Source organism: Echeneis naucrates, chromosome 7, assembly GCF_900963305.1.
Source record: "Echeneis naucrates chromosome 7, fEcheNa1.1, whole genome shotgun sequence".
NCBI lineage: Eukaryota > Metazoa > Chordata > Actinopteri > Carangiformes > Echeneidae > Echeneis > Echeneis naucrates.
Genome location: NC_042517.1, coordinates 4,141,515 through 4,255,944, shown reverse-complemented (window position 1 = coordinate 4,255,944; position 114,430 = coordinate 4,141,515). Strand labels below are relative to the sequence as shown.

Genomic DNA, 114,430 nt, shown 5'->3' with positions numbered 1-114,430 from the left:
TAAATCTGTCTTCAGTCTATCGACAACTTGTGGATTTCTGTGAAGCACTGTAGAGACAGTTTCTGTCTTCTGACACTGTCTACCAATGATGATCCTGAATTTTAACCTATAGCACTTTTATAAAGTTGATAATTAATAAAGTTTGATCATTTGAGGGAAATATCTCACAAACTATTGCATGAATTGTCATTATATGGAAATGAATTGCAGTTGCTTCAGTGATTTCTTATTTCCATCCACTTGTTCTATCATCACATCAGAAGCTGCTTTGTCACTGTGAGCACGTTAGCATGTCAAATTTAGCATTTAGCTCAAATGAAGGGCTCTTTGCATAACTTCAGATTTTTTGTTTTTTTTTTATATTTCACATTTCTGTTGTCCATTAAAAGAGATTTGTGGGTAAATTAAATTGAATCAAAATCAAACTTCATTGGATAAAAGTGCTCAACTCATCTGTAAAAGGAAATCACTCCTGTTTCATTCTCATGATGTGAATGATCTTTTATTTTTAGTAAAAAAAAAAAAAAAAGAAGAATCAAAATTAACCCATTTGAAGGTTAAGTTTTATAGATGTTGTAGCTGCACTGAGATACAAAATGCGTAAAAAAGGTTGATGAACTGGGTTGAGCAGCAGCAGCACACTGTCTGCGTCCTTTCAAATAAAAATGTTTCACTCCTGTCAAAGAAGGATTGCACTGCCAGTGGGAAACCTGTCAGAAAGCTTAACTATTTGACACTATCATACGAGGAGTTAACGTGTCACAAAGCAAAGTTAATCTTCTCTACGCTGAGCCAGAGGCTTCAAAGTGCTGCCCAACAGGCTCCCCTCAGTCAGTCCGGTCTGCAGCGCCTTCCTAAGCTTCCCTCTGGAAATGAAAATATCAGTTGTGTCCAAGAAGCTGTGGAGCGTCCACAAACAGCTGGTCCTCCTGCTCACACCGCTGCTCTTCCTGCCTTTACTTTTCACTCTGCCAGAAAAGGTGAGTTCTTTCCAGCTTCCACAAGTTTGTCTGAGTGTTTCTAGTATTTTCCATGAATGATTAATGAATGAGTCACGTTAATTCACACAGGCCCTCATACACTTCTGTCCTGTGTCATGTGTCAACACGAAAAAGCTGAAACTCAAGTGTCTAAAATCAATTTGGGATACTAGTTTTCATTTAACATCACATATCTACTAAAAACAAAATGTTCAGTGCTGGATTATATGAGAAATTCCACAATCACAGCTGATTTTGATTTGTTAATCAATAGATTAAATTTTATCAGCCAAACACTGAACAACGGAGTAAATAAATAACTGGTAATGTAAATAAACTCAAACAACATACATTTGAAACATTTCTGTTTGCATCAGGTTGGGCAGTAATGTTAGTTATTATTTAATTTCACCTGTTTTCTATAAAGAAAAATGCCACCGATCTGAACATGTGAGTTTATTTTCTCCGACCTGCTGGTCACAGAAAATAATAATGCGGTGCATCATCTGTGAAACACGGCCCTGGAGCTCATTTGATTGCTTCTTCTCTTGTTTTTTTGTTTTTTTTTAAATGTGAATCTCTGCTGTTTTTGGAAATTGGCTCAACATTAAGGACCACATGTTGCTTGTCTTTTAGGAAGGAAAATGTCTTTATGTGGTGGTGCTGATGGCTATGTTTTGGTGCACAGAGGCCCTTCCTCTGGCTGTCACGGCAATGCTTCCAGTCTGCCTCTTCCCAACACTGGGAGTTCTCCCATCCAAAAAAGTCTGCCCTCAGTACTTCCTCGAAACTAATTTCCTCTTCCTCAGCGGCCTCGTGATGGCATCGTCAATCGAGCAGTGGGGCCTGCATCGCAGAATAGCCCTGAAGGTCCTAAGCATTGTTGGAGTAAAACCAGCCTGGTGAGAAAACTTTGCTGCAAAGATGCTCAAATGATAAATTTGGTTTGATTTGATTCTGTAATTATCTTATCAGGATAAAAACAATCCCAACAACACCTTTAATCTATTCGTTGTAGTTGTGTCTTATTTTGTTCAAAAATGAATAAAGGCACACTCTGGACGACACAAACCGTGTATTCATCCACCACACAATAACACCTACATAGTCATGGCTCCTGTAGAAATTAGTGCGAGCTTTTTCAGAGGAAGTGTTTGAATTTTCAAAGAATTATGTTGGTTGTTGGGGATTGGAGCTGACGGCCATGAGTGCAGGTTAGGGAAGTCAGAATGCCTCGAAAAATAGACTAATAGATTGTTTGTTTGGTCTTTTGATGTATTTTCTGAACGGAAAATATCGTCAATTTCATCCTTTTTGGGATTGTTCCATGATGGCGTTGTAAGGGTCGAATGTCATCTTATTTTTTCTAGGCTCATCCTGGGAATGATGCTCACGTCGTCCTTCCTGTCCATGTGGCTCAGCAACACCGCCACAACGGCCATGATGCTGCCTATTGCTAACGCCATCCTGGAGAGCCTGTTTGGAGATCTGGAAACCCTAAAACAAAAGTGCAAGTCTACAGAGGCTCCAGAAAGCGATATAAATGGTACATGTTTTACATAGCAGTCACTAATTATTACTTAAAGCTGCTTTAAATTAATATATTTATGCTAATAAATATATTGGTGTCTTTCAACTCATTATTTTGGTTTTTTAGCCCAAATCCTTAAACTCTGAGCTTCACTCTCAGACGGAGACGAGACGCGAGTGAATATTTGATTTTTATGAATGACTAGAAACATGGCTCAAAATGAATGACGATGCTACTGCATGTAAATTAGCAACTAGCTTGTCTTGTCAGCTTTGTTTGGTGATAATGTCCAAATATTGAGCTTAAAGCTTCTACCGCTGCCTCACGTCACCAAAAAGAACAATGTTGCTTAATGTGTCCACACATGTACACAGATGGTAAATATGATCTTTGCATTGCGGTAACGTCATATAAAGGAGCCTTTAATATGTAATCTCACATGTGAACTTTGCGCACTTTTTCTTGGATGCAAAGTTAGTCAGTACAAGTGGTAGTTGATTGATGGTGTCGTATTGACTTGGTCATATATTAAATATACCAAAACAATGGTCAACTGGAAAAGATCAAACTCGTGATTTTACTCATGTCTGTATTACTTCACTATTAGAAAGTCAAACTACACATGAACCTGAAACAAAGTCTTTGCTTCACTTCCATTCAGGTCAGTCAACTTTAAAGCTGCACTCACTTCCCTCTGTGCCCTCAGAGAAACAAATACTGTCAACAGATGGGTAAGAAGATGCAGTACTGTCCTGTAACACGGTTCCGCCTGAACTTAATGAAAGTAAGACGCTTATTAAATGTAATTATCTTATCCGCTAACCTGAAAAGGTCAGATGGGACGGAGCAGACAGACCCGAGGACAGCTGAGGAGATCCAATTAGAGTCGGAGTATCAGCTAAAGGTGTGGAAAGGATTCCTCATCTGTATTCCCTACGCAGCCAGCATCGGAGGGACCGCCACGCTCACCGGCACCGCGCCCAACCTCATCATGATTGGACAGCTGAAGAGGTTTAAAAAAAAAAAAAAAAAAAACACTGTGCACCATTCAGACAGAGAAGTGGTCAATTTCCAGATCTGTTTGAGAACAAAACCTTTTGCTTTTCAGTTACTTCCCAGACTGCGACCTCATCAACTTTGGCTCTTGGTTTGCATTTGCTTTCCCGCTCATGCTTCTCTTCCTGTTTTTGGGATGGATATGGATTGCGTTTCTCTATGGTGGACTGAACACACGGTAATATGGAGTAATGTATTGCAGATTTAGACACTTTATACACCTTTGTTCAACAACTGATACTTTCACCGATATCATTATAATGTCTAGCTGCACTCTGAACTTCAGACTCTGTCAGTAAAGGTCAAAGGTCACAAATATTTTTTGGATTCCATATTAAGGAAAACACTTTTATTATTATTATTATTATAAATATGCAGAGCTGTTCTTTTCATGTTTGGATTTTATACAGATTGTGTTTCAACAAACATGACCGAAGAAGCCAGGCAGAGGCCAAAGCCAAGGCTCTAATCGAAGAGGATTACAGGAAGCTAGGGCCCATAAAGTGAGGACTCGTGTATGTCTTCAAATCTCATGCAATAGACGATGAATGAGCATGTTTTTTATAATAGAGCTTTTCATTAATAATTTTACTCTTGAACCCAATTTCAGTTTTGCAGAGGGATCCATCTCTTTCTTTTTCATATTGTTTGCGGTTCTCCTGTTTACACGAGATCCCAAATTTGTCACTGGCTGGTCTGTGCTTTTTAAACCAGGGTAAGTCACAGATACAGTTAATGAACCGATAGAGCAACGTGCTTGTTATTCAGTACAATAGATTTGTCCATGAAGGAATTATCACAATATGCTAAAATTATCCCTCCTTGTTGTCCTGCAGGTACGTCTCAGACGCCGTCACTGGTGTGATCATTGTGTCCATATTGTTCTTTTTCCCCTCAGAGAAACCTTCTCTAAGCTGGTGGTTCGACCCCCAAGGTCAGTGACTTAAAAACACTACTACGACAGGATACTCAGAACGTACAAGGAAAAAAAATATATAAAATATTATTATAAAATATTATTTTAAATATAGACAGTCTAAAATATTGTATACTATAAGGGATCAAGAATGATCCAACAAAGAGCTGCATCCAGACAAGTCAGAAATTAATATTGATGACCTGATATTTGTGAAAGATTCAAAGACTGTGACTCTGCTGCAGAAAGTGAAAAGCAGCTGAGGAATGTTAATAATGTAGATTAGAGAGTCTGAGTAAATGTCCCGTCTGGAAGCGAGACTGTAGTTTCTCTGTTTCTGATTAGAATAAGCCCTCGAAGTTATGTTGTCACACTTTGGGGGTTTTGTTTTTGTGTGTGTGTGTGTGTGTGCAAAAACTATATGCACGTGCCTTGCGTGTGTTGAAGACACGTGTGCTTGCAATTGTGTATATTATGTTCAGCTGGTCAAATAAACCACTGGATGCAAGCAACAAAAGAAGAAGACGAAGAAAAAAAAAAAAAACAAACAATGGGGCTCGTTTGTCCCTTTCAACGGAGGTTCAGATTTAGAACAGAACAAAAGAAAATTCAACGTAAACAGCTACAGTGGTCTTAAAATATAAAAGTTGAACAGGATTCATGTGTTAAAGACAGAGTACTAAAGTTTTTTACTTTTATCTCTCCAAAGCAAGATTTTTGGCTCTTTTCTCTTTAAATAACTAATTTCAAGACATTTTTGGTTGCCAAATACAGAATTAGTGAGGTGTAAAAATCCATCCACTCTATTTATGTACATGTCACTTTTAGACTGATGTGGTTTTGAAAGACAGTGAATTCAGAAATTCACTTGAACTGTGTTAAACCCAGCCTGCATTGGTAAACACCAGTAATCCTGCAGAAAATTTCTGAAATATTTTAATGTCTACAAATGCTGAAACACCAAAGCTTCTTGTTGAATTATATTTCACAATATATATAAAAGCCTTTTTCTTAAAACTGTGGTTCTTTTGTGTTTGTTTATCCTCAGCTTCAAACACTCCTTATGTTCCTCTCCTGTCATGGAAGAAAGCCCAGGACTCTGTTCCCTGGAATATCATTCTGCTGCTCGGAGGCGGCTTTGCGATGGCCAAAGGTTGTGAGGTAAAGATGTGAAAACAAGTCATAAATGTGGATGAGTCTTCAGATTTCCGTATGCTTTGTTAAAGCAGTAGGTTGAGCTTTCGTTCACAATCACTCTTAGAACCAGCAGCTGGTTAGCTTAGTTTCGCGTTAAGAAATTGGAGGAATGGCCGTCCTAATTTTGTTATGCAATAATACAACAAACCACCTACATGCCTTGTCGTGTAAAATCAACAAAATGTGGTTTGGGGTGTTCCTCTGCAGTGACTTCCTGTAACCAACTCAAGAGACCATAATGTCTTACTCTTAATCCTTTTTCAAAGCCTTGCTGGCTCTTTCCCCTTCTCCAGTGTTTATGCCGAGACAAGATAACTAGAAACGTATCCCAAAGTGTAAAGCAGTTCCTTTAAGATTTAGTTTGTTTGCTAAAAATATCTTCCAGCTTCAACCCAGATCAGTGACACTAAAGCAGAATTTAAAATGTATTTCTCCTCTTTCTGATTGTCTCTGTTCTGCTTTGCTCTGTTTTGGTCTGTACTCCACTTTGCTTTTTTATGTTGTGATTTGAAGTTTGACCCTTAACCCCAATCTTGTGGGGTTTGGCAGGAGTCTGGGCTCGCCTCCTGGATCGGAGGCTACCTCCAACCTTTGGCTGAGGTCCCCCCTGCTGCTGCTGTGATGTTGATCACAGCTTTCCTGGCCTGTTTCACCGAGTTTGCCAGTAACACAGCCACTATCATCATATTTCTGCCCGTCATTGCTGAACTGGTGAGACTGCTCTTCGGTTATGTGGAAAGTTAGACTGAATGGTCAGTCACAGACCTGAGAAGATGACTTTTGTTCAAAGATGGAGTGGAAAGTCACGAAGGGGAACAAGGTTTCCCTTCTGTTAACCAACAGTTTAGTAGGCTTGTTAAACTCTTGCAATGGATGTTCTGATGTTTGTAGCCTGTTGGAGATTAACTGCTCTTGTTGGAAATTATTAACTGGAGCTCTGTCTGTCTTGACTGACTTGTGAGTAAGTGTTTTGTTTAGTTTTTTTGTTTTTTTTTGTTGTTTGTTTTTTACCATTGAAGGAAATTACAGTTTCCTGGACACCACTGTCATTTTCTCTTCCATGAATTTTAATAACTTTGGACAGTTTAAGCTCTTGGCCACAATATAAAACTAACTTCTGTGCGTTTATAATAAAAGTATGAAAGGTACCACCGAAAGGTCTTAGGCTGCAACAAGTGCACCAACGGACAAACTTCTCCATTACTTCTTATGAAGTAATCTATATCCCTTTCTAATTAAGGTCTGGTCTTTGTGTTTGTCTCTGCAGGCGATCCATATCTCAGTGAACCCTCTTTACTTCATGATTCCTGCCACAGTTGGATGTTCGTATGCCTTCATGCTGCCGGTCTCAACGCCCCCAAACTCCATTGCCTTTGCGTCAGGACATCTCATGGTCAAAGACATGGTAAGATGAACACAGCAGCACTCAACAATAAGAGGCCAAATGAAAATCGAATGCACTTCCTCTTGTCCTCTCAGGTGAAGACTGGCTTTGTCATGAACATCCTGGGTGTCCTCTCGGTCGCTCTGGCCATGAACACATGGGGCATCGCAATGTTCGACTTGAGCACGTACCCAGAATGGGCTCAGGCCATCAACAAGTCTGCTGTTGTTCCTGATGTACATCTCCCATCTGTCCAGCCGCTCAACACTACCATCTGATCACTCACCCAGTCTCAGCGTGAGCCCAGGAGAAGTATCAGAGGATTTTATATACGATTCAACACTGAACAGGGACTAAAGTCTGTCTGTTGACCTCTCCACTGTGTCACTGAAATGTCAAAGCGCTCTGGGAGCTTCAGCTGCTTCCTGTTATGATATTTGTAATAAGTCTGTTATATTGAAGCGTCGCGATTCCATGCTGAGAAGATGTTGTTTTTGCAAGTTAAAGTGATAGTTGAGGTTATTTTGACGTGTGAGGTATTTATTTATCGTCAGTGTGTTCCCTGCAGTAAATTCAGATCAATATGACGCCAGTTGAGAGAAGCAGGTGGGAGCAATGAGCTGCTTTTGACAGAAACAGCTAAATAAACGCATATTATTCTCTAAACTCCCAAAGTCCATAATTAAAAACCGGTGTTGCTACACTTGAGCTCTCCCTGACTCAAACAGCTGATCTACGGAGTAACACGCGGACTGAGGCCAGTGCAGGATACACCCAAGTGTCATCAATGCAAACGCAGCAGAACTGTGTTACAGCAGATTTACATAATTGCATCTGGAGAATTTAAACACTTGTGTTTCATCCAATATTCTGTTGGCATTTTTTTTTTTTTTGCAGTGATATGATAGTTCAACTGTATACCCAAAGGAAAGGGATGGAATATTTTTCTGTACTGTGCTGCTGTCCACAGTAGCTCATCTCTCAGGGTCTGTCCTGATGCTTCTGTCTGCTTCTACCACCTACTCTGCTGGAGATAACATACAGACTGTAATGTCTCACACAAGTCCACGTCAAATGACCCCGACTTTCACTTCTGAATTATTTTACTTTTCATTCTTCACTCTTAAAATTGAACCGAAAAAAAAAAAAAAAAAAAAACTTGTACCCTCAACTACATCAAGTCGAGCTGTGAAGTTTATATATATATGTATATATATATGCAGAGCGTACTGTTTGTATTGATGCTGTGTGCTGACCTCTGTGAATAACTCCTTTAAAATGATCAACTGTTGTTAGTTAAAATCACTATAAGATCATGTTCATGTGTTGTGTGGCATTAAATGGATGATGTAATACGTCCAAAAAATGCGTCCATTTGACGTGGCGTCGCCTGCTCTTCCTTCATCTGCATTTAGCTGCTAGTGAAATTTGGAGTTCAGATGTTTGTTGCTGAAATGCCCCTTGGATTGTTGTCAGCCAACTTCAATCTGTGTTTTTATTTTAACATAAAGCAACTACCTTATTAAGATTCAGACTGATTACTTAACACTGAACATCAGTCATAACCAAGGAACAAAACAACTGTAGGTGGCAGAACCTCCCAATAAAGTAAATCTATCTCTTCCTTAGTTTTTCACTCTGGTTTTTCAGCCCTGTGTTGACTGAATTAATTTGGCAGACGAAGTTGAGAAATGGTTCAGTAATGTGTCCCATTGCAGCCAAACTTTCCCTTCTTTCACAGATGAGTGTAAAAAAGCCTTCTGGTGTCACACTTGGCACTTGATTTAGCGGAGGGGGCCGAAGATAAACTGTGTGATCGCACTGGTCTCAACTTCACACAACATGTGTGAGCTGACTCAAACAAGTACAACAATCTCAGTCAATCCTGATGTCACTCGGCGACTGCACTCCAGCCAGGATGGCATGTGTTGTTGACCGTGTGCGTGTGAATGTGTCATGCCTTCATATGATTCTTTCTCATGTGTGGTTTACATGGAGAAGAGTCGCCTTCCACTCACAAACAACAACATGACTGTGAGTGTTCAAAGAAGTTCCCCTTTTTAACTTCACAGTCCTCAAACACTTCCCAGTGCTGCTTATCTTCAATCTCATTATGTCAGAATGAAGGTTGTCACAGGCACATTTATTACTCCTCTCAGGTAAGATTATCTATCTTTTTATATGTGTGTGTGTGTGTGTGTGTGTATCTAACTAACTTTAACATATTACTGTCGGTAAATAATTTGTGCAAATAATTCCCTGAGGCTAAAAATGATATATTTTCTCTTCTTGTTTCTGCGCCGATTAAAAAAAAGTGTGTGTGAGTTTGTACTTTCATTATTGAGCTTTACAGAAATGCTTAGCTCAGAAGTCTGTTTTGATTCACTCTCACATGTAAAGCCTCATTTTCAGCAACTGTGCAGAGCAACTTACAGTCACCTGGAGGCCTGAAACCTTCACATCAATTCAACATATTTACATACCAGATGTCAGTTTAGCTTGGCGAAAAGACCTTTAAAGTTCAGTAATTAACATGTTATCTCTGATTGTTGTTTAATCAACACAGAAAGGTTGTATAATTTATCAGCCAGCCTCAGCAGCTCTCTGGAGTCATGCTGAGCCTGTAACGTTGCTGGTGAACCAGTAGAGAATTTAAAGGTGCCAGTGGGTACATTTTACCTTTTGACAGAGCCAGGCTAGCTGTTATTTAGCTTCTGCTAAATTAAACTAACCAGCTGCCGGTGGTTATTTAGTTAGTTAGTCATTTATTATGTGATGGTGGGAGGACTATCAATCTTCTCTGGCTCTCAGCATCAAAAGGAAAACTATCAGCAATTGTATTCCGAAATATTGTTAAAGTTGTATTTTATTGTATTTTATTTTATTTTATTTTATCTTATCCTCAGGAGCAGAGTCGGCTCTTCCAGACAAGCTTTAAAATCTTTCCTAGTTTATCTGTGGGATGTTTACTCTCTGCCCTCCCCTGTGGGACGAGACATCCTGACTCTGCTGTCTCTCTGTTTCACACTCGCCATCATCACCGGCGGCCTGCTTTATAACTGGGTGTCCAAGACGCTGAGATACGACCACGAGGCGTCTGTTCAGACCACCTGCATCTACACGGTGTCGATGTTTCTACTCTCTTTCCTGTCTCACCCTCTGCGCTGCGTGCTTACCATGATCCTGCCCACCGTCTGCACCACACAGGGACGCAAACTCCTCATCTCGGCCTCCGTCATGATTTTAGTGGTGAACGTGATCCCTAATATCTCTGTGAATGTGGGGGCTATAGCGCGCATCCTGAAGTGCACTGCTGAGGGTTTTACAAAGACTTTATTGAACTCATCTGAACCACTGAACAAGGTGAAGAAAGACCTTGTTGAGGAAACCATCAAAGTGAAGAGAGAGGATTTGGCCTTTGTCACTAATTTAAGAAACTTAGATCATTTCACACATGTGGATGTGTCAGCTGTCAAGCGCCGGTTTCATGAAATGATTGGGCAGATAGAGGTACACTTCTCATATGCCAGGATCCTGCTAAAAGACTGCAAACTGCTGGCAAACCGCATCCTTGCTGCTGTTTTTGTGGCGTTACTAATCTTTGAGTCTGCACGCTACTTGAAGTCTTATCTGACATCAATTCAGTTTGATATCAGCTCCACCTTTAGAGAAGTCCGGGAAAAAGCTACACCTGCCGTTAATATGAGACCAGCTAAAAGCAAATTCAAGCCCACAAGCTGTAAAGTCACAACTCAGGAATGTACGTCTTGCTTCCTGTCCCTGGTTGTGGTGACGTTATATTTCCTTGCAATAACAGCAATAGTAGCTTTGGATTATGTTGTGTATCATATAGTTGAGGTAATTGTGCCCTGGTTACTGGATTTTCCCCCGACGTCTGCTGGGATAAGTGTTAGTTACAAGGTACAACAGCACACAGATTTTTCATCACAGCTTCCGCACCCCTTTTAGGTTTTTACACATTTGCTCTTGTTTTGTTTTGTTTTTTTTTAGGTTAAATTCTTCTCCCCTGCATCCTGTATTATCCCACAATTCTGCGTCACACACGAGCTGACGAACTTCCAAAGGGATTACAAGTGGACCTTCATCCCTGAGCCATCGCTCTGCGATGTAGCAACCTCAGCTCCCGACCTGAGAGTCACACTCCTGCTGGGATGTCTCTGGCTGGTGAGCTACTCCCTGGTCTTCCTCGAGGTTTGCGCCAGGCGGCTGCGCAGAAAAATCTCTGCCTCCTTTTTCAGAGAGCAGGAGCAGAGAAGGGTGGCTTACACCATGAAGAAAATAAAAGAGGAACAAATTAAAAGGAAGACTATTTCTTTTGAGGTCGCCTGCGGGTGAAGCGGTCACTGTAATGCAATGCTTTTCTCATATCTCTGGACTTACTACACGGATGACATCAGTCACTGTGCCACTCTCTATTCGCATATTTTGGTCCCCAGGGGACAAAGACTAAATCCGCTGACTTTTTCTCAGGCGCCACCATGAGGTTAACCATTTGGATTTTTAGTGAATAGCCTCCACAGCTATTGAACAGATCACCATAAAATTTGGTTCAGATATTCAAGGCGCCGACACAATGAATCCTTGTGGCCTTCAAAGTCTTGTGGCTTGTCACGTAGCACCACCAGCAGGGAAAAGTTGTTACTTCTCAAAAGCTTCTTGGTAAATTGGCACAAAATGAGGACCAAATTTTCCTTTTGAGATAAAATTTCTCTCAACAAACATTAGATTGATTATTATTAAATTTGGTAGAAACATTAATTTGCACCAAAGGATGTAATAACTGTCATTGCTTGAATTTTATTTCAAATCATTCGGCCAAAATTTAAATATTCAGTTCGACATAACTTTGCAACTTATGACTTATGTGTTTAGTGCTAAGTAGAAAAGGTAAGAATGCAAATACGCCAAGCTAAGATTATGTAAGCATGCTAGGAATAGGATTTAGCTGAAAGCCTGCACCTGAACTCAGCCTCCTCAGAGCTGCTGGAATAGCTGTTGACTCACAGCTTTCTTGTGGTTTACTTCTCCATTCGTCATCTTTATTTTTTTTTTTCATCATCACATCATTTCTGTTTGAGCAAAACAAGAACTGATGAAAGAACTTCCTGTGTGACTATGTGAGGTGTCAACACCATCTGTGTGAGCCCCTCACACATGGACCTGATGCGGTTTTTATAGATGTAGCTGCACATCTGCATATACATTCATGTTGTTGTTTTGGGGGCTTTTTGCTTTTTTTTTTTTCTTTTTTTTTTTAAACACAGGAAATCAAACACAATTCTGTGTTTCTGTGTGTGCAGTAATCTCCTGGGTGATACTTTTTTTATTTCTTGAGTTTTCTTGTTACCCAACAGTCCCACTAGATGCCACTATGGTGCTTTGGACAAACAATGAATAAAAATAATGCAATAACTCCAGCCTGGAAATGTGCAGCAAATGATTTTGATATTGTATTAGCCTACAACTAAAACTTTAATAAATTAATCAAATCCATTTCATGCTCACACACCCAAAAAAACAAAACTATTCACTGGCCTATTTTATTACGGTTTTATAAAAAAAGAATCACTTCCTCCCTCTGAAAAACTCCTTTGCATATCAGCTTTCTGCTGATATTTCTGCTTAAAATTCCCATGAGGCTTCCAGAGTTTATTTTCAGACCTAACCCCAGAATAATAATAGAATACTGCTTTATCATCTATTTTTACTTTTGACTTCTTAGCCACTTCATGATTGTCTCAAAATTCAGCAGCAGCCTGTTTTAAGATGATGGTCCAGAACTTATGAATAATTCATATATTTTTTGTTATTATGAGTCCTCACATGAGGGTTGCTCACTGTCAGTGTGAGGCAGCAGCCAGCGGAAAGGAACCAAAAGATGGATTACTGCTGAAATGTAAACAAAAGTTAACCCCTAACACCCCAGATTTCTCCTTTAATCTTATTTTACATGTAATTACTTAAATTATGGATTTGAACATATTTTTGATGCACAGCATGAGCTTCTATTAATCAGAAAATTAGTTGGCTGTTTGATACAATATAGACAACATTTCTCAGCATGCAGCAATTTAGCCAGTAATTACCTGGACGGTTCTGCAGCTTTTTTTTCTTTCAGTGAAGCTGTTATCTGTTCATTAGTGACAGACTGCCTGACCGACTTCTATTCACTTATTAGCATTCATGCCGACAGCCTTGTCCACAGATGAAGGGTCAAAGAGAGATCCTAGCTTTGAATGGTTTGTTCACTCTTCTCAGGTTTGAAAAACAGAATATGATTTTTTCAGAAAAATGGGTTTTAAACTTCCCTGATGGCTGCAGCTCTGGAGAGCGCTGGGCTATAAGAGAGAAAGCATCTAGCACACAAACAGCTGGGAGCTCTGAAAGCTTCTCTAAATGTCACAGGAATAGGAATAATCTTGGTTTTCAGATGGTATGTTCCCTCATATGCTTGCCCCTAAGAAAATTAATTCTGATGATTTTTCTCTACTGAATAAGCATCAGCCCAGAGAATCCAAAGTTGTCAATTAGTCCTTTCACACACGATATGAAACCAAAGTGTTAAAAAAAAACCAACAACAAATAAACTAACAAGTGTGGACTAAATTATGTCTGCTAGTGGAGAAAAACAACAACTTATAATTAGGACCATTTCAGTTCAGCAGTCAGTCACATCAGTGGATGATGTGTTGAATTGCAGGCTACCTCCTCCATTCTTTTCAATAATTACAGGGTTTATGGTCACATCCATGGACACAGCAGCTGACATGACATCCTGAGCATGGATGGGGAGGTGGAATTGATTTTCAAGTTGGTGGCTGAACAAAGCAGTGTGTTGCAGTGTGGATGAAATGGTCTATGTGATGTGGGAGGGAGGGATGCAGTGGGAAAATAAAGAGGCAGAGAGAGGGAGAGAGGGGGGGGGGACATATGTGGACAACGAGAGCGGCTCCAGAGGAGGACTAAGCAGTCATCTGTGTTTCTTGGTTGATTGCACCTGAGTGCTGCGACCATGTCAGAGTGAGCTCTGCCTCTTTGCCTCTTGCAAAAGGATGGTAAGCTGTCTATTTTTCTCTCAAAAAAAATTCTTTGTTGGCCCAGGATTTTATTTTTCTGTCAAATCAATTCAATTGTGAATATATCTGCTTTATTTCAGAAAAGGGGAAGAAAGTAGTTTTTGCTTTCAGGAGGATAATCTGATCTGATTGGGAGAGCAGGTGAGGATCTTCGTTATTTTATTTCTATTGCAAAAAGCTGATATTTAAAATTGATTGCTCCAATGTGTTTATTAAGGTGTTCTCAAATATATGCTGAGGGCAATATCTCTATTCCTATCAAATTCCACTATAAGGAAGTATATTTAAATGTAATCTCTATTACCACTTTTATTTGCTTCACAACAAAAATACTCATAAAAACAGTTGAATGTTTCTATAACAGAGGTTTCTGCTTCAAATATAATAAAAACCTTTTATGGCCACATGGGGACAGTATAAACATGAAGTTAGCAAACTAATTTAAAGATTCGGCAACTAAAGAAAAAGGTTATCACCAATCTTAAGTAATGTTTATAGACAAATGATTAATAAAAGTTCAGTATTTACTCTATTTGTGTTCTTGTTTTTGATTCTACTGGCTCCAGGGAGAAATTAATATGTAGTTCTTTTGCATTTAATTACTCAATTTTGACCACCTGATGCTTTCACTGTTTGGTGCAACATTAGGCTATTAGCACTATTTGCTGATAACTGCTGCTTGTTATGGCCAAAAATTACACAGCAGCTAAAATGCACAGTCAGGTGATTTTTTTTTCTTTTAAAATTGTAATTTGATTGGTTCTTCTACATTTACATTACTTGCTTTAAAGGTTACATAGGTAACACCATGTCCAATATTTATGCTTTGCCTTTACAATAACTCAGCACTGATATGGGATGTCCAAAGAAAGTATTAATGTGGCTGGGTTACATTTTTGATTTTCAGCCACACCCTAGTCATTTTCACATCATCAATAACTCTTCTGTCTTTGTTTGTCTGACTTCAGGATCTTGAAGATCAACAGAATTTTGGCGGCAGGAAAAGATCACAATGGAAAACAACACGACCATCTTCCAAGATGTCACCCAGGTTTTAAATCTGACTGGGATGCCTCTGAAGCCTCTCGAAGAGCAGGTCATAACGATATTTTTGACAATGCTCATCTGTGGAGTTGGGATTGCTGGGAATGTTATGGTGGTGCTGGTCGTACTGCGCACTAAACATATGGTGACCCCTACCAACTGTTACCTTGTGAGTCTGGCTGTCGCAGACCTCATCGTGCTCTTAGCTGCAGGGCTGCCTAATATCTCCGATGTTGTGGCTTTCTGGATATATGGCTACACGGGATGCTTGTGTATTACTTACCTTCAGTACTTGGGCATCAACGTGTCGTCCTGCTCCATCACGGCGTTCACCATTGAGAGATACATCGCCATTTGTCACTCCATAAAGGCGCAGTTCATATGTACTGTTTCCCGGGCAAAGAGGATCATAGCAGGAGTCTGGGTCTTCACCTCACTCTACTGCATTATGTGGTTCTTCCTGGTGGATATACATGAAACCGCCTACGCCAACGGAGTGGTGGTCACTTGCGGCTACCGTGTCTCCAGGAGCCTCTACATGCCGATATATTTTCTGGACTTCACTCTCTTTTATGTGATCCCCCTCATCGTGGCCACTGTGCTTTATGGACTCATTGCGAAGATTTTGTTCATGAGCCCCCTGCCGACGGATCTCAGTGACAGAGCTGGAGGAGGGTCAGTTCACCAGGGTCACTCCAACAGTACCAAGGCCAACAAGGGTGCAGTCTCTGCAAGGAAACAGGTGAGCATCTGAGGATGTTTGACTGACACACAGTTCAGAGCAATAAGTATAAACATTGCGTGAGTATTGAGAAATCATGAATAATATCTATCTTCTTCTGAGCTCAGGTAAAGGTGCACCATATCCTGATCATTTTATCAGATTCAGGATTTTTGAAATGCTAACAGAACAATAGCAGCAATAGCAGCCAGCTGGTTCAAACAGAAATATCTTGGCAATTAGTAGGTTCATCATTCAACATCTGGGGACAGTCGTAGTCGCCAGATAATTTATCTTAGTGGCATTAACTCTACAGGTTGAAATTTGTGGGTTTAAGTTCATCTAACACGATCAGATCAAAAGATTAATTTGACCAAAACAGTCAGCTGTACTTTGTGTTGATTAGCAAATGTCAGTACGTCAAAATGCTAAACTGAGATGACAAAAACACAGTAAAACTGCACTAAAACTAAAAACCAGCATATTAAACTGTCTGACACAAGTGTTTGTCGAACAGTCAAATAAGTGTTGGAATCACCAAGTATGAGTCCATTTTCTATCATTTTCTATGGACCAATTAAATTACCACTTGTGGTTGACTCTAAAAACGAGTTAATCCTTAATGACTCCCAAATTTACAGCAGAAATAAATATGCCTAGGACAGTTTTACACCGAATAATCAATATCTCCTTTCAGGACAACTGTGCGGGTGATCACTTTTTTTAATAAAATTTAGAAGTTTAAATTTCATTAAAGTTAGACATAATTGAGTTGCAACACCAGCCCTGAAAGACTTCAAGGGGGACTTCACAGGGACTATGTCAAGTCTTCAGTAAACCTCGGATTTCCAAAGTGGTCAGACAACCTGTTGAAAGTCATGCAATTCAGTCTCTCAACCTCTGTTCCTGTGCTCCGCAGATCACGAAGATGCTGGCTGTGGTGGTCGTCCTCTTTGCCTTGCTCTGGATGCCCTACCGAACGCTGGTGGTGGTCAACTCCCTGGTCAACCCACCTTACCACAACACCTGGTTCCTGCTCTTCTGTCGGATGTGCATCTACACAAACAGCGCCATCAACCCGATCATTTACAATCTCATGTCTCAGAAGTTTCGCGTCGCGTTCAAAAAGCTCTGCAAGTGCAAGCGGAGAGACAAGGAGAAGACGGCCGAATACAACATGCCCATGTATTACGGCATGATCAAGGATTTATCCCATGAGAGCAACGAGCTGGTTACAGAGCAGGAGGAGGTGAAGAGGTGCAACGTAACAGACGATGAAACGAGCACTTTCAGCATCTCCTAATAAAGGCTTTGATGATTGAGTTGGGTTCATTAAGACAAACGTTGTATGTGATACACTATTTGTGAATATCTTTCTATTTTGATGTTGAAATTATTATTGTATTATTATAGTTATTTCCCCTTGTTACACGAAGTTTGTGGGTAATCTCTGTGTTTCCTGTGACACAGGTTTCTGTTGTTGTAGTTGTGGTACTTTTACATCAGTATTGTAATTCTGAAATATGCTGCTCCCTGTTTTAAGGAAAATATGGACATTTAATAAGCGTCTTATTAATGTAGTGGGTGTATAGTTGATATTTTCCTTTGAAACAACAGTCAGACTCAATCTTAACTAGTTTTGTCAAGAGCAAATATGAAGTCTGTGCAACAAGGATGGAAGGAGGAGGTGTCTTACTTCTGTTACTATTTACACCATTATTATTGTTATATATTATGAAATTCGTGACATTATACATTTTTGAGAATAATTCAGCTTGTTTATTGTTGTGATCAGCTTGCTATGCTTGAAAATACAGGCCTTCAATAGCTAGTCATTTCAGATGTACACCATATACCAGCTACTTCATTGGATTTACTTTTAAATTAGAAAAAAAAACCTAAAGTAACATAACAACCTGTTCACTGAAATAACTCCATAGTTTTTGCAATTTGTGGAGAAGAGTTTTTATATTTGGGTTGTATATATCAAACTGTTAGATGGGAATTAATGACCAGGAAGTTCTGATAGGAAACAAATCAATTCCAATTCATAAAATTAACTGAGAAATTGAAGAAACGTAACGTTGTCATTTTAGCCTGCTTGCATATGCAAAAAATCTGACAGCAAGTACATAAATCAAAAAAAGAATGTATTGAGACGCTAAATGTTGTCACCAGGTTTGACGTCTTTCTTATCTTAGTGCTTTTGTCTTGTGGTGGCCGTGCAGTGACTCTACGTCGCTCAATACATTCTGCTCTCTTTTTGTCATAGAGTGACTTGGCATTGAGTATCTACAGCACCAGTGTAAGAAACGAGTGTAAATCCTATAAATCCATTTCATGTTTGTGCCAGAAGTGGATCCTAGGTCAATATATTTTGTAGCCAGGCTATAAGATTTCTGTGGACTGTAGGGTTAACAAACCTCTTTACAGCCATAAACATGTACAGATTCTCTTTATTTATGAGTATTGTGTGTCAAATTAAAGTAAATCTTCATCCCGTATTTCTTATTGAACAGTGACTTTTGGCATGCATAATTCCGGGGAGTAAGGAAAGGAAAATGATATCCCTTTTGTTTTTCAGTCATCAATTCATTTATTTTCAACCGCTTATCTGTTTCCAGGTCACGGGCCAATCCCAGCTCGTGACCTGGGCGAAGGCGGGGTCACCCTGGACCCTTTCATGGTGCCCTTTTATTTTGATTTGCATTAATTAGTGTGCATTGCTTTGGATTGAACAAATCAGACCAAACCTGGTTTTGCTTTTTACAGTTCCCTGGTGGTCTGTACTATTTCAGAAATTTCTTTTTGAAAAATTTACAAAGAACATTTAGTCAAAAAGCTTTCAATCATCATGTTAACGGCTGCAGAGTGAAGGTAATGTCAACAATCAACTCTGACAGTGTTTTATAATGTACGGCCCATATTCTCAGTCAAACTGAAGGCAGAATTGAAGCAGAACTGAAAACTTACAAAGCAGTGAAGTCCCTTTGCACATATTTGCACATCAGGCTGTATAGTGCTGATAATTTCCATATGAGTGGTTTTCATTATGAAAGACATGTCACATGAGTCTGATGGCAAGAAACAATGAAAAATACAAACTCAAAGCTAAACCTGCAGTTAAAATGCTTCTAATGGCTGTCTTGCACCCACAATCTAATTTTAATCTGTAATAAGTAACGGAATAATGAGACATCATTTTTGTTTACAGTCCATTATCAATATTGGAGATTTAAGGCTTAGGGACTTTGGCTTGGAGTTCATTCAGACAAACACAAAAGGTCCTTTTATACAGAACAACTTTTACAAATATTGGTCAGTTTGGCCATTTGTTGTTGTTTTTTTTTTTTGTTACCTAATAGTATTTTCAGCTCAATGATGGCAGGTGTAAATTGGAGTTTACAGACATTGAGCAGAACACTGATGTCTGAAAGAAAATGTACTTTTTATCAAGTTTTTTTTTTGTGTGTGTGCATGTTATATAACAAGTGATAGTCAGTAATTGTTCTTCATTTGTTCATCCCCAGCAACTGCACTGAAAAGCTTTGTCAATCGATACAGTTGAAGCAGTCTGTGGTTTAATAGCTGGTGAAATCTGTGTTTCTCAGTATTCTCAAATTCTGTCCATTCACTTCCAATAGTTAGGCATTTTGGAAAATTCTTTACTTTTTTGATGAGAATTTGATGAGCCCTACATTGATCAAATTACATCCATCCATCCATCCATCTTCTGCTGGAGCAAATCCCAGCCAACGTTCCGGGCAAGAGGCGGGGTACACCCTGGACAGGTCGCCGGTCCATCACAGGGCCAACACACAAAGACAAACAGAGACGAACAACCTCTTGCTTCAGACCGACAGACAAATTAGAGTCACCAGTTAACCTAGACATGCATGTCTTTGGACGGTGGGAGGAAACCCAAGCAGACACAGGGAGAAGGTGCAAACTCTGCACAGAAAGGACCCAGCAACCTTCTTGTTGTGGGGCGACAGTGCTAACCACTGTGCTGCCATGCTGCCCCTGATCAAATTGAACTGTAAAAAAATGTATAAATAAATAATTGTAGTGAATGTAGCTAAGTACATTTGATCAAGTAATGTACAAGTCAACTTCTGCAGTACTTATTTTGCTACATCTTAAAAGAAATACAGAAACGGTACATTTTATTATACTGCCTATAAGGATGCACAGTTAAAACACTCTTCCACAGATTACTAATAATCCAATCATAAAAAACAATACACCATTTAAATACTCTTAATATTTTAGGTATATACTGCTGAAAATAAATTTGTACTTGTATTAAAATAATTCCCCCACTTAAAAACTGATCAACTAGAGAAGCAAGGTGTGTGCCAAAAAAATCAATTCATCAAGAATCGCGATTCTCATTTACTACAATTCAGAATCGATTTAAAGAGTCCCAAAATTTATTTTAAAAAATACAACAAATCCGCAGGCTGTCTACCTCTATTTTGTACGCGGGACGTCCGGAGGTTACCATGCAGCCGGCTCTGCCAAAACAAGGAGGAAACTACAACGAAAAAGGAGATTCAACCGGCCCCGTCCTCATTGACGGCAAAGATTTGTACACATTTTGGTTTTTAATGTCTGAGAAGACAGAGCTTGACACTTATTTTATAGCTAGCAACTTAGAATAGCAGTTGTGGTCCACACACACTGGAAAATGCACTTTCCTTGGAATTTAAAAGGCAGCATGTTTAACTGCACTATTTTTATACTTTTATTTTTGTTACTTTAGCAATATGTTATATTGCTTTTATGCAACATTTGCTACAATTCCATGTAAGCATGGATAAATGTTTCAAACTTAATAAATGTGAAAAAGACATTTTAATTTCTCCATTTGTCATTCTGTCTTGCAAAACAGACTGGAGTAGATCATGAGGATCCTTTGGATCCTTTGAAGTAGAAAGCTTTATGAATCGATTTTGAATCCAATCTCAGCCCCAAAAATCAGAATCCATTCAAATTGTGAGATAGTCAACAATTCCCACCCCCAAGAGAAACAATGCAGCAGCTTTTTGTATGTGGTATTACTGTTAGATGTTTTCTTTGGCTCTAATGTGGCATAATCAAACGAAAAATAACCAATAAAAAGATTTGAGACATCTGGATATCTGGGAAATTAATTTGATGCTGTTCAATGTGTACCACATCTCAAAAGCCCTTATGCCAAACAGAGCTTTGTTTAAAGATCATGAATAAACCATAGGATGAGTAATAGTTAGAGATTTCTGGCAGCTAGTGCAACATATTTTAGTGCCTTTTGATGACAGACAAAATGAAGAGCTGTTGGTCTGTGAGAATGAATAATTTATCCATCTGTCAAGAGTTCTTGTCTCTTCAGTATCAAATATAAATGTATAATCAAAGGGTGCTTTGTTCCGTTTAGAAAAGCCTGTAATACTCCACTGAAGAGAAAATTAATTATTTCTTGCCCATTAAGCCTCCTGTGTTTGAACAGTTTGAACATTTTGAACTTCTCTGACACCAAATAATGCAGAGAGGAAAATTCACGAAGCCACAGAAGAAAGGTTTCATAACATGTGGCCAGTTTAATTTTTTATTCCAGTATTCACAAAGCAAAGGCGCTAATCTGCTGAATTTGCCTTACAGTGTAAGGTATACAGTATTATATAATATTATATTAATTAATCTGGAGTGAGTTTGATTTCGGAACAATTGGAAGATTTTAATCAGTGAACAAAACCATAGTTGACTAAAATTGTGAAAATGAAAAAGGAAAGATTTTGGTTCAGGTTAAAATTAGAGCATTGTTGAGGTTAGACTGTACGTGTTACCAAGTCTTACAATGATTCTTACAAATAAATATGGTTCATTAGATTGGTTTGGAGGAGAAACTATAGCTCTAAGGATGATAATGTTGTTATGTCAGGTTAGAGTTTTATTTGTTCAATATTTTAGTTTATAACAAAATACCTACAAATTGTATAGCACTGCTGTATTTTCTTTTAGCAGGTTAATTTCTGGTCAGATGCAAAACCCAAACAAAGGGTTATAATACTGAAAGACAATGTGATGGCTCTGCAGAGGTTTCATGTTCGCAATCATATTGTCTTTAGTTGTGGCCATCACAAGGTGTGTTAAGATTTTCAGCCCTCGCTGAAGTGGCTTCTTCAGTTTGATTAGAGTGCAGCCATAACAACATAAATATGAGAAGACTCATTGTGTGTAATTTGGCAGCAATGTATACATTCATGAATTTTAGTTGCCACTGTGGAATCTCAACTGATGGCATATTTCATTGCAGCACAAGTCTACTAGGTTCAACATTTCTCATGGAGGACGCTGCGGACTATTAGGTTCTTCATTAATCCAGTGCAACTGTAACACTGAAGGAACTGTGTTGGACTCATACAACCAGGACTGAATTGAAAAAACCTGTACATGCATATGTTGCAGAAAAAGCCAAGCAGGATATTTGGATCTTCATGGTGAATAAAGCCAAGTTTGGCAGGTGCTGCATGTTTGAACTCCTCTCAAACCAACACCTGAGCCATCTGCACAGTGCAAATGTATGTCAGTTCCCAATTTTATGTGAATATATCAGCAAAGCAGCTTCTGTAAAATTGGAATTATGTAAACATTACTGTGGATCATGGCAGAAATATGAGACCTGTATGACTTGATTGTTAGATTTAATTAGAGACTGAGAAAATTTGTAAATATTTTGCTCATGTAAAAACAAATTTAGACAAAAAAAACAATGATGAGACAAATACTTTTGAATAAGATTCATTATTGCATTGATTGCAACTACAGATTTTGAACTTTGAAGTGGAATTTCTGAGAATGATGTTTAATATTATTGTAACCAAAACTTCACAGACTAACAGTAATAAATGCACTGCATCAATTCCTACAGGAGTAAGAACAGTTCTTACAGGTCCAGCTCCCACATGTGATTTCTCTTATCTTCCTCGAAAACACCACCTTTCTGTACCGTGCCGGCGAGCTGAAGCTCCAGCTCTGCTTGGCTGGAACATCCCTTACTTTTCTCATTTTTCTTAGACCTGTTAGATCAGAGGTTGAATCAGTCAGAATAATTGATAAACAGTTGGCCTGGGTGTGATTTAGATTGGGAACATGACATGTATGCCAAACATCCACTCTGCTTTTCGTGATAATGTGAAATACAAAAAGACCACCAAGACAGTTGGAGATAGGACCAAATCCCTGAAGTGCAGCGGTGGCAGCATATACATGTGGCGTGGCACATTCAGTAGCAGCAGAATGAGTCACGATTCTACCTGACTGAATGTGTCACATGTTGCCTCTGTGACTCTCATTCGCACACTGAATGCTCTTCATTGACTGACTCTGAGGCAGGCAGGCGTTCATTTCTGTATTTACACTCTTCTTTAAACGATCCACAGAATGAACTGACATTCAGACAGTTGGTGCATTATTGTAACAGCAGACTGTTTACTTGTGAAGAGACTAATTAATCACCATAGCAACACCACAGAAATTGCCTTTGCCACATAGCAGACTCTCTTCCCAATCACCTTGAAAGAACTGACTCCAAACCTTTGCATACATTATAGAAAGCAAGGGAATATGTGATGTGAGAGCTGCTGTGCTGTTTCGCTGATATTAGGCAGATAGTTTGTCAGTTAGTCTGTTATCAGTTAGCAGGACATCAGCCATGTAGCCACCAGAGACTTTCACGAAAGCACTCATCGGCATAGTGTGATGACAAATCACAAATTATATATATATATATATATATATATATATATATATATATACATAAACAAAAGGGCTTTTATCACCACAGTTGAAATAAGTGTGTCATTGTTCACTTGGGCCTGAAATATTTCCTCTCAGCTGTTTTAGTCAAGTTTCAAAATTGGACGCGTGTACAGTTATCTGTTACAGTGACCTAAAACATTTCCGCAGCAGAATGGGGACGAACATGGAGGTAGAAGGACAGCTTCTTGTTTATACATGGAGTGACAGAACTTTGAAAAATTAATCTGGCTAACTGATGAACACAGACAAAACTTAAACACTGTGAAACACAACTAACCAGCGCATTTAAGGTACAATTATTTCCTACCAAAAGTACAAATGGACTTGTGGTCTAGCGCAAATTGATCTCCTTAAAAGCGATTTTATTGAGACTGTAGTCAACTTGCTATGAAGTTCCTGAGACAGCAGTGAATGGCTGACTATTGGACGATGTAAGAGCCATATAATTCATACACTTTAATATTTTGTGTAACTTCTTTCCTTTCTCTAATGTTCACTGCATTTATGGTTGATTCATAAACCACCTTATCTATTATTTTATTAAAAACAGAAAAGGATGTTGCACTGTCAGTACTTTTGACAATGTGCCTCATACTGTGAGTTTATTCCATTTATTGTAATAGAAAATCCCTCATTTATTACGCTGTATTTATTGATGGGAAGCATCATAAAACCCTCCCCCACTCCTCAATCCTGAAAGGAGTCTCGACATCTCAGCACCCCCAATTCACAGCCATGCTATAAAATGCGGCAAAACAATATATCACATGTATTTTTTGATTTACTGTGCTGGCCCTTTCATATACAGTCATTCAGAATAAGGAGGTTATTAGCATCAGAGGCCTCATTGATTGTGGCAGTCAAGAGATGTTGCCATGAGACGGCTCAAGCTTTTATCCTTTCTTCTAGATTAAATAGATAAGATATATGGAGCAGCATACGTACATGCAGGGGTTCACTGAGTTCACTTATTGTGTAGCCCTGTGTATATACATATATAAGGGCTTAGCAGAGAGCTACTCTGTAAAAAATGGAAAAAATAAATAAATAAAAATAAATAAAATATTTTTTAAATCTGTACAAAAACAAAGTGCATGTAGTTGTTTTGTGGTTTGTAAATTCTGAAGCAAACTGTCCGAAACCAAGACATAATTCACCATATAAATCCTATTAACAAATTAGCCAATTAACATATAAACAATATAGTTGTGACCACTGAATAGAGCCAGGCCGTTGCACAGTGTTTATGCTGAGCTAAAATTAATCAGACTGAATATTGTACTTCCACAACATCAACTGTTCATGAAGACAGATTTGTTTTCATTTGAATTCCTCATCTATATCATGATTTTAGGTAGTTAAATGAACGGTTACAAAGGAAAAACACATCTGAACAAATTACCAGTGAAAGTGATGAGGTAATAATACAGAGCCCTGATGCTAAGGATTATGTATTATGTATTTGCGCTACCACCTGCTCTGTTTGGAAGCAAACATAAACAACAATCTAAACTGAGCTCAGTAGCTAATCATGTCAGGACATCTGTATTCATGTGGCATTAAAACATATGTCGCATTAAAGCCCATGTTAATCAATGCATCGGTGAACAAGCAAACTCTACTTTTTACAACGACAGCAAACATTTTGACATTGATCTGTGGGTATCACAGCATACTTTGAACTTCTCTGAGGCCTTTCTGCATGTTTACTTTGAGGTCAATAATATTGTCTCAGATTTTACATTCACAACCATTTAAAATAAAGAGCCTGTAGAAAAAAACTGAGATATAAATGAACCTTTCTGAAAAGCTATAAATTAAATTCAATCACTTATGGAGACGGTCGGGAAAATTGACTGTATGTTCTTTATGTGTTATATCTCTATATAACATACAGAACAGACAGAACGCAGAACATATAACACGTCATAGCTCTAACTATTCGTGGGTTTCCTCCGGGTACTCCAGTTTCTCCCACCGTGCAAAATCATCATGTTTGGGTTAACTGCTGACTCAAAATTGTCTGTCCAGGGTGACCCCTGCCCTCGCCCAGTGTAAGCTGGGATTGGCTCCAGCACCCTGTGACCCCAAAAAAGATAAGCGGTTCAAGATGTATGAATGAATGAATGAAAGATGTGTTCCTACAGGGTTAATTTAATGATCATCTCTGGTGAATACTGCATTCAGAGTAAACACAAGAAACATGTGCTACAAAAAAAAAAAGGACCAGACTCAGTGACTAACTCCCAAACAACAAACTTCCCCATGCCCTATGTGCCCTAAAGATAATATCTGAATAACTGGCCCAGTGAGCAGTGATAGCTAACATGTCTTTGGGGTCATCAGGTGGGAACCTCCTTTCACCGGTGTTTCGTCTACTTCGTCCCACTCCCCTCCTGTATTAGAAGTATGAACCATATACTTTGTGAATACTGATTTCCATGACATTTGGATTTCTTTCTTTTTCCAGGAACCTCTGGGGGAAAAATAAAAACATGTATATAGAGGTCATGTGCCAAATAGGAAGTGTTGCTTCTGGCCAGGACCCTGCCCTGTTGCTGATTAATCCAAAACCTTATTTAGCATTTGTAACAGGAAAATATTCACATTAAAATGGCACTGTTGTCGCTAAGTACTCCAAGGTAAAAGCCAGAGATTTCTGGCGAGCCATCCAAATCATCATAAAATTCATTTGGTCAAGCTAACCTCCATTTAATGGGTCTTCAAACCATTCAGGGGGAAAACACATTTCACGTACTGACATTAAATGGTCAATCCTGATCAATACTCTCTGCTCTGCAATCAAAACTGCCATAAAGAGTCACACACAGAGAGGCCTCGTGGATCTATTACTCTGATCTTTGATATTTCTGAGAGTGTTTTATATTCATGTCTAATATATCTGTGAGGGGAGGATTTTCCTCCATCACACTGATGAATACTCATTATTTTGTGTATTTCGGGAATTGAGCGGGAACAAAATCAATAACCTTTATCACCGTATTGGAGATGTTTATGTCAGAGAGCTTGTTGGTGAATAATTCAGTTAAACTGAATATCTTTACCTCCTTCTTCGCTGACTGTTGCAGATTAGGATTGATAATCCACCTCTTCTCCAGCCATGGCAGGTGATCCACCCGTAATAATCCACCTGGTTTTATTTATTCCACCATAGTCTCCTGTCATCCGCGGTGGAGCAAAATTAAATGAATAAATAAATAAAAATAAATACAATTTTCTTGCTTGGTTCTTTTGGGCTCCTTCGTTCCTTCTTCCACTCTCATTCTTAGCTCCGCAGTGTTAGCCAGGCTAACTCCCGTTTCTTCACGACCATCACCTTGAACACAGTCTTTGATAAATTCACCCTCGGTAAAAAAAAAAAAATGGATTGCAGTATTTATCAGCTAGTGTCGCCACCTCGTAGTTTGCCTTTGAGGTAATTTTAATCGCGAAAAGAAAGCCGATGAGACTTTGAAACAGCTTCCGGTTTTTCGCTCCCGGTTAGCTGTTAGCTTGTGGTATCCGTTAGCATGTTTCCTTCAGGTGGTCCTCTCGACATTGAACTCCTCACAAACAGCCACGGTCTCTTCGTAAATCAGGCAAAGACAGTTGTTTCGTATTTCTTTTAAAAAACACTTTCCATCGGTCCTACCCCGGAAGTGGCAGTCCTCTGTCGACTTTTTTTTTTTTTTAAGTCGCCATTTTGGAAATCGGCAGGTAAGGGTCACGGTGAGGGTCAAACATCCAGACGGCAGCCTTGTCGCCATTTTTTTTCTGCTGGTGGGAAAAAATGTCAATATTTTATGACAGATGAAAAGTTAAGGAGTCACTCAATACATGGTAGTTCAGATAACATGAAAATGCATCATCAGTCTCAAACATCACCCTCACGGCAATAGAAGAAAAGTTAGAGGGTCACCAAAGTTTAAGATTTGTCGTCTGCACGGCTTTAATATCATGGAAAATTTGTGAAAGCAGTTGAAATGTCTCACTATGAAACATTTTGGTCAATCTAACTGACCAAATTGCACCCATACACACAAGTAAGCCAGAATTTCTCACAAAGCGCTTATGTTGGTTTTCCCGTGGGATCTTGGCTTTTTTAAAAAGTCTGTCCTCCTTTGATGTGTTGCAACATACAGTAGAAAGACTGATGAGAGGACTAGAGCCTGCTGATGTCTTTATATCACTTCTCACAAGAAGAACTTAATTCTTCCAGACAGATCCATCTCACTGTCTATCTCAACCTTATTCCACCTCAGTGTCCCTGAAGTTATATGAAGATATTGTCTGTCAATTCTAATCTGCTCTTCGACCCCCTCGAAATTTACTGTTGTGTTCATACCATAATTCAGCCCTTCTCTGTATCTGAGGTCTTGTTTGTGTGCTGTTGAACTTCAGACTGTGTCAGGGGACCAAGACTTATTTCAGTCCTGTGGCTGAGACCCTTCAACTTAATTTTCTGAAATGTTATTACAGACTAATCCAAACATGCCTCCAAGCATGGCAATCCCTTAAGTGTTTAAGTTAGGTTAATTATATTTTGAAGGAAAACAAACTTTCTCTAATAAATGAAAAGAGTGTTCATGAGCATCAAAGCTTTGTTGAGTTAGTAAATGCTTTGTGCATGGTGCTTTTAAAGCTGCTGACTTTGAGGAAATGAAGGAAAATTCAACTATCACCCCATAAAAATTCAGGCCACATTGGCTGCTTTAAGATACATACTTTGGTTCACAGCTCCCATCCACATCTTACTGCAGTGTTGAAGTCTGTGGAGAATGAAAACACAACAGCTTAGAGGTGACTCTCCTTATCTGAACTTAAACTTACATTAACCAAGAAAGAATTATCCATCTAAATTGAAAAGTGTGTATGTATCACATATCGGACTGAACTGAAACTAAACTAAAATCCAATTTGAAATTTACATTCACAATGATGTTTGCCTGAGTTAATTTAATGTTACACTTCTCCCGCAGGAAATTACTGAAATTCAAGTCTATCCTTGCAAAACAGAAATGATTTAAATGCAAAACATCACTGGTCTCTCTTCTCCCTTGGGTGCAGATATATAAAACCGGCCAGACTGATAAGCATATCTCTGTGTTATTAGTGCTAGTGTTGTTTACTTGGGAAAACCTAGTGAAGTTTTTGCACTTGGAAATTGTAAGTAAATTCTACAAAGGCGATCATCAAGTACACTTTACTTGCGGGTATAAGTTTCTTTGCTGGCAAACCTCAGATAATCTACTGGTGATTATTAATATGGGCATTGAATTTTACTGTAGTTTTACTTAGACTCTGACTGCATCAAACTGAAAAATCTCAGCTAAGACCAATGGCTTTTCAAGGCAAGAATGCTTGTATTTATGTTCTATATTCAACTAACATTTATATAACATTTTCCATAATTTTTTCTGTAGTTTAAATTTCCTAAATGAGGCAACTGTTTAATAACACCTTTATTTTTCTTAAGTGACAAAACGTCTGTTCACAGCTATATTCATATCACAAGAATAGATATAACATCAGATTGTCCTTTCAACTTTTCTATACATTTCATTTTATGCGGCACAACATGTTGTGATGAATACCTGAATAGCCTTTGGTTATTATTAGTTATTTGCTTATTTGAACTGTAGAAAGTTCATTGGCTTAAGGACAAAAACACCAGCACAAAATAATACACACAAAACTAGATAATAATAACAAACGCAAACTAGAATAGAACAGATTAGAATCCTTTATTTTGAGTCAGCATTGTCACCATCATTCACTGTGAAAATCAGTTTTTAGCAGCTCCACGTGATAGCAAGAGGCTACAGAGTCATGTAACCAAAATAAACTGTACCACTTTCAAACCAATATATATGTGTATGTATGACAGTTAACCTAATAACTATTACTACACCACAAAATCTTTTGTTTTTCAGTGTATCTGTTACAGTTTCAGCAAAGTTATTTTAGAGTTGTTGTTTTTGTGTTTTTATTTTGCTGATTATTTGATTGATTAGATTATCAAGAAACTAGAAAACTGAAAAGCTGCTCTTCAACACAACTTTGGACTAATGGTAAAATTTAGCAAAGTTAACTTTCTCATATCAACGATGCTAAGCTACTGAATAATGTTTTACATGTTTACCTTCTTAATTTAGTCTATTTACATGCTAAAATGTGCTAATTAGCACTAAACACATTATTTAGTGCTATTTGTATTTTATCACCAAATGGATTTAACTTTTTCCAAAGTTTGTACAATTTAAAATGTCACAGTGACCAATAATTTTTTTGCTGTTTTGTGTTCATAATCAGAAAAGCAACTCTCATGGTGATGCTGGAGGGTTAATCAGACAAGTTTGTGTCAAAAAAAAAAAAAAAAACTGTAGTAAGGCTGCCAAAAAATAAGTTACAGACCACGAGCATAAAGAAGAAATCCAATAACAAAAAGGCCAAATGAGATGAATTAGGAAAGTCTCTGAACTGACATTTTAGGGGTCAAATCAGGATCCGCAGCTATAACCCATTTAAAGTTGAGGCTCCAGTGGGATGATGGGTAGAGAGAGCTGAACTCTCTGCTGGCTCGGCCTTGGACTTGGCAGCAGCCTCCTGCTGTCGCTGGGGGCAGATGGTCTCTCTCTCAGTGTCGGGCGTCAGCTGCTCACATGAGCACAGATGAGTGCGTCGTACTCTGAATCTCACCCGCAGCTTGCAGACTCCTGACAAAGTCCTGACAGCTCGCTCCCTGTTGGGCTCACTGGAAACTATCAGAGAAAACACTTCTCTTCCTCTGATAAAGCTCCCATATGCTCTGTGGAGATATGACTCACTCCAGGTAGGTCATATAAATATTATTCCTCATTTCATGTTTTTCTTTGTCAAAGATTATGTGTTATGTTTTTATCTCTCTTGATAAGAAGTTCTTGGATTCTTGTAGATTATAATGCAAGAGATTTATTGTATAAAAAAGTAAGATAAATAAAATTTTTCTTCACAGAATTTCACAATATATCAAACCAATATAAAGAGGATTATCTCAGTAGCTTTTCAACCTCTGCAGGGCGTTCATTCTTATTTTGAAAGTTTAGAAAGTGCAACTAATTTTGTGTTTTGCGCTCACCTTTAAAAAAGGACACACACGCAGACAGGAGGATCACTCACCTTATAAAGCTCCTCTAATTCCATTTGCTGACTGTGGTATCTGCCTGAACGGCTTAAAAGGTCCTTACAGTAATACGCACGAGCTGAAGGTAGACAGTCATAGTATGAACTTGGATAAGGGGGGCTTGCAAACATGACGCAGGCCTTTGCAAAGTTAAAGATGTTTTGGTCTATTTGAGGTAAGAAAATATAGTTCATAGTGATTCATTTTAATTTATGAATGTATCAGTGCCAGAAACTACACCCATTCACTTGTTCTTAAAAGTATTATATATATATATTATTGCAGTTTAAAGTAAGATTTGTAAATCAGAAATTCAAAAGCAAACCAAAGGTTACTGAAGTGACATTGTTACTTAAAGAATATTTTTGTACTATCATAGCATGAATTTTTTAATGTATGACTGATATTGTTAGATGTACATTTATAGCAGTAAAAGATTAATATTTTCTCAATCGCTGGTTGTTAATGTTTTGAAGAAGCTTTAGTATATGTTGTAATACTTTTGTGCTGTTTGCTTTTGTTGTATTGTTCACTAAGCAGATTGCTTAACAACAGCCCCAGAACAAAAAGTCTCTATGACGGTGGAACTACTAATCAGGTCATTTCCTCATCTGCATCCTGCTCTTGAACAAAAGAAGCAGGAAATAGAAACTTGGAGGAGATCCCCAGTTTCCATCACTGCTTCCTGAACAGATGTTTACACGTGTGGGAAAGAGCTGTAACCTCTCATACACTCACATAAATAAAGCTTTATTTGGAAGCATAATGAAATGTCACATTAATTCTTAGGAATATTTTGACAGAGTTTGCTCCCTGGACAAAAAATGTCTGACTTGGAACAGCCAGAGTTGAATTCATGTTTGTTGTTGCCATGGAGCTGAAAACACTCTCTTCTTTTTGCAGGTGCACAGCAGGAAGGTATTTTGTCCAGATTCTTCATTCAGGAGTTTCCTCTTTCCCTGGATGCCACATGCAGGACGCTGCAGTTTCCCTCTTTCAATGAACAAAGCGGATTCTCGTCCAGACCAGCCACACAGCAACAGGAGAAATAATCCTCCAAGATGGCAGTACCTTCAGTCTACATTACCGAGGAGCCCGGAGCCAACTTAGCTGAAGTGGACATGTGCACGCTAGAGATTAATATGAAGTATGAGGTCATCCCATCCGTCGTCTGCTCTGTTTGCCTTTCCTTTGGTCTCATCTACTGCTTTTTCGGTACGTATTCGTGAGACTGGAGCCAAAGCTTGTTATATCAAAGTGGAGAGGAGAGTTTTTAAAGCTGTTGGCCTTTCTTTTAACGTCACGTTTCAAACATCTCTCTGGTCCCGTTTTTATACTCAGCGTGTTTGGTCTGGTCACCTGACAACTTAAACCCTCTGTAGCAGGTGTCTGCAGGCTGCAGGGGGTTTAGGATGGATGAGCCCAAAGCTGGACCAAACAGATGGGTAGTTGTGTGTCTTAGTGTGACAGAGGCAGCGTGGGAGAAGTTCCACCTGTTGCACATGTTCGTGTTTGGTCTTTGTCCTGGTAACTTCAGTTTACAGAGCTGTATGAGGACGAAACATTCCTTCTGCCTTTATTTCGATTGGCACAAACACAATAAACAAGCAGTGAGGTGGAGCTGCATGTTTTGTGGACTTGCTCCCTAAAACGTGACATTATGCAAACACACACTCAATTTTTTTGTGCTTCCAGTAAGTCCTTCAGGGTTGGGGTCGACTGTGGGGAGGTTTATACAAGTAAATAACATAATTTGAAGGAAAATAGCAGTGCCAGCTGTGCAGGTGAAAACAGTTTTCTTTATGTAATTTGTGAAGAAAAGGAGAGAGAAATACTTCCATTTTTATTTATTATTACACAGCTGTGAGAAATGGCAGATGCTGGAGCTGGACATAGACAATGGGACCAATTTTTCAGCAATGTGTTGCAACAAGCAGCGTTCTGTAAGCAGCTCTCATCGTTGTAGCTCAAAAATATCCAAATGAGGTTTCTGTTAAATGCTCAGGAACCGGTTTGAGCGCCGAAGTAGTAGTCTGCAAAGTTACCTCTGTGTTTGGCTTCGGCCAATGCGTTATGCAAACAAAGCCAGTCGGACTTCTGCCCTCTAGCTTCTGATTAACAAACAAATGCCACAATGAACTTGTTTATTTTCAGTACACTTCCTCTCTTGAATGTATCGTACAGTACGCAGTGTGCTATATGCTACGTTGCGTTTATGGTATTTTGAAATTGATTTGGCCAAACAAAACTGTTACATAAATAACCGCAGAGGAAAAGCCAGTAATGATTCAGAGAAGGCACAAAACATGATTTAACTCACTGAATCTGCTATGTTACTGTAAACGCAGATGATGTAGTCTACGGTCTGACTGCCATCCATGCATGTTAGTTCTTATTGTGGACACCAAACCTTAGATATTTTATTCAATTTGCAATTACTGTAAAATACAACACGCCTAATGTAAATCATTATTAGTCATACCTAATTAACACGATTAAAAGCAAAGAAGCTCCATTTTTATTTCTTTTTCCTTTATTGGTAGTTGCGTGGCAGTTGTATTGTGTTCTCACTGGGTGAGAAATGTTTTTCAAACACATGTTGCAGTGATTCAGAGGATTCACTGTAGATTTAGTATTAATGACTAAAATCGGTGCTAACATGAAGTAACCTGATTTTCACTGTGTGACTGTGCTTTGCATCGTGCACATGCAAAAGCAGCACCAAAATGCTGAAGTTCATTGTGTGTTTAGCTGAGCAGCTGACCTTTCCTCTAATCTTCTCTGCAGGATACCGCTGCTTCAGGATGGTCATGTTCTTCTCTGGCTTCATCTCTGGCACGGCAGCCATGCTCCTGTTGTACCACAACGAGCCCGTGTTGGACGTCCAGCTGGGGCCAGGGACCCAGGCGGGGATCGGCCTGGGGCTGGGCGTGCTGTGCGGGCTGATGACAATGCTCGTGCCGACTATGGGACTCGTCCTCGGCGGCCTCCAGCTGGGGAGCCTGCTCTCTCTCGCTGTCCTGGTGGTTATCGGTCAGTTTCACAGCCTCACTCCCATCTGGGTGCCTCTCAGTGCCGTGTTGGCCGCAGGCATCACAACTGCTGTCGTCACACTTCACTGGCAGAAACTGTTCAGCGTCCTCTACACGTCAGTGTTTGGAGCGACCACTGTGATGTTGTGCGTGGATTATGTGGTGGGGACATTTGTGCTGCCAGATCAGGTGTACGACATGTTTTGTCAAGTTGCCCCACGTCCACTGTGCTGGTTTAACTGGACAATCACTGGAATTTGTCCCGTTATGAGTCTTATAGGTGTGTTAGTGCAGTGGAGGTTTACTGCCAAAGGAATATCACACACAGAAGGTGAGTTTATTTCCACCTCAAAGCTCAGGCTGTCATTTTAAACAACCAAAGTTAAATGCCTCCATCTGTGATGCTACACGCTCACCATTACTTTCTTTTCTCCTCCCAGCTGCAAACAAAAGACAGAAGAAACATGGTACAAAGCACGGATACAGAGAGTGCAAGAGAAGACCTCAAACGCATCGTCGGCGCAGACCTGCGCCCCTGAAACGTTACGCTGGAGACGTGCTGGCACCGGTCAGTGGCTGAGTCATCCAGCCCCAGATTATCCTTCCAACCAATTTAGAGAGAAACTCTAAACTGGGAATAAAATGTGTAAATATTATGAGCAAATAGTAATTTGAGTATAAAGTAAATATATATATATATAAAATTTCTATTATATTTCTGCATTTTTATTTCTGGTGCACTAAGCTCTATTTTAAGCTCTATAAGAAGGAATCATTGTTCCTAAACCTGCCAAGTTTGCAAATCTTGTTTTATAAAATGCATTTTATTTGTTAAGTAGTATTTGACTCAAGCTGTCAAATAACTATAGTACTCTGAAAAGTAAAGTATTTTGCTCCTAAATGTCACGTGGTAGAAATGCAGAGTAGCATAAAGTGAAAAGAGTATCTCAAAATGAGTAATGTTCTTAATGAAATGATGTAAATGTTGATTATATCAATTCACAGTGGGCGGTCAGTGCTGTAACAATGTGTCTTGCTTGTTTGGTCTTTCAGAGTTACCTCCAGAGCCTTCAGGAGCGTCAGATGGGAACGGGCTCCTCCACCAGCAGCGTCAGCACTGTCACACATGCGTTAATTGACTTTGACTTTGAGACGGGCTCCATGGTGCCTCTGACTGCCGCCTCCCCTGTTTTCACAGTCTGAATTATGTTTGAGCCGTGAACATTTAAAAGAACGTGGGACATCTGTGAATCACTGCGCCTGCTGCCGTGGATCCACCTCAGCTTCGTCAGACGATAATCAACGTGTAACTCCAGATGTGTGGAGATCATCCTCTGACTGATGACAGCGAGAAATAATGAGACACCCACATGATCAAATGGTTTATCTCACAGACACGTCTGTTTTCCAAAACACAACTGTGAAATTACTTTATATTCTCTTGTGGAAGTTCTTCATTCTTTTGGATGCAAACATAGATTTTCAGCGTGCGTGTAGATTAGTCAGGGTTTGAAGTTTATGGTTACAAGCAATGAATTCATAACAGCACATGCAATAAAATGAAGACTATGAATGAGACAAATGGAGAATAAACCAATAAATCTCTGACCTGACAGCATCACAGATTAATGTTGTTAAATGTTTGCTCTAATTTCTGTGAAAGCTAAAACAGCGTGTGAGTAAAACAGCCAATGTTGGCAAAATGTTACAATAATGAGATAAAGAATGTATTATTTCATCTTTCAAAATGTATAAAAGTCTTTTTCTAATACCGCCTGAAGGAAAATATTTACATTAACAGTGGAGTTTTAAGGTAGAATCATAGATATAAAAGGTGTTATACCCACATTTTACACAATTTACAGCTTGATTTTTCATCATTATTACCAGCCTGATGCAAAGATACGAAAATTACACAGTTTGGACAATTGACAGGGAAAACAAACAAAAAAAATCTTTGTCTTTTGGCATTCCTTGTATTATAATTAAGTTTGCAGTAATTTAATCCAAAGTTGAATGTGTGATTTAAACACCAAATGTAATATGAATAATACCAGTCACATACTACAAAGTCTGCAGTTACAATTGCAATTCCACGAAATTTCACAAAAATTGGAAATGAACTTCAGCTGAGGCATTAGACAGACTGCAGTTTGCCCTTTACTGCTGTTTCCCCGTCAGCTTGGTTGTTTTTCATTTTAAATCACGCAGCCATCTTTTGTTAAAAGATTCTTGAACTGACTGAAACTTAGCAAATCGAAAAACCGATAATCAAACTAGAGTTAATTGCAGTTTATGTGAGCAGTCTGTCAAGACAGAGTATCTTTTTGTTCTGTGATTTTTCTTGGAGAAAATAATCTGTGTATTCATTTATCGTTTTACATTTTGCCAAACCTTTTTCTCCACTTTACTGATCCGTTGGTTTTTGCTTTATGTCCACAGTGAATGGCAACATCCAGCCTTTTCATATCTGTTCTGAGTCACCTTTTAGATAATAATACTATTTTATCGCCACAAACAAAGGCCACATAATATTATGCAATTTTTTAATTATTTTTTTTAATTCATGCTCATTTTTACCCAAAAGCCCTAATTGTGCTCTGATCCTTGCAGCATGCTGAACGCTGTCCGGCTCCGTGTAAAGGAGCGTCCTGCTCTCTCTGTGCAGGATCAGGTTTGTGTCGGATTCCTGCTGGCCCCTCGTGGCTCAGTCGTCACACTGCATCCAGTGTGAGGCGATGCTCAGAGGATAGGCCTTCTGCACTGCTTGGTTGTTCTGATTTAAACGCCAGAACTTTGTGCCTTTGAACACGTAAATGTGATCGTTGTTCCACGTTAAAGCAGCATCGATGTTGCTGGGTGCGCCGTAGAAGAGCTGTCCGATGGGTTTGGGATATGAACTGAAGTCTGTCGGCCCCACCTCATCCCACTGCCAGTATCCAGATCCCTAACACAAGAAGTCCACCCGTTATTTTGGATAGTCGATGGAAAGATGTCTGAAATCAAACTGGGGCAGATGTAATCTTTAGCACCTACTTTAAAGAACAGCAGCTTTTTGTTCTTCTTGAAGTACAAGGCTGAGTCAACCTTTGCAGGAATATTGACCAGGCGTTTGGGGAAGCCGTGGTCCAGTTTGAAGGCCGTGTATCTCCAGACTTTGTCGTCTGTGACAGGACATTCGGAAAGAAGGGGAGCATTCTGTGAAAACTGCGATAACACTGACTATAACTGATCCTGTTAGAATTGTGTACCATTCTCCTGTTAGAAATCTTGAAAGTATGAAATTGAATCCACCTTTCAGAAAATAGGACTTTCCAGTCCGCTGAGAGTGAACAGCTGCATCGAGCTTCCCTGGCAGCTCTTTCCAAAGTGTTGAGATCTGAATGGGAGAGTTGTAGCCAGAGCTGGACACTGTCCACACATACTGACCGCTGAAAACATATGTGTTACGCAACGGGCCTATGGGAACACCAAGCAGGAGAGAGATTATCCGTAGATCCATTTCCCTCTCAGGGGAAATTACCGAGCTGATATTTTGTCTTAAGCCAAAAGCAGAGACATACATACCCATCATAACTGCATCTAGTGTGTCCTTGCAGGGATCCACGATAGCTCTTCCCGGCACTGGCTGACCTGGATTTCTGGACGGAAGACTAGCCTCTGGCTTCCCTGAAAGGAGACGATGCTGCTCATTGCATTAAGTATACTTCAAAAAACATGCGCTAGCAGCGTAATGCTGTAATGGCATCACCATATAAAGCCTGGATCCCTCGTATGTCATCTGGATGCAACTTGAAGTCTGCGCGGTATCCGTTGTATATAGGTCCCATGAGCGCGCTGTCATACTGCGAGTGGCCCAGGCCGAGAGCATGGCCAATCTCATGAGCTGCAACGATCCTCAGGTTGGAGCCGTGGTTCCTCCCTTCCGTCCACAGCTCGTCCTCGTCAAAGTGCACAATGCCCGATTCGGGGGCATCAGCGTGGGCTAAAACGTGGCCTGTAGACGAGCCGAAACCTCAGGTTTGATTTCATGCGTCACGAAAATCACAACACTCTCATAAGTTCCGTTGCATATTTATTTTGTTCCATTTTAAAATCAGTTTTTCAACAAAGGCAGCTGCTCCTACCTCGCCCATCAAAGGGAACTGGACAGGTCTTATCTTTTCTGTGAAAGGAGATCTTGATGTCTGCTCTTCCATGTTGCAACTGCGTGAACTTTAAAGGTGACACAGCACTCCAGTATTTAAATGCGTTCTGGATGGCCACACTGGTTTTTCTCTGGCCCAGGTCCGGGGTGTAGTTGTAGATGCGATATGTCAGAATCTTCTTACGCCAGTAACCTGATCAATTAGGAAACACTGGAGTGACTTTTCATCGATATCATATATCTACATGCTATAAACACAAAATATGCACTTTGTTAATATATCAAAGATGTAGCATTAAGGCAGCTCCTCACTCATGACTCGATATTTGAGAGACTTGGTATTGAAGGTGTCCTGTAGGCCGCATCGAGGTTTCTTCATCGCTGCCAGTGTGGCTGAATCGAATTTCCCTGAAATCTGCAGATTTGCTGCTTTCTGAAAGATTCTGACGTACAAAAAAATGTTATGACATCTGAATCGATTTAAACACACAACCAAACCCTGGATAAAGGTCAGAACAGACAAAAAAGTATTCATCTGCTTTTAAAAGGCGGGAATGGATGAAGCACAGTCACCTCGTGGCTTCAGCTATTTCCTCAGGTGAATGGTTTTGGCCTTTGCTGTGAAATGGGATGTGTAGGTAGCCATACGTCCTCAAATACGCCTGAAGAGACAGAAATCATTGTAACTGTGTTCGGAGACAAATTTAGATCATTTAATGCGCAGTATTAGCAACAACATATACTTAAGTGAGGCAGTCATTATGCACAGTGGGCCCTGTGGGTGTAATGTGAGTACACTGCTGGATCATTACAATCAATGCATAACCAGCATTTTCACAACGGGAATTAGTTATGGAGCTAATTTTATCAACTTCACTTCCATGCTTCGATGAGTGTGGACAGCCTTTTTATTGATTTTCCACAGGCTGTCAAGGCTTAAACAAAGTTCTTGCACTTGTTTTTCAAAGTGCTGACCTCTTCTGAGAAGCGAGATTGCAGGAGGCATTGACATTACCAGAGGGACAACTGGTGTTAATGGAAGCACAGAAACTATTGCTTTTCACAACAACAGCTTCCCCAGTGAAGCCCAAGAGGTGACTCTCGCCAATATCACCCAAAAGATATTTTTGGTCCAGTTGATAGAACCCAACAAAACAAACAAGGTCTCAATAACTTTGTTAACAATGGTAATAGTTAGCACTTGAAAAACATTTATCTTTTTTATGGCCGCAATTACTGAGTAGCCATAAGACTGCAGCAGCTTGTTGGAGTTGCCATTGAAGCAAGTCCGATAATGTGTGAATGATAAACATCTTTCTTTTCCAATAATATTTAAAGTTTTGCGTCATTTTCATATTTCTGAATTTTCTTACCAATGCTTCTGTTTGTTCTTCTCTGCTCAGGGCAGCAGATGAAGCAGCTGTCATCACAACAAGAAGCACCATTAACTCCAGTCTATTTCCCATTTTCCAGTCGCTGAGAATTACAAACTATTCCGAATCAGATCCGACACAGAAAGTTTTTCAATGAATAAATAAGATTTGATCCTTTCTAAGTATCACTGAAGACTGAAGCTCCTCCATGTATGTCGGACTGGATATTAGTCCTTCACGGGTTCCTGTATCAGAGCGAGACACAGTGTCCAAGTTTAGGGAATCAGTTTTTATACCATCAAGTGTCTGTTTAGTGTCTGCCTCAAAACCACATCATAAACCTTTACAAGGAATGTGTGGACAACAGAAACACATATTTCCAGCTCTAACATCACCATCACGCCTTCATACACCATCGTTTAGAGCCATTTGTCTCCAAGCGTGCAAGAATAACTTTTGAGTAATGTTGTTTACGTCAAAGGAAGCAAATAAATGAAGGATTAGTTCTGTTATCTGCCCACCATCTGCTAAAGGCGATGACTTACGTCTTTGTGGTGGGGATGGAGAAAATAAACTTTTTTATTATTAAATTAAACTGCAATACTTTGCAAGCAAATTATTTCTCTAGACTGTTCAATTATGATTTTTGTGAAACTTGATCCAAATAAATCTGAACATTCTCGACTTCATGGTTGCAACCCTGTAAAGAAAACAAGTGACCGCACTTCCTCTATGAGACAACAGTTAATTATAATGTTCTTAATGCAGGAGCCCATTCAAGGAGAAACAATAACGCCCCCGTGTAACCATTGCTTCGAATCATCCTCTGAATGGAGACAGAGGGCGCCTCCTTTTCTGCTTCAACATTGTGGAGCACAGCTCATAAAAAGTGAGATGGGTGATGGAAACACAGTTAACTCACGTTAGCTGTTGCGATTATTACATTTCCTGGACGGGCTGCGATTTCTCACCAGTGGAGGGCACCTTTGATACATTATCTCTTATTTAATCTAATAACTTTGTCTGCTGAGGTGTTTCCTGTCTTGGGCTCTGCCTCTAAGATGTTACTCAAAACTTCCTCCCACAAACTTAAGCTGGACTGATCAGATAGCTGGAGCTGTGTGCCACTTCAAACTAAAATTGGCAAAAAGATATATACACAATTCACACTAAAAAAACACAACTAGCGTGCAGATTTTAAGTGATTGACATTGAAATGGTTGCTCTAGAAAGAAGAAGGAAACAAGATATATTTTTGCATTTAAGTTTCATTGGCAGTTTGGTTTCTAATGCATTCATGTCTCATTACATTTCCTCTTGTTTGTAACGGCAAAGGAAGATGTACAGGAGTTTCAATGTTCTCCCTGCGTGGGTTCCCTCGGGTGCTCTGGCTTCCTCCCACAGTCCAAAGACCAAAGATATGCACATTTGGTTCATATTTGGTTTGTGACTGAATTTCCTGCAGCCGTAAATTTCGAGTGTCTGGTTGTTGACCTGACGGTGTGACGGGCCGGGATGACGATGTCCTCCTGCATGGACCAAAACAGCATACTGTAATGATTTAGAAAGATTACATTTGAAGGGACATTCAAATTTAATCCACAGCTTTCATTCCAACTGTTCTAAGTTCCCAGACATTACGAAGATACAAGACTAACATGGACTAACAGGCTCAACTCAGAGCAATACATTTTTTTTTTACTGTCAAAGCTGGCCATTGTTTTTATTGTTTTGTTTCTTCTGAGGACAAAAGAAATGGCCATAAGTGTATAGATTCATTTGACTTCCTAAAACAGCTGCTCACTACACTGTGGTGTATTCACAGATGTAACATGGTGTATGAACAAATAGTCTGTGATTATCATGATGAATGTCATTCGGTGCAACAGCGTGGGTCATTGTGTTGTCTTTAATCATTTTGCACAGTATAGCTCTACGGCACAAAGGAACAAGCTATATCAGGCTCTGGCTGCACACACAATACTTGTCACTTCAATGCTGGTTGTGGTATTTTCATACTGGATTTGTTGACAACTAGCAAAATATACATCACCAGCCTTAACCTTAAATGTAAAGTTGTTTCCAAAATACCCAATGAGGCCAAAATACTGCAGTTTTTCTACAAATGTAACTTTTAACTTCCAAAATAAATCCTGCTATTTATGTAACTACTAATAAACCATGTGAAATAAACATTTTACACAGCATATAGGTTTAATTCATGTCATGACTGTATAGACTCAACATTAATGTGACAAGAGGCCATCCAATCGATAACCCAAACAATAAAGTAGATAGCTCCACAAATTATATTCTCTTCCAGCATAAAATGTTTTTACCCATTTTATGTACAAGTGATACGTGATGCTATGAAAAGTACAAAATGGAAAACACAGACATGCACAAAACAATTCACAATGAGGTCTTTAAAAGGTATTTATAAATGAATGGCTGAGCTGATACAAGTATATGAGCGGGAGCCATGATGCAGAAATCTGAATCTAAAAAACCGGCTGGTCAGGTCTGAAGATGTGCTGCCTGCTAGAGACGTCCTGACAGTCTGCTCTAAAGGAGCTGGGACTGTCTTCATGTTATAATGAATATCAAACAGGTAGAATATGTTGAATGGAAGCTATGACCACACAGCTGCAGAGGCTCCTTCCCAGTTTCAGTATGTAGTTTGTGTGTTAAGTCTGTCTGACTCTTCTGTCTTTTTATTGCTTCAAGAATCACGCTCAAGTTGCTGTAACTCTTCTTCGAGGGCCTTTGCCCGACCGAGCTTTTCCAACTGATCCTTTGTTGGCTGTTTTATTTCCCCCGAGTCCACTTTCTGCTGCAGTTCTTCAACTTGTCGCAGCTTCTTTTTCAGGTTTTTAATCTTCTTGGCTTTTTCGGCTGCTGCTGTTGCTGCTGAGGAATCGTCAGGAGGTGAGGCGGAGGCCAGCGCCGCCGCCTTGCTCGCAGACTCGCTGCTCTCTGAAATGGACACATTCTCGATGGCGTCGCCAACTGCATCTACATCCACATCTCCGTCCTGGCCCTGCTGCTGCTGCTGTTTCCGTTTTTCTTTACGCTTCATGTTACGCTTGGCCGACTTTGAGAGCGCGACGCCATCGCTGTCTGCACAGCCGGGGATCATCTTCTGCTGCTGCTGCTGCTGCTGCTGCTTTGGTGGAGCGGCCTCAGACGGGCTCAGGCCAGGTGGCAGGTCTGGTTTGCTCTTGAAAAACTTCACATACTTATTTTCATAACTGAAACGGCAAGAAACGGAAGCAGAAAGTGAGGACAAACATGAAAAATATGACACATTACTGATATTTGTTAGTCATCAATCTGCCAAATGTGTCGTCCAATGAATCAATTTTTGTTTTCGGCTATAAAATCAAATAAGATAGTGTTTGTTAGTGCTTCAGTCAGAGGAGACACCTTTAAATGTCACTTTTGTTCAACCTTTAGTCCAAACCCCAAAATATTTTGTTGACTATTATATAATACAAGGAGAAGAGGTGTGCTGTTTACTACTGTCAAGAAAAGAGAGGTGCATTTACACTGGGACTTCCTCCTGGGGGACATAACCGTCCTTCACCCTCCTCGGTTTCCTCCAAGTTCCATCAGGTCGCTGAGTGGCAGCAATATATTTACCTTATGAAAAACATTTTAGAGAGCACTGATAAGTTTGCATGAATAAAAACTTAAAAGTATTATGTCATCTGATGTAGTCCTCCTCCTTAGTCCAGTCTCTGCATCGTTTTACAATGTTTATTTTGAAATGTAAATAGAATTCTAATCATCTATATTTAGATAATTTTGATTATTGCTATTAATTATAATAATAAACAATATTTTAGATGAGAGGTTAAAAAAAGATAAGACAAAACAAATACCTGAAAATTAACACAAAACACATAAAAAAATAAAATACACAAGTAGGAAAGTAAGAAAGGAGTGATGACCATAAATAAGGGAACATTTCCACGTAGTTAAGTAGGCTTCAATGAATAAAAGTCAAATTTTAATGCTCATCATCCAGTCCAGTCACTTATAGGATATTTGGCAATTTCTTAGCATTTGTTATTGATTTTCTTGCAGCACAGCACACAATAGTTTGTGTATTTACTGCTGCACCTAAGAACACTTTTTTTATATAACACATTTAACACAGATGAGACTAAAAGAGCTGAACAGTCAAAAAGGTGTTGTTGTGCAGTTGCTGCAGGTTTTATGAACCAGCAGATGTCACTCTATGCAGAGCTGAAAGCTTCAACCTGCAAGGCTTCACCTCAAAATTTGACAAACTGTGTGGATGTGTCTGTAAACACACACATTCAATGTCACCTCAAATAAATATCAATATATATGATTATGTATAATATTTAAAGCCCAAAATCTCAAGAGTATCTTTAGGCAGAAGTATTGTGTGAAGGAGCTCCTCACCAGCTGTATTATAAAAGAGGCATTGGAATGTATTTTCATTGTGGCAACTAACTACTGGCAGGAACACTCATGCTTTAATAATGTTCTGTTTGTTTCATTAAGTATCCATTGTACTATTAAACAAACAAAGAGGAGATACTCACTCTTAAGTGGAGCTGTGCCTCTCGCCTGGATTTGGAACTACATTTTGCTGTATTTTAAGGGGTCTTATGCCACAAAGGTTGGAAAAACCTTGTGAATTAATTCAGAAGAATGCTTTAGATCACTTTCCTGAACTATTTTATTTCAATTCTCAATCTGTTAAGGTGTTCCACAGGACATTTTTATATAGTTACCCATCGCTCTATATAATCTAGGAGGCATTTGACCTCACAAATAACTTCAACAGGGCCGTGAAGAACCATCTCCACAGACAGGAAGAACAAGGAGTCCTACAGCCCTGACCTCTGCATCATGGACTCAGTCTGAGGTTGGATGGAGACACAGACGGCACTCAGATTCTAAGATAACTTCTCACAACAACTTACACGCCAAGTATCTTGGAAAAACAAACAAAAAACAAAAAACAAAAAGTGAGACCTAGCTCTATTTCCAAAGGCAGTCACACCAAAGTTTTTATGTATGTTAGCATTATTTATGCTAAAACATCAGCAGAGAAGTGTACCATGCACTCAGTGCACTTCATCAGCTGTGGCAGACATCCCTGCCTGCTTAGCTATACACATTTATGAACTTTTTTTTTTATTATTGTATTATGATGTTAAAATGTGTTAAAGGATTTCATCAACACTGCTCACTCCTACTTTCCCAGGTCTTCTTTCCTCATGTGTAGCTTTCCTTAAAGCATCCTTGTGTAGTAGTTTGCCTGGTAATAACCTCTTTCTTCACATATTATAATAATCCACGTGGCCAGTGAGTGATTTTTGGCTCATAAACACCAAAGTTACACATAGTGACAGCAGAAGACGCTAATTAGCGTTAGCTTAAGGGTAATGGGCAGATATTCGGAAAGTAAAACACAAAGTGTGTATTATTAACTGTATGATATTCATAAAACTGCCCGAGTGATGAGGTGAGTGTGTCCGTGGCAGCGATACGAGTACACATTTCAATATTTTAACAGTTTTAAGTCCGGACGGGTGCTAGCTACCAGCTAAGCTAAGGAGCATTTACTGTTAGCCATTTTTAGCTAGGATTAGCATCGGCTAGCTGCAAAACAACGTTGTTTAACGGGTTGTTGTCGCTGTTATCACATGGAAAAGAGAGAGTCGGCCTCCGTTTTATTTTCCATGCGTGGGGATGGAGGTTTTTGTCGCAGTTAGACAATAGTCCAGCACATGCAGTTAGCCTTACCGGATTCATCTGTCACATACGGAGTTGCCATTTTGGAGTAACGCGCCGCCCCGCTCAGGATTCAAACGTCCCCTCCGCTCGCTTAGAGCCGACACGGATAAAACTGCAGCCTTTTAAACATTTCAGACGTCTTTCTGCTCACCAGGTGAGAGCTGTCATTACATGTATTTAAATGTAGCTAAAAGAGGGAAAGTCGTGGCCCGGCATGTCACACAACAAAAAACAAAAAACAAAACAAACAAAAAAACCGGCAGCTAATCGTGAGTGGAATCGGGCGGTGCCGGTCGCCAAACCGAGCGAACCCTATTCTTCGATCCCGGCATGACGTCGTGGGCGGTGGGTTGCCAGGTGCGGATTGCTAGCTGCTTTTTTTTTTTTTTTTTAAACACCATTCAGTTGTGAAACTTAACTCAAGTTGACGTCCTGATACCACACAAGGAAATTATTGTGTTTCACTGTGAAAGATGTTCAAGAAGTACCAAGGAAAAATGTATCAAACAAATATATATATATATATATATATATATATATATATATATATATATAAAGAAGTACTCTAAATACTTGTGTGAATATCCTGCAGGTAAAAGCACCAGTAAAATGTACTTAAAGTATCAAAAGGAAAATAAATGAATGCAGATTTTAATGTATTGCAATATTACATTATTGTTGGTGTATTAATGTCAGTTGCATTTTATAGGTTTCATTTAAGCAAATATGCTTTATAGGCTGGACATTGGACGCTGTAATCTGCATAGACAAACCTGAGGAAAGACAGAGAGACATATAATCTGTGAACCTCGACTCTGTCTCACTGTCCCACACAGCTGAGCTGAGCTGATGAAAAAAGCTGCATTACTGTATGTAAAATCACAAAACTAAAGTACATAATCCAAAAAAAAAAACAAAAAAAAAAAAACTGAACGTTTCTTAGGCAGTAATACTCAGTGAAAACACACAGAGCTTTGGGGTGGTTAAGTTAGACATAACTTAAAGGCACAAGAGGTGACGTGCCAGATAAACACATCAGAGTACACACAGAAACCGTGGAAGTGGCTGAAGGAACCAAATGTTTCTTCAGCAGGCACCAATCTTTCATAAAAACTCATGAATGAAAGGAAAGGACTAAAGGAAATCAGACTTTTACACTAAACTGCAGTAAGGAGACACAAACAGGATAAAACAAATCAACACTACAAGCTCACATTGATTAAAAGTAATTCAACTGTGATGATTCAGCAACTACTAGACGCACTTCTACTTACACACACACACACACACACACACACACACACACACACACACACACACACACACACACACACACACACACACACACACACACACAAACCCTGCACAGCAGCTCAGGCCACACAGACGGCCCCTCTGCTGACGTGAAGGCATTCATGAACTCCTCCGGCGTATTTAAAAGGGCAGTCGCTCGAGAGGAATCTGGCAACCCGGCGTGAGTGTGGTGGGAGAAAGTATCGCCCACAGCGGACTTCTCGGCTCTGAGGACGGCCGGCGGCTGCGACAACACATCTCCAGGAGCTACCGTTCGCTCTTCTGGGCAGCACCAGGTCTGTATTTAAAACCGGTTTGGTCCGTATCAGGGTGAACGAACCCCCCGGCACCGACGCTGCCGCTTTAGCGGCGTTTGGTTTGTTTAATTGAGGAGCTAAGTGGATGGTTAGCATTAAAACCAAGGCAGTCTAGCTAGCTGCGGGCTAGCTGAGGCTGCAATCCAAACACCCGTCTGTGTTTAAAAAAAAAAAGAAAAAGAAAAATCCTTTCTGCTTTGTGTTACACAAAGTGTGTGTCTGTGTGTCGTCGTGGTTGTGGTGTTGTAAATTGAACACGCAAATTGATGCGGTGAGCAGCTGCGGAGCCGTGCAGAGCTAATCCTGTAACGTTAGGTAATGCTAGCAAGCTAACACAAACCCCTCAGTCCGGACTTGAAACCCCCCCACCTCCTTTAAAAAAAATAATAATAAATAAAAGAAAAGGTGTCAGACTTTATTGTGAAAGTGAGATTGAGTTGTTAGGTTTTGGAAAAAGATCGAAAAAAATTTTATTTTTTTAAACATTGTCGTGTGTCAGGAGACCAAAGTCCCAGAGCTCAGCAGACTGGGTTCATTAGCTGAAGACGAAGTTGCAAATTTTTTTTTATGGACGAAAAGGGAAAGCTAAGAAACTGCGGGCAGATATCTCCATTTCATCTATTCACACTTGTCTTGCAGTACAATCTAAATGCAGGTCTCACGTCTGCACCAAAGCCAAGTTACACCAGCGGTGAATAAATACATTATCTAAGCTGCCAGCTATGCTGCAGCAAGTGATGACACAGACCTCCATCTGCTTATCTTTCCTCAACTTCACATCCCCTGAATTTTATATTAACACACTGTTTAAATGCCTGCACACACATCCACATCTGGTCTCTCTGTCCTGTATGATTTGAACTACTTGGCAAAATATTTTCGGTTGACTTGGATGTAAATCATGTTTGACTCTGCTTGTGTCCAGTCAGTTGGACAAGAAGCTCCCCTGGATGTCCACTCATGTCCTCCACGTTTGACCTGCTCAGCCACTTAGCTCCGATCGAGTTGTCACTCATGGGAGTGCTGAGTTAGCACATCACCGGCTACCCGGCTCTCTTGAAGAGCCAAGTACCTTCCCTCTTGATAAACAATGCATCCAAGTATTTGCGTGACTGGCTGTAACAGTGCCACTTGTTGATTCTTCAAATGCCGGTTTGACGCACGTGAAGGTGCGGTGAAACCAGCTGTGCCAAGTCCTAATCAGTGGGGTGTGAGCTTATATAGCTCTTAGGTTTCTCTTTCTAGAGAACCAGAAACTTTCAAGAGAGACACAGCTGACCAGTGAAAATGAGTCCAGACCATTGAAGTATTTTGAATGGTAGAAGGGACACTAAGACTCAGAAATGGCAGTAGTCAGCCAGTTTGAAGTAGCAGTACAGTATTGATCATCCAGCTTGGTGGAGGCATCATTTCCAGTACAACCCACCCACTTTGAGACTTGCAGATGTGACAGTCCCCACTGCAAAGCGCACAAATGGCAAAATACATAAATAAATGTATTGTGTTCTGAAAAATTAGAAATAATTAACATCTATCTGTCTAGCCATCTCATTGGCAGCTTAATATAGAGCAGATACTGTAAAAGGATTATAAGTACACTTGTAGTAAATTCTTTATTGTGTTTTGGGGTGTAACATTTGGTGAAACAAAACCACTTAACTGTAAATAATTAGGGACTCCATCAGCTTCCTCAGCAGCCATTTTAATGTGGCATTTACAGGAACAAAAGGGAAATAATTAAAACAAACTACACTATAAGATAAAACGGTTTCCAATTGCTCATTGTCAGTAACTTTAATTTCACATAATGTTGATAGTTATAAGCATCTGCTATCAGATTGGCTACAGGAAAAGTTTTTCATGTGTAATCCATATATATATATATATATATATATATATATGCAAAGCATTCAACACTCATCTCAAACGGCAGAGGCTTTGAATCGTTGTTCGTTGTTCCCCTCATAACATCATCACCGACCACTCCTGCAAAGAGCTGAGAAAAAGGAAATACCCTTCGCAGACGTGTTTCACTGCAGGCCTGCTAACTTTTTCCCTTAAACTAAATTCAATGCTTGTGCCAAGGACAATATTAACTGCAGATTTTTTTTATTATTTTTTTTTTTCCAGGAACACTCAGACAGGCAGACAGTATTGAAATCTGTTTTTCATTCATATTTTATAGCCAGGGGAAATTGATTTCATTTGACTTGCATCCACATTCTCATATTTTCTAAAAGTAGCAGTTCAGATTCTGCTCATTTTAGCTTCATACAACATACCTACTGTTACTGTCAATCAAAGGCAAGTCATAGTCCTACTTTTAATCAGAAGTTCTTAGAGCACAGCTGAGTTGTTTCTTTCCATTTTTCTGCCCACAGAATTGGATCATCTAGGTGAACAAACAAGGGGAAAAATCAGAGCCTTTGGCTGACGGGTGGACAACTGATCTGGGCCTCACTCTTCCGATCCTCCTGACAGAACTAAGCCTTGTTGGCTTCTCCAAGAAGGGGAAAAAAGTCAAAGTGAAAGTTTGCACACTTTGAGTCATTATTTGAATACCAGCTGAACACATCTGAGGGCTGATTTTACTGCCTTCAGGGAATATAAATCAAAGCTTTTCCTGGATACATCAGTGAGACAGCATGGCGAAAAAAAACAGCCAAAAGGGTATGTACTTTTTCTTTTTTTTTTCTATAAAATAGCTTTAAAAGACCAATTGTGCTAAATAGTCTTTGTTTATTAGGTTATATATACTAATTGCCAAAGGCACACTGAATTTTCTTTTTTTTGGTAACTATAGTACAGTGTGTCATAATCTCTCTCTCATGTAAAGTAAAGTGGTATTTCCCAGAAAGATCATTGTGTTTATTAAAACAAAAGAGCTGATATGTTTTACAAAGATTTGGACGTTTACAGTGACATTAACCTACTTTCATGCACTGGGAAAAAAAAAACACTTCCATAAATGGCCTGAGATTAACTTCAGACTTTAGCCTGACTCTTCATACTCAGCTGTTTCTTGAATAGCCTGGTTTTTTTTTTTTTTTTTTTTTTTTTTATATAAATCCCCCCTCTGTCTCTCTTCTTCCGACACAATCCATTTGCAGAGTCTGTCTTTTGGAAGCCTTTGTTGGTTATTAGTCATTTAAATCAGCTGCAGATTCCTCACTGTAGAGGCCCAGATGTGATGAGATTTCTTTGGGTTTATAAGACTGCAAACTGCTTGTGCTTGTAAATGAAGTTGCTGTAATTAAATGCCTAAATAACAACACCCTTCAGCTCCACCCTCCAGTGTGCACAGTGATGGCATCTTCCCTTTCTTGTTGTGTGTTGTTCTTGATAAATTATCACCCATGGAAACAAATGAAATTGTTTTACAGCCAAGGGTTAATCATTTTCTTTGATTCGTTAAAATGGACATGGCCGTGCAAGTGTCTTTGTACCTGAAATGAAGATAAAGGTTTAAACAGATGGCTTTGAAAGAGCATACCTGCCAGTTTAGCATGACTGGGAGTCACATATCTAGCTGCCATCTGTTTCATGGAAATCTCAGAAGACATTTGGGCCTTTTTTTTTTTTTTTTTTTTTTTTTTGTTTTGTTTTGTTTTGCAAATGATTTTCTACATTGGTTTGCAAATGCATGTGAAGCCCTGAGGTTAGTGTGTGTGTGTGTGTGTGTGTTTGTTTATATTGTTCCAGATACATCCGGGGTGGTGTTTGACACTCGCCTGAAAATGGTCATGTCCCAAGGAGGAACAGCTGAGAGGATGAAGGAGAAGGTAAGAAGTATCCACACACAAAGAGCCTGCAGGGTGTTTCAGCAAAGGGGTAAATTTGAAGCAAAAACCACTTCATTTGAGAAATGTTATGGGCTTCTTCCAAAGTTAGACATTTCCTCTTTGTGTTGGTGGAAGCTCTGACATTCGGTAACATCAGCTGTGGGCTCTGTTCAGCAGTTTCCCAGTGAGCTGGTCTTTGGCAACAGTAAACACGGGAGGGCAAGTCGTCAGAGTATGACTAACAGTTAAGAGTAATACTGAGGGAAGAATGCAAGGTTTAGATTCACTGTTGGTTGTGGATTATACCAGCTAATTTGTCAGTGTTTTTTTTTAAATGTTACTGCCATGTTCAATAGTTAAGATATCTCAAAGTTTCTTGCCATATAACTTTGTGTGGTCACATAAGGAACCTCATTCTCTGAAAAGCTGTTAATCTAGAATGGTGCAGTTTAAAGAAAATGGGGCACAGCAGAGTTTTACTGTGGTGTCATAATATTTTCATGGCAGCTTGTTTCTTGTGTTTCTTGAAAGTACGTGGCAAAGCTGTCAACACTTTTTTTTTTTTTTTTTTTAAATTTATAATCATGTGATAGATGTTCAAGATATGCTCACACGATATCTGTGCCTTTGAGCTGCCTGTATGTGGTTTCACTTGTTGGCATTCTCTCAAACATTTCTATCTTCACATTTCTAGTATATGAACAAGATCAAATGTCCAGTGCAGCATCTTTGAGCTAAATATGGTTTGTTTTATTATTTTTTTTCTTCTTGAACAGACAGATCTCTCCGGCTGTTTTTTATATGACACTTGTCTGATTGAGAACATGTTTGGACTACATGTTATTAAAATGTCAACACCTGCGCTGTAAATTAACAGGAAATGTTGAATCATATTGAAAGCTATTTCTGATGTGGAGAATGGGGAAAACATGTAAAAACCTCTAACACTTTGTTTTTTTTGGTCCATACAGATCAGTGCAGTCAGAGCAGTTGTCCCCAACAAAAGCAACAATGAGATTGTATTGGTGCTGCAGCATTTTGAGAACTGCGTTGACAAGGCAGTTCAAGCTTTCTTGGAAGGTATGATGGCCAAATGTTTCATTTCAATAACATCAAAAACAACTGGTCCACCACAGCTTTCTTTTAAATGGTTCATTGACTTCCCATTAATTGTGTAGTATTGAATATTTTTAGAGCAGTTGCATTCTGAAGATAACACCAAATAAACAAAAGGATTTACAACAACCAACTGTGCATTACTTATACAAATATTATATAATACCCCTTTCCGCAAATAGTCTGAGTGAACAGGTTTCCAATGTCATTTGTTAGTTTAGTCAGCCCCGTTGTCATTGCACACAGCCTGCAATGATTGTGTTTCACCTTGGAAACAAATGCTTTGTCATTCATGCACGCTTTGCATTCAGAAGTGTCACACACATTCCATAAAATTTTTTACAGGTTCAATTATAGAACAAGAAAGCCGTCTAAGTACGTCAGGATGCTTTGTTCCACATTTAGTGGCCTAAACTGCGCCTTAGGGCATTCTTATGTTCATATAAGTATGAGGTGTTGAGCCTGTCAGGTGTGCGTGTTCACCTTTAGTACTCTTTTTCTTTTCACCACAGGTAGTGCAGTTGAGATCCTAAAGGAGTGGAACGTCACAGGCAAAAAGAAGGTGTGGACCACAAAGCCCGGAACTTGTTTTTTGTTTACGTTGCAGCTTAAACGTTGCCCAAAGATGTAAAATATGCAACAGCTGTTGTTGTTGTCAATTGTAGCTGCTTATTTATGGCAGTTCTGAATAATGAACATAGTTTCATCCGAATGCCAGCAGCCTAAGTCACTGCACTGAGTACGGATGGGGTACTAAACGACGACTCTGATATTTCCATATTCCAGCCCAAGAAGAAAAAGAAGCCCAAGCCTCAGCCAGAGGCCTCAGCAGAGCTGGTGCAACCTGAGGCCATTTCGCCCGAGGAAGGCAAGGATGAGATGAACGGCTTTCACGCCAACGGATCTGTAATGGATGGAGAGTCACTAGATTCTCTGAGCGAACAGTTGGACTCTGCCTCCCTGGATGCAGCTGAGCTGGACTCTGAACCCGCCACATCCGAGACCACCGGTAATATCAGCTCTTAAGCCAAAATGTGATGACAGATTAATCAAGAGGTCAGGGCTAATCGTTAACAAAGAACAATTTTGTTAATTTATGCTAACATACTTCAAAATAGATACTAATGATTTGTACTCAAGTTTGTTGTGATCTGTTTAAAAAAAAAAAAAAAAAAACTTGGATATTGGGCTGTGGAAAAGCTTACACAACATGCTGCTGACCACTGTAAGATGTCCTTATGTCACTGATCACTACTCTTTCAAGATTTTGTGAATTTCAGTTTCAGTTCCGTAAAGCCAACCATCACAGCTTGCAATTAGCCGTACTTTCAGTTTTCACTTCGGAAGCTGCATTCTTCAAGTATCTGACACCTTCTGTACTCATTCTTTCTACCTCCTTTCTTTAACCTGTCTGCCATCAGGGACCACTTTCTTTTTGATAACAGCTTTATCTTAAGGTTTAGACCCGCAATAATTAGAGCTAATAAATAAACTTCTATTTTGATAATATCATTTTAGACATTAACAGTTTTTGTTCGGATAAAAATCAACATTTGCTGAATTAGTGCTTCTTGAAAGTGACTTTTTTTTTTTTTACATTAGTTGTAGCCCCAGTTCGTGCCATTAGAAGAGTTCAGTAAAAATCTTCCAACACCAAATGAAAATAATCCTGACTTCCACCAGGTGCTGAAGCAGAAAGTCAGGGCAGCGCTCCAAGCCCCTCCTCTCAGCAGGGAGGGAGGACTGACCGGGGTCCCAAAGGAAACAAGACTCGACGCAGGCCAGGCTCAAATTCACAAGCCCCCACTTTCTCACTAGCACCTACCACTGATGAGCAAGGATCACCTGCAGTCAAGAAGATGGGTTAGAAACGCTTATCTCCAAAGTTGCCATTTCTTGAATTTAGCTTGTTGCAAAATGTGAGAGATTACCAAGGAAGAGGAAAGAGAACGTCTAACGTTGTTGTTTTTTTTTTTTTTTTTGTCTTGAACTTATTCTGTCCCCACGCAGCTTCAAACATTGAACGCTCTGTGAAGGACCTGCAGCGATGCACTGCTTCGCTCACTCGCTACAGGATGGTGGTGAAAGACGAGATGGATTCCTCCATCAAGAGGATGAAGCAGACATTTGCCGAGCTTCAGAGCTGGTTCGTAAATTTCTTTTCAGATCAGCCTCTAGTTGTGGTTACAGACTAATCTTGAGGCAAGTTGGAAGCCAAAGAAACTGTCAAAATCCTGAGTACCATGTGAACTAAACTTCCCTCTCATTTGGAAGAACCATGCAAAAGTTTCAGATGTAGATAAAATCCCCGTTTTGTCATATTTCGGATTTCTTTGATCTTTGTGGTTCTTGAGTTGCAGTGGAAAATGGATTTTTAGTTTATAGCAGTTATTGGAACTGTTTGTTTTGTGTTTTTGTTTTTCTTGAACTGATGATGCTTTTTGCTTCTTATAAGTCAAAGGGATATTTTTTTTATTTTTTTAAGCCTTAGTCCTTGTCGATGACACCACATTGGACTTTGGGTGGATATCTGTTCTCACCCTTCAGGCTTCCTCTTTTGAACAAGTTTCAGTTTGCTTCTGTGACTAGCTGCACTCTACGTCAGTGCAACAACGGTCTGATAAAACACGGCCGGGTCGCATGATGTTGGCAGACCCAAAGCAGCCGATGACCCCAGAAGTATCACTGCCACCACGTCCGGGGATGCTTCTTTGGCTCAGAAACTAAACGCAGGGTCTACAGTGGGAGCCAGATAGAAAAGTTAAAAACAATAGTGCAAAAATTAAGAAACGAGTCTTAGAAAAAGTCAGTCATAGAAGTTGCTACAACAATGTGCTGGTTGTACACGTTACCACTGCATAGCCTGTCTTTTACCTTCTCCTTCTGTTATCCTCTAAACTTTATTGAAACTTAAACCAGAATAATAGAACACGTCCTGATTCAGCATCATTGTGGTGAAACGCTTTATTAATTGATTGTTACAGAGGCCGGTGACTGCTGAGTGCTGATAGTAGACAAGAAGCTGGTGGTCGTATGTTGAAGATTAACTGGGGCTAATCCTTATTCAAAAAGGAGTACCAGGTTATTAGATTTATTAAACTCCTAAGATAAACCTGTTGGGTTTGGCTCATAAACTTGAAACATGTGGCGTCTCATATCTGTTCTTTGACCATATGGTCAATCAACTGCAAAAGTTGAGCGTTAAGTGTGTGCTGTATATCTCACAGAGAGCTTCGTTGTTCTGTTGGAATAGCTGAAACATGATGCTGTGGCTTCCTGTCAATATTCAAAGCTGAATGGCGTATCCATTTAGCTCCCCTCAGCTCTCCGTCACAGCTGCACTTGTAAAAGCCGAGCACTTTGGCAGTTTAAGAACTGTAAAACAGGTTTTTCTGTCAGGGATCAACACATCCAGACCTCACCGGGCTTCTACAGCACTTCTCAGGCAAAGACCTGTTGGCATGAATATAATCACAGTTCCTAGAGAGGCAGATGTAAAAATAACAGAACATGCCTGTAACCTGCTGTTTTAAAACAAAAACAGCAGGTTACAGGTATGTTCTGTTGGGAGAAAAATCTGATGTTCTTGGTGTCTTGTGAATAATTACTTAAATTCACTGTGTGTGTGTGAGTGAGAGAAACATGTTCTTCATTAAAGAAATCCTGTTTGAGTTTACATAATTTACCAGCAAACAACTTTTTATTTTTTTTTCCCCAACTGCCGTCTGTGTAAAGTATCACCTGTGACTCTAGATGAGTCCAGGGTTTGTGTGTACACAACTCGAACCAACACCCTCTACACGCCACAGTTCACCTTTAAGTGGACTAGAAACTACCAAAGTAATGGAACTGTTTTTTTTTTTTTTCCCATTTTAATCTTTTTTTTTTTTTTAAGTTAATTTTTATTTATTACATTTTTCTGAGTCGTCAGAAGCTCCTCATGGACACCAGCATTTAAGCTGTGGAAGAACAGTTCAATAATGCAGCTGTATGAGGGGGACAGCTTCACACCTACCGTGCTTTCTTATGTGTCACTGTTTATTGCACTTGGTTTTCTTCATCATCAATCAGACACTGCGGCATCTCTGATCCTGAAGTGATGATGCAGCCTCCTCTTTGTTTAATGTTATTGGAAATGTTCTGCACTCTCAATGCAAAGTCGGCACGCACAATATTTCTAATCTTGGAGTGGATAAAGAAGTGACTTTTTTTTTTTTTTTTTTTTTTTTCCTCTCTCTCTTCTCCACCCCCCCACCCCCCTCTAGTTTAATGGACAGAGAAGTGACTCTTCTGGCAGAAATGGATAAAGTGAAAGCAGAGTCCAGTAAGTACTGAATCATCCTGTTTTGTTTGCTGAGCCAAACTCCTGCCTGTCATATACAACATGATCACCTGATTCCTGGAGAATCTGACCTAAATCGCTTCTAGAGACACAGAAAAAAAGAGATTGTTGTGGGACAGCCAGTCCCAGTTTTCCTCAAACCAGCAGTGATGCCTTGAGGGTCCTGAATTACCTCAGGCATACTGCTGAGAGTGTGTATGCAACGTGACAGAGCAAGACTGCATATTTGTACAAGTAGGCCATTCTCTGTTCTGCTGTCCTCTCAGCGCAGTGTTGTGTGTTCCAGGTCTGGAAAAAGTGAATAGTGTTAGGTGTCAAGGGAGACTCAATGTTGTCTTTGTGCAAGGTGTGTGGGGAATAGAGAGGGAGGTGAAGAAACTCAAGCTTTTGTCTAGAACTATATAAGATAGGTTTCCTTGAAATGAACCCTGTTGCACTAATCTCTTTCCTTTTGTTACATTTATACTGACAGGTTTCCTTCAGTCCTCTCACTTTCCTGCAGGAATAGATGTTACTGACTATATATGAATTAAAAAAAAAAAAAAAAGGGAGGGCGAGAGAGACTCAAATCCATCTGCTTTTAGTTTCTGTCCTTTTCTACAACTAAACCAAAAAAATATGTTTTGGCTGAATGATCCCTGTTCATCCCAACTCTGCTACTCTAGGTAGCAAACAGTATAGTTGTACCGGGTACTGATTAGGGCTGCAGCTATTGATTCATTACTGATTAATCTGCCAACCATTTTCTCAGTTAATCCTAATCAGCACAAATTCCTGAAGTTAGTGGTGTACGGTGACTTTTCCACAAACTTTTCTGCACGGCAGAAATATCAGGAGTATTCCTTCAACAGTGAACATAAGAAATGTGCTGCAGAGAAGAAAATGATTTCATAATCACTTCTATGGCAATCATCAGAAATATTTTCTGCGAACTGATGGGGACACAGGGACAAAGTCCAATCCTTTTATTCTTTTTTTTTTTTTTTTTTTTTTCCTGGCTCGATAGCTGACACGTACCACAGTCCCTGCGCAGAGCCTTGGATTCTCTGTAAATTGGCAAATTACAGTTACAGAGCAGATATTTACATAGCAGAGAAAATCACATTACATGGATTCCTAAAAATGTTGTGTAATTTGCTTGCATTTATTCAACAGCTGCTTTTAACAGCAAGGAATGAAACGCTGAAGTAATTTTTCTAATGTGCTAATACAATGGCAAGAATACACGCTCTTCTGTGCTGACGTGTGCAGACCGACAAGAACATGTTTGTAGCTAATATGAAGCGAGGCATCAGTCAAAGATCCCACAAATATTTTAAATGCAACTGCGCGAAGTTTCAGAGAAAATCCTTCTCCTCTGCTCAACTCGTCCCAGGAGGACAGAACTCAGCCATGCCTTTGAAAATGGCAGCAGAGATAGATGCATCAGCTGGTAGTCAAACTAGAAGAGGGAAGTAAATTACATGATTAATGCAAGCAGGCCCGAGATGACTTTATAAGACAGTGTATATGTGATGAGAGACATCACTTCCACTTTTCTATGGTTCTAATCTATTTTTAGCGTTAACAGGGGAACCACTGCCCTGATTGCCCCAGTGACAAACAAGGCCACTGCCTAATGTCTCCTTGCTGGTTTTATTCAACTTAACAAGACACGGCTGCTCAATTCACTAATGTGTAACAGCCACGAAGCAGCTAATCCTCACTAATGCGAAGCTTGAACTAGAGATTATTCTGCCTTTCTTTTTTGTTGTCACAACAAAAGCAAATTACTTATAATTTTTAACATGTAGTAAAAACAGCCAAACACAATCTTTTTAAATATAAAATGCATAAAAAAAACACTTCATGATGTAGCTATTGATGCTATTTATTATATTTGCAGCTCAGCCACAAGATGAGGGTTTAAAAAAAAAAAAAAAAACAGCATGAAAGATGTTTATTTATGTCCATCTGGATCAGAAGGCACAAGCTTCTGTGTAGATTCGCTGTTTCACACAGTTTCTCAGCGTCATGCAGGGAGACGTCCTTTGTAGATGATGCCACCATTCTCTAGCTCTTTTTCCCCCCTGGCTGATCAGAAGACAGCTAAAGACATGCTGAGCAAAATTCACATTTGCAAAGAGATTTGAGTGTGTTTTGAATCTTGCATCAGTGGCCTCCCATCAGCACTTACTTTTTTATCTTGATTTGAAAATGGGTTTTATCACTCACTGTTGTTCAGCTACTGAACAGCTGCATTTTGTACTTCGTCACAACTGAATTGTCAGGAAAAGAAACTTAGCAGGACAAGAAGAAATATCAGTAAAAAGGAAATTGAATTAAATTTTTATTAATAAATATAAATTAACAACCAAATATTTATAGTTGCATCCTCTCAGGTGTTTATTATCAGTAGTAGTACTTCAGCCTGAGGCCATTTTATTTGTAGCAGACATGTAGATATGAGAGAGATTAAATGTATTCTGCTCCATTTTTAAACCAGCTCTCATGATCTTCATTCTGGTCACACAGTGAAATGAGGACATTGTTCACTAGACTGTTGATAATCTGACAAAGATGCATTTTGTCTCTTCAGTGGTGATCTTGGATGCCAGACAGAAGAAAGCAGAGGAGCTCAGACGGCTGACAGACCAGTCGGCGTCCATGTCTGAGGAGCAGTTGACGGAGCTGCGTGCAGACATTAAGGTACTTTGAACACACAGCTGCAAACTGATTTGCAGTAAGTTGTTTGGTCAATGTTGAACCACAAGCTGAAATTATAACTGGAGGAAAATCGTAGATGGTCATAGATTGTAGAAAGATTGTGATGATTTCTTTTTTTCTTGTTTTTTTTTTTTTTTTTTTTTTTTTTTTCCCCCAGCACTTTGTGAGTGAACGTAAATACGATGAAGACCTTGGGAAGGCAGTAAGATTTACATTCGATCTTGAACCGCTGAAGACGAGCATCTCAACATTTGGATCAGGTGCAGAATCAGTTTTATTGTATTATGAGTGCTGTGTGTAATGTGCAATCCCTCCTCACCTCCTCCACCAACACCATCACAAAGTACAAGCTCGAGCAGACAAGTTTTAGCAGTTCATACATTTACTCCAGTATAGAGTAATTTTCTTGACTGCACTAGCTGCAGTCAAGAAAATTATTCTAATGTCAGGAAAAGATTAGAATCAGTGTTGCATCTTTGCAACTGAGAGCAAAAAGATGAAAGTAACTTTCAGTAAGCCTGATTTTTCTTGTAAAATCACAAAAAGTCACAGCCTGACTTGATAACATCGACCATCCCAAAAACAAAGCCGTCAAAATGGGAAAAGTGTTTGAACTCCACCCGTCGTCCTCAGGCTGCGTGTGGGATTAAAAACGATCTGATATTTACTGATGGTCACAGGCACATTATGACCTGCACGGCACTCTGAACTGTTGGAAAGGAAAGATAATATCATTCAGCTTATCTGTGAGAGCTCATGGTTTGGTTTGTGTGTTTAACTGTCATTATGGGGGTTCAAAGAAATCCAGGTGTCAGTATCACTCCTGATTCGTACAAACATTCAGGATTCAAATAGATTTGTTGGCATAAAGCTAAAAACTGACTAGTATAAACTGCTCCACGACCCAGCTGTGTTCAAACCACGACTCCAAACGTATCTTTTCAGCGCTGCCTCCAATAGGTGACTAATATTTACAGTTTTATTTGTCTTCGCTCATTCAAGCTTGTGTGAGCATCTTTAAATACAACAAACTTGTAACTTATAAATATAATGCAAACTTAGAACCCCTTCTACCTCCAATCTGGATGAGTTTCCCACTTGCACTCACTGACTAGTGGCATTAAAATATTCCTCCTCAGATTTCCGAAGCCGCTGTAACATTGGCACTGCCAGCCATTCTGGTTTGTTTTCTCTTTGCACAGTAACATCACACTGAAGCACAGATGAACTCTGTTTCAGAGCTGATGTGATTCAGAGTCCGGCTGTATAATCGGTGCTTTACCTTTTATTTTGTCTTCCAGTTTACCATCCACGTACAGGCTACTCAAATCGGTCCCGCTGTAGCTCCACATCCTCTTCTGTCGCCAGCCCGAGCCTGCAGGAAATTCCTCCTCCTCCCACCCAGACCCAAAGCATCCCCAGTGAAAACCGCCCCCCTCCAACCAAACAGGTCAGCTGGAGTGGCTGTTTCAGATCACACATCACAAGTCTGAATCGCTTTCAGCCGCTGACTGGCTTTTAATTCGCTCCCTCAGATTTTTCAAGGCAACAGGCGCACGTTCCAGGGTCAAGGTTTTCACCCGGGCGGTCAGCGGTATAACGGCGGCTCCTACCATGACAGGAGCGCCGGCCGAGCTAACCAGCGCTACCAGGGTGCTGATGGTGGCCACACTTCACAGCACCTCAACAACTCCAGAGGTCCCTTTCACTCCTCCTCATCCTCTCACAACGGGCTGCCCCAGAGGCCTCCGCGGACGCACTGCCCTTGACGGTGGAAACCCCTGCATAAATCAAACCCACCTACTTAACCCCTCGCACTCTCCTCTTTGTACCTGTCCCATCTCCCCCACACTACCCCCCCCCCCCCCCCCCCCCCACCACCACCACCCCTGAAGAATAGAATACAAGTTTACATATTTCCATGAATTAAGCTGTAGTGCCACCTCTCTACAATATACATCCTTTCATCCTTCAAACTTGAAAAGCTCTCACTGTTTCTGTAGAAAAAAAAAATCTCTTCCTTTTCAAATTTCCCATCCTGTTTTAAAGTAATAGCTTCTATCCTTAGCCCGCCTTTGAAAGATCTCATTGCTCTGCTGTTGTCAGTCTCTTGTTAACTTTGCAGTTGAGCAATCTGCCAGAGGCTGACAGCACTATCTGCAACGATTTGTGCACTATTGAAGTTGAACTCTTACTACTTTCTATTTTTGCTGTGGCTTATGGCAACTCTCTGATTTGCACCTCAATATTTTTTTTTATTTTTTTTTTTTTCCTCTTTCTCTTGTCTCCCAAAACCATTTCAATGCCTTCACCATGGAAAGTGTAGTGAAAGCGCAAAATCAGTTCTTGCATGAACAGGGATTTTTGTCATCAGGAAAGTAGACATGCAATCAACACTACAGACTATCGCTAATCTTTGCAAGGTAAAAAAGTGAAACATATCAAATTGTAATCCGGAGCTTTTCAAATGGCTGCTACAAACAATAGGAAACTTGTTAACACTAGGAGTTGGATGTGTCTGAGAGGAACGCTTTCAAGTTGCTCTCAAAAGGAATAGTCCTCCACATTAGGGAATCGTGCTCATTTTGCTGTCTAGGCGAGAGTTAGAGAAGTTAAAAGTATGAAGCTGCAGTCATAAACGCCAGAAACAGGAAGTTGGGTGCCGGAGAGAGCGAGGCTACCTGTTTCCCTTGGTCTCTCTCTCTCTCTCTCTCTCTTAATCCCTCGCAGTGCCGCCTTTCTTCCTCCTCTGACTCACGGCGAGAAAGCGAAAATGGCATTTTCCCTAAAATTGTGAATCTACTCCTTTAGATGTTGCCTAAGGCGGTGACGGGCTGCCCTCCCGCCGGCCGACGTGGTCGTCACGTGTGCTGTTCTCGGCTCGCTGTCTGTTAATTTATAACAGAGAGGGCTCATTACCTTTTGTAGAAAAATATGAAATGACATGTTGAAACTCACAGCGAAGGAAAATGTCCACATGGATTTTTGTAGGTAACATTTATTGAGGTGGAATTTCTTCCACACGTGCTGTTTTTGTTGTCGTTGTCGTCGTTATATGCACATGAAAGGCATATTAATGACGTGCTTGCCTTTAGTCACAGAGACTTCACATTTGCCTTTCTAGAAATCAGGATGTCTGCATCGTGACAGCTTTCTAAACGAACGGTACTTGCAGAGCAGACGTGAATTATAAATGAGAAAATAAGGTGCAAGATGTACTCCCCCTTTTTTAACGTGCTCACTTTATGATGAATTTGCTCGATGGAAGGTTGGTTGACTTCACTGATCTGACAAGGAGATGTTGTTTTGGGGTTAAGTCTCTTCATAGTTGCCACAGTCTGAACAAAAAGCTGTGGAATCCCTCGTCGCTGATCTTTTCACTTGGACCTGTTGTCAAGCCCCGTTCCTCACAGCAAGCACTGCAGAGTAAAATCGGCTGTTACTTATTGGTGCGTCGTCTTCCCTCAAAAAAAAAAAAGAAATTTGGCAAAGAAATGACAAACAATTTTTAGTTTATTTGTTTTTGTTTTTTGTCTCAGATTTTAGTTTTAAATCATGGAGGAAAAAAAAATCCACTTCCATAGTTGGTGAATATTGTGTCTGCAGTCTTGTACTGTTATGAGCCAAATATGTGGCAGTTTGATTAAAATAGTCCCTTCCTACATTCTTGAAGATTGATACCACGGCTATAAGATTGATAAATATGAACAGCTTAGCTTCGCCTAATAGCTGGAAGCAGTAAGAACTCATCCCTGAACTCTTTCCTCCTGCAAAACTTAAGATTTAACTTTTTTTTTTTCTTTGGTTCAGAGTGTGAATGAGCTCTTGTGGTCGTTTCCAGTCCAGTTGTGATGATGCTGTTGTGTGATGTAAATAAGGCACCACTCAAAACTGATGTTCGGTACAGAAACGCAGGAGAAGAGTCTTCATAGATGAGGTTTTACAGGCGGTTGTTAATATTGACCTTTTTATAAGATGAAACTGCTTTAATTTTTCTGTCATGTAGTTAACAGAGAACCTCAGGTAAGCCCGTGTTATTCCACAACTGTGAGGGCGCAACTAACAAATATATTATCCAAATGTCACTTTTCTTTGACTGTTGAATTTGTGAAATGGTGAATATTGAGATTTTTTTTTTTTTTCTCTACAGCAGGTAAAACCCCCAAAGACTTTCATATCACAGTAAAAAGGGAACTAAATCAAACGAACATTTCACCGTATCTTTTGCTCCAAAAACGTGGAATCCAGAATCAGAGTTTTTGCTTATCACAGGATCTCACTCAGTCAGGCCGTGGTGTCAGTCTTCTCATCTAACTCTCGGTAAGACAGGAAAGTGGTCAGAGGCAGTGACGTGGTTCTAATGTCCTCAAACATCGTTTATTTACTGAGGTTGTTGGGGCAGAAAAAAAATAAATAAATAAAAATTCCCAGCTAATCAGCCGATGGTGAGCTGCAGTTTGAGGCGGTTAACGATGAACAAATCGGCTTTTATTCCAGCATCTTCACTCTTCCAGAGGCTGGACGCGTTCAGTCAGACAGTGGTTGCTTTTCTCAGTGAGGATTTTGTCCGTGTCAGTTTTACCACTTTTTGTTTTTACATTCCAAACTGTAGAAATATTTAGGTTATCGCCAAAGAAATAATTATTCCTGTTTTGAAAAGAAGGAAAAACAAGAAAAAGCTCTGCCTTTTTTCTTTTTCTGTCCTCAGCCTGGACAAAAATCAAAAGGGGATCAGTCCAACACTTCACCATTCGTTTTCTCCGCCTTTATTTTCTGATTCTTACTGTATATACATATATGTAGCTGTATCATTTCGTATGTGATATTCATACCAGGCATAACGGAGGTCAAACGTTCAGTTCACACATTCTCCCAGTAGACTCTGTCCTTCTGTTGAGACAACTGTAAACTCAAGTGCCTTTTCTTGTCTCCCACCGGTTCATTAACAGCCCCTCCATCGGAGTATGGACCAAAGACATCAACGCCCCGCCCCCCCCACCCCACCCACAGTCCCTCCCCTTCTTTCTCCCATCACTGAATGGCACACTCTTCATTTCCTACAAATAAACCGTTTGCAATACTGAATATGTATTTATTTTTTCCTAAATGTGGTTAAATTATCATGTAATGTAGGAAAATCAGACAGTATGTAAATAGAAAAAGGAAAAAAAAAAGGGGAGGGGGGGGTGTTATGTTTCCATATTTACTGTAACAAATGACCTGAACCTGGGCGGTCAAATTCAGACACGTATGGGTGTCGGAAACGTCCTCACCACCACAAATTACATGAAATAATGAAATCCAAACATCTTTGGGAGAAATCAGTATCACTAGCAGAACAGCAGTTTTGTCAGGAGGGGGCGGCATCACACTTTAAAAACTAATGAAGGTTTGCTCCGACAATCAGCAGCCGTTACAGATCAGACTTTGTTTTTCTTTTTTCTTTTTTTTTTGACTTTGTCACAAGTAAAAAGTTCTAATTGGGCATTCAAAGTTTGATCAAAGTGCCAAACTATAAAGTCTGAAATGTAAAAGTTTTGCTGATTGTGCGATGTGACTGTCCTGCATCATCACTGTTGTGGTTGTTTGAGGAAGATCTGATTTATTTATGCAGTTTAGTGGCTTCCTACGTCCTGAAGCTCACAAGACAAATATGAGGGAGCAAATGTATCTAATTAGGTTTAAAAAAAATAAGTAAATAAAAAAAATTGTGAATTTTTGGCTATAAAATAATGTAGAAAAAGTTAACTCGGTCAGAGTCAGGGGCCATAACTATGAATCTAAATTAGAATGAAAGTTTTAAGCAATGCTTTGTAAAGTGCCTTGTGATCATTTTTGTGGTGTATAAAAGTAAATCGACTTTGTACAAACAAAGCGAACAAAAAACCAACGCGTTCAAGTGTTCTTTTGAAAAGTCAGAAACTGCTAAATGTGACGGAATAAAACATTTTCTTCTGATGTTTAAAGGAGCAGAACACGGAAATGTTCCAAGTAAATTAGACAGCAAGTGAAAAATAGTTCCACCAAAGAAAACCAGCAGCCCGATCTTTGTTAACGAAAAGATTATATATATTTTTCTTTAATCTATTATGTTATATTTGTTCCACCTCAGATTCAGCTACACAATCTGCTGCAGCTCAACACAATATTAAATTGTAAATGTTATGTTATCGTCAGAAATGTTCTTATTTCCTCCAACATACAAGCCTGCAGCTGTCAGACTGGAAAACACATTTTAATATAATATAATATAATGTAGCTCAGCAGTAACTATGGCCACGTTGCTTAAACGTGCTGGTGATTTAATGCTTCAGCGACTGAAAATCTGAACAGGAAGCATAAACTTTATGGCTGGACAGTTGCCGGACATTACACTGTGTACACAATAACCCGGCCAGTGACTGTAAACGGGTCGTTATTGTGTTGAGAAATTCACTGACCTCATGCTGATTCACTTCCTGCAGAGCGTCCGATGCGTGTGGGTCCGTCACCCCTTCTCAGGAGTTCACATGACACATCTCCATCATCAGGTCCAGCGTGGAGTCCTGCTGTGGGGCAGCAAAGAGAAAACTGAAAAAAAGGCCTTACTGCATGTTAGTGTTTCCCCAATGTCTATTTCTTAGAGATTAGATAATAAAAAGCCTGGTGGGCGTGAATAGTTATATCTCAGGCTGTTCTTAGAGGATGTGTCAACTGTGCTTCAGCAGCAGTGAAGCGGCAGTCGACTACACGTGGGTTCTGGGATTTTGAAAGAATGATTCAAATCGTTTCTATGTAAAGATAATTATGAAATTCCAATCTGATCTGTTTGGAAGACATACTGTCACACACTAGTTTGGTAAAATATGACGAGCTGGAGCGAACCCAGGATTCATGTTAAATGATGATGAGCGGTCACAAGGCTGTGCAGTCAGATCTGCTGAGGCCCTTCAAATCCTCAAACCTAACCAAAGAACAGATAATCTTCACATCTTGACCTGATGTCTTCGCTGTCTGCTTTTAGTTCAGGAGCACCGTGATGCGAACAAACTGGCCCCCCATCCGCGTCCGTCTGGCTCCCTTTCCTTAAAAGAGAAACCAAAAGGAAAAAAAGTGATGAGTTAATCTCTGTGACATTTCTGATGCAAAAAGCTCATCAAAGATGCAAAAGTGCTGAAGAGGAAGTTTCTTCGTGAACAACAAACACAAAGCACAGCAGGTCAGACTGAATTACGAGGGGAATTCGAGGCCCTGCGATCTTTATCCTTTTTATACACAATGAACATCGGTGGCCTAAGATTAACACGCTGCGAAGCAGTTCCTTGAATTCAAATGAAAGCTGAACATTACTATTAACAAACAGAACTTTATAAATACAACCATCCACTTCCTCGCCTTCTCACTTATTCCATTTTTAATACCTTTTAGGTGAAACAAAAAACATTTGCAGAATTATAAAACTGCCTGGCCCATTTTTCAGAAATGTAAAAATAAAAAAAAGTGTTTGCTGCTAGATGTGTTTTACCAGATGTTGGGAATGACCCAATTTCTTCCAGCAGGCGTTATCAGACAAACAGGTCAACCTGAAACAGAACAGAACTCCCGAGCGTGTGGGCTGCTTTGATAGTTTCTATTGTATTCACGTAAAACTGACTGATTCAACGACTCCTGAAAAGAACCTGAAGTTCTCACAGTGCTCACAACACATTCATTTATTTACATGCACCAAAAACAAGCTGCTGTTTTTTTTTTTATATATTTATAAAAAAAAGCACAGAAATACAAAATAATTTCTTTTTTTTTTCTGAAAAAGGGAAAAGTACAAACTGTGACATGATTAAAAGTGTGAAGTCTCTGAGCTGCAGTGGACTGTGCAGACAACAAGGGCCTCCATTAACACTGCACACAATGCAAAAATAAATGCAAATAAGTACAAAATATCACAGTCTGGACCCGTAAAGATCAGTTGAAAGCTTTCCAGGCGGAGCGTGTCACGGTGCAGTTCACAGCCCCATCACAGAGGGAAACACAGCAGCACCTGTTGAAGGAAGGACAGTGTTCAGCACACTGAGGCGACTCCCATGATGCCCCCCACCTAAACTCGTGCTCACTTCGTTAACGCCAACCTACGTCTACGTCAACGTTAGGTCGTACTTTTTGGGCTACCTTGACCATCTCCTGTGTCCGCATCTGGGACTTTCCAGTCCAGCTGGCGACCTTTTTCATAGAGTCCCTTCAGGATCTTCCTCACTTCTTCGTTCCCGCCTCCACGGTTCAGCTCCAGGTACTTCCTGTACAGCTGCAGAGCGGTGCGTGCATCCTCGATGCTGTCGTGGGTTTCCCCCTGGATGTTGAGGTCTGAACGGGAAGACAGTTGGGAATTTATCAGTCATGGGGATTACTATAGCAACATTTCCAAAATCCAGCAGCATCACTTCACTGTCAGGAAACATTTTATAGACAGGAGCAGAAATTAAGGCCTTAATGTCGCCATGCAAAATTACATGCACTTAAATTAATAAGAGAAATATGAGGATTTAAACAGAAGCAAACAAATGTGACGCTAAAGGGACTAGCTGTGCTCACAGCAATGACATGAGAATATCAGATGACCAATGAACGAGTAGGTCAGGAGAGACTGACTGGAAACAACTACATTTAGAGACCGCCAGGCTTTTGTTTCATGTTCAGGAAATAAAAGTGACGTACATGTTTAGCTGCAGTTGAATTTATGTTTTTTCACTGACCTAAAAAGTACCAGGCCAGAAACCTCAGAGAAATCATCCTCTTGCGGGGCAAATGGAACAGGTAGACTGTGTCGATCACTTGGTCTTTGAGAACCTGAAAAACAGAAAACAGAAAAAGTGAAGTCAGGTGTGAAACAGAAAATCTGACAGTCGAACCAGGAAACAGAACAAATCTGACCTCCAGAGGGTTCAACATACCAACAGATTAATAACACGAAAGTCCTTCTGCAAACCGTGACCCACAAAGCGAACTCCGGTGTCGATGAGGAAGCGCAGCTTTAGGTACGTGGACTTCAGGGTGGTCAGATGCTTTGAAGAAATCTTTGCATCCAAGTCTCCGGGTTTGATGCCAGAATATTGTGTCAGATAGTCGACCACCTGGAAGAAGACAAATGAAGACTGTGGTGAGACTCCATCTTTGTGAGTCTGTCATAAGCTCCCGTTTCTGTAAGAATGGCATTTCTGTAAACGGCACACAGATGTTTTCAACCTGCTCCTGCGTGGAGATGTAGTCATCGATGAAGGGCACCCCCTCGTTAGGCCCCTGCCCCCTCACACAGGTGATCCTGGCCACAGACATCTGACTAGGCTTGATGGTCGACTTGGTGCCGTCGCTGCGCAGCTCTGCCTCTTCCTGCAGGCAAAGAATCGGTTAAACGTCATTTACAATCAGAAACAATCTCATTCATGCTTAGTGTTGAAATGCTGTTCATCAGTAGACGGATGTCTTTTCCATCCTGAGTAAGAAACTATTTCTAATCCTGGTTTGTCAGATGTTTGATCTGACGCTTGTTTTGGTTATGTTATTGTATAATCAGTATTTTGGGGGTTTTGGACAGTTAAAACAAAAGCTGACAATGTTTCCTTTGGCTCTGTGAAGCTGTGAGGGACTTTCTTTTTAATCTTCTGCATCAGCAGATTCATCAATCATGTCAAGTTCTTCTGATATCGCTCTGTTTCACCTCCTAGCTTGACCTTCAGTGTGTCATACTAAGTGACTCATCTGATCCAAGGGGGAGCCCACATCGCTCAGGAGGTCATGGACTGAAGGTCCCAGTTTCAAAGCTTGAATTTATATGATGGTCAACAAGATTGTGTGTTACTCATCATCCCTGCATCTCCCTCTATGAATAACTTTTAAAAGGTGACCAGTGAAATACTATAAATACTTGAGTAGGATGACATGTCCGGCTAACTTTGGTCGATTGTTTCAGATTTTCCCTGACTTTCCCACATCATTGACACTGTAACCAGATTTCAAATAATCTTTTTATAAACGCACACAACAAAGATTTCAAAGAGTCCTCTGCTGACTCAGCATTAAGCTGATTATGCAGGTACAGTGGACAGAAGATGTAATATGCTAATGGCCTGAGTCCGCATAATAATTTCATTCTGTTTTCTTCTGTGACACCAGCACAGGAAAAGTCTCCATGGATGAAAGGAGAGATCGGTACTTGAAGGGATGAGTCCTTGTGTGTAAAACAATTTTATACAAAGTCTAATTTAGATGAACTCTAGATTCTATCAGGAAAGATCTTCTCCTAATACAGTTAAAGAAGCAAACCATGAATCTAAAGTCTAGTTATGATTGTGTAGTTATCCGATTGCCGATGACGCAGTAGAAATGTGTATTTATCACTGCGGTGTGTAGAAACAGCATTGCCTGATTTCTGGGTTGTTTTCACACTCACCTGATTTAGTGTGACAAACTCAGCATCCAGTCCGACCAGGTCACCGGCCTGCGGCATCTCGCTGACCATGAGGGGGATGAAAGTCGCATGACTCTTCCTCTGTTTCCGAGCCAATGACGCCTCCGTCAGAAGCACGCTAGCATCTATGGGATTTTTAACTGCGATGAGCAGGAAAGAAAGAGCAGCTGAATAAATAAGCCCATTGCAAGCCTGCAAGAGAACAAAAAACAAAAACAAAAACAAAACAAAACTGCAGCTCTAACGTGCTAAAACTTACTGCGCAGGTCGTATTTATTGTGGTAGTTCCTCTTGGCATAATATAGGATGGCTGGAACTTTCCAACTCACATCAAACTGTGCAGCTTCAGTCTAACAAAAGAAAAATAACAAATAATGAAATATCCTCTCATGGCTGCAAACATCACGCGTCATTTCCATCATTTCAGTGGCACAATAATTACCTTATCAATTGGCTCAATTAAGAAATCGTTGAAAAGGTACCACTGCTGGTGCGTGACTCCCTGAAACAAACACAAGTTTTACTTCAAAGGTCAGTTTGCAGACACAGAACTGATGTGGCCCAGTAGCAGGTCTCTGTCAGACTGGATTTTACAATCTTAGGCTGACTCACCTCTTTCCTTTGGTGGTAGGTCTCTCCCACTTTGATGTGTGCAACCAGATTTCCACCCGTGCGAGCGTCCAGGATGTGCGGCACCGTGACCACCAAGTCGTAGAGAGAAGCGCCCTCTGCTTCTTCAGCAGCACTTAACTGGTGTGGAGACAACAGGATGAGTCTCACCAACACAACAAAATGATAATGAAACGGTCAGGAGGCCAATACGACGTCACCTCCTCTCCTTCAGACCAGCTGCTGATCTCCAGCCCCTGGCTTTTACTGATGGACATCTTGAGAGAAAGAGGGATCCAGACGTGACGCAGATCTTCTGCCTGGGTGTCGAAGGTGAAGCCATCCACATTGCACAACTCCTCCCCACTGCAGGAGGGTGCAGGGCAAGTGTTGTTGAGACACATTCAAGAGATGCAGATGACGATATTTTTAGAGCTGACGCTATCAGTTGATGAATTGCTAAGTGTTTAAATGCTAAAAGGCTCTTACTCCAGGCACCACTCAGAGGGCATCGGTGGAGGTTCCTTCCTTTTTGTGGGCTCCGTTGCCTCTTTTTGCATTGCTTTATTGAAAGCGTACTGCAAAAAACAACAACAAAGCATATTTATCTGTTTCACGTGACTGGAAATACGTTTTTTTCAAACTGTTTTTGAAAGTAAAATCCAAATGAGCGTCATTTACCTCGGCCTGAACCCTCCAGAATTCAGCCTCTTTAGCGCTGTTCACCTCACAGTTTATGACCAGAACGTCAGGTAGACAGCGAATGTTGCGCGTTTGCACCTACAGATGTACAAAAAAAGGGAATTTAGATCTGATTGTGAATGCATCATCTGTAAATACGAACTGCTGACATGTAACTCACTGTGGGCTGATACTTCTCACAGTTTTCACACCACGCCTGAGTGCTCTGCTCCAGACAGATGCTCTTCTTCAGGATCTCAGCAAAGTCAAACTCCTTTATTGTCTTCTCTGACCAGTGAAAATGAAACAATTGTTGTTCAGTGTCAGCCAACTTTTTGCACATCTCAGCCTGCAGCAGACCGTCCACGCACAGCTGATGCTCACCTTGAGAGTTCTGTTCGGGGTAATGCATCGTGAAGAGCAACGTGAGGGAGGAGCGGACTGTCTCCTTTCCACAGCGACACAAGCTGCTGTTCTCAACTTCACATCCAAACAATTTTCCAATGACAGACTCACCAGAGGAGCCCAGAGAGCTGTAAGAAACACAAGGTGAACAAACAGCTACTCATATATAATTCTTTTATTGTTTCTGAAAAAGCTCCAGGGAACGATTAGTTCCTGCTCTAACATCTGTTTCTGTTTGTTGCTCCAACCTGCTACTGGCTCCCCTGTAGGCCTGCGGTCCCTCCTGCTCCTGCGTCTCCTGGTGGAGCTGGGTGAGGATGAAACGGTTCCAGCTTTGGATTAAACGTCCAAGTCTGGCCTTCCCCGTTTGCTCATCTGAGTCTGCGAGGATCAGGCCCAGAGCTGACGCTTCGGGGATGGTGCGAAAAGCTCGGAGGAAGTTGCTGGCCTAGAGAGGAAGAAACAACAGAGGTGGTGTTGGGAAATCTGGGAAATTGACAAAATGCAGCTACAAAGAACAAATGGATAAAAACTTCCATTTACTCATTTGGCAGACGAATTTAACACCCCTGCTTTTCCACAGAGATGTACCTGCTGATACGTAAATAAACAATGTCAAAAGCTACCTGACATGGATCTCCCCGTGACAAGTCCAACATGTGGAAGAGGAAGCCGAGTTCACAGGCCAAACAAAACTCCTTCTGGCACAAGTGATTCTGCACTAGACAGCGGATGGGCTCCAGAAAATATAGCACCTGACATCACAACACAAAAACAGCAGACCAACAATTTTCTCTTAGTAGGTGAAAACAAAACAACATTTAAAAGATGAATTTCACTCAACAGAAAATGAATAAAATACATTAAAATGTCCTAGTCATTCACCTGGATCATGCAGTTACAGTAAGCGTTGGGGATGTGAGGCTCCAGGCCGGCGAACAAGGTTCTGTTATAATGTTTGAAGTCAAAGTCCTCGAGTCCAAGTTTAGAGTATTTAATTGTGACCTGATAAAACACAAAGCAGTTCAAAACATTTTTCTTTTTACACAGCAACATCAAATGAATTATTATATAACAAAAATATAGTCATACCTTCCTGAACTTTTTGGGCACCATGTAGAGGTGCGGCTCTTCGTCACGTCCGATTGGGGATTCAGGAACTTGGTTGTAATTATCATAATCCAGCTCCACATCTTTAATCTTATAAGGAACCTGAAAAAAACAAAACAAAACAGACGAGTGTATCAGAGAATCTATCACAAAAATACTCTTTAAATGTCTACCCATGCATTTATGGATTTACTTAAGTGTTTGATACACGTCCCAAATGTTGAATAATGTGAAAAGCTGAATATGTAGCATGGACAACCTTATGAACAGTACTGTACACTGGATGTTTTCACATGCCTGGTTGCGAGGGCGGGTTCGAGGATTGGCAGCGTAACCTATGAAGCCCACAGTTTTCATTGTGCGCAGGATCTCTGGGTCCACAGGAGGAGCTCGTCTGTGGGAATGAAGCAAGTTTTGACATGAAAGCCGTTACTTAGTGGTCACAGTTAAAAACAGATGGGGAAATGTTACATACTGAAATATCAAGGTGTTTTTGGGCACATCCATCCCCAACTACTGTCTAATAACAGAAGAATTGTATATAACGCTCTAAAGTCTTTAAAGAATAACTGAAATATCAAGTTTGATTTTATAATCATTTATAATTATTACTTATTGATGGCAATGTTGCTCAGTCTGATTAAATTGGTTCATAAATTAGCCCGAATGTGACACACAGTAATTACTAACATCACTTCAAAAGAATGAGTGACCGTGTCTGAGCAGTGACATCATACATCCCCATTTTCATCTGACCGCAGTTTGATATTTTGGTTCCACATTGTCAACCTCCGCAACCAGTTCTATATTTCTGCTGCTCCTGACTAATCTGACTACAGGACCTAAAACCCACAACATGTTTGTCTCCTTTTCAATACTTTCCAACTTCCTTATCATGATGGTCGCACTCTGCCCCAAGATCTGTGGTTCCCACTGATGACATAAATCTCAGGGCACAAATGCATAGTTTCATTTTTTTAACAAAGGCTAAATTATTGACTAAAGCCGCTTAGAATGTAATTTTTAGTATTTCAACATTACTCAAGCAGAAGTAAACAGGACATGGTGGGAAATGTGCAGGTGCATGTTAAGTAACTGAGTAATGAAAAGGAACATGTGAGCCAGTAACCTCTTGTAGAACTTAGGTTAACTAACATCAGTGACACATTTAAGAAAAACAAAGAGAATCAATGTACCTTTTATGTGGTTAATGTGCCAACAGAATCTGTTTGAAAATGTAAATGTAACCGTACTCTACAGATGTGGCACGTAGTACTCACATTAGTTCTGCTCCTGCACTGAAGCTTCAGTTTGTCTCTAAACTAATTCTTGAAGAAAGCCGTAGTGAGGTTGCATTTGAGCACTATCATGGTTGGAGGTCCCTGCTCTGCTTGTTAATGGAATACTTTCTGTTATTGTGTGTAACACATGGTTCATTTGTAAATCAGTGTTTTAATTTTCATTTACTGTCTTAATGAACAGTTCTAAGGGAACCAGGACTGTGTTACCTGGGGCTGGGCGTAGCCAGGCCTGTGGGCCAGTCTGACAGCAGGGGTTCAGTGCTGGTTAGCGGCATCGGGATGAGCGAGATGGGCAGCAGGTCGTGGTTCCAGTCCAGCTGAGGGAGTGTGTCCACAAGGCAGGGGAGGGCAAAGTCTGTCTCCCGAGAGTAGTCATTAAATGAAACCTCTGGTGCATCGGACCACAGGTGCACACACCCTCCGGAGTCCCCGAAAGCCAAGGCTTGTTTGCTGGCAGAGACGTCAAAACTCATGAGCAACTGGCCCACTGTGTTGACATGGAAAATGTCCGCCATATTGGCGAGACCAGTGGGTTCACAGAACTGGCATTGTCCTGAAGAGAGAAACAGGAGGTGAACAAAGAAAACAAAACCCTCCATTGTAAATCACAGAAATTAGCGCATGATGTTAAAATATATATTTTATTGTTCAACACCAACACACAGGTTATGATGACATAAGAATGAGACCACACGTTCCCTGACTGATACCTGTCTGTGAGATGATTGCCAGGCGGGATGTGTAAGTAGGAATGAAGCGCAGGAAGAGAGGATCTACATGCACTTGAAGTGGAGTTACGGCTCGCATCATACGGAGGTCATACACCATGAGAAAGCGGTCGCAGGCCATCCCGTTCAGCCCGCGGCTGGAAAACCCGCAGGCAGCCAGAAGATTTCCATGAACGTCAAAGTCTGAGAGGCTGCCAGAGAATGCATCAAACTCCTGCTCCGTCTTGAATGTACGCAAGTCCCGAAGGGTTACCTGGTTTTAAAGGAGAGAGGTGGTGAAACTTGTGTCAACCCCCCCCCCCAAAAAAAACATCTTTCACAACCAGGGTATCAGGTTATTCCTACTTTCCCAGAGGTGTGCCCACAGAAGAAGAAACGACTGGTTTGACGCATTATTGCCACTCCTGGGACTTCAACAGTGAACTGTCAAATGCACAACAAATCAATCAGTCATTCAGTTGCATAGAATTAAGTTACTCTTATAAAGCCACATGAGCAAGTAGCTGTGCATGTTTATAAATTTAATCCAACTGTCTCACCTTCTTAGTTTCTTGAACAGCATTCAAGTCAACTTCCACCACATAGTTTTGTAATCCTCCCAGAAGTAGCATATTGTTGTCAGTCATGAGGAGACTGTGCATATCAGCTCCTTCTTCCATCCTGCACACAGACATCACAAATAATCAGCAGTTTCAATCAACAACATGCAACAATGTCTTTTGTTCCAGTTAATGTCTGGCAATTCTTACGGATAATCAAACATGACAAGGCCCCCACGGGTGTAACACTTGAGGTTGCTCTTCGAGAGGAAGAGGACTCCTGTTTCCAAGCTCTGAATGTGTCGGATGTCATCGGTCGCATGCACTTGGAAAGATGAGTATCGGCCCATTGTTGGCCCAAAGAACGAGGTGACATGACCCTGAGGAGAAAGAAATAACGCACAATGATGCAAATGGAAGACACAACCTGAACATTTGTGCTCCCTGATTATTAAAGCCCTCTCACTCTGTGGTTTCCCATCCAGAGCATTTCCTCCTGGAGATCAAAATGCGTTGCAGTGACTGGGATGCCAACTTCTGACACCACACTGTGGAGCTCAGAAAACATGCCCTCCATGAGGTGCACCGGCTCCGGGACAGTCACGGCCAAAGCCTCCGGATCCAGCTCCACTCCCTGCAGCAGGTTGGGGTTCAGGTGCGGGTCCATGGAGGGCTCGATGCCCGCCTCCAGAGTACCGTGGAGGCTGGTGGAGTATTCACCCATGCCGGCGTCGAGCCCGTCAAAGTTCATCATTAGAAACAGCTAAATCAACCTGCAAACGGCAACCTCTGCAAATATTAAAACCTTCAACGGATCATAAACACATTTCATTTTCCGGTCTGCAGGTCCGCTTCGATGCTAGCTGTGTTTTTGGCTAGCAGCAGCTAGCGCCGGAAGCTAACAAAGCTAGCAAAAAATCCTCCAGCTAAACTAATTATTAATATTATTATTATTATCATTCTGTGAGATATGCACAATCTACATGCCTCCACCTTTTTCCCCTCCTCATCGCGGTGTCTCCAAACGGTGTGTGTTAATCTGCTTTCTTGGTTGTGTTTACTTCGGCTAACTCGGCTAACAGTAGCACGTTCTCCAAACACACCGTTTTGGCTAAACCACATCACTGAGACTCGGATTTGATAAAGGTGAAGCTTAAACTGACCTACTGTTGAAACACGGTTCACAGCACAGGAGCCCATGATCACTTGGTTCACAACAACAACAACAACAACAACAACACACAGACACACACACACAGTGGGAAGCTGCAGCAGAGCGGGCTGCGTTCAAGAGCAGCAGCGCTGTTGTGAACTCTGTCGCTGTGGACTCTTTTGACAAAATAAAGCTTCACCAATTTCGTTGTTTTGTTCATTGTCAAGCTCATTTGTTGCAAGGTTGTGTTTTGTAAAATGGCTTGAATCTTTTACGTGTGTCACTTAATTCATACACATGAATTTGAGCAGCTGGTCTGATGATGAATTGATTGATTGTTTGTTTGCTCAATTATCATTCTTATTTCCAGTTATTGTCCTCTTTATTCATTCACCATGTCAATAGGTGATTTCTGTGAAAATCAATTGAACCAATCAATATGGAATCAAATACTCATTTTTAAATTCTTCCAGGTCGTCTGAGACTCCTTCTTTATCTTTAAATAAACTGATATTGTTTTGTAGATTCAGCAGCATAGCTAATATTCTCTTTCTATTAAATGTGACTATTTCATTTTCTATTTATATTAATAATGGTATTCAGATCTTTACTAAGCCTACGGACGCCCAGGTCTCAGATTCTTAGGGCCCCTGAGGGCACCGTCTAACTGAGGTTCACTGTCTAACTATTAATTATTATGTGATGAAGCAGTCAGTCGTTTCATTCAAATGGAGCATTTCTTCCTGCTTTATTTTGGACAAGAGCTAATCTTTTATCTTGATATCTGTATTTCGAATAGTTGTTGGAACAAAGCTAAACATTTGAAATCTTATTCTGACATTTTAATGTCAGCACAACAATTATTTCTGATAATAATCATTTTAATCATATTGAGGAGCCTACGTGAAATTTGTGTTTTAGACCCATTTACCTGAACCTGTGGATATGGCATCTTCCATTCATTCTGGTAAAAATACTGACCAGGTGCTGGATATTATTCCGGTAAACTTTATTTTACCCTTCGACAAAATCTTTCCCCTTTTCCTGTAAAAAAAAAAGAACACAAATAGCTACGTTTTATTTTCTTTCAATGATACACAAGCAAATTGAGATTTCTACAATTCAGCGAATAAAGTCTTCAGGGAAGATGACACAGAAACACAGAAATCAACAGGCTGTGCTGGTTTGCTGTCAGCACAGTCCTGTGTTCATTTGAACTGAAATGTTTTACTTGGATAAATAAAAGACAAAGAAATCTTCTTCCAGCCGGTTATTGTCATGTAATCACCACAAACCAGCCGTCACAGACAGGATTACACAGAATAACAGGACATCCATGGGAAAAGTATAGGAAGTGTGAAAATATCCTATGTCTTCCTTTAACAGCCTTTCTCAAAAGTGCAATTCATGTGAAACGTGAATGTTTTTCTCTGGTAGAGAAGATGGGCAGATCAGATGGAAAGTTTGTCCAATCAGTTATTGCCTCCCCCTAAATGTAAAAGGTTAATCTCACTTCCTCGACGCAGCCATAGATGTGAAACCTGATTACACCACATCTGTAAGCTAAGTGGTGTTTATCACTCTCACTGGTGTCTCACACAAAACACATTCATGTCTCCATGTTTCATTTTTCATCATTTCAGATAAGAATATCAGCAGAGTAGCTGATTTGATGAAAGCTGACCAGGAAAAAAAATAAAATAAAGCATCATTAAAAAAAATATATGTATACACAACCTTGTTATGTGAGATATTGAACTGATGCCTTGCGAAATACATGACTTTTTTTTTTTTGTCATTTCTAATCGCCTAATACAGTGATGTCATTATTTGACTGCATAATTACCTCACATCAGTTCCGACTCAGCTTCCGCTGTGTGTCCACTGAGCTGCACTCGACGTGAACTCACCTGAGGGATGCCCAGGAAAACCCTGCGGTGCGTCACCGCGCGCTCTGGTGCTTTTCAGGCACAGTTAAAAGCAGTTGGACTCCGAGGACTCCTCATTCACACGGTCGAGTTCCCAGCAGGAGCATCTGGACACTGCTCGACTGAATAAAAAGCAAAAAACAAAAACAAGCATTAAAAAAAAAAAAAGAAAAACACAAAACATATCCAAGATGAATTTGTCTTTGGCGACCCTCTTCTTGCTCTTTGCGGCCGCATCGTGCGCTCCGGCCGGACTGAATCTGCAGGATGCATGCGCTGACGTCCGGACCAGCTCTCTGGAGCTCAACCAGATCGCCAGAACTGTATCAAAAGAGGTAAGTTTTTATGTTTTTTCATTTTTATTTTTAATTGATATTTCTGGAATTAATGCAAAAAAAAAAAAAAAAAAAAAAAGTTTGTTCAGATGCAGATGTTTAATATTTATTTGTCTTTTATCTTGTTATTATTTTACACAAACCAGTGCGCTGAGCATGTCTTTTCTAAAATGGTCTATAGGCACGAAATGGATCCAAAGATTGGATTGACTCCAAAACCTCACTTGTTTGGATGGAGGCTAAAGATGAGTGTGATCCTGGAACAATCAGACACAAACCTCTGGTAAGCAACCGAGTCTAACAACAGACTCATGTCTGTTTATGCCTTTTTGCTCCAGCAGAGAATGAATCTGATACATGAAGTCTCAGTAAAGTTCTTCTCTCCTTCTTCAGCCGTGTATTGAGAAGATACTCAGTGTCCTGACAAGCTACAAGTCTGCTGTGGAGAAAGTTGCTGGATTCAGAAGCTGCTCAGCTTTCGCCAGCAAAGTGAAGCCAGTGATACACAAACTGCATGAAGACATGGATGGCTGTGTGAAGGCGAAAGGAGGGAAGCATCACAAAAAGGTGAGCTCAGGTCAAACTATCACATAAAAGATTCGGCAGGTAGACGTGTCATCTTCAGACTTCGGCCTCATGTGTCTGAGTTTTATGATCAAGTCTTTCATGTGTGTGTCTCCTCGGATTCTGCAGGACTCCCACATCAGCCAAGGAAAGCCTCAGGACACCGCTCGCTGGGAGGAGGCTCTGCTCTGTCAGTACACCATGGACAGACTCTTCTCCTTCTCCACCCTCACCGCTCGTGTCTTCGCCGCCGGTGATCCGGCTCACCATGCAGAGGGCTCAGCCCAGAGATGCATGTAGAGTCTGCGTGTTTGCTGTCATGCAGCTGTGATTTTTATACAAGGATCCTGCATTTGATCACATTGATCAAAGCATCTGGTTGTTCATGAAGCTGGAAGTGTTGCTGCTCTGGTTTCTGTGTGTATGTATTTCCAATGGAATTATCATGTCACGTATTTATCCAAAATATATTTATTGTTTTTATTTATTTATATTTACCTGAATAAATTTGTGACTCTCTATTTATCTATTAATGTTATGCAGATTATATAAAATATCCATAATAAACAAGCCTCAATCACATCACCCTTATGTGTTGCTCTTTTTTTATTATGTCTTAGTATTTTTTTGAAAATAAAGAATAAAGTTTTGTTCTTTCCACAAGAAGAAAAAATGTCATGCTAAATAATTCCACTGTGTAGAACATTATATAGTTAAACAAAGAAACACACAAACAAACATGCTGAGTTGAGGAGGAAGCTGTGCTTTCCTGAAACACTCCTGCTGCCTAGCAGAGATCCACAACTTCCGGCAAACTTCCTCCCAGTCAGTGTGTCTATTATCACGGCGGTGATGCAATATAGTAATTCAAAGTAGAAAAAAAAGGGAAGATGTCACGTTTAAAGGGTAAGAGGAAGTAGCAGTGCAGTGAACGTGGTGTAATACTCAACAAGGAAGAACAACAAGGAAGTTTTTTCTTAATACCCAGAATTAATTCAACCTCTCATCACATTTTTCCCACTCCAGAGTTTCATGTTGACACACTCCTGTTGTTGTTGCGTTGGTTTACCTACAACATTTAAAATATTTTTTCTTCTTTTCTGTAAATCACTTTGCAACAAGAGATGTGTCATATAAATTAAGTTCAACGGGCATTCTATTATCATCACTACATGCTGCAGTAAAATGCACAAACAAAAGGAAATAAATGAATAGGCCAAATAAAAAAGAAAAAGAGATCTGTACTGGAAGCACAGTCACACAAGCTGCAGCTGAAATGTTCGAATCTGGATATTAAACTTGTTTGGGCTCTTGTTTTGGGCCAGGACGAAGTAACAGTAAGAAGGGACCTTCAGGTCGTCATTATGCAGGCAGTATAAAAATGACGTGCCAGTTAATGACATTGTACTGGTTATTTGTGTGTGGATGAGGTAAGAAGGGAAGCTGCGAAATGTTATCGTATAATGTCACTTCCGAACTGTTACTACGGACCATTTAATAAACACCAACAATAAATTGATGTCGATCCAAGAACTGATGGACTCAGCACAGATTAGTTCCCTGTTCTGCACACATGTAATCAATGGGTCACTGGTCCATTTTATATCATTTCCTTATTTGGCGTACTTTAATTAACGTGCTACGTGTGCTACAACTTCCTGGCGCGCAGGTAGTAGTGTGAGTTTTTGTTTGTTCTCGTTCCTCCAGGTATTAGTCATCTACACTGGCATTCAGTTCATGAATGAATTTCTAGAAACGAACTCATTCATCAGTTACTGCTCTTCTGTAAAATTTGATCTCAGTTCAAACACACAGTCATGAAGATTTTCACAGTTTACTCTTGAGTTCAGTTTGCTTAAAGACTGATGGAGTCTTTTTTTCTGACTTCGCCTTCATTGCAGTAAATTGGCTCCACAAGCTTTCTTTGCTAATTATAAGACGAGTTGTTCAGATGCAGATTAATGGCCAGAAGTTTCCTGATCTGAAACATCAGAGTTTCTGGGAGACCTGTCACCCACCAGTGATTCCATACATACTGGAAATTACTATTTTTGGGGAACGAATTCTCAGCCTCAGACTGAGGCCCATTCGTCAGAGAATCCTTCAGTAGTAGGATGAAATAGCATAAACACAAGAAAAGTGTGTTTGTTCAGGACTTAGCAAGACATTGTGCACAGGATTCATTCTGAGTAAATTCAAGCTCACCTTTATTCTAATGAAGGAACTTGTCACCCAGTGAACAATGGAGCTCTAAGGTAGACAGGAATATTATGCACACTGGTTTCCACACAAAGACAATAGTTGTTATTGAAATACAAAAATTACAGAATACCACGAGATGAGTACTTTCCAACACTGGTTTCAAATCAGTTTTAACCACCGCTATATGCAAGTCAGATTGGGTTGTTGACGTTGTAATAAAAAAAGAGGGTTTTCATCACTCCCCATTCTAGTCATAACGACACAAATAAATCAGAATATGCTGAAGAATCCAAACGGAGAATATCCATTATGCAGAATGGCCCATTGAAGAATAACATATACTTCAGGATTATTTTAAAGGATAATTTGTGAAAGGTGTGGTTGTTTTTAATTACTTCTTAAATTGCTGAGTAGAAATCAACCACCACTCCATAATGTTGCATTGTAATTGGTTTGTTGACGACATGAATTAACAGTCTTAATCTGCCAAGTGACAAGAAATTGATCAAATACATATGGCGCAGCAAAAAGTAGAATATTTGCCTGTAAAAACTGCAACTTATACATAAACATTCATGTTGCAATAAACAAACATGTAAGCTAATGAAGTAAGTCAACAAAATTTTGAATACTTTTGAAACCGTCATATTTTCTTCTCTGTGATCTGCGGTAAGAAATAATGAAATAAAATGACGTGAATCATGGGCATTTAAAAACTGAAAAGAAAACTGTGAGTTTTTAGCCGTATCAATTTGCTCCAGTTTTCTATGTGGCAGATAAATATCACATTTAACCATCACAGCATTCTCTAACAGTATGCCCCATTTGCTTGCATCAGTGATGACGAATGAATGATGATTTATAATTCATTTTCACAAAGTCGATTGTCAGAAGAGAAGAAAAAATGCCCATTGTTTTCCTATGAAGCCCATGACATTCAAACTTTTTTTTTTTTGGGGGGGGGGGGGCTGACCCACAATCAAAAACCCCAAAATGTCAACTATCACACAAAAGGGATAACTGGCAGATATTCACACATAATAAGTTGGCATCAGTAATAAATAAATAAATAAAATAAATAAAGTCACAAATTCATGAAAGGTTCGCTGAAAGGTGGTTAAACTGTGCAGCAGAGTTAACCCATTTTTCCTCAGGCCTCCAGGCACTGACACAGAGTTAGTTGTCTTATGGGTATTAACACTACTTTTTCTCACATTGCATAGTGGTTTACATTGTTGTCCCACAACAAGAAGGTCATGGGTTAGATTCCCGGGCCTGGGGCCTTTTTGTGCTTGCATGTCCTCCTCGTGTTTTTGTGGGTTTCCTCTGGGTACTCCAGTTTCCTCCCACCGTCCAAAGACATCATGTTCGGGTTAACTGGTGACTCTAAACTGTCTGTAGGTCTGTCTGAGTGTGAGTGGTTGTTGGTCTCTGTCTGTCTCTGTGTGTTGGCCCTGTGATGGACCGCTGACCTGTCCACGGTGACGCCGCTCTCCCCCAGTGTGAGCTGGGATTGGCTCGCTAGCACCCGCCGCGACCCGGAAACAGATAAGCATGAGAAGATGAATGATTTATTTTATTTTTTTAAACAGCACGACAACAGAATGGTATTTAAACTACATCGATGAGTTCCATTTAACATACAAAGCACAGTAACAAGAAGCAAGCTTAAATTGTACAATCAATAACATAAATTATATATGTTAAAGGTATTAAAGAGAGCAAATCGTTTCACCTCAAGGGTGCCTCAAAGATTTTCAGTTCCTTATAAGCTTTCAGAGAGAGTATGTTTTGGAGAGATAATGAATACTTTTTTAAAAAATTATTTATAAAACATTGATGGTCTACGAGTCCTTTTTTTTAAAATACAGAGAAAAGGGAGTTCCTCTTCCTCCATTTACTTGAGTGAATTAGAAACTTTGCCAGGTTTGTCACTCTGACTTTCCTTCATGTTAAACACAACATTGTCTCTGAGGGGAGCCAGTTGTTGGGTTTTGGTTGATAGCCAGTCCTCCAGAAATCGCAGAAGTTGCAGTTATTATGCTCGATGCCAAGTCTTTTCCTGTGCAGTTCATTGGAAGGATGAATATTACTCCAGATTTTAAAGTGAAGCTCTTTTTTTGGGGGGCTCACAGGACAAGTGATGCATTTTGTTCTCCACTGTCTGTCAGTGGAGTTTCTATTTGATCACACTGGGAACAATAAGTTATTATAAATTACATGTTATCTTATTTGGCTTTCTAAAAAAAAATGTGGTCATTAAATTGAAGCTTTGTTTATGTTCTGAAGTAAGATGAATGAATGAATGAATGGATGAATGAATGAATGAATGAATGCTCACAAACGCTGAAGCGCCCTGAGGGCCTACAAATAAATGAATTAAATAAATAAAAGGTTAATTTCATCGTGGTTTGAGGAGGTGGTGGACTTTTTGTCTGTTTTATTTTTCTGGCAGCAGAGGAAGCAGCCCGGACCTCACGAAGGCGGGGTTAAAGAAAAAACAAGGAATTTCCTGGTCAGCTCCGACAACGCTGGAAGGTACAGATTGCTCCGTTGTAATGTTTGAGTTTAGTTTGGTTTTTTTTATTTTTATTTGTTGGCACACAGGCTGGGCAGGTTTTAACCCGATTTAAGGCACAGCTCTTTAAGCCCCGTCGGTCTGAAGTTGTCGCCAACAGCCGGAGAAACTTTGGAGCGGCGTTAGCATGTCGACCTGTGGGTAGCATCTGTTAGCTAGCAGGCGGACGTTACATCAGCTCACGGGAATTGTTTGGCTAAAGTGACAAGCTGTGCTCGTTTTGTGACAAGCTAGTGTCGTTTCGTTGGTAAATATATCACGATTTATCTTTTGATTCCGCTTCTTAATTGTTTAATTTGGCCAGATTAGCTTCTGTGTGTTGCGGCTAGTTGGTGGGTGATGCGAAAGGAAGCGCTCGTTTTAGCAGACAGGAGCGCTCAGGCGGGCGGAGTCACCACCTTTCTCTCTCTCTCTCTCTCTCTCTCTCTCTCTCGCTCTCTCTCTCTCTCTCTCTCTCTCTCTCGCTCTCTCTCTCTCTCTTTCTCTCTCTCTCTCTCTCTCTCTTTCTCTCTCTCTCTCTCTCTCTCTCTCTCTCGCTCTCTCTCTCTTTCTCTCTCTCTCTCTCTCTCTCTTCCCTCTGATAAAATATGGTTTCTGTGAGAAACTGTTCAAATTATACTTATAGCAAAATCTGTTCTAGTTTGGTTAAATAAAATAAGATAAAAAAGGAAAGAATAAAATATAAAAACATCATCTTCACCGGGTTTGAATATGTTTGCCCAGTTGATGATTATAGTACCTAAATTATCAGACACAACAGACTTAGAAGGAGAAATGTTTGTTTGTTTTGGCAATCCTTCAAAAAAAAACAAACAAACAAAAAAAAAAATAGCTGTTTTAACAAATTTTATAATACACCTCTCCAAGTCTGCAGCTTTTCTCTAACTAGATTTAAGATTTACACCTTTTAGATCATTGTGTCTTCGTCTCTTCCAGATGAATGTGGGCGTAGCTCACAGCGAGGTAAACCCGAACACACGGGTGATGAACAGCAGGGGGATTTGGCTCACCTACCTGCTCCTGACCGTCGTCCTACACGTCATCCTGCTCAGCATTCCTTTCTTCACTGTGCCACTCGTCTGGACTCTGACCAATGTCATCCACAACTTGGTCGGTCACAATGGTGTCTTTACTTAACTGTGCTGCATATCGATGCTTTGCTCTTCGCTACCATCTTCAAAAAAAGAAACAGAATATCAGTCGTTGAATTGCTGCTTTTCTGTAAAGCGTGACATAAGTTGACATTTAGAGAACTAGATATATGAGCTCAAATGTGATCAAGTGATCTTTTGCCGACGATTGCTGTGTGGAAACGTGTAGGAAACCTATCAGTGTTCGTGGCTAACAGCGCGGTTTTCTTGTCTGCAGGTGATGTATCTGTTTCTACACACAGTGAAGGGGACTCCCTTTGAGACACCAGACCAAGGGAAAGCTCGTCTTCTCACGCACTGGGAACAGATGGACTATGGCGTCCAATTCACGTCTTCACGCAAATTCCTCACCATCTCGCCAATCGTTCTGTAAGTGTTGTTTATATTTAAAGGTCTGTGCAGTGCTGTGAGGTTCACACCTTCACGTCGATCACCGTATTGTCAGGGCTCTTTGGAACAAATGCAGACGAAGTAACTTGTGAAGGTTTTCAGTATTTGCACTGCTCACATGTGGTTCATTATAATTATTGTGAATAATTTACCACCTAAAGTTTATGGTAGTTTTTAAACAATGAGCTCTCAAGCTTGTTATTCACTTCCATTTTTCTGAAGCATCACCAGGTCGAAATATTCCTCAAAGGTTTTGATTTTTGATGAAACACCTACACAACTAACATTTTGTATGTTTTTGTGCTAATTGCCCAACATTAGCATGCTAACCTAAAATGTGAATGTGAAAGTGAACAAGTGAACTGCCGAGTTAAACAAACCACACAAAGAGATGTTTCATTAATCATGAAAAGCTTGACGAAGGAGATAGTCATGCTGTAGCTACTATCAGCTCCAGCACTCCACCAGAGCAGCTGAGAGCAGCTGCAGAAATGTCAAACTGATGCACCCATTCAAAGAACTGCTGATGTGACGCTTTTGTGATAAAGTTTTATTCTTTCAGACCTTCTGCATCAACACCAAAGGTCACCAACATATTGAGAGATCTGTTAGAGGAAATCACACAATGCAGCATTAGAGCTCATGCTTGGTAACAGTTACCTGTGGATCGTCATTTCACTGTTATTTATGTACCCCATCCTCAGTGTTTCTCATGACTCTTTTGGGCGTGGAACTTCAATGATATTAACTATAAATGTTGACATGGATGTATTGGTCTTGTCTCTGCAGGTATATTCTCGCCAGTTTCTACACAAAATATGATCCCACACATTTCCTGATCAACACAAGCTCCCTCCTCAGTGTCCTCCTCCCAAAGCTGCCTCAGTTTCATGGAGTGCGGATATTTGGGATCAATAAATACTGACTGAAAACTGGATTTTTACCGCCAACACTGGACTACTTTTTGTTTGTTTCAGTTGAGCTATTTTATGTTTAGAGTTTAAAGGGGGAGAGATCCACTCCAATTTGTCTCAACTGTACAGACTGTGTGGAGTAACATATTAAAGTTGCAGTTTGTGCTGCCTCTTGGAGCCCAAGAGACAAGTTAACGCACCGCCGCTGAAAGTAAATTTCTTCTTTCCTGACATTTTTGGTTTTTGTCAAAAGTCAGACAACTTTTAAGACCAAAGTTTGAACTGCACTGCTTTAGATTGTGATGTATATTTGTTATTCTGTCAAAATACAACTGTGACGTCCAGGTGTCAGGTTCTTCAAGGGTTGCGTCAATTCTGCTTATTTTTGTTTTTGATAGACTATGAAGGATATACATGCAGCATGCGTATATGCACCGAGACTGTACACTGCATTCTTTTTATTTTGCTATGATACACATAATGTAATTTACTGTTTGATTTGAAAGCTGGATGTCTTTCCCTGTTTATAAAATGAGCAGTGACAGCTAAATGGCCTCCCCACGTGATTGTATTTTTATTTCACACGCTCTAGTAGGAAAACTGCCAAGTTTAAAGATTCAATTGATCAGTCGTGGGTGTGTAAGCTGCGGGGAACTCCAGACAATTTACATGGAGGCGACGGTGTATATGTTCACATTTCACTGTTTGTATTTAGCTAATTTACGTAGGGAGTCTCCCCTTCCACAGGTGGTGGGGTCCTGTTTGCATTAGCAGTGAGATTTGTATGTTGGTTAACTGTGTTTCGGGAAAGTCGCACACAGGAAATCCATTGAGATGTGAATGCGATTACACTGTTATAACAACCTGAGCCTGGGAAATGCATGCAAATAATGCTGGCGTGATCAGCTGTTTCAAAATAGTTAACATAATCAGAGGCTAAGGCACGTAAGTCGGGCTAAATGTCATATCCCCAAAACATCAGATAAGGCTGAGTGGAGCTGCAGCGAGGGAAAAAGGATGATCACACTTGATTTATTTATCTTTTTTTTTTTCTGCAGCATATTCTGAGGGCTCCCTGATTCCAGATAACACAATCTCACTTGAACAGCAAATCAGATCTCCCACTGCAGGCTTTGCCACTTCTGCTTAGATTTTTAAATGAATACGAACAGCGTCCTGAGACTTCTTAGAAATTAATTCACATTTAAAAATAGGATTAGCTGGCCCATTTTGGGGGGTTCAAAGTAAAATGATTCTAGATAACCATTATGCACGCTTTGAGCGGGTCACCTCCCAAATTTCTTGGAGCAGTTGGACTTAAATGTAAAAATTTTCATGTGTTGTCTGCTACAACTCAGCCCTCTGCTGTTCGTGAAGTGGAAATTCCACAGATCACCATCCTCCCCGCACCAGTTGTGTCATTGACCTCTTTCATCTGATCCACAGATAAAATCTGAAAAATGCTCTGTTCTGGAATTCAAAGTGCAATGTTTTTGTCATGTGGCATTGCCCCGCGTTTTGGAAATTGTTTGGAAAAAGCTGCTGATGCTGACTGTGTAAGCCACTGACAATGTCCATAAAACTGAATGCATCATGTGGTGGAAGAATTGTCATGTCAGTATAACTGCCACTTCCTCTCAATGAAAGAAACTCCAATAAATAAAAATCCTGCACTCAAGCATGAAAGGTGTTCATTAATATAGCCTGCTAGTTTAATCAAAAAAGGAACTTTATGTTAATTGTGTACTTCAGGCCAAAATGATTATTCATATTTTACCAAATGATCATGAATATTGAGCTAAAAATATTTTTTCGTGACAGGTAAAGGTGATTTATTTTTACATTCCCTCTTAACATGAGCTGTACTGCCATGGAAATATGGAAGTGCAAATATCTCAGAGTTGGCCTTCACTGCAGAATTTAAGCAAATGTCTTTACTTTCCCCACTACTGAAAAAAAAAAAAAAAGCTACTTTAGTTCAGTGCAGTAATATGAGAACCGCGGACACCACGTCAGAGATCGCAATCATTTTTTTATATTTTATTTTATTCAAAATACTTTGGGACACTTCCACTGGCAACTGTCCATTAAACAGAAAACTGAAGAACACAAACATCCCCGAGCAGAAAAGTAACCCCCTCCGTTATTGTGCTGCTGTTCGGAGGGGGGAGAAGTGATCACAGTGATCTGGAAACTCTGCAGTGAGCCCATTTAGAGCCGCATGGCTTGAAACACAAAATATTCAGAAATCAAAAACCCTGTCTTAAGCTATGAAAGAAAAAAAAATACAACTGCAAACTAAAATAACGGAGACCTGCTTTGGTCTCAAACCACCAGTTTCAACATTTTCACAGACACTTTTGTTCCCTTACAAAAGAGACAGCTGGCCTAATTGTTGGCATGAAATTTTCATGCCAACAATGGATCTGAGCTCAGCGATCTGCCTGTAATTGTTAGTTGTTTTGTTTTTTTTTTGTTGTTGAAAGTCAAATGAAATGATTAATGAAAGTACAAACCGGGTTTTTTTCTGAAACCATGACTCACAGTCAGTCTGGACATTTTCATGGTCGGTCGTGGAGAGCCGCTCTCCGACCACCTTTCTGAAAGGCAATAAGAAGACTTGAGTCCTTTTTTTTTAAAAAAAACAACAAAACAGTCTCCATCATTGTGCTCTCACTCTGGTTTCATCATTGGCATCGTCATCGTCATCCTCGTCGTCAGTGTCAAAAAACTCATCCTCAAAAAATGATCCCCCAAAGCCGTATTCCTGCGCGTGCATAGACGCCTCGTTTGGCATCAAGTGAGGGGAACCTTCAACGAAATCAGCAAACCTGTGGATTACAGTGACATGTGAAATATAACTGTTTACACACGTGACAGTTATGGACATTTGGCTACACCTTCATGAAAGCATATGACCTTACTGTTTAAGCATGAATTGTTTTCATGTGTCTTTAGCACTACCATGAGGTCCACACTTTTTGTTTCTGTGGAACTGTTGTGTTGTATTTTGGACACATTTGTTTACGTATATCAACAAAAAAATGAAATTTACAATCAATCTGTTGAGTATATCTAAACAATTTGTTGCTGAGGATATGAGTTTTTTTGTAACCTCCTATCAGTTGCACCACAAGACTGAAAGGGTAGAACATCCTGACTGCCCACATCAGAAAAAGGCATTTTGATATTTTCAAATATTTCTATTCTATTTTAAATGTTGGATCCAAACCAGGTGCTGCATAGTGTAGTAATTATGACAGAGCATTTCTATAACTGTTCTTAATAATCTACCGCTGCAGGCTCTTCTTCTCTGTATTGATCTCTAGCACATCTAACTGGTCACTTTCAGATTCTTGTGACATTTGAAATACTACATCTATCAGTTACACAACAAAATACGGTGCAGATAAAAGTTATTTGCCTCCAAAGGAATTTTCACGTTTTATTGTTTTGTGTTGCATACTGATTTACAGAAGAAAGTCTATTGTCAACCTGAAAACCTCTGCAAAGCTGTTCAAAGGAAAACAATTAGAAAATATTTGCACAGGTATTCACCTCGATTGATTGGAAGCACCTACAATTATATGACACTGTCATCATCCACATTTCTATTTCACGGTGACTTCAAACTAATCGTGTGATGAATACACCTGTACTGTACCTGGAAGATCCAACCTTTATTGAATGACTATTGTTGTTAAATCTACACATCTAGTCTTGACATTTTCTAATGACAGAAAATCCCACATTCAATCTGTTGATTCACTGTGACAAAATAAAAGGTGAAAACTTCCGAGGGGTTCAGTTTTTGGGAGTTTTTTTTTTTTTTTTTTTTGGTAAACAGTTGAACGACTGACAATATCTCTCATTGATGACAGTCTTGGGATTTATTGGTCAGTCCCCAACGGGAGCATCCCAGCAGCTTCTTCTTGTGTGATGAAACACATCACATGTCTTTAGCACATGGTCAACTGTATGTGAAAGGATAGAAAGAAAATCATAGACACCTTTTTGGGGACTGAAGCCGCGACACCGCCTTCCACGGCCGGAACTCTGGGCTGTTACAGTACTTCCTCAGCTCTTCCAGTGCACGTCGAGTCTCTTCCTCCCCCTCCTTCTGATATTCCTCTTCAGTCAACAGGCAACGTGGCTCTACTTTCCAGCAAAGGCGCCGTTTGATTTTCCTGCACAACACAGAAAGTGCTCTAAAATATTAAAATCGAATCAGACTGACTGACTTACTGTATGTCTCAGCTTTGACTTTTAATATTTCAGTCATAGAAGCTAGAACAGTGAGACATCATGCAAGCCTTGTCAACAAACAAATGACCCTTAGAAAGTAAAAACTACATAAACAATCTTTTCCATTATCAAAAACACGATGAGAGGGTTTTTCAGCTTAACATAGTGCAGTTCTTTAACGCCACCTTCTGTCAGCTTTAAAAACACCCACCTCAATCCAGCGACTATCATTGAAACTGGGTACTCCAGATTTTTGGACAGCAAAGCTGCCACGATGATAGCAAATGCAACTTGTTGAATTTGAATTCCCAAGTAAATTAGGAGCAGACCAAAGAGCTGCAGCGTCCATGACAGGATGTTAATGCTCTTCTCGTCCACCAGAGGACCGTAACGGTAACACACAGCAAAACTGATGAAGCCCACCACTGCTACATAACCTAAAAAACAAACAAACAGGAAAAATTAAAAAGAATCAAGTAATCAATCGAGTAATTCACCTGATGGAGATCAGTGCAACACAAAGCCTTTTTGATAAAGTTCCAAGATCATTTTCAGGCCGTAAAAATTACATGAAATGTTTTTCTCGACTGGAGCTGCATATCATCTGCTGATCATCTGCGAGTAGTGAGTGAGCTTGGTGAGCTAAAAAAAATTTAATAGATAACTACTGTTATAATCAAACATTTTATTCATTTTATTCATTTCAAAGTATATATTAATACACATTTCTCTGAAGTGAGGATTTGATGCTTTATCTAACAAGAAAATAAACTGCATCTCTTTGTATTCTCAACAGTGATCAGTGGAAAAAAAATTAAGAATCGCAAAAATCACAGAGATGAATCAAATATGAAACAAAACCAAAGCATGTATTCTTGCTATGGTTTGATGTTTTCAAATCTATGAAAGTCATTGTTTGTGAAGAGTCTGTACCTAAAGCCATGTCCCAATGTTCCCGCAGAATAATGTTGAGGTTCTTGCAGACGAGCTGAATGGCGTACAGAGAGAACGACCAGCCACCGACAATCAACAAATAAAATGGGCTTTTCTGTAAGAGCAGCAAACACAAAGTAATTGATGGTGTGAATAGAATTAGAAGACCAAGGGGGTCTAATTAATAAAGTCATAGATATTTGAGGACAATAAGTTCCTTACCTTTGGTAAAAAACGTGCCAAAATGAAGAAGATGATGATGAGTGAGGCAATCATGCCTGTGCTCATACCAGCAGAGTAGAAGAAGATTTGACTCCTTTATGCAAGAAAAAAATAATATTATAACGTGAACTGTTTGATACTAATAAAATCAAAAATTAAACAACCCCCCCCCTCCCAAAAAAAAAAAAAATAAATTACCTGCTGAGTGAGTCGGCAAAGATGAACAACAATGCCCCAGAGAGGAAAACCAAAAACAGATAAATATCAAACTCTACAAAAACAAAACAAAACAAAACAAAAAGTTATACAATAGCATACTAGAAATTTAACATCGATCAGTGAACAGAGAGTATATTTGTCTTCCACTTACTCCGAAGAGGTTTAACACTGTAGTGAGTGTTTTCACTGGGATCAATCTTGAAGCATGTTTTCTTGTTGAACAGGTTGATGTTGATTGTGGTTTCATTGTGTCGTTCTCGCAGCAGACTCTGAAACCAGCCCCAGAAACTGAGGCGGTCCAGCTCCTGCAGCTCCTCCTCACCTTCTACAGTTTCCAACTTGAATAAAGTTGAACTCCACACTTTGACCTGTCAATTGTTTTATTGTAACAAATGAAACCCACAATTTTCCGTAACATATCACCTTTGCTAATAATAACTGTTAAACAATTTACTCATTTGTTATAATTTCTCCCAATAACAGAGAAGAAACTGTTATGGCATATCTTCATATATTTAACGTTCTTTTCTGTATATTTCCATTCATTTAACATACCTGAATCCTGGTCCATGTTTGCCTCCAGCTCGGCACTATATTGTTTTTATAACAGAAACATTTGGATCCCGAAAAAACATAGTGCTCTCCATCCAGCAGATCAATTATTGCAGGCTTGTCACCTGGGTCACATAAGCAGAGACACATAAAACTGAGAATGCATCCCCTGTTGTATTTTTCTATTAAAAATAAATCACATTTTAAAGAGGACATCGGCTGTCTTGAAGGAATCAAGCTCTGAAATAAAATATATGTATTTTACAGGCTGATGTAACAGAGTGTGCAACCAGCTCTGAAACAAATGCAGCAATCCTCCAATAAATCCTTTTAATCAATAAACTTCTTGATGAAAATGTTTGCTCAGTCTGTGGTGCTGCTGTGAACTATACTAGGTGTGTCTTTTGGTAGTCTTCCCTCACTCAGCTGAATAAAGGAGACTAAATCATAGAAACAGTATCACAAACTCCAAAATAACCAACTCCTCTCTAACGTTATGTCAAACAAAACTAAACATCCAGACTTTCCTGATTTTGGGTTTATAGGAATGTAAATCTGTATTGGACTTCATTTAGGGTCAGCTTTCCTTTCTGATCTGTTGGAGTCTAGTATTATTATTATTAATACGATAAGAATAAAATGAGGGCGGGGCCATAAACTCCTGCAAATCTGCAACAGCGATATCAATGACAGGGTCAAATGACATTTAGTTTCTCCTACTACAGTCAACAATAAGGGGACAGCCTGCAACAACCTGGCTGGGAGGACATTCAACACATCTTCAGACTGAACTGCTGCAGCTAACTGCAGCAAACACCAAAAACAAGCTAGCTCGAGTTAGCCCGAGCAACGATACTCATTAAAGAAAAAAAAAAACACGCATAAAATAAATGAAAGTCCCGCTCATTACGGCCTAGCATGTTTTCCTACCGGTTTCCTTAAGTGAGGTGAGAGGTAAATATGTTAGCAGCACCATGAAAATCAGTGAAACAGCGCTTGAAGTCTGGACACCGTTTATCATTTTCATGCATCCCGCCATGATGAGAGCACCAAGTCCCGCCTCTGACGTCCTGCCCCCTCAGCTTCCTCCTCCTCTGACTGACAGGCCCCTCGGCCAATCACAACGCCACCCTGCATGTCGTCACGCCAAGTGAACGTTCAACGTCTCTACGTCCTTTCGTTGCTTCTCGTTTTGATTTACACAAAACAGTGTTATTTATATTAAAGTTATAATATTTACCATCGCGTTATCAATACTTACCACTTTGGTAGAAGAGGACATTCAGAACCCATTTTCTCTATCAACATTTAACTTAACTCCACTCTTTTACCTTTAGGTGCAGACAAGGCAGACGAAATTATTTGTTTAAATCAAGGGATTTAACCAAATTAAAACATCACAATGGGTATTAATAGATGATACGCTTTCAAGTTAGGAAAAATTAACATTATATCAAAGAAACTAAATTATTCTGATTATTATTATTATTATTATTACATCTTACACCAATAGATGGCAGCAACTAAACTTTTCTCAGCCCCGTGGAAATTACCTCTGAAATAAAATTCCTTGTATCTAACCCTGTTTGTTTCTTGCTCACAATATGAGTTGGCATCCAACTGTAAACCAGAACAGAATGTCATAAAAACTACCAGGTGTTATATTACCTGAGGTAGATTAATGGCAACGATGAATTAACCGAAACTTTCACCTTTTCGACTTGCAACACAATATTGACACAAACCAAATCCTGTTCCTAAGCATGAGTAAACCAGGTCAGACTGATGTTATCACTTCACTATCTCATCATTGTTGTTGGTCACCTCAGGTGTTTGTTTTTAGATATGCTTCTTATATGATAAGATAAGCTGAGGTCAGCGATTGGGCCCACTTCATTTACCTTAGAAGCTGTAATGTGAGAACACAAGCAGCGCAACTCAAATGTTTCCGGTAAGAATGAAGATAAATCATTTCCAACCCAACTTTTTTCCCAAGTGTTTGTTGAATTGGGTAAAATGGAAGTGTTAATACCGTAAACATTTTGACCTTTCGTTACCAAATTCTTCCTTTGCCTTCACAAAGACATGACAGCCAGGGTCATGGTTGTGTGACTCTCATGACGCAACTATGACCTTGAGCAACAACACATTTGGACTTTAATGGCATTTACTACGCTCATACGATTTCTGACTCAAAATCAACTGCAGTGTCCATTCATGGGCTTTATTCACCCCTTTTAAAAATGTGTCTTGCTTAATTTAAAGTGTTGCTCAAGACACTTATTCAGCAGACTATTTCACAGGAAAGAGGAAACATCTAGGTGATGGGTTCTAAACAGAAATTATTTAGCTGGGTGCTTAATCTCCCATGAATCCAACCATGAGTAAATTTTCTGTCTTACACTGCAAGCAGGTGAAGGTGAACTGATGCAGCCAGCATGACTTTTATTATCCTGATCCATTTTAGCCTTTTATTACAAAATCGTAAAACAACAAATGTTATTAAATCATTGTTCAGTTGTTTAAAAGCATTAGTGTCCTTTTATTAATTATTTTAAAAGGACTTGTATTCAAATGAGGGCAATAATGTGCCGCTTTAGAGAAATGTATTTTCAAATAACTCCACTCTTGTTCTGTTATTTACTGTTTAGTAGTATTTCTGTTTTCATTTTCAATTCACTTTTCAAAAGAGGAAATGCGCTTTCATTACAGACTGAAATTTTCCCACGTAAGAATATGATTTGTTCTCAATATGCAATTTGACCTGTTGTGGATATACTCTGTATCAAAATCTATTTTTCAGAACTTTATTACATCCCCTCATTTTTTTTTTCAACATACTGCTGCAAAAGCACAAATTTATTTTTTCCAGGGGTCTCACAGCATTTTTTTTTTTTAATCCAAAGGCCTCTCAATGAGTTAGCCAGGCAATGTATGGCCCCCAAAATCAAGACCTAACTTAAACTACCTTAAAAAGTTTTATATTGGTCCACAAACAAATGCAGCAGTCGAATGTTCCATAAAAAGCTTTTTCTGTTTAAAAAACAACTGAGAGCACACTTTGGTTTCACGAATTATATTAATAGATAGTTTGACAAACAGAAGGAATGTTTCGTGTGAATTTGTGTTGCTGTTGTTGGCTTTGTTTATTCTCTCTTTATAAGTGTCTGTTATTCCTCTCAATGTTGTATTGAGATATGTAATATTTAAGACTAGCTCATCACTTAGGCATCAGCTAATGGGGGATCTTTAATAAACAATGAAACTAACCAACTAAACATATGTGAGTATAGCAGAACAAAAGACAATATAATACATCTAAGTGTTTTTTGGTTTCTTTCTTTTTTTTTAAATACAAGCTTTTTAACTACATACATTATGAATGGGTGTGACTAATGTTAGTAGATATTGTGAAACAGGGGGATAAAACTAACAATCTAGCAGGACAACAAACCGTATAATACATCTAAATGTTTTTTTAATAAAAGCTTGTTGAACCTTAGTCTGGTCCCCCACGCGGCTCCTGAGTGGCGTGTTGACCGAGCAGCCCGTGAAGGCAGCAGGAGGGGCAGCGGCGGAGGAGGCGGGAGGCGGGAGGCGGAGGACGGAGCGCCGTGGGACGGACACAGACGGAGCCATCCGAGCCAAATACTCCACACGCTGCTTGGATTTTCCTCCGAGAGACTTCTCCTTCAAGGTAGGCCTGAAAAAAACAAACAAACAAACAAACAAACCAACACTGAAAGCCTTTAAAAAACAAAAAAAATAAATAAACAAAAACAAAAACAACGGCCGAGATCCGGAACTTGTCTTCGGTTAGATCACCAACTTTTCCTCCGTTGGCGAGCGACGGCCGTCGAGGCGAAGAAGTTAGAAACAGCCCGGAGTGGAGGGGCTCCGGGGACAGCCGTGGGAGAAACACCGGGCCGTCTCTTTGTTTAGCTTTAAAACTTTCCACGGGTCCATTTGTCGGGTGAGCGGACCCTCCGCCGGCCTCGGCGCTGATTAACGGTCCGGGGGTCGGACTCGAACTCGCGGCTCTCCGGCCTCCTCTCCGTCGCACTTTCCGTCCGTGTGATGGTCTGTGCGCTGTAAAAGGCCTTTTTAAATATTAATTTCTGCTTTCATGCTGCTTTTAGGACTCGGACTTGCCCCCTCTCTTGTGCTGGATTTGGGGACCAGCCCTGCCTTTTTCACGCCAGAGTCGCTGCGGCTGTAAAACTTTTTCTTTGACGAGGATGGTTATAAAATAAATCCACTTTATTTTACCATCCACGGATTTACAGTGCTTCTGCAGATAAAAAAAAAAAGTGGTTTGTGATATCCTTGTTTATTTTTTTTTTTATTATTATTATTATTTCTTTTAGCTCTTATCCTGCCGGTCACTTTTTCCTGAAATGAGTCAGATCTTCCACTGTCCTGCTGCTCATATTACAGCTGATGTAATGTTCATGTTCAGCAGCCCAGCCTTGGAAAACTTCATAAAACACTAACATTAATTTGTTTGTTTGTTTTCTTCACAGGAAATTGACTTTCATCAGCCATGGCAGTAGAGGGGGGAATGAAATGCGTGAAGTTCCTGCTTTTCTTTTTCAACTTAATTTTCTGGGTGAGTAGTCACTTTTATCTTTTACTGTAAAAATAAAAGAAAAAGGGCATTGGAGATCACACAGATCACACATTAAAGCTGTAGAAATGAGAAGTGAGGCGATGTTGGCCAGAATTGAAGGCAAGGAGGAAGCGAACAGGATATCAAGCCTTGGTGCGTTTTACTGTGAGTTTTGTCTTATCAAGATAAAGCTGCTTAACATTTTTCTGAATTCATTCCACTGCAGGACATGTTGTGTGATATTTGGGCTTTATGCCAGCCTTGTGACTTTGAGCATAGGTTATGGTTTTGCTACGCTAAATTAGGGTTAAAATGAACTGTGTGATCATCTGTAAATATCAGATGATAAAAAAACACACGCACCCACAAAACCAATCACACAACCTCTTCATGCGTCCTTCCTGAACACTGGTGGACTCGTTTGCATTTTTGTTCGGGCCATTAATGAAGGTATGGAGGAGCATGAACATGAGAACCTGAACCTGAGGTATCTTCGATTTTTACTTGCAGTCTCCTCGTCCTAACCTGTTTGTTTTTACTTCCCGATGTGTCTGAGGGCTCTGAAGTGAGAGGTGGTGTTGATGGAATGTGAATCTTATGACCAGATTTTAAACTGTAACAGTATCATGTGACTCGTGTAGATCAACGTGTTTCCTTTCTCCCCCCCCCTTTCCATCGTTCACTTACACAATGCCCTTGCAACAGCAGTGGTGTTTGCACAGTAAAGTGCAGCCCCGAGGAATAACTCTGATAAATACTTCACTGAGAACAAGAGGAAGTACACAGTGACAAAGCTACATTTATTCTCATGGCTAGAACAGTGACGACACTTTACTATTTAGGTTTTAGGACCAGTTATAAGTTTATAACACACTATAATCTCGTTGAACTTAAATTCTGTACTGTGTTTTATGATATTGTCATTCACTTACATTTAATACAATACAATACTGACTAAAAGCTGCAAGAGCAGTTGTATTTTTTGACAACCTATTTGATCATGAATGCCCAAGACTTGAAATGATAGACCTGTATTTAATTCAATTGTTTGAACTTTACCTAAACATTATTTTCATCTTTGCTGTTATCATATGCAGTACATAAACAGTCATTACATGTTTGTAACGTACTCGTGTAGTTGCAATTAGATGTGTTTATTGTCATGTCCGTCAGCAACTGTAATTTCTCCATTAGTGGAGGCTGTTGTACAGATAGTGGGTCTTAATGTTGTGGAACACAATACAAGTGAACATAAAATACTTGTCTGAACAGGCCAAGTTCTGATTGTACACAAATACTGTACATCAACACACATAACCGTGCTTTTATTTATTTCATTCTTTCACGCTATTGTGTTTAATTTTGTTCTGGGGTTGATGTCACTCTATTGAGCTGTTTGTCAGGCCTGATCACGTCCTTATATTTTACTACGTCAACCTTGAGCCACCTACTTGACTCAAGCTCAAATATTGACTTTGGTGGTGCTAAAAAGGGCAGGTCTTCAGCTTAACACGGATAACGTAACAGATTCTCCTGTTTCCCTGGATATTCCAGCGTTAAAGCACAGGTTTTTAATCTGGTCGGAGGATCTCTTGTTCCTTTTTGCTCTTTTTTTTTGTTTTACTTTAACCTTTTTTTTTTTTGAACAAACTCTAGACAGGATTGCAGAATTGAGGAATAGTGAGACCAGCCTGGCTGGGAGTTGTTCCCGGGGCTTCTTAGGTTTTGTGTGAATATTAATATGCACAGTGACATAGTGGTTTGCACGCACAGCAAGAAGGTTGTTGGTTCAATTCCCCGGTATGGGGATCTCTGTGTCCATGTGGGTCCCCTCTGGGGGCTTTGGTTTCCTCCCACAGTTCAAGTTCACAGACATGCATGATTAGTTTTGTTTGTGGCTCTAAATTGTCTGTAGGTGTGGGTGTGAACAGTTGGCTCTGTGTGTCTATATGTCGGCCCTCCAATAGACTGGAAAAGGTAGAATAAAGTGAAAAATAACCAGGAGGAGTCCAGGAGGATGTCAAGAGATTTAAAAAATCCAAAACATGGAAATCTTTGTGTACATTTAAGTCTGAAGCAAATCTGCGCTTACTGTGGTGAGAATGAAGCAAGCGTTTGGCTCATTGCAACACAGTGAGGTCACAAATGATGAGATGTCAGGAGTGCTTCCTAATCAGGGATCAGCTCTTATTCCATTCCTCTGCTGTGTCCTCATCTTTCACTTGATCGATGATGTGCCCACCCCCGCACAATGTGTCATATTAACACGTAATGGCATAAATTAGTAGAAAAATAAATATGGCCATAATAAGTAACTTTCCACTTTGTTTGTTCAGTATGAGAATTTCAGCTCTTTCTTGTTCTGGGTTCCTACTGCTGTGAGTTAGTGCTTCTAAACCAGTTTAATGTACAACAAGAGAGTAAGCTGTTTTTTGATGTTTTTTTTTTTTTTTTTTGATGAACCTCTTTCAAAGAGATATAATTAACTTCAAAATAGTAAAAAAAAGAAATCAAAACCTAAATATATTTCGTTTTCCTGTCGGATAAAAACTGCAGAATGTCCTACCTCTTGATACGTTGAGAATATCAAATAGCATCAGATATATATTTTTTTCTATTTATTTTAGCTCTGATCTGTTTGTCTCTTATCAACCCACAACAGTTAAGTTTACCCTGACTGGACTCCTGAGTGTTTTGGATAAAGCACAGTCATGGTGAAGGATGTCTGGTGCTCTATGATGTTTGCTGTGGTTTTAGCTGATCCCATACGATCATTGTCAAACAGCGCGCCCACACAATGTTTAAACTACTCTAACCCTCCCCACCCAGAGCAGTGACACACAAATATTTGTCGTCACTTGATCTTTTTACGTTTAGTCAGACTGTTACGACCCTTGTTCTTCATTTGTGCTCACTCGTGATTTGATTGTGACTTGTATATAAAAATCACCGTGCAAGAGGGATTAAGTGCCTTTAAGTTCTCCAAATTCAAAATCGTAGCCACCACCATCTCTTCATTTCAGTCTAAAATACTTCAACAATTACTGGAAGGACTGTTAAAAATGTTGTACTTATGATAAAGACACTGACCTTTCATTGAACGTCACCATCAAGACCAGTTTACCCAGAAATTCACTTTATGGCAAAATACCTGCAAAAGTACTGACAAATAGTGAGTAATCATTCATTCATCTTCTACCACTTATCAATTTCCGGGTCGCAGGGGTTGCTGGAGCCAATCTGGGTGAGGGCGAGGTCACCAGTCCATCACATGGCCAACAGTCAGAGACAGACAGAGACAAACAAACACTACGGACAATGTAGAGTCACCAATTAACCCAAACATGATGTCTTTGGACGGTGGGAGGAAACCCACAAAAACACAGAGCAGGAGCTGAACCTGCAATCTGTTGGCAACAGCGCTAACCACTATTCCACCGTACCGCCCAAATCTGTGAATTTAGGAATGCTAACCAACTGAACTGAAACCACTGCAATTTGCTTTTGATTAGATAGTGTTCATTTTATATTTATTTTATTTTATTTTATACCAAGTCAGCTAGAAGTGAAGCTTTCAGTTGGGTTTTGGTCAAACAAGTTAAGCAAGTTGCTGAAATCTGATTTTTAGCATCATAAACAAGCTTCAGAAACCAAACCAGGATGTTAAACACAGCACCTGGGAAATCTTTTTTTGTCACCCTCCCTCTGGAAAAGTACCAACCTGAATGGATCCCCATCAGCAAAGTTGATGGGCAAAGTGTTGTATGACATGAGGAACAGACATAATCGAATGAACTAAAACAATCTTTCCTTTTCTTGCAGTTATGTGGCCTAGCACTGATTGTGGTGGGCATCCTGGTTCAGGTGGCTTTGCACAAAACCTTAATGATCAGTGATGCAACAGCCTCAGGAGCTCCCATTGTCATCATCGCAATCGGTGTGGTGATTTTCTTCATCGCCTTCTTTGGCTGCTGTGGCGCCTGGAAAGAAAACTACTGCATGGTCACAACGGTAAATCATATGGCTCAGTGTTTACTCATCTTAAAACCATGCTGTTTGATGAAGTTGATGAATAGCATTTGGCATAACGTGCATGATGTGGCTTAGAGTTCTGTTTAAGTTTGAAATGTTTTTAATTTCCTGCGACCTTTCAGTTTGCCATCTTCCTGTCCCTGATCATCATTGTCGAGATTGCCGCAGCAATTGCTGGATATGTGTTCAGAAACAAAGTGAGTACATCAATACAGAGTTCCGTGCGTTATGTGCAGCAGATGTGGTTTAAATGTGTCTGCTGTTTTGTCTCCCATTTAGGTCTCAGCTGTTGTCCAGGACAGCCTCACGGATATGATTAACAAGTACAACAGCAGCACAACTGAATTCAAAGATAGCGTGGACCAGCTGCAGGAAGATGTGAGTGCACCATGAGGTCTCCTCTTCATTGTTTACTTTGGCTGACAACACCTTCGTATAACACTCCTGCATCCTGTTAGCTGGTGTTGCATGAGATGTCTGAAAGGACTTTCTGTGGCCCACCTGTTAATTGTCATGTCCTTTTGTAGTATATTCCCCAATTGCAGGCTGATAGCGGGCACGTCCATATTGAATGTTTTGTATTTGACCGTTGTGTACTTTCAGTTGAAATGCTGCGGTGTGAACAGTTCCTCTGACTGGAAAAACTTCGGATTGGATAAGAACACAGTGCCTGACTCGTGCTGTGTGAACGTCACTGAAAATTGTGGAGTTGGAGCCATGACAGACCCAACTAAAGTTCACCAGAAGGTAAAACCCCAAGGATCAATGTTTTGTTGTGACCATGACGGTGAGTTTGGTGTATAAGCCCCAAGATATCAGATATGGGTTAATTTTCTGACTCCTGTGGTTCAGTGACAGTCAGAGGAAAGCTAAAAATCCACCAGAAAATAAATAAAAATAACTTTCCAGATGAGCTTGTTTTAATGTTTTTAAGTCAGTAAATAATTGGTGTTTTCCAATTATGCCCTGACTTTATGCTGCACACAGTGCAGGTAGTTTTCTACTCTATGTGAAGTGAAACTGACAAGCCCACACACAACTTTGATTCCATCCTGGAGTGCTGCGTGCTTTTATTTCCTCATAGCTCGCTGTCGGTCTCACCTGCTCTCACCAGTATGAGGGGGGGACTAAGGATAGATGGTGGTCCTGTTATATATATACTGGAAAGAAATTTCAGGCACTGGCATGATCTGTAATTTTGAATCATCAGTAAAGAACAAACAATTAAGATAGTATTCACAAAACACAAGCGTCAAAAAAAAAAAAAATCAGTGTTGAACTGCAAGGCGAAGAACTGTTTCTGTTTGTGATGCAGGGCTGTCATGATGCTGTGGAGGCTCTACTGAAGAAAAACATCATGTGGGTGATAGTTGCAGCGCTTGTTATTGCATTCCTGCAGGTATGTGATATAAATATACAGAAGCATGTTCCACTACAAAGACAATCTGACCACAAAGTTGGAGAGTTTTCAGTTTTAGTCTTAACATCTTGTTTTTTCAAGTCAAAAAAATAGTACTTTACTTCAGCATTTATAAGCAGAACACAAACATTTAATAAGTGGTTTACAAAGTATTATTTTAAGCTAATGTCTCTGTTAGCAAACAACTGACATAACATAGTTTCTATTATTCTGTCATTATTTGTTTACAAATTAATGGGGGCATTGCCTTCAAATACACTTTAGTATGTTATAAGCCATTTATTAAATGTTTTTTATTGCTTTTTGCACTGAATTCAGTTAAATACCTTTTGAAATTATGATGTCCATATCCCCTCCCTTCAGATAATGGGCATCGTGTTCGCCTGCTGTTTGATGAGAGGCATCCGCAGTGGTTACGAAGTCATGTGATCCAGCTTTACACCTGAGTAGGAGCTGGCTGTTGAGCTCGCGCTTGATTTGGAAGCTTTACATACGTTCATCTTAAAATTCAGATGTAATGCACAGAACAATTTAGTTTCTCCTGTAATGACTTTGCATTGAGTTTTCATTTGTTAATATCGCTGCTTCAATGCTGTGCATGTGTATGAATCCAAGCTGTTAGGAATGACTTGTGCCACTTTACTGTCAGTAAATGTTATTGGTTTTGAGGGATTCTAACATCTTTTACTTTGTTCTAGTAGAGACTCCAGTAGAGTTTTTATTTGTTGCCAGTTCCCAGCTGACTGTTGGTTTCTATTTTTATTAAAGACTTACATCTGAATTTGCTGTAAAGTGTAAATACAAATGGGGAAAACTAAATGCACGTTATAGCTATTTATTTCAGATACATATTTCCATGACAGTGTATATAATATTGGCACAGTAGCACAACTTTCAAAACTTAAGCAAACAATATCATGTATTAAAATACTGTTGAACAAACAGAATATAGCCTTTATAACTCAGATTTATAACTTATTGTGCCTGTTCTCGTGACAGGCAAAGGAAACACATGACATTTCCTATTTAACAGTTAACATCTCTACATACCAGCACAAGGGACAGCAGTTCCTCTTTGAAAAACTGTCACCCTGAAGCAGAAGAGAAGCTTAACGTAAACATTCCCGCTGTGTGGTCTCAGCAGTCAATATCATTCAGCCTCCAAAGCAAAAAAAAAAAAAAAAGCTAAAACTAAAAGTAAACAAAAGCAAAGTGCCATCATAGCCCCCCCACCCCCCTTCCAGACAGCAACTCCTGTGCTGAATCCCAAAAAAGGTTAGAGGATGATAGTCGTCTGCATCACACAATCAAGCCTAGATGTTTTGCAGCTGAGTCATCTTGGTGACTATTAAGCAGCCTGTGTGCAATCTCCTGCTTCTTGATGTTAACCAATCATTCCTTATTTTGACACAAGTTCCTTTCATCAGGGCTGTTACTGTAAAATGCCCCTTTTACTTGTTATCTACATTTCTGCCATGACCAGCATTATCCACAGTAAAAAAAAAACAAAAAAAAAAAAAAAAACTTCAGAGCAGAGCACAAAGTAAGGTGTGAAAAAACAGTACATGTTTGATGTGAACATGTAGAAACATTTAACATGCTCCCATAACGCCATCTGAGCTGTATTTTTATGAATGGAATGTGTCAGAGCAATGGTGCCATTCTTCAAGCCAAAATGTAGCAGACCAGAAAGTTAAGCTCTAGGTCTACTTCCACTACAGAAAATCCTCTGGTGTCTGTAGCTTCCAAATGATTTTTGTCAGCTGAAAGGTAAACAGGCAATTTACCAACAACAACCCAAACACCGTCAAGTGATATCGTTCAGTTGACTGCAGTCAGTTTCACTGCATTCAGCATGATTATTCAAGCTGCAGTGTCTCTTGTGTAAAGTAGAAGCACTCGCCACTCTTTGTACTTGTATTTGTACTTCTCCAGATGAGGAGAAACAGTTGCAGCAAAGATGTGAACTCAAATTTACAAATGCCACTCCACTGCAGTGTGTAGGATTAACAGGATTATTTCCAACATGCCAGACTTGCTTTGAGCTTTGGCAAGTTTACTTTTTTTTTTTTTACCCAAAAATCTCACCATCAACAGTTTTAACATGTTTTTTCCTTGCCAAAAAGGAGATGTTGACAACTCTAAGGATGTTGTGCTGCCCAGCACACAAACGAGCACATAATTGCACAAGCAGCCTGTGTCCGGCTTCCCGTCAGCGGGACCATTTGAGACCAGTGGGGTAGTTGGCAGAGAGAAATACCATGGTGTGCAAAAGCAGTGACACCTCTGAGTCTGCAAAAAATTAAACAAAAGGGGCGCAAGGATAAGACCAAGGATAAGGCCATAAACATTCCAAACACAGCAATTACAAAAAAGCTACATTAATATGAAAATACCTTTCAGTGATGAAGACACCTGAAGCCACTGAGACAACCACTCTTTACACTGGTTAACGCCCAGATAGTCTGAATTAAGTCCTCTTAGATAGCAAGCCTAGAAAGAGGAAATAACACGTGTACACGTCACATAACTCAGACAGTGGCTGGTGAATAAACAGAGACCAACCTGTCTGAGCTCAGAGTCAGTGAGCTGATGTGGGCCCAGCCGAGTGAGGGCCCGGTCCAGCTGCAGCAGCTCGAGGGCGTGGCTGTTCAGTCGTCGGCTGATCAGGAAACCCGGGAGGCGTGGCGTCAGGAAGAGCAGCGGACTGATGTTTCTCTGTACCAGGAAGACAGAAGGGATAGTCCGGTGGAATTTAGGTTCACAGACCCCATTGAACAGGATGTGAGTGAAGCGTGGCGTTTTTACTCACCATTTGATCCAGGCTCATCCTCTTCATGCCGAGAGGAGGTCCAGAAAACAGGTTTCTCACTGCAAGGATCTCAGACACTTGAGGGGTTCCTCCATTCAGCACCTGAAAATAAAGGAAAAAGATTGTTCCAATTTCATGCTAAACTGGATACAGGTTCAGCCTAATGTACACCTTGTACATATGTACTCAGTGTGGGCAAATATTTAGTTAATCATGTTTAACCATAAAAAATCCAATGATTGAATAAGTAAATTAGGATAACCCATATGGTGTATTATGATCTTTAGTAGTATTTACCTTCAAATGTGGTTCAAAAACTTTCCACTTTACATAACTATCAACCTGTTCTTCTTTTATGTTGTTTGTTTATCTTTTAAAGATTTTTTGGGGGGCTTTTAATGCCTTCACTTTAGTCACTAAGTGGCAGAGAGACCAACAGGAAACAGGGAAAGCGGAAGAGGGGGGGCTAAAGCAGAGGTCCCTGACCAGATTCGAACCAGGAACACTCCAATCACACACTAACACACTCAAACACCAGCACTCCACCTATTAGTCTGCATTTTGATAAAGTGTCCAGTCAGATATGTTGATTTTTTTTTTTTTTTAAACTTTATTCTAACCATGTGGTGACTGAGCAGGCTCTTATCAGCTTTGACACATGTTGTGGTGACGAACATACATACTTTACCACAGTGACAAGAACACAAACATTAACACAATTGATAGAACGGATATAAAATATATATTTTATATATTGTAACGTTTTTAACGTCAGCGAGTCCAGCCTGGTCTATTATATCTTTATTATCGTATTATTATTATTATTATTATTATTATTATTATTATTAGATTACATAATGGTACTTCTTCAGGTAGGAACTATTTGTGTGAAACCAATTGAGACCTTTTAGAAAAAATGTCTCTTTTGTAAAAATGGTGACACTGGTGTTTGAAAGGGGCCCCAGCTACAAAGTTTTTTGCAAGAAGTGTAAAAAAAAAAAAAAAAAAAAGTGGGATGAAACAACTGGTTTAGCATGCAACAATTATCATCTCATGTTTCACTTGTGTAAAATCGTCATCTGAAAAGTAAATACTAATTACATTTGTTAAACAAAATGTAGGGAAACTATAGAGAATGTAAACGGATATAGAGTCAATGGCATGGGTGTCAATTTTTGTTTTACAAAGAGAAAGTACTAAAGCAATAATATCATATTTCAGTACATCCACTTACTTTAGTGCACAGGTCTTTAAGACGGCTCTGTAGCTGACCCTCTTTGACCCGACTGCTTGTATACTCCAGCCCTTTGAGCACCGGCCGGTGTTGCCGTGCCCTGAGGGAATTATATATTCCCCGAAATTCAACCTGCTGCTGGGGAGTCCAGAAGTAAGGGATCAAGAGCTGGCGGGGGAAAAAGTACCTGACGGTAAATATATGGGGATGACAGCAGAGAGAGGAGAGACATATGGAGTTATTGGGGAATATGAATAAACAGTGACAAGAGATGAAGGAAGATCCAATACATTGTAGGGAACAATGTATTATTAGGAGGACAAATGAAAAATTTGTCCTGGTCAGTTATTAGACGCTATAAGATAAGTTCAGAATGCTTTGCTGTGTATGAATCAAAAGATGCTGACTGAAATACAAAAGATGGTTATTTCAGAGTTACTCACATAAAGACAAAAACCAGGTAGTTGGCAAAGGGAGGGATGGATATTATCACCAGCGGGATGGCTTTGATCACATCTCTACGAAACTGTGAAACAAACGTCAGGTAAATAAAGCAGCTGCAAGATAACAAGACAAAGAACTTACTTACAGTATTACCCAGTGGCGTGCACAGGTAGACACTAGGTGGTGCCCTTTTGCAGTTACATTCAACATGTGCTGCCTGTAATGTTTTTGTTTTTTTTAAATCATCTCACACTGCTATAATAAGGCAGCTGGCAGTTCCACATGCCACACAAAGTGCCCTTATTTTTCACTGAGCAACTGCCCCCTAAAATGTCTGTGCACACCACTGGTATTACCCTCTCACCTTGTTTTAAACATCAAACATCAAACACTTCTATTTCCCATTTAAGGATTTAATTTCCACTTCCTTTTCATCTTATCTTCAGATTGCCTTTTCACAATATCAATTGCGATCTTTTTTTTTCATTTTACTAACATTGTGACTACATAAATAGTAGAAATGTTGGAATATTCTGACCACTGTTGGTTGCTCCTACTTTTACACTAAGAGTGGATGATTATTACTCTGAGAGCCAAGTAATAGTCAAAAATATGAGTAATACAGCATCACAATGGCCATTTAAAAACCCACCTGTCTGAGCTTCTCCATCTCTCTATAGGGCAAATCCTGAAACTTCACCCCAGAGTACATCTTAGCTTTTATTCTCCGCACATCTTTGGCATCTTGAAATAACAACTTGAATCCTGGAAAGATCCAATTAAGACAATAATATTAATGATAATGGACAATGTGCATTTTAAGCACTTTTCACAAATTAAACTTCAGATATTTTCAATCATTATAACAAAAGTTATCAATCTAATACAAGCCACAATAAATAATTCATGTTTCATCTACTAAACTTAAGGACCAAGACTCCACAGCTATAGTCACTCTGTGGCCACTTCACTGGGTAAAATGAAGTCAAATCTAATACATACATTCTGTTATGACTGTTTCTATGTGATGTGATGTCATGTGATGTTGTGTTGTGACAAAGCAGTACCTAAAATCAACCCTTAACAAAACCCTAATTGTTTATAATCTTAAGTATATGGCATATGAGTATAGGATAACTCAGAGGTGAGTGAACAGAGCACTTACCCTCCACAAAAGTATGGTAGAGCTGATAAAAGCGGGGAAATTTCCTTTTCAGGAGACCTTCATATTTGCTGTTTGCCCACTGGAGCTTGGAGCTCACATACCGGCCAATACCTCGTCTAACTTTGGACGATGAGTAGTATCGACACAAAAGAAACCTGGAAATTAGAAGAGACTTACAACAACAATTTAAATCTTCATAAGAAAACAGTGAAAGGTCAATCTCCATATGTGATTTCAGTTAGAAGCAGATAGTTTTACTTTTCATTTTCAGTTTTTGTTTTACTTTAGTGTGAACTTTTTTGAATTCACATACATGTTCCTTTCATCATTGTGACGCCACAAGACTTTTACGGCTGATAATACAGAACACATTTTACCTTTAGCGCACCAAAGTTCCCTTTTTTTGGCAGCTGCTGCAGTTTCAATGATTCACATGGCCATTTCGTTATTTGGATTTTACTTCAATTAACTGTGCAGCCCTTGTTAACAATGCAGTACCTCAGAGATGATTAACAGTGAATAACAACCAATCAAGGAAACACAATTATTATGCGTTTACTCATTCATAAGAAAGGAGGTACAGGATATATCAGGCTGGCAAATTTTCTTCAAATTCTGAATATCCAAATCATACATAATGTTTCTAATCCAAGTATGTAATGGTGGTGAGTTATTTATATATCAATAAAATGTGTTTTCAGCCAAATTGGGAGCAAAAAGTGCACAAAATTGACAAATTAACTACAGTTAATTTTCTGTCAATTCAAAGTACTACAGAATCCCCAAAAGCTTTTGGACACTAAAATTAAATGGTGGATATGAATTGCATTAATACTGTCACATTATTATTCTTTGTATATCGTTAAAAACAGGAGCTGCAACTTGTTTACTACCATGCTAACCGGTATTTTATCATTTCCGGGGGTGTGTGGAATAAAAATAAGGGTTTCTGTTAGCCGGTTAACACCGATAAAAACTCCTTAAAATCAGTTTACACTTGCACCTGAATGCTCGGGTGTTTGTGGAAATTTAAGATATAAAGAAAAAAAAAAACAATCTTGATTGATTTAAATGTTTCTTATCGAATATAAAAGCTGTCATCCGCAGGGACCGACAGCTAGCTTAGCGCAGGTTCGAGTCGGACGTGAGGAGGAAACAAAAAACAAAAACGAGGGGACAGGAGGTGGACAGGTGGAGACACAAAGAGACATACCTGGACCGACAGGACAGGTGTGAGGACAAAAGGCCTGTGGTTGTCCTGTTTGTCCTGAGACCGGACAGCCGGGCCAAAGACAGACCGGAGCACAGGCTCCAACAGGCCAGCGCCATGTTTCAGATGTTCCAGTTACCGTAATGACGCCGGCACACGGGAAAGCAGAGTGTCGATGAGTTACCGTAATGACGCCGGCACACGGGAAAGCAGAGTGTCGATGAGTTACCGTAATGACGCCGGCACACGGGAAAGCAGAGTGTCGATGAGTTACCGTAATGACGCCGGCACAACGGGAAAGCAGAGTGTCGATGAGTTACCGTAATGACGCCGGCACAACGAGAAAGCAGAGTGTCGATGAGTTACCGTAATGACGCCGGCACACGGGAAAGCAGAGTGTCGATGAGTTACCGTAATGACGCCGGCACACGGGAAAGCAGAGTGTCGATGAGTTACCGTAATGACGCCGGCACAACGGGAAAGCAGAGTGTCGATGAGTTACCGTAATGACGCCGGCACACGGGAAAGCAGAGTGTCGATGAGTTACCGTAATGACGCCGGCACAACGGGAAAGCAGAGTGTCGATGAGTTACCGTAATGACGCCGGCACAACGGGAAAGCAGAGTGTCGATGAGTTACCGTAATAACCAAACGAGCAACGCCGGCTGATGTACGAACCTCTAGAGGCCCCCAAAGACACGGACTTATTTTACATCAGTTGAGGGGACATGATAACAAATTATCATCAGTCATTGTCCTTCATCTCCAGGTACATGAAATGTCGGAGAAAATATTTTAATTCAATCTCAACTGTCTTAATTATTGTAAACAACTAGACGAAAAGGTCATCCATGATGGAGGCTGACTCCCTACCTTCTCCGTCCACCACTGACCACATGTAGCAGGGCTGTAAAAAAGAAAAGTGATGAAGCTCATCAAAATTTATTTGTTTATTCTTTAAATCCTTTTTGTTGTTGTTGAAAAGAACGTATATATCGTTTCATGCTTGATTTTGGCATGTTTTGTTATGGTTTATAAGTGCTGCCATTTTTTTATTTTGTATGTTTTAACTGTTACTGTCCTCCTAACCTAACGGTCAGCTGTTAACGTTTACATGGTTTCAGTTTATTTAGGTTTATTTATTGTATTTTTATTATTGTGTTTAGGGGCAGCTCATATTTATTTGTGTGTGAGACCATCGGCCTGTCATGTTGTCTTCTTCAGCTGTGTGTGTGTGTGGCCACTAATAAACACTGTGAACCTGATCTGTGTGGTGTTGTCTGTGATCCTGTGTTACACACAAACATCAAACAAACATCAAGTTGTCTTATGTATCTAATGGCATTTCTATTCCCACTGGTGACCTCTCCAGGGTGAGCTGGGATTGGCTCCAACTACCCCCAGTGACCCGGAAACGGAAAAAGCAGTACAAAATGGATGGTCTGATTTCTATTCCCAGAAAAAAAAATAAAAATAAAAAATAAAATTCTTGTCCATTCACACGCACATTTTATTTTTACCTACTTTCTTAAACCCGATGAAAAAAATAACACAAAAAAAAACGACGTCTAGATCACCAGAAGTTAGGTACTAACAAAGTTTAAGCGGCACTAACTAATAAAAACGGATTTTAACAGGAACGAACCGAAAGTCACGTGACAGGTGAATTTAGCGCAGGGGCGGAGCCACGAGCTGATCGGCCTTTTTGCGCACGGCCGCAGCACGCGCTGGTTTTGCTCTTCCATTGAATTAAAGTAGCCAAGTTAAATGTTAGTTTTAACATTCACATTTTTATAAAGTGTTTGTAGTGAACTTAAAGGTTTGAATTGCTTTCCTTAGGTTTGTGTTTTAGAGGTAAATTTGTTAAAAACTCAGAGCTGCCGACGTCATTTTGAAGAAACATTTGTCGTCGAGCTGCAGCTGCAAAATCCGACCACATAGTTTTGGTGCTTTCTGCTGCTGAAACGCACAAAATACTGACTCCATATTTTCCGTCCTCCTCCAATTACCTCAAAGAAAAATAAGTCGGTCGGTTAGAGCTGCAGTTTTTATTTGACTTCACCATTTCGTGCGCTTTTTAAGTTTTTGACAAGGTATCAGTAACCTTTGTTAATCTTAGTTTTGGTTATTTGATTGAAAATGTGGCACACCTGTAGGTTTACCTGCAGAGCAATGATCTGATTGGCTATCAGGAGTATTCTGCAGTATTTAATGCAGCATGCGCATCTGGCAAAGTGTTATTGTTTAAATTCTGGGCTCCGAACTCCAACGACCTTTCTGTCATTGAATCTTTCCAGTTGGCCACTAAATCCAGCCGGGAGATGACGACCATCAGGTTTGGAAGCAGTAGTGGTCCATGCAGGACTTCTGCCGGGAGGGATGAGCACTCAGAGGGAATTGGTAAAACCTTCGGCTTCTGTGTTTTGTTTTAAGTGAATAGTCGTGATGACTAACGTATGTGTTTTTTCTATTCTTAAAGACGACAAAGGAAACTATGACCAAGACAAAATTTTGCAGTGTCCTTTTGATAAGAACCACAAAATGCGGGCCTCCCGCTTCCCTTACCATTTGATAAAGTGCAGGAAGGTGAGTCCCGGTAGGCTGGTTTATAGGACAGTCAGTCGTAACACATTGGTATACATCTCAGGTTCTTGCAGTCCTTGTTCATCATTGTGAACCTACTTATGAATCCTCTTCTAAACTGCCCCACCCTCAATGCAGAATCATCCCAAACTGGCCAGCGAGCTGAAACCCTGCCCTTTCAATGCTCGCCACCTGGTCCCCGGGCACGAGATGACACACCACATCGAGACCTGCCAAAACAGAATATCTGTTGAATCTGAAGAGTGTGAGATTTCATTTGGCTCTCTCCTCCTCTCGCCCTGCAGATTCACAGTGGGCCTGTGTGCGCATTGAGTGTAATTCTGCTACGTTTACAGGTACAAACATGAATGGACACTGGAAAAGCCAAGTCCCCAACAATGCCTGGGTGAAACCAAACATGACTGAGGACTGGGATAAAGGTAGGAGAAGTAACACTTTGTCACTTTTACACTTGGGCACTGGATGCATTAAACAGACTGATATGTTAAATACTGAGCGTTGGAGGCAGATTTTGTTAACTTCGTACAAAGCCAGATGAGCTGTCTCTCCTTGTCGACAGTCTTAATTCAAAAATAAATATATGCTGCTGCATATTTAGCACTTACTCGTCATCGTCTTCTCATTCAACTTGTAGCCAGGAAGTGACCAAGGATTCAGTGTGCGGTATCTAAATTGATTCTTACTGACTTGTCTTTTCTAATAATGGTGTTGGGGTTTTTTTTGTTTTGTTTGTTTGTTTGTTTTTTGCAGAGTGTGATGATAATGCACCTCCGTTTGTGTGGGGTGAAAACACATCTTCGAATCAACTGTAAGTGGTCTGATCCATCTCTCTGCCTCATCTCATTTGCACATTTTTGTTTTGGGCGTTGAGCTTTTATTTTCTCGTCTCTCTACAGACTTTACACGCAGGCTACCAACATGCTTGGCCGGAGTTTTAGAGTGCCCAAAGATCTCCCGTGGTCTAGCATGAACCCTTAATCGGTTCTTGCTGCATACTGAAATAGAAGTTTCATGTTGCTTAATGTACAATTCTTGAATATATACATGCATCCTCTTTTATGTGTTCTTAACAAGTGTGTACACAATTTGATGTTTTAATTTGAGCAGTTCAATCTAGATGCGTACATGTTTGACTCTGGTTGAGAGATCTTAAGTTGCATGATGATGCAGATCATCATGCAAGGAAGATGCTCTGAGTTCAAGCCATGAACGCTTCCTTTCCCCGTGTATCATCTGGTACAGTACCTGCCTCAGTAAAAGATGACATTGGTTGATAACAGCATGTTTCTAGTATTGGTATCTTGATTTGAAGTGACTAACATTTGTAACAATTGTTTATGCAATAAATGGCATGCTAAAATGTTTTTAAAATGTGCTGAGTTAGACTGGAATTATTTCTAAGTCAGCCAAAACATAGTAAAGACTCAACTAAATGTAAAAGTGCAGCTGTGTTGATATATTTCAAACAAAACTAAATGTACTATGCAATGAACTGTTTAATAGTAATATAGATTAATACTGATGCCTGTTGTTGCACTGGAATTGTGACAAAGAACCCGATTTCAGAAAGTATCTTTAAATAAAATGTTACGCGTTGAACAAGTAGGGGTTTTCTCTCCTGAGGGATTTACTGCTGTGTACATACCATACAGGCCAAGCAGTCAATTATAGAGTAGCATAACTTAAGAGATGCATATGTGGCACAACTGTGTTATGTGTAGTCAAGTAAAATATATAAACAAAACACATTATGGTGAAAATAAACAAAATTCTAAATGAAAAAGTTGGTTACAATAAGAAGAGTTGGTCCAACCTCAGGTTAGATTGCTCTTCCAAAGTTTGAACATATTAACTGTCCTTGTGTGTCCACTGGATGGCACTGGCTGCTCAGTGTTTCAACATGATGCCCCAACTTTTTCCTCTGTCTGCTGACTCCTTTTGATTCAAGCAGCATCTCATATTTATCAACATTTTTAACGTGGGCACTGGACAACATTTGGCTGCTCATTGATGTTAGCATTTAATACCGAGGAAATGTGTCCTCGGTGAAAGCTCCCGAAGTGAGCTCAGGGTAACAAGTGAGTGTTGTGGCGACCTGCCAGTGCACTGTCATATCTAAGTGGCATTATTGATTTCATGTGATGACTGTCTATTTTAGATGTGGCTATTATTGGACGTGTGTAGGCATGCTCTATCCTGCCCTTTCACCATCTATAAGGATGAGATATGACTCCACGTACGTGCAGAACTTCTAGGCTATATGTGAATGTCTAGGAACTACGACCCGACTGTATCTCCATTGTTACCTGCAGAGTTGTGTTTTCCTGCTGACATAAAGACACGTATTTCAGTCATAAACCTTCAAACCTGTCTTCGGCTTGCCTTAAATGTCACATTGGCCCCTTCAAAAACCAAATCAGTTATGTTAACTGCTGCTCAGCAGACCCCCAACACTCCATGTAACAACTAATGCTGCCAACAGAATAACACTCAATCTGTGGAAAAAAAAAATTATAAAAAATCTGCACTGAGAGGAAAATGAGCAAAGAATAAATATACGATCGTGAAATGCAGCAATAAATAATCTCCACTATATTGTAGCTATCTAGCTAACATTCTGTATTTAACATTAAACTTACAGAGGTAAAAGTAAAAAGGTGTTAGCTGCCAAATGTACCCTGTTTAAATAAAAAGGCCTCATTCTGCAGACTGCTCTCCCCCGTTTCTGTTTTATGATGACTTTATTGGATCATTGTAATCTATACATTCATATGGTAAGCAGGAACATAGTTACAAATCTGTATTGTTATATCATTCATAGGCCTAGCTATTTTTCATATTCTATTGGCTGATCTTTTATATTGAACAACATTAACTGTATTTTTACAAATTGTGTAATGTATAATGTAAAATGAATGGAATACAT

The 114,430-nt window shown here is 39.9% G+C and overlaps 13 protein-coding genes across 17 annotated transcripts; 8 read left to right on the top strand and 5 right to left on the bottom strand.

Annotated features, from left to right (window-relative positions):
• The first annotated feature begins 872 nt into the window (after positions 1-872).
• On the top strand, positions 873-7,342 carry slc13a3 (solute carrier family 13 member 3). The gene is made up of 13 exons (XM_029506608.1): positions 873-980; positions 1,617-1,882; positions 2,351-2,526; positions 3,173-3,242; positions 3,343-3,522; positions 3,620-3,745; positions 3,978-4,070; positions 4,178-4,282; positions 4,404-4,501; positions 5,532-5,644; positions 6,230-6,391; positions 6,948-7,085; positions 7,160-7,342. The coding sequence occupies exons 1-13, from the start codon at positions 873-875 to the stop codon at positions 7,340-7,342; spliced, it is 1,818 nt and encodes a 605-aa protein (XP_029362468.1).
• Positions 7,343-9,185: 1,843 nt separating this feature from the next.
• Positions 9,186-11,563, top strand: ocstamp (osteoclast stimulatory transmembrane protein). The gene is made up of 3 exons (XM_029507465.1): positions 9,186-9,223; positions 9,971-10,985; positions 11,076-11,563. The coding sequence occupies exons 1-3, from the start codon at positions 9,186-9,188 to the stop codon at positions 11,418-11,420; spliced, it is 1,398 nt and encodes a 465-aa protein (XP_029363325.1). The 3' UTR covers positions 11,421-11,563.
• Positions 11,564-15,173: 3,610 nt separating this feature from the next.
• Positions 15,174-17,229, top strand: LOC115046835 (thyrotropin-releasing hormone receptor). The gene is made up of 2 exons (XM_029507464.1): positions 15,174-15,947; positions 16,846-17,229. The coding sequence occupies exons 1-2, from the start codon at positions 15,174-15,176 to the stop codon at positions 17,227-17,229; spliced, it is 1,158 nt and encodes a 385-aa protein (XP_029363324.1).
• Positions 17,230-30,426: 13,197 nt separating this feature from the next.
• Positions 30,427-35,635, top strand: LOC115046599 (transmembrane protein 198-like). Of its 2 annotated transcripts, XM_029507080.1 has the most exons (5): positions 30,427-30,561; positions 31,795-32,106; positions 33,679-34,254; positions 34,364-34,491; positions 34,977-35,126. In XM_029507080.1, exons 2-5 carry the CDS (start codon positions 31,953-31,955, stop codon positions 35,124-35,126), a joined length of 1,008 nt encoding a protein of 335 aa, XP_029362940.1. In that variant the 5' UTR covers positions 30,427-30,561; positions 31,795-31,952. The 2 variants fall into 2 exon arrangements, with proteins under 2 accessions (XP_029362940.1, XP_029362941.1); XM_029507081.1 differs by lacking the exon at positions 30,427-30,561 and having other exon boundaries at positions 31,953-32,106; positions 34,977-35,635.
• A 995-nt stretch (positions 35,636-36,630) lies between these two features.
• On the bottom strand, positions 36,631-39,536 carry LOC115046615 (matrix metalloproteinase-19-like). The gene is made up of 9 exons (XM_029507103.1): positions 39,444-39,536; positions 38,644-38,732; positions 38,383-38,513; positions 38,051-38,263; positions 37,675-37,920; positions 37,491-37,592; positions 37,218-37,382; positions 36,960-37,087; positions 36,631-36,870 (listed from the first exon to the last, which is right to left on the bottom strand). Exons 1-9 carry the CDS (start codon positions 39,534-39,536, stop codon positions 36,631-36,633), a joined length of 1,407 nt encoding a protein of 468 aa, XP_029362963.1.
• Positions 39,537-40,729: 1,193 nt separating this feature from the next.
• On the bottom strand, positions 40,730-45,376 carry pym1 (PYM homolog 1, exon junction complex associated factor). Its single transcript, XM_029506723.1, has 3 exons — positions 45,231-45,376; positions 42,992-43,085; positions 40,730-42,694 (listed from the first exon to the last, which is right to left on the bottom strand). Exons 1-3 carry the CDS (start codon positions 45,259-45,261, stop codon positions 42,166-42,168), a joined length of 654 nt encoding a protein of 217 aa, XP_029362583.1. The 5' UTR covers positions 45,262-45,376; the 3' UTR covers positions 40,730-42,165.
• A 1,317-nt stretch (positions 45,377-46,693) lies between these two features.
• On the top strand, positions 46,694-64,645 carry spats2 (spermatogenesis associated serine rich 2). The gene is made up of 13 exons (XM_029505843.1): positions 46,694-46,810; positions 49,213-49,501; positions 50,534-50,613; positions 51,585-51,693; positions 52,242-52,291; positions 52,516-52,738; positions 53,413-53,592; positions 53,740-53,875; positions 55,995-56,053; positions 58,650-58,759; positions 58,935-59,037; positions 60,079-60,227; positions 60,313-64,645. The coding sequence occupies exons 2-13, from the start codon at positions 49,477-49,479 to the stop codon at positions 60,544-60,546; spliced, it is 1,458 nt and encodes a 485-aa protein (XP_029361703.1). The 5' UTR covers positions 46,694-46,810; positions 49,213-49,476; the 3' UTR covers positions 60,547-64,645.
• A 1,226-nt stretch (positions 64,646-65,871) lies between these two features.
• pan2 (poly(A) specific ribonuclease subunit PAN2) lies at positions 65,872-75,880 on the bottom strand. Of its 3 annotated transcripts, none has more exons than XM_029505841.1 (26): positions 75,752-75,880; positions 75,055-75,361; positions 74,799-74,968; positions 74,589-74,709; positions 74,395-74,472; positions 74,032-74,302; positions 73,529-73,874; positions 72,318-72,414; positions 72,003-72,122; positions 71,796-71,915; positions 71,537-71,665; positions 71,159-71,358; positions 70,890-71,038; positions 70,687-70,793; positions 70,506-70,604; positions 70,314-70,402; positions 70,046-70,190; positions 69,828-69,965; positions 69,658-69,717; positions 69,475-69,565; positions 69,198-69,355; positions 67,994-68,137; positions 67,702-67,881; positions 67,504-67,597; positions 66,923-67,114; positions 65,872-66,794 (listed from the first exon to the last, which is right to left on the bottom strand). In XM_029505841.1, the coding sequence occupies exons 2-26, from the start codon at positions 75,340-75,342 to the stop codon at positions 66,760-66,762; spliced, it is 3,621 nt and encodes a 1,206-aa protein (XP_029361701.1). In that variant the 5' UTR covers positions 75,343-75,361; positions 75,752-75,880; the 3' UTR covers positions 65,872-66,759. The 3 variants fall into 3 exon arrangements, with proteins under 3 accessions (XP_029361701.1, XP_029361700.1, XP_029361699.1); XM_029505840.1 differs by having other exon boundaries at positions 66,911-67,114; positions 75,756-75,848; XM_029505839.1 differs by having other exon boundaries at positions 65,873-66,794; positions 66,911-67,114.
• A 7,390-nt stretch (positions 75,881-83,270) lies between these two features.
• On the top strand, positions 83,271-87,481 carry ormdl2 (ORMDL sphingolipid biosynthesis regulator 2). 2 transcript variants are annotated; one of them, XM_029507154.1, is made up of 4 exons: positions 83,271-83,308; positions 84,285-84,458; positions 84,717-84,868; positions 85,679-87,481. In XM_029507154.1, the coding sequence occupies exons 2-4, from the start codon at positions 84,285-84,287 to the stop codon at positions 85,812-85,814; spliced, it is 462 nt and encodes a 153-aa protein (XP_029363014.1). In that variant the 5' UTR covers positions 83,271-83,308; the 3' UTR covers positions 85,815-87,481. The 2 variants fall into 2 exon arrangements, with proteins under 2 accessions (XP_029363014.1, XP_029363015.1); XM_029507155.1 differs by lacking the exon at positions 83,271-83,308 and adding an exon at positions 83,355-83,595.
• nemp1 (nuclear envelope integral membrane protein 1) lies at positions 84,467-93,014 on the bottom strand. Its single transcript, XM_029507153.1, has 11 exons — positions 92,905-93,014; positions 91,978-92,099; positions 91,574-91,790; positions 91,402-91,474; positions 91,204-91,297; positions 90,982-91,096; positions 90,260-90,485; positions 89,814-89,990; positions 88,481-88,634; positions 88,320-88,403; positions 84,467-84,522 (listed from the first exon to the last, which is right to left on the bottom strand). The coding sequence occupies exons 1-10, from the start codon at positions 93,011-93,013 to the stop codon at positions 88,365-88,367; spliced, it is 1,326 nt and encodes a 441-aa protein (XP_029363013.1). The 5' UTR covers position 93,014; the 3' UTR covers positions 84,467-84,522; positions 88,320-88,364.
• Positions 93,015-95,561: 2,547 nt separating this feature from the next.
• cd63 (CD63 molecule) lies at positions 95,562-102,869 on the top strand. Its single transcript, XM_029506579.1, has 8 exons — positions 95,562-95,671; positions 96,498-96,583; positions 100,406-100,594; positions 100,738-100,812; positions 100,895-100,993; positions 101,219-101,362; positions 101,931-102,014; positions 102,399-102,869. The coding sequence occupies exons 2-8, from the start codon at positions 96,518-96,520 to the stop codon at positions 102,462-102,464; spliced, it is 723 nt and encodes a 240-aa protein (XP_029362439.1). The 5' UTR covers positions 95,562-95,671; positions 96,498-96,517; the 3' UTR covers positions 102,465-102,869.
• A 1,200-nt stretch (positions 102,870-104,069) lies between these two features.
• Positions 104,070-109,021, bottom strand: letmd1 (LETM1 domain containing 1). Its single transcript, XM_029506578.1, has 9 exons — positions 108,904-109,021; positions 107,691-107,845; positions 107,178-107,290; positions 106,525-106,607; positions 106,082-106,268; positions 104,848-104,949; positions 104,601-104,753; positions 104,432-104,528; positions 104,070-104,327 (listed from the first exon to the last, which is right to left on the bottom strand). Exons 1-9 carry the CDS (start codon positions 109,017-109,019, stop codon positions 104,248-104,250), a joined length of 1,086 nt encoding a protein of 361 aa, XP_029362438.1. The 5' UTR covers positions 109,020-109,021; the 3' UTR covers positions 104,070-104,247.
• A 203-nt stretch (positions 109,022-109,224) lies between these two features.
• gtsf1 (gametocyte specific factor 1) lies at positions 109,225-112,860 on the top strand. Its single transcript, XM_029507463.1, has 7 exons — positions 109,225-109,389; positions 111,198-111,300; positions 111,380-111,486; positions 111,622-111,748; positions 111,840-111,923; positions 112,255-112,312; positions 112,401-112,860. The coding sequence occupies exons 1-7, from the start codon at positions 109,225-109,227 to the stop codon at positions 112,480-112,482; spliced, it is 726 nt and encodes a 241-aa protein (XP_029363323.1). The 3' UTR covers positions 112,483-112,860.
• The last annotated feature ends 1,570 nt before the right edge of the window (positions 112,861-114,430 follow it).

Bases quoted from the DNA above. Each gene is read 5' to 3' on its own strand.
- slc13a3 (XM_029506608.1), top strand. From the start codon at position 873: ATGAAAATATCAGTTGTGTCCAAGAAGCTGTGGAGCGTCCACAAACAG. The intron at 4,071-4,177 runs GTGAGGACTCGT...ACCCAATTTCAG, and splicing joins AGGAAGCTAGGGCCCATAAA to TTTTGCAGAGGGATCCATCT. The intron at 5,645-6,229 runs GTAAAGATGTGA...GGGGTTTGGCAG, and splicing joins CGATGGCCAAAGGTTGTGAG to GAGTCTGGGCTCGCCTCCTG.
- ocstamp (XM_029507465.1), top strand. From the start codon at position 9,186: ATGAAGGTTGTCACAGGCACATTTATTACTCCTCTCAG. The intron at 9,224-9,970 runs GTAAGATTATCT...TCTTATCCTCAG, and splicing joins ACATTTATTACTCCTCTCAG to GAGCAGAGTCGGCTCTTCCA. The intron at 10,986-11,075 runs GTACAACAGCAC...GTTTTTTTTTAG, and splicing joins GGATAAGTGTTAGTTACAAG to GTTAAATTCTTCTCCCCTGC.
- LOC115046835 (XM_029507464.1), top strand. From the start codon at position 15,174: ATGGAAAACAACACGACCATCTTCCAAGATGTCACCCAGGTTTTAAAT. The intron at 15,948-16,845 runs GTGAGCATCTGA...TGTGCTCCGCAG, and splicing joins CAGTCTCTGCAAGGAAACAG to ATCACGAAGATGCTGGCTGT.
- LOC115046599 (XM_029507081.1), top strand. From the start codon at position 31,953: ATGGCAGTACCTTCAGTCTACATTACCGAGGAGCCCGGAGCCAACTTA. The intron at 34,255-34,363 runs GTGAGTTTATTT...TTCTCCTCCCAG, and splicing joins AGGAATATCACACACAGAAG to CTGCAAACAAAAGACAGAAG. The intron at 34,492-34,976 runs GTCAGTGGCTGA...TTGGTCTTTCAG, and splicing joins CTGGAGACGTGCTGGCACCG to AGTTACCTCCAGAGCCTTCA.
- LOC115046615 (XM_029507103.1), bottom strand. From the start codon at position 39,536: ATGGGAAATAGACTGGAGTTAATGGTGCTTCTTGTTGTGATGACAGCT. The intron at 37,383-37,490 runs GTATGTATGTCT...GTGTTCCCATAG, and splicing joins ACTAGATGCAGTTATGATGG to GCCCGTTGCGTAACACATAT. The intron at 36,871-36,959 runs GTAGGTGCTAAA...TTCTTGTGTTAG, and splicing joins AAAAGCTGCTGTTCTTTAAA to GGATCTGGATACTGGCAGTG.
- pym1 (XM_029506723.1), bottom strand. From the start codon at position 45,261: ATGGCAACTCCGTATGTGACAGATGAATCCG. The intron at 43,086-45,230 runs GTAAGGCTAACT...GTTTTTCATAAG, and splicing joins GTATGTGACAGATGAATCCG to GTAAATATATTGCTGCCACT. The intron at 42,695-42,991 runs GTAAATGCACCT...TTGCCGTTTCAG, and splicing joins CCCCAGGAGGAAGTCCCAGT to TTATGAAAATAAGTATGTGA.
- spats2 (XM_029505843.1), top strand. From the start codon at position 49,477: ATGGCGAAAAAAAACAGCCAAAAGG. The intron at 52,292-52,515 runs GTGTGGACCACA...TCCATATTCCAG, and splicing joins ACGTCACAGGCAAAAAGAAG to CCCAAGAAGAAAAAGAAGCC. The intron at 56,054-58,649 runs GTAAGTACTGAA...TTGTCTCTTCAG, and splicing joins TAAAGTGAAAGCAGAGTCCA to TGGTGATCTTGGATGCCAGA.
- pan2 (XM_029505839.1), bottom strand. From the start codon at position 75,342: ATGATGAACTTTGACGGGCTCGACGCCGGCATGGGTGAATACTCCACC. The intron at 73,875-74,031 runs GTATCAGTCAGG...TTCTCTCTTCAG, and splicing joins GGCAATCATCTCACAGACAG to GACAATGCCAGTTCTGTGAA. The intron at 69,356-69,474 runs GTAAGTTTTAGC...TGCTCATCGCAG, and splicing joins CAATAAATACGACCTGCGCA to TTAAAAATCCCATAGATGCT.
- ormdl2 (XM_029507154.1), top strand. From the start codon at position 84,285: ATGAATGTGGGCGTAGCTCACAGCGAGGTAAACCCGAACACACGGGTG. The intron at 84,459-84,716 runs GTCGGTCACAAT...TCTTGTCTGCAG, and splicing joins CCAATGTCATCCACAACTTG to GTGATGTATCTGTTTCTACA. The intron at 84,869-85,678 runs GTAAGTGTTGTT...TTGTCTCTGCAG, and splicing joins ACCATCTCGCCAATCGTTCT to GTATATTCTCGCCAGTTTCT.
- nemp1 (XM_029507153.1), bottom strand. From the start codon at position 93,013: ATGGCGGGATGCATGAAAATGATAAACGGTGTCCAGACTTCAAGCGCT. The intron at 91,791-91,977 runs GTATGTTAAATG...AACAATTGACAG, and splicing joins AAACATGGACCAGGATTCAG to GTCAAAGTGTGGAGTTCAAC. The intron at 88,404-88,480 runs GTGAGAGCACAA...ATTGCCTTTCAG, and splicing joins ATGCCAATGATGAAACCAGA to AAAGGTGGTCGGAGAGCGGC.
- cd63 (XM_029506579.1), top strand. From the start codon at position 96,518: ATGGCAGTAGAGGGGGGAATGAAATGCGTGAAGTTCCTGCTTTTCTTT. The intron at 100,813-100,894 runs GTGAGTACATCA...TCTCCCATTTAG, and splicing joins GATATGTGTTCAGAAACAAA to GTCTCAGCTGTTGTCCAGGA. The intron at 102,015-102,398 runs GTATGTGATATA...CCCTCCCTTCAG, and splicing joins TTGTTATTGCATTCCTGCAG to ATAATGGGCATCGTGTTCGC.
- letmd1 (XM_029506578.1), bottom strand. From the start codon at position 109,019: ATGGCGCTGGCCTGTTGGAGCCTGTGCTCCGGTCTGTCTTTGGCCCGG. The intron at 107,846-108,903 runs GTATGTCTCTTT...TCTAATTTCCAG, and splicing joins CACCTGTCCTGTCGGTCCAG to GTTTCTTTTGTGTCGATACT. The intron at 104,529-104,600 runs GTTGGTCTCTGT...TCCTCTTTCTAG, and splicing joins CTGACTCTGAGCTCAGACAG to GCTTGCTATCTAAGAGGACT.
- gtsf1 (XM_029507463.1), top strand. From the start codon at position 109,225: ATGACGCCGGCACAACGAGAAAGCAGAGTGTCGATGAGTTACCGTAAT. The intron at 111,924-112,254 runs GTAGGAGAAGTA...TGTTTTTTGCAG, and splicing joins GACTGAGGACTGGGATAAAG to AGTGTGATGATAATGCACCT. The intron at 112,313-112,400 runs GTAAGTGGTCTG...GTCTCTCTACAG, and splicing joins AACACATCTTCGAATCAACT to ACTTTACACGCAGGCTACCA.